The sequence below is a fragment of the Apteryx mantelli genome, chromosome 4 (assembly GCF_036417845.1).
Source record: "Apteryx mantelli isolate bAptMan1 chromosome 4, bAptMan1.hap1, whole genome shotgun sequence".
Taxonomy (NCBI): Eukaryota; Metazoa; Chordata; class Aves; order Apterygiformes; family Apterygidae; genus Apteryx; species Apteryx mantelli.
In genome coordinates, this window is record NC_089981.1 from 35,315,501 (window position 1) to 35,449,137 (window position 133,637).

Here is a 133,637-nt window from a genome sequence, read left to right on the forward strand (position 1 = left end):
GGGAGTTTGGCGTTTCCAATACAGTGCATGCCCTATGTTAGGAATGACTGGCATGGTGCCTTCACAATGCATTTGGTCTCCTCCACACACAGGAATGAGAGCCCAAGTACATGCTACCTTGTCTTATGTGTTTGTCCCTCACTTGTCACCGTGTTAAGTGTCAGTGCTGCTAGTCTGGCTCATGCTTTAGATGAACTCTTGACCTTTCACTTGTTAGTTGACATATCCATAAACACGATATTTTTGGTAGAGTTTCAAATATTTGGCGTCTGAAACAGAAAAAAACTTAGGGACTGAATGCACAATTATTGAAATTGCCTTCAATTCCTTTTTTTTTTTTTTTTAATCAGAAGTTCTTTTTATATTGTATTTAAGCTTTAGCTCTTGGACAAATGCATGCAGGAAAACTTGGAATAAAGATATTACATGAATAAGTTGGTGACCTGGACTCTTTGAATGTTTATTTAGCACTGAGCTAATTTGTGAATTTTTATTTGTCTGTGTATTTCATTGTTAATTCCCTTGAATTAGAAGTGAGAGTGTAACATTGCTGTTCAAGCATAATAGGGCAAATCTACACCTTTAAGGTACCATGTTCTCTTCCAAATAAGAATTAACAAACTATATAGCGGCCAATGGTTCTTCATTTACCAATGGGTACATCTTAAATTAAGATTTTCAATTTTTCTTTCCAGACTGCTCAGCTGAATCACATTTGGTCATGTTCCCGTATTTAAGTGGATTGTGTTCCCCTCAGTGTGCCAGTTTCTAGGGCAGTGTTTCCAAAGAAATATTTTGATGATATTTCTAACTATTTTGAGCCATACTACATTAAGGGTACTGTAGCATCGTTTGTTGTCATTCAGGGCTGTAAAATGTTTAAAATGTTTCTGTATGGTACTATATACAGTAATGGTGCATTTAGATAAAAGGAAGGAGGAGTGAACCTGCTATGCTCTTGCCGGGGACAAACCAAATGGAAGTCTTTACTCCTCCTCAGAAGCAAACATTAGGGTTAAAATGTTCCAGGTAACTGCCACAGAAACTTTTTTCACCATGGGCCATGACTGTATATCTGAGCCTTGCTAAAAAGAAGAGTATGCTTAATAGGTGGTCAGTATTTTAAATATTTCATTTTTCATCAAGATTGGCAAGTATAATATTCACATATCCAATTCTTCCCATCACCCAACCCCTTCGAAGTGAAGGAGCATTAATGCTATTGTGTGGTGAGATGGGAAGTTGTTCTGTCTTGGAATGGTACAGGTCAGATGGTCCAAAGCCTCTTTCAAAATCAAATCTTGCTGGTTTCCCAACTTCTCTGTGACACCTCTAGATGACATCCTCCTCCTGGATCCTGCATAACCAAATGCGCTAATGTGTTTCTGCTGCTTTCATTGTTTGAAAATGGATGTTAAAAAGCATAGTATATCTGAACTTCTTTGTTGTGTGCAGTGAAACATGACCAGGGTATTTACAACAAAGTCTTCTTGCCTGAAAATGCACTTCACTTTTTTTTGATAATAAAGTTCTAAAATAATGTGAAGATGGTGCCAGAAAGACAGAAACCTGTATGCTGACTGAGGTTGAACATCTCCAAGCACCTCCGTTGACAATATTTCTCACCTCTGCAAATGCTAAGACATAGCAGTTCACACCATTGTTGTGCCAAGTACATGAAAAGTAAGGTCCCTGCTAGCAAAGGACTTCAATATGTGATGAGAGCTCCTTTTGAAAGCAATGACCAATTAGAAAGTTGGTTTTTTTAATAGATTCCCTGGTTTTCGCATATTGGAATTAGCCACTTAAATGCAAAAAAAGGTAAAAGATCTCATAAAATAAATCAACTTTAAAAACTAAATCTTCAAATAAATCAAGGTTTCAGTATTGAGAAAAGGGTTTATGAAATATACTCCTTGAAAACCAAGAGGAAATAACACATCCTTGAATCCACAGACTGAATTTTTTAAGCTAAATGCCCCAGATGCTCACCCCAAAAATACTTCACAGCAGAGCCAACTGAATGTTGCTGCTTCAGGGAACTTAGAGCTAAAATGCTGAAGCTGTTTTAGTGCTCTTATTGCTGAAAAAATATGCTTCTGTTGTCTATATCTTGTAGACTGAGTCCCCAGAAAGTTCTGATAGAGTGCGAAGAACAAGTTATTACAACTGAGTCCACTGGAATTCTGCTTTATTGCAACAGCTGTTTGAAACTATATTTAGCCAACCAGGAACTATCATAAAATTTAATAATGTTTAATTAAACTCAATTATGTTTGTCACTTCTTGGTCTATTTAATTTTCTAGGAGATAAGATACTTATGTGTCTGTGTGTGTATGCATAGTGCACACACACACACACACACACAAGTTTATGGAAGAGTTTTAATAAGAAGTAATTAACATGTGAAAGCTATGATATATAATTACTATCACCCAATCACCCAAGTAAAATGTAACGAACATTACTGAAACTTACTGGATAAGTCATTCTATGTTGTAGTAACCTCCCTGATAGAGTTGTATACTGTGGTTACAATTAGATACCATATATGTAACATATATCTGTGTGTAGGATGCCTTCTACTGACTGCAATATCTATTTTTTATTCAGATAATAAAGTTACCTTAAGACAGAAGTGGTTGCAGAGGTCCAATACACTGTCCCAGATTTAAGCTCTAGCTGGTGTTCCTGAGTGGACACTTTAGCTGCAAATCAGACTAACATGTGAATTAACCAAATGGTATAACTATATTTTGCTTCTCATACTTTTCCCCCTACAAACAAGACGAGAGCTGAAGAAAATGTTTCTAGTAAGTAACATACGGTTAACGCATATACAGTTCACAGTCGAGTAGTGGAGTGATCAAAGACAGGAGGGTGGGACATAAAAGTAGAATAAAGCATAAGACACATCCTCTTTGTGCCTACTTTTGTGCTTGCCTTCCAGTTTGGCTCAGTTTTTTGCAAGCTGCAGCCCTTATTTTTTTACAGAGAATAGAGCTGAACTCATGTAACATTAAGAATCATACATTTCCCATCTCCCGACCTGCACCCCAAATCTGACGACAACACCAATGATTTGTTCTCTCTTGGCCTGATTATTGGTTAAAGGTTTTCTTATATGCTTTCATATATTATCCTGCAATGAGAGGAGGAGGAAAAAAAGTCTGTATTTGACCTCCACAAGTCCAGTTGTTTGCACTTTTTGTCAGTTGAAGGAATGAATGATTATAGTTTGTCAGCCCATTTTAGCCTGACTAGCTAAAAAAAAGTTACACTGCACAATTTGTCAGGCAAAAAAGTCTGTTTAAAAAACAAACACACACATAATAATAAAAAAACCCTCCTAGGGTGATGAATACTGTATAATGGAGTGCTGCCACTTGATGCCAATGTGATTTTCCAGTGATCTTGAAAGCAGAGAGCTGGGGAACATGCAGCATAGATGGTCTCAGCAAGCGCTCATGAAAAATGTCTCCCCGCTACCCCACCCCCAAGTGAAAACCTCCTACTTTTCACACACCCTTAAGGCAGTTACTGGAAAAGATATTTAGCTCCCCACCTAGTCCTCATCAATATATGTTTCTGTAGCTGAGGCACGTGTTGACAGGATTCGGCAAAGCTGAGAGTAAATGAGTTGCTCTTCCGTTGAGTTTTCCGGCCGCTTTCGGATCCTCGGGTGCGCGTGGCGAATGTTCCCGAGGGTGGCGGGCTGCAGTTCGCAGGAGGGCACCGCGCCTGGGACAGTCCGCGCAGCGACCTCGGCAAGTTGGGGTTGTCCCGTTACCTCTTAGCAGGGACCCTCTGGGAACCTCAGTGGAGCAGCGTTGCCCTACTCCTCTCTATAGCCTATATTCCCCTATAGCAGCCTGGGGGTGGCTCCGACCTATGGACTATGTGTCTTTGGAATAAACTGAGGGTTTTGCAGAGTTAAGAGTTTTATGCCACTCTTTTACCCATAAGCTTGATGTTTATACTATTGGGCATCCAGTTAAAATGGTGATTAAGGGGAGAAAAACGTGGGCCTCCAGATCAGAGTTTAAAAATGATGCAGAATGATGTACAGTAAGCATACATGTCAGGCAATTTAATGAGAAGCAGAAGTGCACAAGGGAGAGACTGTTAATAAATATAACCCCCCCTGAGAGCAATGTGAAGCCACACCGCATGTTTCACATTTCCTCACTCTCACACTTCCCTGCAGAACCTGAATCCTGTGACAGTCCTGCCTGATGTGCTAACGCACTACTTTTATACCCTTGACTGGTATGCAATCATTTTCCTACTATATATACACTGGGTGCATACAGCTAGGTTTATTTATAGTTGGTTCCCTCTCTTTCCTCCTCTTCTGCGCCCTCCCCCTTCCCCCCCCCCCCCAATTTTGCATCCTCACCACTTTTATCCTGGAAAGTAAAACCTTTTCATGAATCTTGGGATCTGGGGGCTGGACACATTGGCTAACGATTAGTGCAGACCAATAGGAGTGAATACGTGGAAAGAAACAGCTGGTCCTGAGGATGCAGCACCCATGCTATCCATGTTTTTTTTACCCCCAGGTAGGTCTCATGTGTCCCATGAACTGCATGCTTATTGGCACGGTGCCAATAGCACTCCTGGAGCATATCTTCCGGTTTAGTTTCGTCCAATATGGGAAGCACTGCACAAGAAGTAGGGTCAGTCAGGGGATCTGCTTCAAAAGTGCTCTCCTGGCCTGAGCTAAAACACTAACACCAAGGCTGTGGGGCTTCTGCCTGTCCTCCGCTCTCTGTATCCTGGGGCAGGGAGAATCCAGGCTGGAGAACGACTTGCTGATTACTATGAAAGAAGCATGAGGGAATCCAAAGGGTCTGTAAAATAAGGACCTCTTGACACACAAAGCCAGTGTCTTCCCCTGGAAAACAAGCTCTTGGCTGAATCATCTGGTGCTACTTGAAAATGCCTTAAAAAACAAAGGGACCAGCTGCTCTGCTTTGAGTTCTGAAGAGACTTTCTGATAAGAAATATCTACTCAGACAGATTAGACCGACTTAAGTCATTCTGAGGGATATCCATTTTCCCTCTGCTCCCTTAAACGTAGGCCCTCAGCTATGGCTGCGTGTGGTGTGTGCCTTACTGAGACTTACCTGGACTTTCCCTCGTGGAAAAAACACACGCCTCCTCTGCTCCTGTTTAATGACAGGTGCAATGTGAGATGTTCAACAGCACTGTTTATTTCAGTTGTGACTAAGGAAATAGCAGCGCATTCAAGTGACAGGATTATATAATTTTCTAAGCCATAATTTTCAGAACTACAAGCACCGGACAACTGACCTGCTCTCCCCTCCAGGCAAGGGGCAAATGCTGCTTTCACAAGCCACTGTCCAACCCTCTGCTTAAGTTGAAGGCTAGTTTTAAGCTGGGAATAATCCTAATGACTTTGGTGGGGTTGTTTTGAACACTTAAATTAAAGGCATGCTGGAATACCTTGATGCACAAGAGTCCTGACTCCTCTGGGAGCCACTATGGGGGAAGCACGGGAGAAGGGGTTGTGTGTGTGCTTGGATTGAATGGGGTAACGTAGAGCAACGCAAGCCGACATTGGTCCTTTCTGCAGGAACCCTGCTGCTTGCAAACTGCAATTTTGTAAGGGAAATGAATGCCCTCCAGTGGCAGAAAATAGAGAAACAGATGGGTTCGGTTTGTTTTCCATAATCTTTACAGCATCCGGTATGCGTAGCGCAGTTTCCATTTATCGGGGTGTCTGCTTCCTGGGTACCTGGGCAGCAGGAGCGATTGTCCTTGTCCCTGCTCTTGCAGGCTGCAGCACGGCAGAGCCAAGAGCCGGCGCTCATGCAGACTCGCCGGCAATAGCTACCGCTATGCAGGGCAATGAACTGTAGTACGCTCCCGCCTGCAAGCTCTGGTCGGCCAAGCTCGTGCGCTCAGGCGGCAGGGCTTGCTGAGATGCCGGCTGACAGGGCACGTGGAGGAGCCTGCCGCCAGGGTGGGCTTCTTTAAACAGCCGGGTCCTCATGAGTCCAGGCGTATTTGTGGGTCAGAGTGGTTAAGATATTGTCTTTCTTACTGGTTTTATAATCTAAAACCCTCCTTTAGAACACATCAAGTATGTTGCAGCGTCTGTCATGGCATAACCCTCTCATAATAAAGAGGCAACGCAAGAGGGAAACATGCTTGATCACCCTATTTTCCAAATTTGGAACAGATCCAGAAGCAAACAAGAAGCTTTTATAACCGTAGGGCATAATCCAAAGAAGGGCTTGAACGCCACCATGCCAGCATTTGCGTGGCTGCTCTCTGAAGCGGAGCCCAAAGCCTACAGCTGCCTCCCCGCACTGCTGAAGCGTGTGCACAGGGCAGGGGAGCGCTGGGCGCGTGCAGGGGCATCCAGACGAACCCCGAGTCCAGAGCAGGCACAACGGTTTTCTGTCTTTCACAAAGATCAGCTCCAACCTCGCAGCTCTAACCCAAATACTTTTCTTTTTCTTTTCTTCTTTTTTGTTTTTAAATCCCAGCTCCTGTAAGAGGAGTTGGCGAAGGTGATGCTGGACACAGTGGCAGGTGACAGCGCACTTTCCCAAGGAACGGGATTGTGACGCTCTTGGTTTCCTTCCATGCGTTCGGTCTGCCTAGATTCAAGCCTGCTTTTCCTGTCTCTAAGAGATGCTTTGTTTTCTGCATCACCCTCTGTGAGCAGGAATGGTAGAAAATAAAAGTCTCGAAGGAAAGTAGCTGCTCAGTGAAATTTTGGGATTTGTGACTTTCAGAATTTGAGTGCCCCAAATAGACTGAAATCCTTTTCTGGGCATGGTCCAGCATGCTCCTAGGCTAGTAGGTGAAGTCAGATACTTCTCTCTTAACCTTCAATATTTGTCTTGCTGCATAAATACCAAGGTGGTGGTCTGTGCAGGAATTTAATGAATTTTAATAAGCTTCTTGACAAAAATTGTCTATTTATTTTTAACTTATCCAGTTCTGTTGATTGTTTGTAGATTTGAACAGGCAACTTAATTCCAAAGCACCATAAAATAAATGCCTGATCTAGCCCTAACAGGGCCTTACCTAAAAAAGGGGAAACTGAAGACCTTTCTATCTCCATTATATAGCAAATGATGGATCTGCACGACAACTGCAGAGATTATTTTGTTAATAACAAAAGTAAATATAGTTTTAGGATGATCATGAGAATTCATGAGAATGAAGAAAGTGGACTCTCAAGCTGTCAGTGCAGTTGTTCGTATATCCTAGGTTTATATGAATATTTATATGAATGCACCAATCTGATCATGCTGTTTGTTGGTGGGGCTTTGTTCCCACTCCATATTCTAGCTTATTTTGATAGCAAGTCATCTAATGCATAATCTAATCTCAGTATTGAGCAACAGCCAGGAAGCAGAAAACTGGCATCAAGGACTGATTCTTGCTCAGCATATTTTTACTCTGAGTTGGCCCAGAGTTTAAATGTCTGGAAATCACATTACCGTGAGCATCTTTAAAAACAAAATTAAACAGTACATTTTTTCTGCCATGTGAAGCACAGCACTCACAAATACTGAGCACATTCACCTCAGGAAAGGCTGACACAACATGTCTACCCTGTCGGGTTGCCCGTTCCCGTGCCCGGCCAGGCCTCTTCCTTCCTTGCTATGTGCTGGCAAGAGGCTGGTCTCCATCAAAGGGCTTTTCAGCAGCCTCTGATAACGTCACCCTGTTATTTGCAACACTTACCAGTAACTCTTCCTTCAAACCAAAAAAATGATACTATGAGCTCTAAAATAACATTTTTGGATGATGCAAAGGCTGCTCTTTTGGGGAAAAAAAATCAAGCTGCGTGTACTGTGTGAATGTCAACACAGGTAAAAGTAGTAATTTGTACTTTAAATGACCCTGGATGTTGCCTCTGGAAACATTGCTTTTCCAGAAAGAATTTTCTAGGTTCATTGCCCTTTGGAGATGGCCCAGGAAAGAGCGAGATCAGAAAAGGGTGCAAGCATTAACGCAAGACATATGATGCTGTTGTAAGCAGTGACTGGTTTGCTATATAAGCTCAGCACCAGTGACTTAGCGTTTTGCCTTAGTGTAATCAACTGCATAGGGGTTTAAAGTTTAAACATGTGTCCTTTGTGAGGATGAAACTTAAAATATCTGTAGAAAGAGACTAATAATGTTCATGTTATTTACAAATGTTTTGAAGTATGCTAGGAGCTCTACTTTGCTTCCAGATTTTGGCAAATCATTGGTTTTACAAGTCAAATATTTTGCTCAGTTTGGGGTGGGGGGGGGGAGGAAAACGTTTTGGAGGGGGGAATATGAACAGGTATTGGATTAACTGAAAGAATTACCAGAGATATGAACTTAACAGAACTGTTTATCCTTCTTTGGTTAAAATGACTTAGCTATTGGTATCATTCACAATTTTGTTGTTAGGCCTTGTCAGAGCAAAATACTTTTTGGGAAAATCCTTTATTATTACTTTTTCCACTTTTTTCTTTAAGTCTAGTTTATCAACACATGTAATGCATATATATGAACACATATTATTAACAACTCAATAGCAGAAGAGAGTCTTGCTTAAAGAAAAAATATATTTTTCTGCTTTCTTCAGATTGATTTCCAAGAACAATTTGCAGCTTGATCCAAATGGTGTTTGTCTACTGCTGAAGGCTCTCACATTAGAAATCATAAGAAAAAATGTTCTTTAAAGGATGCTCTGATTTGAGCATTAGCTTCAATAGCAGTCTTAACCTGCTGAGCAGATTTTGTGTTTATGGGTTGCAGCTGACTGTTAACTATTCAGTTTTTGAACAGAAGTTATAACATCGTGTTCATTCTGCACAACTCAAATAATATGAGTGTCTGAAAAGTAACCTGTGTTGACTTTTCTGCTGAAAACTCGTGTTCCTAAACTTCATCGGTCAATATTGCCTTGTGTGCTTGTGTGTGTCTGCTTGTGTATTGACAGGATGTTGGACTAAGAGGAAAATGTGAGCTCGTGTTGACACAGTTTTACTTAGAGTGGAAGGTACATATGTGCTGGGAGAGTCGTGTTTAACAAGAAAAATGTCATTAGACACTATTATTCATTCGAAATCAAGCACCGCAGTTAATGTGTTCAAACAGCAGATCGGTAACCTCGTGGAAGACTTGCCGAGCTATCGGCCGCGATCTGGCCAGGCTGGGTGAGGCGCTAAAGCAAGCAGCCGCGCTGCGCCGGGGCCCAGGGGTCCCTCGCTGGGGTCTGGCTCCCGCGGTGGCACAGAGCCCGAGCTTTTTCTGGTCATCCCGGCAGAGATTGCTTTTCTTTTCCCACCAGCCACTGGCACCGCTGCTTCATTCCCTTCAGGTTGAGAGAGACAGTGGAGAGCTTTGGACACCAGACTCGGAGCCTGGCACCTTTGGTGTCTCGGTGGGTTTTCTGGACCGTGAGGAGAAGCTGCCACTGGCAATCCTGGCGCACATTGGTGCGAGGCACTTGCGGCCTCGGGGCCGAGCTCGCGGAGGGGCTCCTCCTACACTGCCGACTGCCTGGTGGGAAAGGTGTCCTCCTCCCAAGAAAGGTGTCCTCCTCCCAGCTTGGGGCAGGCTGCTCCACGGAGATAGAGACAGTCATTTAGAAAAGCAGGCGTGAGCAAATAAAATCAGTGTTTGCCAAACTGGTTTGAAAACATTAGTGTTAGCTTAAGTGGGGGAAGCAAAGGGGATGGAAGAGGAGAAGGTAGGAGGGATGTTACTGTTTGGATTTACTTAAACTATCTGGTTTAGTTTACATGACAATCTTATTTAGTTGCTACAGTCAAAAATCACCTTTTGGTCAGGAATGATGACATACGATCCTTAAGACTCTTATTTTCCTCTCTCTATATATTTTTTAATTATTTTTCTTTTGGAATGAAAGATACACCTCTTGCTTAGATTGCAAAATGAATTTGCTGCAGCTACCTCTGCTAACTAGTGAATGTGTTCACTGCAAAGATGATCACTGAAATCTGTAAAGTCTAAACAAGTTTTAGAGAGCACTTATTTTTGTATCTAGCCAACTTCTAGATAATGCTGGTACCCTGATGCCAAAGGTTATGTTGACCCAGAAGGGACCTGGAATACATTGACTCATCCACGTTCAACTCACTGACTTATTCAAATTAATAAGGCAGCTGCAGCAAAGCAGAGGTTTGAACACAGAATTTTTCAGTGCCTGTTTAATGTCTGTTCTTGGCACTGTGATAGGCATCTCATTTAATTTTGTGATTTACAGTATTTTCCTTTCCTGTTACTGTAACCCTTAGACAAGTCCTTGGGTCTGTGTCTGTGTGTGATGCCAGTCCTACAGCTTGCGCAGGGCATCCTAAGTGGTGTGAGGAGGCCTTGTTGTTTCAGGTCTCTCTCATCCTTAGTTTCTTTTCTTTTTTTTAAATTCTGAAACATTTCCCATGAAGGAAAGGAATCCATGAGCTCATGCTGCTTCTATGTTCAACAATCATTTTTGCGAGAGTGCTTTTTCCCCTCCAGGAGGAACAGTGAGGAATGTGTTTATGAGCAAGGATGGTCATGCATGGCAGCAGAAAATCTGAGCTCATCCCATCTCTCCCTTTCCTAAACAAGAGCCTGAAAATAGTGCCAAAATCACTTGCTGAAAACCATAGGCTATGGCACTTCTTAGCCACGTAAAAGATGCCATTCCTCTGTTCAAAAAGCCTTCAGATTTATAGGCTGTGTGGGCTTAAAGGACTAAAGGAAAATATTTGGAAGGAAAAAGCAAGCTTTCAAGGATTATAGATTCTTCATCTTATTCTGGAAAAGTAAATCCAGTAGTAAAGAGAGAATAGAAATGTATTTACTCAGATGATGCATTTGATCTGATAGAGAGAATCAATTACAGAACAAAATGTGCTTTTTAATCCATCAGAAGATCTGGGCTGCTGATCAGATCAATCAGTCCATCTGCAATCCCCGTCAAACCTTCTACAGAAGATAACAAAGGTCAAAGAAGACTGTGGTGGTGCTTACTAATACTTAACCTCTGCTAAGATGATTCCTCAAGTTAGCAGCATGGCTTAGAAACCCCATTTCTAACCCACCTAAGCCACGCTGGCACACTGCAGATTTGCCAATGTCTTGACTGACTCTGGGCCTTTGTGCTCTGCTCAGGTGGGGATTGAAATTTTGCAACACTGAAAAGCACTGGAAGTGGACTAAACAACACTGAGGTAGATGCCAAAGGTGCCACTTTTGATGAGGGACAGTTAGTACCTAAAAGTGCCTAAACGGGGCTGGAGAAAAGTGTCTCCCACTCGCCTGCCTGATGCTGTAGATGGACACCCCTGAGCTTTCTTTCAATAACTGAGGTGCCCACAATTTTGTTTCATTAAAGAGGATGTGGTGGCAGCTCCCATTTTACTTTTCATCTACAAGATTAGTGATTATGGCAGCCACCTCATAACTATTTGGGTAATACTATTTTTGTGATCCTTAGAGGCTGACAGTTCTCTGGGAGGGTGCCCGAGTCGCCCAGGCCAGACGCTCCTCTTCTCGAGGAAGAAGCTACGCCCTGGTGCAAAGCTACGCCCTGAAGCTGAAGCTATGCCCTGGTGCAAAATCAGGGCAGGACTCCTTCTCGCCCTCCCCTTTTCTAACTGGTGAGGAGATCAGCTGTGGCCTTGCTCAGGAGGCCTCTTCTGTAATTTTACTTCAGAGTAGTAAATGGAAATCAGGGCTCTTTCTGCCCAGCCAGTGCTCCCGGGGCGAAGCTGTGGAGTCATGTTTCCACTTGTTCCCTCTCCCTGGCTAATGAGCGTTGACTCCTTCTCTTGGCAGGTTCAGGTCTTCCACAGGGAAAATTAAGGCAGTTGCTCTGCTCGCTGAGCGCCCAGGAGCTGGTGAGCATCGAGAGGGGAGAGCCTTCAGTGCGAACCTCTCCAGCTGGGAAAAAAACCCATCGCACATTTCTCTCTCTCTTGGCAAATGTTGCAGGCACCATCCACACCTGCTGTTGCCTTTTTAATGGGAAAAGGTCTGCACACGCAGCCTGTGCAGTGCCTGAGCCTGTCAGTGGGTGCTGAGCGTGCCTTGGAGATGTCTACCGGTTTTGGCCCCTCGGGGGACCTCGGCTCCACTGTGCTTGGCTGCTGGATCCTGCCGGGCTGGGTGGGAGATGGGTGCCAACAGCGCAGGCGGGAGCAGTTCTGGGCACGCACGGAGGCTGTGCTGCAGGCGCCTGGTGAGCTGTGGAGCCAAATGGGGACGCTAGGGAGCTCGGCACCTTCCTGTTTAGGCAGAGGCGAGGGTTTCGTTAGTCAAAATCATGGACTGAAATGCTACAGGTCTCCAGTGGGTCTAGCTCTAAATGACATGTCCAAGTCTGTCCTCTGGTGAACGTTTGCTGTGACTCCTTCTGTGCTACCTCAACACCGCGTATGCACTACTGTGTCCCTTGAAAGTCAAAGATTAACCTTTTCCACTCTGGTTGCAACAAGTTGTGACTTTGGCTCGGTTTCCAATCCCCCCTCCACTGGAAAGGACAAGTGGCTGCAAAAGGTGCAGCTGCGCAGTATACTGTAGGTGGTTTCCGTACCTGTGCTCAGTCTGGCAGATGTGATAGGGATATCATTACTGGAGCACTGCGCCAGAGCCGGCAAAGCCTCTCGGCAGTGCCTGCAGCTCCCGGTGGCCCAGGAGCAGGGTCCCACACCGCTGCTCGTGATGTGCAGTGTGGATGTGTCCCAGGCTGGAGCGCAGCAGTTGCAGTCATGTTTCTAACCGCTGAAGCGGGATTGCTATGTTAGGTCCTGGGCTGCTGGGATTTGCATCTTGTTTTCACAGGCTTTATGGGATGAGTAATGTAAGGAGTGTGATGAAGGAAACGTGTCTGTAATGTACAACATTATTCCTTGGGTATCAAGCATTGGGTTTCAGAGAGATTTTGGTCCAGAAAAAGATAAATTGTCATGCTTGCTCAGGAGAATGCGTAAGTAGAAGAGGAGGATTGATTTCCTCGCTGCTTTTACAACGGTTCAGTTTTGGAGTGTGAGTGCTTCCTCACACAGCTGGCGTTTGGGTGACATTTTGTCGTGTGCCGGAGCATCGCGTGCAGATGTCACAGGCGCTTGGTCGCTAGTGCAAGCGTGCTCCCACAAGCTGATGGGTAAGCCCATAGCTGTGCTGGTGATTGTACAGACAGCAAAACCGCCTCTCACTGAGATGGCGATGAGTCTGGCTGAGGCATCTCTTCCTCTTCTAGCTCACAAATCCAGTTGCAAATGACCTCCTGCTTTACGGGCAGCAGGACAATGCAGGAGAAGTGGAATAGGCTTACTATTCCTCAGCACTTCTGCTATGACTTGTGCTATATATGGAAAGAAAAATACTTTAAGTGGACCTTTGTAGTGATGTTGAAACAAGGGCATAACTGGGATAGAGAGTACACTGGAAACAGTGGCTTCGCTGATACAGAGTCCGGCTGGGAATAACAGCATCATCCTTAGTGACCATGTCCTTTCTGAACACCTTCTTGTACCAAATGTGAAGAAAGACGATGCCTTACACCATCACCAGCGTTGCATCTGGCTTCCCCTGGAGAGCAGGTGGCATCATGCTCAACAGTCAGCATCCGGTCCAGAGCAGAGAGTAAATTAGCTCTCAGCAACGAGCAGCAGAGGAGCTCCAGGAGCTCCAGGACTGCAAATAACACTTGGAGCATCAGGCTGAGAGCCTGGTGCAGCCACCCTCAGCCCATCCTCTCCTACTTCGTGCTCGGGAATGGTCTAGGGGGAAACCTTGTGCACATGCTGCTGCTGGCTTGGCCCTTTAATTCTGTGCACATCGAGAGCGTGCTGGGGCGCAGTTGCTGAGTGGCTGCTTCTTGGATGAAGACTTTACTACTGTTCAAGTATGAGGCCCTGTTTTGCTTCTCCTCCTTCTGCTCACCCTCTCCTTAAAAACAAGCAAGTCTTTCTGCAGGCCAAACCTGTGCCCCAGCGAAGGCCAGCAGCTGCCTCGGCACAGACCCCTGGCACCGCTGGGGTGCCCTGCAGGGGCTGCAGCCCTATTGCTGCACGCATCAGGTCTGCTTTCTTCATCATGTAACCCGATTTGTATTGAGAGGGGCACCAGGCAGTAGAAAAATTTGAAGACCACTGAAGTTCACTACTTAATAGAAATCCACATCTTTGCAGAGGTCAGCAAAGCTGGGAGGTTTTCATTCATGCAGGCTGCTACCAGGAAATAAAACCAAAACGTTTGGAAATGCTGAAGGCAAAGCTCAGTGCAAACCCCACATCACTTCTGAACTGGGAGGATAATTTTGCCACTGGTGCAGCTGGTGTGATCACACCAGACCAAAGGGCTTGCCTCTGCAACATCCTGCATTATACTGTGAGCTGCCTGAGTCCTTCCAGCTGACCAGTAGCATTGCAGCTTTCTGAAAATATTAATGGCTAAGATCTTACGTAGCAGAGTAATGGGAGTTTCTCTACCCAAAGACATCTCCATCTCCGAGGCTGTGGCTTTCCCCAATAAGCCACTAGATGGAGGTCCTGTCTCATCGTTTGTAACCACTAACTGAGAAAGCAAATCCAGCCGGCTGGGCTTACTGTATTAGAAAACAAAACTAAACATTTATTTGGATCTTGATACCTGATCCAAAAGATAAATAACATTGTGGGTGTATTTTCTGCTGTCGCCAGTGGCTTTGGGTTAGGCTCCGCACAGAAAAAGTCCAAGGGCTTTGGTTGCTCCTTTTTTTCTAACACATTGGTCCCAGAGGGCTTCTTCAAACACCAATGCTAGTGAAAAAGATTCCTTTGGTGCTATGGGAAGTCCTTTCTGTCAGACGAAGCAGACCACTCCGCCGCATTTTTTGGAAGGAAAAGTTGAAATGACAGAGACCATATGTATTTCTAAATGGCTATAGCCTTTTTATTCTTTTTATCCATTTTTAAGCATTTTCCCCTGAGGTCATCAAGAGCACCTCTTGTTCGTTACTTCTATGGTAGGTGCTGGAGGCTTGTCCTGAGCTCTTGAAGCCCTGAAGGGTTCGAGTGCCTCCTGGGGCCCCGGTGCAGCCGTGAGGGATCGCCCCGGCTGCAGAGGGGCTGTGGGTAGCCTCGCCTCTCACCGGGCAGCTTCATCGGCACATGATCCCCTGGAGAGCTGTGGGTACCAATTCGCTTAAAATCCAAAGCGTTGTGATTAAACCAACCTGTATTCTTTGCTAACGCTGGCCGCTTCTGCGAGCTTCTGGGCCCCTTCCCCTGACACCATGTGCGGTGATGATAGCATGAGGGGGACTAGCCATCAGGACCGTGAGCCAGAAACCCGACTGACAGGAGCACTGTAACGCGAAGAGACCAGCCTGCTCCTGAAGTCCTGCTTGCTCTGAGCACTGGGGCAGTCATTAATCACCCTAAAGTAATTTTGCAATTTCTTTATCTTGAGCCTGTCCCTGTGACAGCACCCAATGCCCGAGCAGCCAGGATCACACACGTGCACAAGGCACGGCACTGTGAGCACCCAGGGGACCGCTGGGCTGTCACCCCTCATGTGTGGGATGTGGCTCCAGGGCTCTGCAGCAGATACCTGCACTGGAAGTCAGGCTAAAACACCCCTTCCAAGTGATACTGCAACAAACAGAAACCCAGAAGGAAACATGACAAATCTGTTACAAATTTTGCTTAGGGTCCCAGTTCCTCAAGACCTCCTGATTCTGTTTGTGAGATTAAACCTGCAAGCCAAGGGGCAGCGATTTTTTTTCCCCCCCCCTCTGTGAACTGCTTTGAACAATAACTTAGAAAATGTCAGGGAGGATCACTGCATCTGGAGCATTAGTATAAAGCGAAAATATTTCAGGGGGTTTTTCAGCTCCTTGGCACAGTAAGGTGATAAATCATCCTTAAAGTGCTTTTCCAGCAAATGTGGCAGTAAAATGTGCAAGGCATTACCGTGCAGGGTGAGCAGGACTTGGGAGCAACCGCGCTTGGTGTACTGCATCTGACAGCAGACATCTGGCTGGGCTGTCAGCAGGAATGTGTCATGCTTTTTGTATCATATTGGCTTACCTTATCCACCTGATGGAGGTGAAATTCCCCGGAAACTTGGCTTCCCTTTGACTGTTGTGCTTTCCAGGCAAGTGTACTTGGTCCTGCACACCAGCGCGGCGGTGCTGGGCAGCCCCAGAGCAGCTGGAGCCAGGTCCACCGTCTGTTGCTGGAGGAGCCTCCAGCCAGAAAGGGGCCAGAGCTGAAACTCTGTTTTCAAGCCCCTGAGAATTTAAAGAAGATTAAATTTCAATTGCGAGCATTTAACTTGGCCAAACTTGACTTGGTTGTGGGTTGCATCCAAAAATGGAAATGGGCCTACTGTCTTTCTCCAGCTCAGATAAGACTGTAATCTCATCAGTGGTAATTATTCTCACTAGGTTTTAGCGGACATCTCACAAGATGTTGATCTCATTACATTTCCACAACTTTTGTCTGAATTCCCATTAGGGTAACTGAACACCTGATACCCAAAGCCCTGATTCAACCTGAGGCGTAATCCTGCACTTTAGCTTTTGGCCTTCGTTTAGTTCCCATACAAAGAAGACAGTTTTGTGCTTCATCTTGTATTTATATAGCTGTGACTATGAGACTGAAAACACTGAGTCTAGTGAAAGCTAGACTCGGTCGGAAAACTGCTCGGCTGGTTAAAGGGCACCGAGCGGGAAAGGAGCTCTTCCTACAGCTTATGTTGCTACAGAGAGCTGGACCCCGAAATACATGGGGTTACCCCAGTGCCTTGTTGACAGCTAATAGCGGATTGTGTCCTGCAATTTAAGCAGTGCGTACTGGGCATTAAGAGAAATTAATTTGGGGTGTATGGTTCCATCTCTGCTGGATCTACTTACTCAAAAAGTATCTGGTTGCAAAAAGGAGAAAGTTGGAGGTAAATCCTTAGCCCTGGAGATAAGTACACTAGAGGAGACAATTTTTTTGTCCTCCAAAACTTAGGATTTTCTTTAGCTTCGATAGTTACTGATTGTGAAAAACAATAAATTATGTTGTTTTTTTTTCCAATCAGTAATGAGGGAAATAATGGCAATGGATAAAAGTAAGTGATACACAAAGCATATTACATATAAAAATATCCAGAGGTTAAGAATCTAGTGAACTGCCCACCACTGGGCAAAGGGACGGCATTGGGAGTGAGCAGGGGAGTGATGAAGTCAACTAAGAATCGCAAATAGAGTGCTCAAAATTGCATCTGTTTCATTGCAGGACAGGTCTGTAAGAGAACTGCCCATTGCATGGTGTCATGGAAGGGTGAGAAAGGCTCCCTCTGAAGCTCTGCAATTGCCCCAAAATCCTGTGATCTGGCTGTGCAGCATTTGTTTTCCTTGGCAATCTTGTAGAGGAGCCAAGGAAATGAATGGGTAGGGTTTTCCTCCTACCTGCTGTTGTCTGCTCTATTTACTTGTCAAAGTAAAGACAAAATTGTGAGCGAGCAGTGTGGGAAAACTGACTCGTGAACAAGGTATTTAAGACAGCAAGGGACTGAAGGGAGCTATGGAGTTAAGCAGTTAGAAACGACAAGAGTTTTGCCCTGCTGATCTCCAGGAGCGCATTAGGGAGTTAAGGACATCCTCCATGAGGAGCAGCATCTCAAAGGTATGCTACCACAACATTGCTGCTTCGCTCTGGTCCTCGTGCACTTCCTTTAAAGGGCATTATAGGGCTCATAGCACATTTTCATAACATTCCTGTTTGATTAAAGAAAAAGGCCAGCCAAGATTTCAGAAATTGAATATGACATACTCTGAAAAATGCTCTATCTTCTCTGGGTCCATCACTCTGTGATCTTCGCTGCTTTGAATGCTTCCAAATGTAACTTGAAAGAGATGTGTGCCTTGACTATTGTCAACACAGGTAGTTATTGATCTAAATGATTGCTGTGAAAGAAAAGACAGTAGAGAAACCACCCTCTGCTATCCACATGTTTAGACCTCCTGTCTTATTTTGCTTGAGCTAACAGAGAAAGACATGTATTGTGGCATGGCAACAAAGAAAATCCTCTGCCTGCTTTAGAGATATTATGTAGAAGAAGGGGTTCCTATGAGCAGTTGTGATTTTTTTCCTTTTTTGTTTGTTTTGGGGGTTGAATTCTGTGCTCCTTCTGTATCTTCGTCTTTACCGTCTTTTTTGTGCTACTGGTGTGGCGTAATAGGGTAGGAGGATTTGTTCCATAAGTTTAAAATGTATGTATAAAATATATTTATTGTCAGCTTTTACTGAAAGCAATTCTGGGTTTACAGCACAAAACGTTCAAATATGGACTTGCCCTAAAATGACAGTTAGCTTTATGAGCATGCAGATTAGAATATAAACTCATTTGCCTTAGGGAGAATTTCAGACAAGATCACTAAGTTCTTTCTCTTATTTGTGTAAGGGAAAAACACAGTGCAGAATAAAAGTACATTTTTCAAGAGTAGCATGTTGCACATGTGATGAAACACTGCATTTAATCTGCTGTGAATTTACAGGAATGTGAATTCTAAGCAGCAATATATGCTGTATACTCTGTGAACTTATACAGATACCTTGAGGTTAAATGTATTTTAGAGTAGTAAGAATCAGGCACAAAAGTATCATAATTTTAGTGAGGATAAGTAATTCCCTAACTTACAGTAAAAGTGAATGCAACAAATAAAACTGGAACTTAATTGATAAATGTTGTTTCTGTATAGAAATACCTGCAAGTTGTTAGGGAGTAGCTAGCCCATGCTTTCCCCATCGCTACAGAACAAATTTTGTCGGCTACAAAGTTTTGTGTTCTTTTACCTCACAATCAAGTCTGTGGGTACTCTGCTTAAAAAATGCTGGCACAATGTGACCTAATGACAGCAGCCAAGTCTGTTCTAGGCCTTCCTGTCAGAGACATGCACGCAGCGCTCTGTGCAGTATATTAGGCACAAACCATGTAACAGCAGTAAGCTGTTTGGACCATGCCTTCCTGACCTTGTAACAGCCAGTGCAGAATAAATGTGAAACAGGACTGCATCTGCCTCAGTGCTGCTGGGTAACATGGCGGTGTGTATGTGTGCACAACATTTTATATATATCTGCATATACATAAAACAATATATTGTCAACTTGCAAAGCTGGCCAGCCAATCCAACTTGCTTCTCACACTAGGCATTTGGTACTTTCTCTCTGGAAATTATATATATATATATATATATATATATATTTTCTGTTTCCCTACCTGTGCTGAGAGGCTGCTAGGCACAGCCCACAGGCTGGATGGTTGATATACTCTCAATACTCAAAGTTAACCTAGCGTTACAGCTTCTGGGCTACAGCTGGCTTACATTTGCGCTGAGTGAATTCATGTCTGGGTGCAGCCCAAAGCTTCTTGAGAGCTCAGGCTTGCAAATATATCACAAACCATGCTTCTTGCTGCTACAAGATGGTAGAGACAGCTGAGCCTGGTAGTCTGCGAAGGTCAGGGTGCCCATGCTGGGTAACCTGCACACGTTGGTCCTGCGAGTAGGTCAGAAGCTAGACCTACATGAAAGCTTTACAGTGTAACCCTGTGGATTTGGAGATGGAGAGAAAAAAAAAAAAGAATATCTTGGGCTTTGTCCAATATTTAGTTGGACCAGGTACCAGCAGAGTGGCCAGGAAATCTGCTTTGCAGATAATTACGGAAGTGCTCTCTTTTCGCAGTGCGACTATGGTAATATGCAACTGTGTTCTGCTGAAATCTGTGATATAGACAGTAGCTGGACCCAAGAAGGATCTGCAGGGGCTTGTGGGCAGTTGTGCGTCCGCACAGGGCCCATGCGAGTGGTCCGACTCTCTCTCGGTTACGTGGGACACCGTGCTGTAACCTACAGAGGCGCTGCATGGGTTAGAGCTCGTTTGTGCCGTACTTAAAACTGCTCCACCAAAGGAAATGTTACCATTATTTGTGCTCCATTCTGCATGACGGAACTTGTTAAACACAGGATAACTTGAATTAAGTTTATATGTAACACTAAAGGATTTATACACTGCAAACTGGAAGCAAGCATGGCAATCATGCCATTGGGAACCTACAGCCCCCAGCACTCCTACCCATCTTGTCTACATACATGGCACACACCTGGGGTCAGCAAAGCTGCCTTTTTCTTGAATATTTCATATTTTGGGACAATGCAGATAGTTCAAGGAGGTGTGAGTACATAAAGTACAATATATCTCAAAGGTATGAACTTTAGGGATCTCTTGTAGGAGTTTTTAATAAGACATACAGTTTAATCAGTACCATAAGAGCTTTAATAAACAGATAAAAATGTGAATTAAACAGGTTTTAGGAAAGTACAGGATCAAAGCAGAAAATGTCTCTTTTCTACTAAACATTTGTATGAATCCCAAGATGTCCTGCTCTAAAGTTATAAATTGCAATCTTCACTAAATTAAGTTACATGCAAAATATCACAGTTAAAGCACAATACTGTTGGTATTCTATAGGAATATGGGTGTAAGACTTTCCCCATCTTTTTCCCCTTTTGTAGCAAAGGCAAAAATACTTTCCTCATCTTTCCAAAGTGAATTATTAAAGGAGGCACTGAGAAATCAAATAACCACTAAAAGCCAAAATGCTCTGCTATATCTTAATGTCACATCAAAACTTTAATGCAAATACATTTCACTATTTATTAAAGATACTGTAAATAGATTTGGACCACACCATGCTAGTTCACATCCAGATCCTCATTTAGTTTTATTTGATTATCCAGGTGAGATATCTGTTGACTGCATATGAAGAATAGAATACTCTGGGAGTATTTGCAACTTTACATTAGGTGCTCACTTATTTTTTTTCTCAATATATTTAATTCTATAGTTATTTAATTCCATAGTTACAGTTCTACTGTTTTAGCCTACTAGGAAGAGACTAAGACTTACTTGGCTTTCAAGCAAGATTTTGAAATTGAACAGTTGAACAGGGAGGATTTGAGAGTGGAGGTGTAGTCATTTTGTTGGGTTCTTGGCATGGCTGAGAAGGTGTTCTGTTAACTCTGCAGTCATACGGAGAGTTAAAAAAAATAGCCTTATATACAAAAGATATTATTGGGTTTGAAAATACATATTTTAAAATTCTTTCATTTTCATATTGGCATCTGATCATAATTAACATAAAAAAAGCCCTATGATGGACACCTGTAGCTAACCTATGGTGTACTGCTTCAGCTGCAGTAATTGTTGCATAGGGTGATCTGTATACAGAATGCGACTTTAAGAACAGTCCATAGTAAAGGGGAAAATATTCTTCAGAACAAGTTTATCAAAGGTGTGCTCTTGTATTTGATCTATCAAATATGGATCTAGGTTCAATCCTTGCTTCTCTGTCAGATGCTGAGTCAATAACTGACTCTGTGCTGTGTCATGTCTCATTGTAAAATGGAATCAGCATTCCTCTTCCCAAATTCACTCAGAGGTCTGTCTGCCCTGGAGACCTTAATTACATCTATGCACAGCAACCAACCCTATCTGCAGCCTCTACACTGAGATTTATTTCTACTCATAACGCAGAGGAAAATTAATATGACATATTCTCAGACAGCTCAATGGTTCTGAGCTTATAGGACTGAAAGTATAGTAACGGTTATTTGTTGCTGTGATAGTAATAATCTGTAAATTGGAATATACAGAAGAAAACATCTGTTGAATAAGGAGAACTTTTCATTAAAGCGTGGCTCCATCTAGCAAGGTGCCCAAACAGAAGTGACTCCAAAGCAGTGATTGCTTGTTTTGATAATGAAGTTTGGTTATTATTTATGCAATACATAATGCCTCTCTGAAAAGCTTTCTAGGGAGCATATTCGTAATGGTGAATCAAGGTGTTCTGATACTAGCAAAATACAAAACTACTTACAAGATCAAAAAGCAAATGAACTAACTGAAGTAGCAATGCATTTATAGGTTCAGATTAGATTCTTAAAGGCTTATGGAACTTGAAAATATATTCATGATGTTGGTTTCTGGAAACAAAATATATTGGGTATTTTTCTTTGCCTTTTTTAAGCGTAGACAATCTAGATTTTGCTTGTTCTAGTCAGAAGAAAGCTCAGTTCCTGTCCAGGAGCCTCTTCCGCAGGAGCCGGAGCCTGGACATGACCACGTCCCAGTCTGCGTAGGCCCCCTCCAGGTGGCGAGTCACTGTGGCTCCCGACTGGTAGCTTCGGCGACCGTGAAGCAGGCGCCAGTTATCAAATGTTACTATGTCCCCTATAATGAGATTGCACTAAGTTTAACATTCAATGTGTCACGCTTCGTTCCTTCAAACAGATAACGTTGGGGCAGATTCATGTCAACAGATAGGGAGTGATAATTTCAAATAGCTCAGGCTGGAGAGCTCTGCAAGCACACAGCGACTCTACGGTAGCATTAATTTAGCTGGTCATCCTCAGATGGAGAGGGCAGCTCCTTTTTGAACTCTACTTCTTCTGTTGTACAACCAGGAGTTTGGCTTATCCCATGGACAGATTGGGAAGAAACCAGCTGGGAGATCTTAGACAGAACAATTAGAAAAGCTTCTTTATAAGAAGGAGCCTGATTAAAAAGAGCATCTGCCAGTAAAAGAGACTGAATATTTCTTCCCAGATGCTGGGAACTATGGAGAAAAGGAGTCTGCTGAGGTTGTGTGAGAAAGATGAGACCAAAATAACATACACTACATCTAAGTTGCCTTTTATTTGAACTTTACTCTTTTTCATGTATCCTTGTGTTTTCCATTTGGAAGAAGCTGTGTTGAAGCACAGGGATGATGCAGGATACGGGGCTGAGCTGGGCGTCCATAAGCAGGGCCGAGCCGAGGGCTGCCGACTTGCCCAGCCAGCAGCAGGCAGGCGCCGGTGGTGGGAAGCACGATGCAGTGGGAATCCCTGCGGGGAAAAGCTCGCCCCTGGTGCAGCGGTGGCCGCGGGGATCCCCGGAAAGGACAAGGGGCCAAAGTCACTAGGAGAAATCTCACTGGATCACTCTGGCACTTCCTATATTGTACGCCCCTGCGTTATTGTCCTCGTTAGAAGAATCTTAAGAGTACGAAGTCAAGCCATCAAAAGTTACGAAATGACATAATTAAGGCTGGCTTGCCATTTTAATTTTTCTCCCCTGTGTGTCACCAAAACCACTAATTACATAAACTTGTACTCTTTCTTTCCTTCTCTCCCTCCCCTCTGCCACCCTTCTGGCTCATTAATTGATGGGATGGATGGTGCTAGTGTAATATATAGTATGTATTTTACCATTTATTATGTGGTCTTATAAATTATTTTATTGCATGCTCCCAATAGAGAGTGATTGATTTCCTCATAGACATTTTTAAGGTACTAACATTGTAGTATGTGAGGTAGTCAGACACACTAATTAATTTACTTTTGTAACATCTCTGAGAGATGAGAAATTATTTATATCTTTCTTTAATACTCAGAGAGTGAAAGAACAGAGATTAAGGTCAAAGTAGTTAAATATATGCAAAGATTGACTTTTAAAGAGGAAAGAGCATTTTTTTCAGCATGTTTTATGTTCAGGACACAGCCTTGTACCACTTCAGCTGAAGTTGAAAGCACTTAGCACTTCTGCAAATCTGCCTCCGGATGTCTTGCACAGGCTGCCCAGAAAAAGCAGCCTAACAGCCATGGACTTTCATAACTCATCTAGTATTATGCAAGCATTCGGTGTCTAAGCAAAGAAGATAACTGAATTCCCTAGAGTGCTGTTCAGCTTCTTTCACCATAGTGTATCTGCATCATTTTCTAGATGTTTTGAAATTCCTACAGCAACTATGATGTTGCCCTACTAGCAAACTGAAGTGTCATAATGAAAGCCATAGCATTTTGCTAATGTCCATACTCTGTATCAAATGAAGCAGAGGAAAAAATATGTTATTATGGATCATTTCATGAACAGACACTGAATTAGGATGGCACAGTAGCCTTACATCTCACATTTCCTAATTGCGGAGCTATTGATACGAGAACATAAAATTTCCTATTTCTTATGGATTTTCAATGTCATATAAAGACACATTGGACTAATCAATATATAGGATCTATCCCTTCCCCCCTTTTTTTTTCTTCTTAGTGTAACAACAGCAAAAGACATGTATGAAATGTCTGTAAGACTACAGTATGAAACGAAATAGGTGATAAAAGGACTGACATTTCCTTTCACTACTAGAATAGTGCAAATTGCTCAAGTGTTTTGACTATTAGGAAAAGCATGTGAAAAATCACTGCAAACAGAGGTAATTTACTCACTGACCTGGTTTCATCTTGTAAGTAAACTTGTGTTCTGTGCTGTTTAATAAATCATCAAATTCCTTTAGAGCTGCATAAAATGGCCGCACTTTTTCAGCTGGTACGTCAAACACTGTGTCTCTTGTTGCGTTATTATAATTGATGCGAACGGCTTGACCTCTGTCATCTACGCTGTGAGACAGAGAGGGAACAGAAAAAAGCATTACTGTGTTGTTACTGAAATGTTTTAACGTGGTCAAAGAACAACAGAAGTCTCCTGTGAAATTTCACTATGTTTCTCCAGTGAAATGAAGTGCTGTGCCAAGGGATGCTCTCACGGCACAGTTCCTTCGTTTTAGGTTGTTATTGCGGTGGAATTTGATAGTTTGCACTAAGCAGGAGAAGTGAGAATCGGAAGGAAGCGTACACTTAATACTCTCAAAAATCTATATTTTATATACTTTAAATGTTGAATCATAAGCTTTTTAAATTCAGAAGTGATTATGAACATTTAAATTTGAGATGTTTATAATACAGTTCTTAATCCGAATGCTTCAAATTACGGCCTCCCTTTGGTGCAGTACAGATGCACATCGACTAGAGGGTAGTTGCAAAGCCGCTTAGCTGCTGCTAAGCTTGTTTGCAGTTCCCGGGAGCTCCCGGGAGCGGCTGGCGAGGCGGGAGCCGGCGAACCGCGCCGCCGTGTCAGGAGACAAGGAACAAGTCACACGCTGCCCGTGTCGGACAAAAGAACAGGGACTAAGTTAAAACCAAGCTTCCCCACAGGGTGGCAGGAACGGACCTTCTCCCATCCACGTGCAGTCCATGATACACCAGGGTTTGGGGGGTTTTCTCAGCATCATTGTGTTTTTGAAGCTACTCACTCTATAATCCTTTGTTTGCATTGCATAGCAAAATCACAGTAGTCGACCCCAACATCTGTATAGTCTACGGCAGTAGAGGACAGGATCTGAAATGCTTGAGGATTTTGTTTCTTCAGCTTATTGGCTACATGAAATCCATCTACAACTTCACTTTCACCTCCTGCAGCTGTTTGCTTTATACAGTGAAGAAACTGAACCTGTAATGAAGCAACAGCTCATTATAAGAATTAGCTTGCATATTTAACATTTCATTAGCATCAATTCCCTCATATTTATTGTTTTTTTTTTTTTTTAAGTGAAAGATGGAGTCTGCATTACTGCAGTTTCACAGCTGCCTGACACCATTATCACAAAGGCATAAAATTAAAGTAACATGTTCATAAAGCCATCCCATTTGGGATATCTTCTATTACTTGAAACCCCTGTTTATTTCCTGTGAGTCAACTGCAAAGCTCTGGTGTCACTTTTTTCTTTTCTGAGTCACTGTTCACTGTGGTCATATAAATTTAAATGCACTGCAGTCTCCCTCCTTATCTCCACAAAGAGGTTTATTTTTCTCTTGCAGAAACTAAACTCATTGTCAATTATCTGCTCATAAGGGGAAATCATGGCTCATAGAAGGCAACAGGCCCAGTATCTCTATAATGAAATAGGATTAAGAAAATTTCATTTCACTTCACAATGTATACAAAATTGCAAAGGAGTTGGGCAAGATAGAGCAGAAAGTCAAAACTCTGTTCTCTGTTGCACCAGTGTAAACCTGAATTACTGATCTGGGTAGTCAAACTCCTGATGATATTAAAGAGTTCAGGATCACGCAAAGTGTAACAATTCATCTCAGTGTAACTAAACAAAATCTCTCCCTCATACCAATGCAGCCTTCTTTAAAATCTCAAAGACTTATTTCTGAGACCATTGGGAGGAAAAAAAATGGGGGGAAGAGGGGAATGGGGGAGAAGAGGACAGAGTTTGCACCAGTCTCCCTTTTGCCCAGGTTCATTGAATTACTATTCTTCCTCTAATCTTCCTTCCTCTGGAAAGGATAAAAGCTAGTTTATTCATGCAGTGAAGCAGCTCTCCGCCCTTCCGTGGTCGTGCTTGCTCCGGCCGACACAAGGCTGAGCCCCCGCGCCCGGACAGGGAGCACGAGGCAACCCGCATGCTCCTTCGGTGGTGCAGCCTGCCTCCTCTCCGCGTGGGGTCAAACAGGGCTCGGTGCCGCGGAGCGGGGCTCTAGTAACGACCTGCATGCTGAAATGGCCCTGCAGAAACCTTCAAAGCGAGCATTTGGTTCACAGGAGAAGGTAGCTTCATATTCTAGGGAGCTAGTGCTTCTAGTACTTCTAGTAGATCTAATAATCACTTTTTTATTAGGACATCTCCTACAAAAATAGTTGCAAGATCAAAACCTAGGAAATCTTCAAGCTATTTTTATAGGAGGGATCTGAAACTAACTATCATCCATTTGCAAACATTATTTCAGATCTTTTATTAAATAATGTCTTAAGTGTTCAAATATTGCAATAACTATGTAAATTAAGAAAACCACACATTTAGGACAGTGATAAAAAACCAACAAAGTGCTTTAGTGTTTTTATTTCATAGAAGCATTTTTGAATGAAAAGGTTAGGCTCATTTTCTAATGTTTGCAGTGGTATGTGAGCTTTGGCACAGACAAAACAGTAAGCTAATTCACATCTGTTCCCTAGCAATGAAGCCCTATTCTTATTCCACAGTAATGAACAGCATCTAAATGAGTTTTAACAGGTAATATTAGTTTGAAATATTTGGCACTTACTCATGGATAAATCACATAGGCTTTTTATTTAATTATAGAAACAATCGATACAAAATACCCAAAACACCTTAGAAGGGAAAATTGCAGGTATGAAGCTTACGGATGCAAACTTCCACAGGATTATCTTTGCTTCTTTGTACATGCTCGTCTTGCTTTTCAGTTCTCTGGTGAATTACGTGGATTAGGATTTGATATGATAGCAACTAGGTAAGAATATACTTCCTGTGATTAAAGTGGTGGTTTTCCAGCTTTACAGAATGCCCCTTGTCTCATCTGTTATGAAAGGGCAACTAAGAGTCTAAAGTAATTGAGTTAGTAGAAGAGGGAATATAACACCTTAATCACATTTCCTCTAATTTGCTCACCTCCTGAGTTGAACAGACTTGTCCTACAGCTTCACAGCTTGACTATAGCATTTAGACACCCAACTTCTTCAATAAAATGAAAGCAGTATCAAAAACGCATACAGGACCCTAATGCTCTCTTTTCCATATGGTAATATTCTCAATACTTTGTGGGTTTCTATTTAAAAATTGTGGGACACAACTTTATGGTGTGTTATGCAGAACTTATATCATATGTACATATTGCTTACACATGTATTTATGCATTGTTATATACAGACTAATATCTGTATTTTTGTATTGCTCCTTTAAACCAGAATTCAGAGTCACCAAACGCTAACCTTACGCTAATTCATATGTCACACTATAGGAACAATTCCCTCTCCCTTTTTGCATTGTGGAAAAAATGGTAGGTTCCTCTTACCCCAGGTGGATGCTGCAGAACAGGGTAATCAGTGTGAAAACTTAGCTTCCCGCTTGTATAAGCCACATTGTTAGCATCTGTTTTGTCTTGCACTTGCCAAGTTGGTCTTTATAATGAAAGGGAACAGACAAAACATGTTAAAGCAGCCAGCCAATATGCCAGACAGTACACACTGTAACTATGAAATCACAGTGCAAAAGAGCTATCCCATCCTTGATGAACATAAAAATGTTGTAAAATTACAAGGAAACGATTTGGCAGTGTCCCCCACAGCAAAGGCAGATTATTTCAGCAAGGCTGGCAATTCTGTTTTCACCAGCCTTAGATTCACGCTAGCAACTGAGTGTGTAGAGGAACGTGGGGCCGTGGTGCTCCTCCTAGAAGACTGACAGCTTTCCTTTGCCAGAGGTGGTACTTTGCTGAATGCAAAGATCAGATGAAGAAACTAATAAAGAGGTACCTTTTTATTATCAACGTTCCATTTTTTCCTGCCAGGTTAGAGTATGTTATCAATGAAATGTGAAATTGTTAAAGCTATGAATTTTCCCCCCAAAATTAATTTTAAAACTTTATGATCTTGGAAAATACAGAGTAACCTTTGCAGTGAGATATTTCCTGTGAGCTGCATATTTGCCATAAAAGGAAAATGTCTTGATGAAAGACTTTGGCACTTCTTCCCTTTCTCTGATATTCTTTCTGAGAACTAGCCCCATTTGGCTTACTATAATTTATCTGTCTTGAAATTTGAGAAAATTCAGTAAGAAAGTTTACTGACAACTGCAAAAAAACCCAAACAAACCCAAAACAAAACCAATCCCCTACCCCGGCTTAGTTATATAACAAACATGTGAATACACCAAATTGCAGCACAATCAAAATCTGTTTCAAGTGACACACCAGGCAGGAGAATATAAGACCAAGAATGACATGTTTTGTTTGCACAGGGTTCACATGATCAAAGACAGTTCTCAGCAAATACATGATATAGATCCAGACATATGTCTGGGAAAGCGTAAGCTACCATATGCAGTCCATGTAATCATAGGAGCATAAATAATTTAAAAGAAAAATATGAAACTCATTTTCCTTTGGAATTACTACAGACCAAACATGTTATGTTTTTCAGGGTGTGTGTGTCAAGTATTACTTCTTAATAGTACTTAAAAAAAAAAAAAGAAAATAACAAGCTAAAGAATGAGCAGACCAAATTGATTTATATACAGTATGCAAACACTTTTATTCTAGGAGTTATATTTAGCATAGGCACTATGCAAGATACTAAAACAAAATTTCTGAAAATGTCAGGTGAAAAAAACTTTGAATATTTGCAAATGCGTTTAACTGCTTGGGAAATATCCTTTAGATTGGATGGTACAGCACTTATTCATCAGTGCGTGACTTCAGTACTCAAGTAGGGTATCTTCAACCACATTCGCATAACTCCCAATTTTACAGCCAAAAATGAGCCCATCATCCTTGTCATTAGTGTTGATGATAGTTTTGTTGACTATCTCTTTAATTAAGAAAAGCTCCAGTTTCATTTAACATTTCTAAACCAATTTACTACATTTTAATTGTCTTGTTTATGAGAGAATATATACTATTGCCAGAATGGTAATACTTTATAAAATCATTGTGATGTTTTTCAAAAAGAGCCAGTGCTTTCATGCTGTTACATTTTGAGACGGGAGCTAATCCCCGGGAACATTCCTGCCACACAAGAAGATGCTGCCACAGCACAAGTTACTGACTTGAAGTCAGCAATGATTAAATAGAGAAAGCGATGCCAATACAGTGCTCAGCTTTGAATATGAAAAAAATCAACCTTACTTTGTTGAAGCATTAACTGAGCTAAAGTAACTGAGTAAAGAGCAAAGTCACAGGGAGAGCTGTTAACATTAAGTGCACAAGAAGTAAAGGACTAAAATGTGGACAATGTCAGAGGACTCTGGTCCCTTGGAGAGAGCAAAGCAGGTTGCAATGGTTACGGGGTTAGTAATTAGAGTCAGATTTCAACATCAGTTGCACAGGCTACCTAGCAGGATATTTGGCACCGGCCAGGTGTAGCAATTTTTTGCATTAAGTGGCAATGTGAGCTCAGCGTTCCTGAGCAGAAAACTGGTCTGTCTGTCACATCTTTAATTTTGGAAAATGGTTGCATTAGGAACTGAAGTCATGCTTAAATCATCTGGTCTTGTGCTTTATTAAAAAAACCTTAGTCTCATTCATGAAGAGGTTTGGGAACTATGTCCTTCTCTTGAAGCTAAACCCTTTGAGAGATGCAGACTGACTATTTCACACAGATTATCAGGGATGCAGAGGAAGCCTTTTACACCACCGCAAACCCTAAATAAGGTTTTGGAGCAGGGGAGGAGCACAAGTTCTAGGGCAAAAGACTTTGGAGAAATAAATTACAATATGACTTGACAACTTGTTAATATAGTTGTGTCTCTGTAACGTAATAAAGAGGTTAATCTGAAAATTATGGAATCCCTTGATGATGTTATACAGCTGATACAGATAATGTTTTCACTTTCCCTAGTAACAACATGTTAGGTAGCATGTACCAGACATCCACACAAGACAAATGCTTGTGTGTTTTCCATTTGTCAGGGCAGTATTCATTACTATTACATTTTAATGAAAATTCATGGTCCAGTTGAGGTATTTGTTTTATTTGGCAAGCTTGCCAGTTTCAAATGTATCTTTTTATTTACAATATTTGATAGGTCTTGTATTTGGCTGCTAGTAAAATAGCAGGGGAATTACCAACAATTATTATTTTATTACAGTTGTAAAAAAACACCTCAGAACTGCATGTAAGTAATAAATGAACTTGAGTGTTAGAGGTGAAGAGAAGGGTTGTAAAATGCTGGTCTAGAGTCTGCTGTTAAGACTGAAAACTCAAGAGAGTTTTTGCTACTGCAAGGAGTATGTAAGAACACTAAGACCAGATGATACAATAATCGTATCTGAAGATGAAACAGGTTATTTTGGGGAACAGGTACTATGGGGACAGAAGTCTTTTCTCATCTGTAATATTTTTAGACTGTATTCCAGCTATAAATGGCATCAAAACCAAAAATCTTGCTCCTTAGAAATTATTTGTGGAAAAAATCATATAAAAATCAAAAAATAAGCCCAAATCATCAAATAAAGTACTGCTCAAGATTTCACATGAGGAACGGCACATTTAACAAATACTGGTTTATTAAGCCATTTGAATACAACTCTGTAGCTGTTTTCTGATATGTTTAGCACGTTGCCACTTCATAAAAATTTTTATTAAAACATCTGAAACTATTTTTGTGACCTAAATTTTAAAAAATGCTTTATAGATAAGTTCTTAAACCATTAAAAGCAACATAAAATGGAAATCACTCTAACATGGAGGACCAAACTAAGGTTCATTCACAACTTCAACACAACAGTTATGGCACAATCCTGCTTGTATTTTCCAATACTTGAATAAATTTTCTCCCCCCACCCCCCTTTTAGTAGGACAAACCCTGGTCCAAAGACTCATCTAATGAAACATTTCAAAACATTAATCATTAACATCGCCAGGAGGGTGACAAGAGCAGCTGAACATTGCTAAAGATATTATGCTGCAACACGTGTGCCTGTGTGCATGCATGTGCATGGTTGGGAGGAAGGAGACTTAGCTGATACTTGTGCAGCAAGACAGCAACTACTTTGAGGTTTAATATTTTGCAACCCAACTTTCTATTTACAGCCTTTGTAATTAGGGAAGTTCCTTTTAAACAGAGGAAAAAAAATAAGCCTACAAGAATTCCCAATGCATTGAGGACTAAATGCTCAAAACCAGTATCTCAGATAAGGTTGCAAATGGTGCACATGCAAACAGATGACACTTGTTGACAAAACATTTATTCCGTAGACTTCATCCAAGGCTAAAAGTTGTCAGTGGCAGGGGCAGAGTGTCTCTTTCTAATGACTTGAATAAGCTTTGGGTCAAGGTTCATCTATCAGGTAATAAACTCTTCTTGTATGCATCCTTTGGAGGATAATTAAGCTGTACAATTCTGGAAGCTTACCACCATAGTGTTACTATGACCATTATTTTTAATGTCTATGCTTTTATTACATAGCCTTAAGAAAGAGACCCTTGCAAAGCGCCTTTGAGACAGCTAAACAACGTATTAGTTCTGATTTGGAGAAATGAAAGCCAAGCTTTGGGGAATAGCACACTGGCCCAAAATTCGGCTCGGAGCAGGCTGGCTCCGAATGCTCGGCCAGCTTGCCATTTTTTGAGCGTACAGTTACTTTCACACCTGGCAACCTGTTCTGACAAAGAAAGCGTGTTCAACAGTTTGGTTTTTTTCCCAGGAAGTCTTGGCTCTGTGAGTGATACAATGTTCATACTAGCAATCTACCTCTTTTATAACTGCGCAGTTCCTCTAGCATTGGAGTATATGCTATTTTTTTTAGAATTAGATACTGTTCTGTATGTAGGTTGTTGAAGGCACCATGTGACAGAGCTGTTTTTAGTTACTTGAAATCCAGACTAGTCTGCAAAACTGGTCTTTGAATTTCATGTTTTCTTTGACCTCTTGCTCTTGAGATTTTAATATAATATTGCAAATTCAACCCGATCACAGAAACGTACTTAACAACTTTCACATGACCTAGAGTAAACCTAACTATAGAGGTTTATTTAGCATGATGTAAACCAAATTTCAGAACTTCCAAATACTATGGGTGCATTTAAAAAGCAAAACAAAACAAAAAAATTCTCTAACCAAACTATACTGAAATATTCCTATGTTTTCTTTGAAATGCAGAATTATTAGTCAACTGGAAAACTTTGGTAATGTTGAAACTCTCTTTCTGCATCCTTACCAATATATAAAGGAATTAACAAATATGTTTTGAAAAAACAGAGACTTGCAAACTTTCTTCCTTTCATTCATGATGCAATGCCATAGTCAATTGCCCTCCTTTACTGCAGACCCCAATACTTAAATAAACATATAAGAATAAGGTTTAATCAACACCGAATAGTAAATCTGATTTAAACTGTGCTGCCGTGAAAGCACTTCTAAACATTATTTGCTCAGCCAGAGTGGACTGAGGCCAAACCTCAGCCTTGAGCTGCTATGGAACATAAATGTGGGGGGAGGCTCTTTGTAGGATGTGACCTGTGTTAAAATGTGTTTCATGTATCAAAGACTCAGAAGTCATCCACACAAATTATTTTGATTGAAACCATCTTTAAAAACACTAAAAATATTCATTCAAGCTGACTTTTGACAATGGAAGCATTCATTTAACATTACTGTTTATAATCACATTAGGCAAGAATCATTGAGACTCAAGACTTGGGTTTTTAATAAGAAAATATTCTGATGACACAACTGATAAACTGTTAAGTCTGTTCAGGGTAGTCTGAATCTTCCATTAGCTGGATTTACTCAAGTAAAATATATTTTAATAGTCAATGCATGTGGGGGACTTAATACATTAAGGGACTCTCTTCAAAATCTCTTAAATGTAGCACAGAAAATATAATAGTGATCACAGGTTGGATGTTGAAGTCATAAAAATTCAAATAGATAATTGGCAGTAATTTTAAACAGCAAGGATGATAAACAGCTGAGACAGACTGCTAAGTGATTCTTTTGTCTTTTGAGACTGTCATCAAAAACCTCTGAATACCTTAGCGAAAAATATGTTACAGGGTTCAGTCTATGGATAATAGGTAAACATGGTGGGTGGTCATGTCAAGAATTTTAATAAAAAAGATCTGAAGATCATTTCCAGTTTTAGGATCTAAGAACTTCTAAATCCAGTTGCTTCACCAGTGTAACTTAAGAAACCTCTTAAAAGTTCTGTTGTAACCCAAGTGCAAATCCATTACATATGTTAAAGCTTGCTTGTTTGTTTTTCTGGGGTATTGTGTAGATGTTACATATTTTCCTTTACTGGCATGCTTTAACAAGGAACCAGAATTTTTTGTTACTTGGAGCTTGCAATATTCATTGCTAACTGTCAAAATAGCTGTGCGTTTTAACACTGCTGCCCAGACAGGAGCAGAACAAATGCTTTGTCTTCCTTCAGACAGATGGCAGAGCTGTGAAACACCCTAAGATACGTTCAGGAGTTGATATCCCTAAGAATTTCCTACTATTATTAAAATCATGTCAAAACAGAAATGGAAAGCAATACCATTATTAAAATGATGCACTTTTTAAAACAAGATGTATAGTGGTCTGCCAAAGACAAGTGCTTGACATTGGGAATGCTTTTAACTGCAGAAAATGTTTACTCTCATTGGATGAGGTTTCCAAATGGCTTAGGGGATTTTGTCCCCCCTAGTTTCAGTAGGATTAACATGACTGAATCCTAGTTATCTTTGAAAATCACTTTTCCTTCTGTTTCAGTGAGCAGAAAGAGAAAAAACCTTAATGCAAGCACATTATCCTAACATCCTGCATGTTATATATATATTTTTAAGTTTAAAAAATATTATCTTGGCTTCTGGAACTGACAAAACAAACTTTATAATATTCTTGGTATTTTAAAGCAGTTATTCTCTCCACGCCCTCTTTTTGGATGACAACAATGGAAAAAGTCTTTTAAAATAATGTAATTCTCACAGGTTAACTATTCTATGTGCTGTGAGTTCACTTACGTTTCTGCTAATTTCAAGGAGATTTCTTAAGCCAGCTTTCCTTATTTTAAGTGGGGAAAACTCTTGCACAAACAGGTTGACTTTCAACCTGAGAAGTGTATTTAGAAGGCTATTGTTCATATTTTATCAAGGGAAATAGGACCATGACCACACCTGTTTCTTGCTGAGATCTCGTTTAGTTTTCAAGTAAACTGCCAAGTTCCTAATGGAGGCTAATGTGTGGAATAGCAAGTTTTGCTTCTCTTTTACTGCAGCAAGGTTTTTTTTGTGAACCTTGTAAAACCAAATTAGTAGTTATCTCAAAAAAATACTTTTTTTTTTTTTTGTTCTCCGTTAGAGGGTGCTGACGAGTGGAATAATGTATGATTTATTAATGAGCCACAGCCCAAGTGAGGAACACATTTCTCAGATGCAAATCCACACTGACAATACGTTAGTGAATGATTCCTAACTTGGCAACTTTCTGACATAGAGTGAGGTTTGGATTGACAAAGATCTGAACCATGATATATTTTTTCAGGAATATTTCAGAATGTTTCAGAAATATTGAAATAGAGTAAGTAAGAAGGAAAAACATAGCAGGTTTTGTTCATACATATGAAATACATATTTAAGGTGCAAGCTCTTCCCCTCTGTATTCATGTAACTTAATTTCAGGGTTCATATGTGAGTGTGCCTGAGAGCAGCAGTTTACCTAAGAACAGAGCTCTCTAGCTAGAGAGGCAGAAAGCAGCATAAAAATGAAGGATGGAAATTGGATCAGAAGCAACTCTACACTGCTAGAAGTTGCTATTGTACCACAACAGCTAATTTTCTGCCTTTTGGAACTTCTTCAAGAAGCCTTAAAGCCAGTAGCATCATCAATGACATAATTTTCCATAGCTAATTACGGAACTACTTTACTTTGACAAAATGCAGATGTTGTAATAAGTCTTAGTAAGAAGTATAATAGCACAAAGAAAGATCCTATCCTTCACCTTCCTCCCCCTCATCTCACAAATAACATTCTGAATTAATATATTTCCCCTGTTGTCACTGTGCTGATCTTGTCAACCTCACCTGTATTGCATATTCCAGTGGGGCTTATGTGTGCCCTCTTACAAAAATGTTAAGGGGAAGTAAATCTTTGCTTCTGTGTTGTAATCTGGAAGGAGTGTGGTCTTTCTGGCCAAGGTTGGACTTTTTTTCCCCACTTCTATTTATTTTAAATTTTTTTAGACAAAGGAGAGACATTGATTATTGCTGACATTTGATTAGGTTATCCTTGAACTAGGTGGATCCAAGTAAAGGAGAAGTCTTGCCATAATTTTTATTATCTTTTATTTTTTCATGTGAAAGAAAGGAGCTTCTCCAATGGAGGTCCTGGATGTTCTGGTTTTGGTGGCTTTTCAAACACCAAGAAATAACAATGTTTAAATGTTGTTAGCTGTTTTTGTCATTTTTAAAGAATAAGCACACATGTAAGGATACATCTGTAAGTAACAGCTTTTTTGATATATATTCTAAAAATTATACCCACAAGTTGGGGGTGAGGGGCAGGGCAATACATTAGCTAACAACACTGTTTGCTTACTCATCTGGTAGATGATGAGAGAGGTAGAGGTTCAGTCTACCCACCCATGATATCACAAGGATGATTTACACGTTCCTGCCTGCAGTCCTGCAGGATGAGCTCTCACCTTTGCAAAAGACAAGTCTTCAAAACTGCATCTGTAGTACCTTTGTACGTTAGAAGGCTAAAATCCTCCTCGCTCTCAGAGGCGCCCAGGAGCCCTCAGCACTGCAGGAGAGCGGCTGTGGTGTCCGCATGAGGGAGCGCATGGTGCCAGCCCTGCATCGCAAGGGGCACTGGCGCCCCTGGGGTGCAGTTATGGGGCGCTGGGCTTCAGCCTTGAACCCAAGTTCACATCTCCTCCACAGAGAGGTGTCAATTCCTGGGACTGCAGGTAGGTGTCTACTCATCTTACCAAGGAAGACAAAAGCTAGGCCAAGCTGAAAAGCGTCCTAGTGTTATCTTGTAGTTATCTTGTATTTGGCATCTGTTTTCAGGCGCTTTTTCTTCTCTCAGCAGTTAACGTTATTGCTGCTTTTCATTACGTATCCTGCCTGTGACAACAAAGCAATCCTCTTATACAGGATGTTTAATTTACACCGTGTTTTCTAACGTGCAGACAACAAAAATTTTCGTCCTGTTTTAATAAATTAGTCCACAACAAGGGTCCAGCAACCTGAAGTGAAATATATCAGAGGTGATTATGTAGCTGGCAAAGCAAGGATATTAAAAAAAAAAACCAAAACAAAAAACTCACCCATAAAATGTGAGACGCAGGAAACCAATCCTTTGGCCAAGTTTAACCAGCTCTCCCTGCCTAGCAGGGGCTCCTGTCAGGAGTACAATTCCTACTTTCTTTAGGGTGCACAGCCACTTGTACGCGCTTTCATCATTGTACAAGACTTCTTCAAAAGGCAGTTCAGGAAGCTGCAAGTCCGAGCCCCAGTACTGGCATTCTGAAAGGAAGGAAATACAGAAGCAAGCTCTTAACTATTTTAGCAAAGCTCAGGACTTAGTCAAAGTAGGAACTTAATGCAATTTTTTATGCATTTCTGTATGTGCCCTTAATGCTGCAGTCAACCATATGAACCTGGGTCCCTGAGCTTGCCTGGATAACAAGCAATCTTAATGACAAAGGGCAACAAAATATTGCAGAATAAAAGGTATTTTAAATCATAATTTGAGGAAAAGATAATTTGAAAGGGATATTTTAATAATCTATGAGAAATGTGTGTATCCCTTGTTCTGTCTGTACTGGTGAACCACAAGAGTGAAAATTTTTGAAACTATGATTACTTTGAAAGTTTCTCATCTAGGATAAAATAAAGAACAAAAACAGCACAGGAGTGCCTTGAGATCTCAGTCAGGGGTATTGCTGTATGGATACATAATAATGAAAAGATTACACTCCATATGCAGGACAGGAAAAGACATACACCAGTATAACAGCTTAGAAGCAGAGTAACTAAATCAATTACATAAATGGCCAATCAATTTTATTTTGTAAATTTGTCTTCATGAAATTATATCTATTTCTGTTAAATTCTGCAGGCTGGTGTCATTCATTGTCTTTCCTCTGCAGAAGTTTGGTGAATATTGTTGTTATTTCAGGTGGAAGCAATTAAGAGCCCAAGATGTTAACAAACCTGAGCACTGCTAGGATGGGAAGAAGGCAATAGAAAGACTGAGTCAAGAGAAAGAAGTTATGTTCTGGTTATTCTCAAACAAACAAAATTAATTATGAAGGCATGTAGCTATAGAAGATGACTGAAAGAACTGCTATCTTCTACCACAGTCAGATGTTTGCTTGCTGAATAGGCATAGCATTACAAAAATCGAAACCTGCAGCCATCTGCTACAGGCAGGTACAGACTTCCCAGCAGGCTGGAAAGGGCGGTGGAGCCTTCAGCCCCTTCCTTCCCAGCTCTCCCCGTCTCTCCTCTTGCCCCCAAGCCTGGGCCGGTGTGTGGTGCCGACCTGGGCACCTGCCCCAGCTGGGGCTTTGCAGCCAGGCGGCTGTGTGGCATCTCCAGGTGGCACCACTGGGCTTGGCAGAGAAGCAGTAACTGCCTCCAAATCCAAGCTTGAGCCCACATTCCCGCGAACTCAAACAGGATCCGTTAAATCACAGCACTTTGCAAGCCCCGGCAAGCACCCTAAGGAAGTCTGATGAGCACAGTTACTTTACTTCCCGCATGCGATACCGGCAACATGAATACTCATTAGCAATGTGGCAGGGAAAACCTATTTGCTCAGGCATAAAACAGCTCAGATCTGTTGTTACAGCGACATTGCTGCATGTGCATCCGAGCTAGGAGCCAGCTGCAGAAGCCAATTGCACCTGGCTAAGGGAACAGGGGAGGATCAGAGCAAGTGCATCACTTGTGTCACTGACTTTTCAGAGTGATAAACAGGATTCAGTCATCCAAAACTATAAAATTCATGAAAATCTACACAGCTTTAAAATTAAGCATTGCTTAGTCTCATTATTTTATGTATTTACCAAAATACTGCTAAACTCCTCTCTTTTTTCTAACAGGCTGTCTATACCTGAATCTATGTATATGTATTTTTAATGCCTGATCAATTCTTATGACTGCTTTCTAATGTCATAGTTCCATAATGGTTATTAACTTCCATTTAATAATACTTTTCTTTACCCCATGACCTATCCTAAAGCAATCAATCACACTCTGGTTGAGTTGGAGAGTTCCCAAACAAATAAATGACCTAACACAGAGGCTGGGTCTCCTGAGAAAGATGAAATAAGATATCTGATTGTAACTAAAAGAAACAATGACTTCTGCTTAACTGTGTTATTTTCTCTCTTTTTGAGGGATAATGTATTCTGCAGTCAGACAACACGTTCCATTTGTGGAGAATACTTATGGGAGAAACAGGCACAAACATACAGTGACAGAATAATGTAATAATTAGATAATATTGTGGAATCTAGGCAGATTTTTCATGTTATGAAGGACTACACAATCCAAATTCATCTTTCAAAGTGAGTAACTTCAAAATTTATGCCTACAATAATTGCCATTCAGAAAAATTGTCTGGCATACTTAAGATTTTGATCTGGATTATGGTGCTTGAAGTGATACCTGGAAAAGGCAAAGCTTGTTACATGTTTAGCCTGCAGAAGACTGAGGCAGATGGAGACTAAGCCTCCAGGCATGCTATGGGAAGACATACCAAAACGGTGGCTGTGAACAAGATAAATCCCATCTGCCCTGCTGCAAGTGCCAGGATACGTCCTCCCCTGGATTCGGCTCCCCCCCATGGAGAATACACAACTCCTCTAGCGCTGATCCTGGTATCTGGTCAGCACTGGAGGTGAAGACTGAGCCCTAACTTAACTACTCCAGTCCAGGTCTCAGGGCAAAGTCCTTGGTTGTCCCAGCTGTCCCCCAGCAGCACACACTCGCTGTAACTTCTGGTACATCACTACAGTCGCTTGGGAGTGCACTGGCAACCAGAACAGCATCCTCTGCATTAGATGGGAAGAGGACAGCTTCTGCTAGATGGAGGGCGAGTAAAGTCAGGACTCCAACTGAGGCTATCTAACCGTATGTTCCCACTGGGTATTTTTGCCCTGCTTTGCTTAAAACCCCTGTATCTGGGCATGGAGGCATGAGAGCACCTGGATTCTGGCTGCCCTTAATCAGATATTGGGCTGTGTAGTTATTTATTTCTCACTTGTTTTTCTCTGCTTCTAGTTTGTCCTCTTTCTCCTTTCCTTCAGCCTTTTTCTGCACCTTTGGTTCTTTATTCTCTGTGAGGTGACCTTAGATTTTGAGATCTTGATTCTGGTAGACATGTCAAGGGTGGGATTTTTTCGTTCCTCACTACATCTTGAATATAAAGGGAAGAGGAAATTCTTACCAATGGGTTTAATGAAGAATTCTCTTCTTGCACAGACTTGTTTGTTTTAGTTTGTATTGGGGGCACTCTGAACTCCTGTGAGAGCCACAGGAATGCCCCAACTGCTTAGAGTACTGTACAGTCACTTCACAAGCATCTAAAAATAGCTTTTCCTTTCCTCCCTCCTTTCTGACCCAGGGCAGGAATCCCATTCCTTCCACTTGATTCTTTCTATTTTCAGGGAACATTCATCTTTCTCTATGTAAAATATGGACACATGGAGGTTAGAAGTTTAGTGGTTTTCCTCCCTCACTATGCTTTATTTTCAGGAATTTTGATTGCTCATGAAACAAGTCTGAAGCTTGTTTCTAACAGTGCAGAGAGCATGATAGAGAGCACTGTCATCATTTAGATGGAGTTATTTAAATTCCTGTCTCAGCAAAATGACGCAGGAGGAGCTGCTGTGGGAGAGACTTGGCCTACCCACTACCCAGCAGGTATCTACCCAGCTGCATCAGCTCAGTCCGCAAACCAGAGGGATGCAGGGGATGTGCCAGCACCTCTCCAGGGGATGGTATGAGCTCCCGACTCATCGTGGGGGTTCAGAACTGTAGTAAGGTGAGAAAAGGGGGCGGCCTCTTCCCCACCCAGGCCTTACCAGCTCCTGCAAGCCTTGCACAGAGGCTTCGCATGACCTGGCCCATGAAAGAGAAGTGCTAAGCAGGAGAGCAGCCTTCCCGCTTCACATTGCTGCTGGCCCTTTCCATCCAAAGAACATGTGGGAAAGGAAAGCAGCTGCTCTGGTTCCTGTGATCTGTGAAAGGAAGTTACAGTTACTTAGGTCTGAAGAAATACATTTCAGAAGTATCTCCTGCAAACCTTGTCAAGGTTTTGGGTTTTTCTTTTTGTGCATGTGTGCTTTTCGGTTTTCTGTATTTTTTAAAGTGGGAATGAACTCATTCATTATCTATTGTGCAAACACATGAAGGTCATCAAATAGACTCCAAAACAGACAGTCATGGCCTTGATGATTACATAGCCATCCCCTGCAGGGCAATGTAGTTTTAAAGCAGTGGCCTGTTGCATCCACAGCATAGAAGCAGATTAAGCAAGCTAGACAGAAGATTTGCTTGCCTTGAACCCAAACATAAGCCCACTCAGACAACAATCAACGACTGTGTATAAGCATGTTACAGCACCTTAACACTACTAATACTAAAACTAGCAGTTAGTATTTGGTAACATATCTAAGCATAAATATATATGCCTACAATAGGTAGCCACAAAGGAGCAAACAAACTTGTACAGCTACACAAAAGAAATACAGAAAGCATAGGCAAAGAGTAAAATCCAAAAGAGGAAAAAACGAAGCCTGTAGAGTAGACAAGAAAGGTGTCTGGTGAAACCAAAATAATCCCACAAAACAAGCAGAAAAAAAATGTCTAGTTAAAAAAAACAAACAAAAAAATCCTGGTGATGAAAAAAAAGACATTTCTGGCAAGAGCATGCAAGTCATCTCCCCCCCCCCCCCCGCTTTTTTTTTTTTAAAGGACAGATGAGAAGACTAAAGCACCAGCAATGACTGAGGAAAGAGAAGAAAGGTGTCAGGCTCACTAGAGGTCACACTCAAACTCCAAAGTCCCCTCCGGGGTCACCCGAGGTCACCAATTAGGCCTCGGGGTCACTAGAGGTCAAATCACACCCAAAAGTCCCCTCCGGGGTCACCTGAGGGCACCAATTAGGCCTCGGGGTCACTAGAAGTCACACGCAAACTCAGAAGTCCCCTCCGGGGTCACCCGAGGTCACCAATTAGGCCTCGGGGTCACTAGAGGTCAAATCACGCCCAAAAGTCCCCTCCGGGGTCACCTGAGGGCACCAATTAGGCCTCGGGGTCACTAGAGGTCATACGCAAACTCCGAAGTCCCCTCCGGGGTCACCTGAGGTCACCAATTAGGCCTCGGGGTCACTAGAGGTCAAATCATGCCCAAAAGTCCCCTCCGGGGTCACCTGAGGGCACCAATTAGGCCTCGGGGTCACTAGAGGTCACACTCAAACTCAGACGTCCCCTCCGGGGTCACCTGAGGTCACCAATTAGGCCTCGGGGTCACTAGAGGTCAAATCACGCCCAGAAGTCCCCTCTGGGGTCACTTGAGGCCACCACTGAGGCCTCAGGGATTCTGGGGCACTAGCCTGAGTGTTTTGCCCCAGGTCACCTTGGGTGCCTTCTAAAAGTCACCAAGAAGGCATCATGGTTACTAGCTTTCAAATGCCAGTACTGGCTAGTGCTCCGTGATCACCAAGGCTGCCTTGGGGTTACTAAACATGAAACTCCTGCTTGAAACTCCTTCCTGATGCCTTCTCCCTAGGAAGGCTTGTTATTACTCATACTGAAGCAGTTATCATTTAATATTTTTGTGCTTCCTAATGCAAGCCAGGAAGGTCTCTTTTGCTGCATATAGAGCTTACAACCAAACATTCGGAATGTGCAGCCATTCCACAATAAGGACTCTGAAATTGTGCAGATGCAATCATCCGTCTCCAGCTGTGCTGGGAGATGTTCCCCTAATGCAGGCTGGTACAGACAGGGAACTGTGGACCTTTCAGCTTCTAAATCTTTTATAAGGTCTATGTACCTGAGACCTGAATCATCACATTTCCACTTAGTGTAGATGTACTCTAACACAGTCTTGAAGAAAAGTGCCTGTGATTTTTTTCATTGGAAAAATGCAAGCCAATCATGTGCAGAAACCCAGCACTACCACCTGATGTAAATTTTTACCCATAGATCACAGAACAGGATTATTAGAAGTGATTCGCCATGTCCCATGTTTTCTTACATTGAAAAAAACATCCATTTTGGTGCAAAGCAGGCCACTGCCAAAAACATGCAAAAACTGTATCTGTACCTGCACGAAGGATAATATGGCCATGTCTAAAAAAATTTCAATAAGAGATGTAAATTGTGCCCAGGAGAAGCAAAACTTTTTACTTGCTGGGACTAATTTTTAACTCTTACCAAAAGATTGCTCTTTCTGAAACTAAGGCCGCTATTTTAATGGCCAAAGAAAGACGTATCCAGGCAGGAATTAAGGTTATGACTCTCTGCATGGATGACTGCCAAGTCGTTCTCTCTGACACTGCAATGGAGATATCCAGGATTTCCTCAGTGGCTAAGAACGGGTTTTTCCTCCTTCACCTTTCCATAGCAAGATCCTGAGTCTTGCACATGTGGCTCGAAAATGTGCTTCAGACAGATGGAATATATTAGATTAAAAGGTTTTGCAGTTGAGATTTCTGGTAGAGCACTGTGAAGAAGCCTGCACAATAACCCGGGGCCAGAGTTTTCAGCTTCCCTTTTTCATTTATATTAAGCATTTCTCATCATAAAGTACAGCTGGTGAAAGCATCTATTACTAAAGATATCTAGCACTTCTCAAGAACTGCTTATAACTTTGCTAAACTTGAACCATTTGGGCTGAAGTTTTCCATGGTAATATCTGCCTAAAAACTGGTATTTTGGGAGAGCTTCAACAACAGCAGAAATGGTCCAAAAGCCTAGACCAATGAAAAATATGTAGTGTAGCCAAGTCACAATTTCTGTGTCAGCTTAGCTGAGAAATTTTAGTGCTTTCATTCTTTCAAGTGTCAAGTTCAGCAAATAAGTCATTCAGGTATTGGGGACATACATTTGCCATTCCTATGAAACTAGTGAAATTTGGCCAACGATATTTCCACTATCTTTGGAAAATATCAGCTTGCAGATGCTCCATAGACATTTTTCAGTTTGTCAGCTAAATTGTCCAAACATTCCTGCTACGCTTGGGTGAGGGATACAGCAGGACCATTGCAAAGCACAGATGAGGAAAGTAATTTCAACATAAAATCAGTGTACTCACATGAAACAAGACCACATAGAGCAGCACAACCTGTGTGCTTCAGAAATTGTGTAATTATAACCTGGAACATCCATTTCACTGGGACTTTATCTTAACTATAATTTTCAGTATACTGCAAAGCTGAGAGATATAATAATAATAATAATAATAATAATAATAATGTCTTCTTGCTCTTCTGCAAGTGAAGGGAGGCTTCCCTGACTTCCACAAACTGAAACACAACTGAGTAACAGCTCAATATGTATACCTTCTGTTTCTTCCACATATGATTTTGTGCAAACTCAAATCATGATCACACCAGTAGCATAAAAAAGATTAGAAAAGCTATTGATGATAGTCTCATTTTGCCATATGGGGAAGCTACAGGAAGAATCTGTGTACTGCAAGAAGAACCTCTTTGTTAACCATCTGTTTAAAACTACTCCAGTCAAGTACTTTTAAAGACTTTTAGAGACATTCACCAAATCAAATTCATTTTCTGTGATAAAAGGCAGTGCTGTAGCAGTTCACTGGAGGCAAAAACACACAGTAAGAACTAAACCCCAGGACTCTATCTTTAGTATGCCCTCAATATTCCTATGCCAGGATTACTTTAAAATAATCCAAGCTTTTTCTACCTCTCCGCTCCCCGCCACCCCATTAATCCTGCCAGGACCAATTCTGCTAGACAAAACTGAAACAGATAGATATCACCTAAGTTTTAATGGCTCCAATGCATTTAGCCAAGAACTCAAGGAAACGGTAATGCAGACAGAAAGGGAAAAGACAGGAAATTAATCATGGAGCCCAAAGTATAGCTTCTCAACAGGACCCCTTCTGAAGCCTGGCAGTTGTTGATGCAGTCACTTTAATTTAATTTGTCTGTACAACTGACACAGGACACCGAACTCCACACTTGCGGGTAACACTTTTATTTTGTACTTTACAACTACTAGTGATTTTCTTCCAGCATTGGCAGAATTACAGAAAAGAACATTCTAAAATACTGCACAGCATCTTTAGACTGCTGAACCTATACTGATCTTCTGTTTCTTTATTCTTTCATACATTTAGAGTTTAAAATAGTACAGACATTGAAGCTAAGTCATACGGTTGCCAGCATATCTGAAAGAATGCTGCTACAGGCACTTAATAGTGATTTTATTGTTATAAGTTCAATTTGTAAGAATTTTTTATAGATACTAAACTGAAATGATTAGAGGCTTACAAATGCAAGTAACCTTAGGTCAAGATTTAACTTTTATTAAATGGCCTTGCTAGAAAGCATCATCTGTAATCGTTTTCTCCCTTTTATTTGCCCTGTCACTTATCTATGCATATTTATGATAACATATAGACACAAAATACATATCATTAGCTATAACATAATATCGAAAGAGCTGTTAATAACAAGTGGCACTAAGATTTCCCCAGAAATCTGTTTTTCTACTTTAAAACTTTTTTCAATTGCTTATAACTTGAGCTAAATTTAATCCTCTGGGCTGAATTCTTTATGTGGAATGTTTCCCTTATACTGAATTTATTTGGAGAAAAATAAGCCAAAGTGATCAGCTGTTTCTGAGAACAAAACTGAGCAAAGAAATACATTCTTTGCTTACATTTTAAAAAACCCAGCAATCTGCTGATAGGCTTCATTTCCTCTGTTTTGGTGACTGAGGTAAGGTCAGAAATATGTTCTGGTGAATCCTGTGACAACCCCATTAGACTCATCATATTATAAGTCTATGAAGAGGCTTCACACCAGAACTTCAAATCTGAACGGGTCCTGACGGCTATGCTGCACACAGAGCCACCTCACCCTGCAGGAGCTGACCTGCAGCTGCAGGGAGTGGTGGAGAGAGAGGAGAGAGACAGGAGCTGAGCCCTTCCTGGGCTCTCCCTTGCACGCTCCCTCCTGGACCGCACGGGAGGATAAAAATACACAATTAGCCGGGGAAAAACTCACAGGGAAACTGGGTGGTGGCAAAGAGGTGGGCCTGGAGACTGAGCAAAACCTGCCACCGACTGCACTGGAAAAATCAAGCCAAGTTGGGGGAACTGGGGTGCCAGCTTGGCAACACAAAGTTAATAATTTAATAACGGTACTCTGGGAGTGAAAGCTGAAAGCAAAAGCCGAGAGCTCCAAAAAACGCTGAGGTTCTTCTAGCTTGTGAATTAAGGCCCAAGCAGAAAAATCAGATCTCAAACTCTTCTCCCCCGCCCTGTATATGTTGCCAGAAAAAGAAAGAGTTGGCACGTGTCTTGCACTGAAACATGTTCAGCAAAATCTCCCATTACTTTATAATCTCTGTGGTTAAGGTATTCTGTCCAGGGAACAGTGTAATTTATTTTCTGAGCTACCTGGCTTACTAGTGAATAGAGAAGAAGCTGCTGAATAGAGGAATCATCTAAGACAGCAGAGCCATCAAATATGGAGCTCTCTTGCTCTGTGCTTTGACGTGTCTATTACCAGCCACTAGATGGATCGTTGGCCTGACAGTTCAACAGCTCTTGTTTTGAAATATTGACTAGTATGTCTTCATCTGCATTACCCTAAATGTTCAGACAGTGTCTTAAATGCTAATTCACATGTAAGTGATGACAGAAAAAAAAAATCATTTTATTATCAAAGAGTAAACATACATTACACAGAAGCCTTTAAAAATCACCCACGACAACCCTCTGTTCGCTTTACGGATTTCAGCCGCAATGGCTCTGCTGCTCACACAAGCAAAAGAACCCTGGCAACTTAGTTCCCAAGGGTCTCTGAGACTACATTGGGTTTTTATAGATTTCAGACTTGGGGGGGGAGGGGAGGGGTTATTAATAATTTCACACATTAATGTGCTGAACAAGGAAATGAGCTCTATTCTGGTCACTTGATTTGAAAATCAGGGTCAATGACATGATATAAATGACCATATGGACAGATACAACCAGCCATATACCTGCCATTCTAGGTTACTGCATTGCACAGGAATGGATGTGGGGCAATTTCTCTCTCTCCTGTACAAGAAAGACTTATTTCTGATTTCTGTCTCCTGAATACACCACCATCCCCACCTCCTTGATCTCTTCTCACTTTCCCTTGTAACGTCTCATCAGTCTGCCACTAGAATACTGTTTGTATGCACATGCGCGTGCACACGCACACACTCACACACTCCCTCAAACCAAAGATGTTGCACAGTAATAGGCAAACAAGACAAAAATGCTATTTCTTACATTTATTTTTGCATTGATTCCAGTTTTTCCACAAATCTCTTAACATGAGAGTTTTAACGTTAAGCATTTTCTTAAATGTTAAATTAGAGCCTCTATTCTTAAAATTAGGTAAGAACTCTCAGCCATAATGGATTTCCTTGCATTTTATGTCTTTAAGTCTGAAGCTGATTGTTCTTTAGAAAGGGCACAATAAAGCAGTAGAAGATTTAAAATATTTCAAAGAAAAATTATTTTGTTTAAATCATGTCTAACTTACCTGTAATCTTAGCCAACATTCAGTTAACCTGTCCAATCAATCATAGAGATAATATATCTACTAAAAGTGAGAAAAAAAGTGTTTGGAAAATGCAGACTCATCATTTATAACCCCCCACATTTTGCTTTATTCCATTGCCCCTTCAGCAGACATACCAATAAAACCTTTTTTTTTTTTTTTTTTTTTTGGCAAAGTGTGACTCTAGGGCTGCAATGAGCAGACTCTTACATTAGCATAAAGCAAGCAACTTCCAGAATTGGACTTCTGAATTCCACCTGGTGAGTGAGGGACACTATACAATGCAAAAGGATTTAAAGGGTAAGTTTTTTCTCTCTTTCTAGATACAGGTAGCAAGTATAAAATACAATGTGCTGAGGAAAGACTGAACTGAGACACGACATAGTTACAACAATCTGCAACAGTTGAAAAGTCTGCAAATTTCCAACCACTCATATTCCTTATTCCTCTGGCTAAGGCTACCTTAGAGACTGTCCAAGAAACACAACACACATACCCAAATATAAGCTACCCACACAGACCGTCTTCTGTACTCTACCCTATGTTTCAACGAAGCTGTAGGATGATTGACAAGGAGTTCAGTTTCATAAAATATTCACAAAATGAAAAAAGGGCAATCCTTGAGGCAAGATATAATCTCACTTCATTAAATTCCTTAGTGAGACCACTCCACTGCTTTCTACTCACTGCTCCAGTGTGTTTAACTCAGAACACATTCCTTCACACATTTGTGCGATGGGGGAAAGACTAAAATATGAATGTTTTCCTTTTCTCTATTAGAAGTTATTAAATTAAAATAGCTTTTAGTATGCTGAGTGAGCTGCCAAGAATATCCTTTGAAAGACAAAGTTAAGTTTCAGCATTGGTGCAGGTAAATAACCATGTGAAAACTAATAGAATATTTCAGTTCAAACCCTTTCTAATTGTTCCTATGGTCTTGCTAAACAATATTTTCCTAGTCTTCTTCAAATAAAAGAAGGTTTAGAGGAATATCACTATCCCAAGGAATATACCAAGAGATTTTTCCCCACGCATCCATGCACCTGGCATTTAACTGCAGTTCCAAGAGCCCCAGGCTCCTCTGAGTGCATAAACCTTCAAAACTCTTGTTTAAATCCCTGATTCTCATCATGCTCACCAGAAGTTGTGCCTAATACAGCATGTCCCTTTTGCAGTCAGTGGCTGTGGTGTTGGGGGTTTTGGCTTTTGTTGCAACCAACTACTTTTCCAGAAGCCAAGCATCAAGAAAAATAGCTCCTAGGTTTAAGCAGACAAATCAAAACCAGCTAATAGATGCAGCAGCAGAGAAGTGAGACTTACTTCGCCCATGGGCAGAGAGGACTTGCACATTCTCTGTAGATTTAATGGGTCAGCCAAGCCATGCCGTGACAGCGCAAACCAGGTCAAGCTCAGCATACCCCTCTGGGACTGTCTTTGATCTCTGTATAACAAATCTGCTGACCCAGTCTTTGTAGCTAAACTGTGGAAAACAGCCTAGGAATAACAACTCATTTGGTCTTCCTCCCTACCAGAACCCCTACAGTGAAGGCGGTCATCAGACTCATGTTTTCAACTACATGGAGCTGAGGGAGGCAAAAGTGAAATATAAAATGCTTCCATAAATAACCTGCAAGAGAAATCTTTTCTCTGTGTAGAAATAGTCAATAATGTGAATTCCACTCAGGCACTAGAAATTTATCCTTTCCGAGGCTCTGCAGTGCATTCAGGAGTCAACACTGCCTACTAGCTGAACAGATGCTTAATCTTTATAGTACCACTATGATGAGGAAAATGCAAAATTTCAAGAAAACTGGACTGTTCACTGATACTCAACAGACAGGTACTAAAACTGAGAAATGGTTCAAGCAACCTCTTAGGCACTTTTTGATGCTTAGCTACTTTGTGTTTAAAAAATAGACTGAGAGTGGCAAACACAGTTAAATCTTGCCCTGGATAGGCTGTACACTCTGACCTTGAAGTTTCAATTTTCTCAAATGATTAAACTTTCAGTGACAAGTGCAGCCAGTGTCCTTAGTGGGTTTTTAATTTATTTTGAAAGGTACAGGCCAGTACGTGAATGCTTACAGTATTATGTTATAAATCCTACCTCATGCTTCAGAGAAGAAGGGCTCCCAGCTCCCAGTCCTCCAGTGGCATATTGATGCAGCCAAGAGCTCGGTCTTTCAGCTACTGCAGGAATAACCTTTCTCCCCTGACATTTCCCAGTGTACTCTGTAATGACACTGTGATAAACATGCCAGCAGCTGAAAATGCACTGTGTACAGTTCCAAGTATTGCTAATCCTTGGGAAACGTATGGAAGGCAGCAGCAGTTGGTATCTGGGAGGAAAGAAGTCTAGTGCACCTTGTAAAGTTATTGCTATGAAAAACTTCACTCCACGTTATGACTTAAAATCTTCTTTTTAATTTGAAATTGTTTATAGTTTGTTTCAGCTCAAATTTTTACCTGTTCTAAATAGCATTAAGAAAACCTGCTCATATATATGCACATGCATTTGTATAAGTAAAGTACCTACCTTGCACATGGAAAACAACTATTGTTTCTCTCTCTCTCATCAGCATTTGATTGCTTAGGTGTTTCTAGACCAGTAATCATTTTTGGTGCTCTCCAAGGAGCACTGTCCAGTCTTGCTTGATGTGAGGTGCCCAAGGACTCATATACTCCTACAGAATTCTCCCTGCATCAAACAGAGTAGCAGGATGACCTAATCTGCATTGCAGGCTACCTTTCTCTTTGGACTTGGACAATTTTTGCCCTGATTGCAAACCAATCTGCCAGTGTAGACTCACAGGCAGTCTGTGAAGAATATCAACCCCACCAACCTTTTCCACAAAATTGCCACCCAGATGGTTAGTTCCCTACCTTGTACTCATACATTTGCCTAGCAAAAGTAGCTTACGATTGACCCTGTCGAATGGCATCATATTTTCCTCAAGCTGGAGGGCTTCATTTTCCCAATATGTAAAACTCTGGTGTACCCATATCTTCAGTGCAGCAGGCATTTCCCAGTCTCTGCAGCTCAAGAAGGTCAGAGTGACGATAGAGAACAGCAGCTAACATGATTAAGGAAATAAAGCAGCTACAAGGGGAGACCAGAAAGGTTGGGACTTCTCAATTTGGAGAAGAGTAGGCTAAGGAGAAATATAAGCATGGAAAATCATGAAGGCAGTGGATAAGGTGAATGTAGAACTTTTATTCACACAGTCACACAACACTAGAAGACGCTCTTTGAAATACATAAGGTTTTAGTTTCCTGTCTCCCTGTCTGTCTCTCTAAACAGAGTTTTGGACTGTGCTGCCCCAGGAAGCTGTGGAGGCAAACAGCACGCTCAAAAAAGGGATTAGATGAATTCATGGACAACAGCTCTAAAACAGATACTACAGGGAACAGGCAGGAATGTACACCCTAACATCCCTGATGCAATGACTGAGGACACTGAAGAAAATCAAAGGGAATGGCCTGCAGAGAGCAGCCTGGCGCCTGTGCTTTTCCTACACTACTGCTGGACACTAAAGCAGTGGGCTTGATGAACTATTGGTCCAACCCAGTAAAGCTTTTCTTTATGTTCTTACCATTTCTCCTGCTTGTCAAGGTCATTTAGCAATCTAATCCTGGTCCTTCAGTGCTCCTTATACTCCACCCCTGGTTGCAGTCATCTGCAAATTCAATGCGACTATTCTACTCCATTATAGTCACTGATGAAAATAAGGAATAGCACTGCATAAAGCACACACCTTGGAAGAACTTCTCTTGATGTATCATTCTGAATTGATGGGAAACCGTTAGAGCTACTCTTTGAACATTGTTTTCCATCAGTTTCCCTGCAAATCTTGCTATATATTTTTTACCTATGCCACATTTCCCTAGCACATTCATGAAAATTTCATGCGTGACAGTGTCAAATGTTGCACTTTAATAATATGAATTTGACCACTGCAGTTAATATTTAAATATGCCAGAGAAAATGATGAAAATCAACTGAAGAAAAAACTTACATGTTTAGAGTACAAACCAAACCACTGCCTTTATAGCACTGAATAAACCTTTCCAAATATTAGAAGGCATTGTCTCCATGAACAGAAAGAAGTGGAAAAAGATTTTAGAGCCATGCCTAAAATCAAGAGAGTCATCTGCTGCAATAAAGCCATCCAATATGGGGAGTAACTTGCAGGATTTAAATAGCAGCTCAAGGCTGTATGCACAATAAACATTTCTACTATTAGCAAAGGAGAAACTGGCTGACAATCATACTGGCTTTCTACAGTTGACTAATGGACAATTACTCATACCAGATGTATTTGGTAAGTACCACAGAGTGGCTTGTCTGGAGACTTCTTCATAGTTTCAGCACAGATTTTCCCATAGCCTTTTTAATCTTTATGCTTTACATATAAATTATTCTTATTACTAATAATTGCTTTTTCAGGGAAATCTTAGGGTTTAATTATAATCTACTGATGCCAGTATTAGTCCTTCCAGTAGCTGCAATAGGGCTGGGGTCTAATTTCTAACACTTATGCCTGATATATGCACAAACTACTTTTAAATGATGCATATTTGCATGAAAAGCAGTGAAGGACTCCCTGTCCTGACTGATCCCAGAGACCATCACAGCAAGGTAAGTATAAGAGCAGTAGTTTCAGCAAGAGAGAGACAAACAATAGGTCAATACTAAAAAAGCCATATTTGTAAAGATTTAATTTGTAAAGATTTTCCTCAGCCCACATGAAAAGGTTATATGTTCTCCAGTGTTTACATTCTGACAAATTAGCTGCTCCAGAATTGTGAAAGGGACATGAAAGCATACATAATAAAACCAAAACAGATGCTGTGATGCTAAGATACTTCAGTTCTTCCAGTAAACAATATTTTAAAAAATGGCTCTACATGAAAGTCTGATATAAAGTGGTGTACCACACAAAGCATGTTGTTCTCCCATATGCTGAACAACAGGGACATTATTCCCTTCTTTATCCACAACAACTCCTCCAGCTTGAGACTCTATCAAGAAGCTGTACTAAACAGGGACCGTACTCTTTGCCAGGATTTCCTGGTGGTAATTGATCCCATTCACGTTCTTCATTATTTTATCATGTCAGCACAGTGCATTTTTTTCCACTGCTTAACCACAGTTAACATATTTTCCACCGTGCTACAGTAGAAATAAAAGAACTTACGTTCTAAAAGCTGAATGGGCGGGTAAGACAGATAGGAATGAGACATTAGCACTTGACAGTCTTGGTTCTCACTTCCACAACGGAGTTGCAATTGTCAGGTGAAAAAGCTTTTTGTTTACAAATGTAGCTGCACACTTCCTAAGGGATAAAAACAAAGGTCTCCCACAACTCATTTGTGTCCTTATGGGCCAGTTACACTGTGACTAATAAAACCTGGGATCTGTGTGCTTTTCGAAAGGGGAAGAACAAACTGCTTTGGAGAGAATCAATCCATCACTCTATCTTCCAATTTCAAAAGAGTAACTTTGAAAAACACAAATGAATCGCAATTCATGCTCATACCATTTTAGCCATAAAAAGCTACCCATGCTATAGTCTGGGTGAAAGGAGAAGATGGCCTCTGCCCAGTTCCTACAGACACCATGCAGGCACCAAAAACACACTTGGAATTATTCAGCATTTACATACACATGACGTTCTACAGAGAGTACTAATAGGCAGCTTAAAATGTTTTACTGGGGGATAAATGAAATAGAGAGGCTCTCCTCCTCTTTCATTCCTGTGCTTGTTTTCTGAGTAAAGCAACTGAAATTAATTTTTTTCAGTGCATTTAGTACTCTAAAAATGCCTGGACGGGAAAACTGGGAACTTTTTTAGATTTTAAATACTGCATTTACTCAGGGTTTTTTTTCCCCCTCTATTTTAGACCCTCAGTAACATCTACTAAATGAAAAGGAATGGGCAGTTAGCTGGAGGCATGTGGTATAATAATCTCAAAAAAATAAATTTTCTTTTATAAAAACAGCGTAAACAAACAAACAACCAAGCAACCTAGCAGACACCTGTTTCTAACATCCTTTCCCAACAGCCAGTAACTTTATATCCTTGATGAAAATGCAATTCAGAAATGACTGGTAAAAGAGTTTCCAGGAACAGAGGGTTACTTTCAGAAAAAGCTTCAAAAGAAAATTCTGACTTTTCCCAGAGAAGTTAGAAATGCAAAATGGTTATTGGAACTGATCTGCAATGAAGCTAATGACAGGGAAAAATTTTCACTCGAACAATTGCCATCATCTGCAAAATACTTAAAAGTCTTTTAGGAAAGCATGCATCACTATTTTGGAAAATATATTTTATGCATGTCTTGATTTGTGCGGGCACCACCATGTGACACATGCATACAAGTTAGAGGACTGTATATACCAGTTCCTATACTAGATAGTGCTTCAAGACGTAACCCTGGGCACCGCAGACCCACATAGTGCACAAGCTTGCCTACAAGCAGCTGCATTTATGCTTTTCAAAAAGCGTGACTTACTCTGCTAGCAATTCAGCTCTGTATTTGCCAAAGTCACAGATCACTGCAGCAAAGCAACCAATGGCCAGCTGAAACACTGAAATTAAAATCCTGGAAGGTTGCACTGTTACGATCCGCATGACAAAACAAACAAGAACTGAAAAACAAAGTGCTGGGCTGCGGTGCCTGTGAGGAAGGACTGCCGCTGCTTTCGACTGCCTGTACTAGGGCATTGCTTCCACCTGCAGTTCACAACTCCCAGGCCCATCGCACACAGGGGCCAAGGAGCAAATACAAAGAGGCCTCAGGCAATACCTCTGAGACACCAGCCCTGGAGAAGCAGCAAATGGCTCTTTTGCTGCTCTTTTGGAAGAATCCTGGAAGCTGGGCTGAAAAGAGCCTCACTGTACATAAATAGTGGGCTTTGCATACCACACTGGTAAGACCTGACACTGTGTTTAAAGGGGGAATTTGTCATACTGACAGAGTTATTAGTCATTTGCATCATACAGTAAAAATCTGACCTGCTCTTTTTTTCTGGCTTGACACATCTGACACCTCACTCTTGGAATCAGAAATTATGACAAAAAATTATCACAAAAGAAAGGGCAAATATCCAACATCAAAAGCAAATAACTGCTTGTAAAAATAATTCAACAAATAAATAAAAAGCTGCAGCTGCAATAATGTCAGTCGTGAAGGTTAACCTCAAACTATAGCATTCTGGTGGGCTTGCTCTGGTATTTGTTCAACCAGTATGCAGAGGCCTGGTGTTTCATACCATCATCTGTGACACTACACCACTGAGACATGATTCTCTACTTAAAAGCGTGTAATTTGCCCTGGTGTAACTCCACTGACTAGAAGGAAGCTAATTTTAAACTTATCCTGATACACAATGAGAAACAGGTTTTAAACCTCTAGCAAGCAAACTCATATGATTTATAATTGCAGCCTTTTTTCCAAATGAAATCTGAGAAAAAATTAGAAGAAGCTATCTATTATAACCAGCCATTTCTTTTCTGGGAATATGAGAAAGAGCTGAATGAACAAAGCCCAAGTTAATGCAAGCACTTATTTAGTGTAACTTTTAGACACATATTTCCTCACATCAATCATGGAAAACAGAATTTGAAAAGCATTGCCCAAAGAATAAAAACATATCTTTACTGTATATTTTATCTGTACTGTTACAATAGAGAAGAGTAGTAGCAGAGGAGAGAAGTAGCCTCCAAAACAAGCATGACATTCAGGTGCTGAGAATAAGCGCCGTGTAGATGTGTGCATATGAAGGCAAATCACATCCAGCTAGATTTTATGATGGGGCAAAACAGAAGCATTAAGCCTGAAATACTAAAATCTCAGTTACTGATACCTTTGCTAATATACACACCAGAGATCTAGACTGATTTGTTTGGGCATTAAGTAGAGCAACATTAAATTTACATCGATCCCCCTACAAAGGCCAAAAAACGTCTTGCTAGCTTCCACAGTGTCTTCACTTTTCCAAATACTCACAATATGAAAGACTGCCAAAGAAAGAAGAAATGATAATGCGCATCCATGTATTGTGACAAGCCTTATGTCTTTACAATCATTTCCTGAAAGGGTAAGCAAATTTTATTGCAGAAAAAGTGAACAATGTTACCCTGCAAGTTGCACAAAGTGCTTCATTATCTGAAGATAAAGTCAACTACTGCAGTAAGTATCAGATGCAGAACAAACACAGCCTGAACTTCAGCACAAGATACTGGTATGCTACACAGTTACTGTTTAACAGAAGGCCACGAAAAGGAAAGAACAAATTCATTTCAATTAAAACTCTCTTGAAATTCTATCTAAATAATCCCTCTAAAAATAAAAATTTAAATAATTTATATAACACACACATTTGCTTTGTCACACAGACCAAATGAGTCTGTATGCTGGTCCACAAGCCTCATTCTTCAGACCTACTAACTTTTTCTGGGGGAAATGGCTTTAGGGAAGGTAAATGCAGCCCAAACAGCTGAACACCTCTCACTCTGCAAATGGCCCAGGACAGAGCAGTCAAGAGTGATTGCTCTTTGCCTACACTCCATAGGTTAGAAGAGGGAAAAGGGCAAAGGTGCGTGCCTGTTTTGCATGCACAGCCGGGCACCGAGCTGCCAAGAGTGGTTTCTGCTGCTCCAGCTGGGTGGCCTTCGTTCTCATGCAAGGATTTCTAAACAGCACTGTCAATGTCAGACCACCTGAATTTGAAACCTGCACAACAGATTTGGTTTTAATTCCTACCTGGTAAAAATAAATCTTTTCGCATTTCTGCTCTGGCTTCTTCGGAGAAACATCGCTTTTTCAACCACTCAGCTTCATATTCACTTGTGTGTTCATCTGGCCAGGTAATAGATATCTTGCAACATAAAAACAGAAGACAATTAAGAATGAAAAATTCAAAATGTCTTCATGTAAACCAACTAAAAAACCCTTAGAAATTATAGAAAATGAAATATTTAAATTATAGTATCACAGTTAAACCTTCCCTGTAGCATAACAGCAAACAATTAATAAAACCCAACCTGAACATCATCCAAATTTTGATATCTTTTATAAATGATCGTTTTCCCATGACCACATGACCCGATTTCCTATCTTGGGCAGGCTGCTTTCACTGTGGGAGTTCTGCTTAGCAGAAAGTGTGGCATCACAGAACCTGGCACCTAGCACTGAGGAGAGCACTTTATTACAACTCAGAGGAGAGCAATAATATTTTTACAAGCTATTTGTGTTTCGGAAAAAGGGCAAGAAAAGACATGCAAAAGAGAAATGCTAGGGGATAAATCCCTCTCCTAGTTTTGAAATGTTTTCCCCCTTTCTAATAAATAGAAAAACAATTTCTTTTTCAATTACTGAAGAAAAGGGCAGAAAGCATATAGTTTTACTTGTCATGACCAAAAGAACTCAATGCAACCTGCCCAACTGAATTCTCAAGCCTGCTGCGTGGGTATCGATTCTCATTTCACTTAGTTCTGATCATTTATATTATGGTAAAACACCAATATCAGTTTAGGATTAGTGCTGTGCTTACACCAGTGCCTGAGTACAAACGGAAGCAGAAAACCCCTCTAGCAACAAACTTAATAATACATTTGCCCATTCAAAGTATGAATTTACACAGTATAGACAGACAATCAACTCAGGAGCCCAGAATTCCTAAATAAGCATCCTTAGCCTCCAAGCAAGCCATGCTCTTGCACTAATCAGCCTGTGCAAACGCTCTGCAGCTGAACACCTCAGCTGCAAAAGGGTTGACTGCTGTGCCTTTAAAATGTTTTAAACCTCTTTAACTGTAAAATGATGGATGTGGGTTTGCATTATCAAGGGAGCCATGTACTGCTTTTAGATAAACTTATAAAATCTGAACAGTAAATCAGGTTTCCATACATGACAGGAAAGATTAAAATTTGTATAAAGGGAAGTTCCTGTCCTGTCTTGCCCAGTAACCTCCCCTCTTTCAAGAGCAGATGTTAAAATAGGTATATGTATGTATGTATACACACATATATACATATTAGGCCAGTTCCAAATATTGGATTCAACTTCAGTTTGAGTGCTTGCTCCAACAAGATTAAGTAGAAATCTTTTACAGATTGGAAGATGAAGCATCAGCTAATAAAATGATGTTTTCTTTACAAATTAAGATCATCTTCACTTTCCCATTTGCCTGATTCGTGAGACATTTATTTCTAGAATATGGAGAAAAAGACATATATCAAAGTGAAATTAAAAGTGTGTGGAATGTCTGCTTTTTTTTCTTTTTATTATCTCCTGGTGATGAAGAAATGTACATCAGAATTAAAGAAGTGTAATTACATTCAAAAAAACAAAGACTGGGTTTCTGTGCCTAGTGCATGACTTTTATAAAGTGAAGTTTCATAAAAAGGTGAGAAGATCTGAATTCCTCAAATTACAATTACTCCTAAAAGGCAAATACGCAGTATGATTTATGGATCAAGGAGTTATGATTACAATATATCCTGTGATTGTCTCTAATTTACAGATTAACAAGTACCGTTAAACAAGTTTCACATAAAGCAAAATCAATTTTTATTAAATACCTTCTTTCTATCTGTCAAAGTGACATCCTTTACCACAATGTTAACATCTAGGTCCTCGAAAACCAATTTGCGCGCTTTGGCAGAGTGTAAGAAGCAGTCAGGGCACTGGCAGTTGTCTCTCAGCCAGACGCAAGGGAAACGGCTCTCACTTCCATCCTCCCAGTGAACACAGACAAAATGATTTTCCTCCAAAGCTTCCACCTTCTGTATTTTTGCTTTCATGTTGAGCGGCTGAGCTGTATGGCCCACTCGAGCGGTACGCTGGCAGCAATGCTGAGGGAGAGTGGCCCCTGGGACTGCACTCCTGCCCTTTGGTACTCGAAGCAGAGAGCGTGTACAGGCTTGTCGGACTTTGGCCCTTAACAGGACGCCAGCCACTGCCGTCCACATTTTGACTTTGATAAATTCCTCAGAGGAAGAAGGTTTTTGTGGAGTTCCTAAAACAGTGAAGAGCAGTTTATTACCAAAGAAACAGATACAACAGAAAGACAATTTTAAGATGATTCTACCCCTCTTCTCCCCATTTCTTCTTCTTATCTAAACCCTTAGAAATATTCATTATCTGTTGCTTACATTTTTTGAGGCACAGAGGGTCTATTCAGACCAATATATTCAAAAGTTCATTCAAAAGTCCTGCAGATTAGCAGAACTTCAATTTGACTCATCATCTTGGTGGTCTTTTATTTTGCAGTTAGTTCAAGACTTTTTGCATAAATGGTCTCATCAGAGACACCTCAAGCTGAGTTCCACAAATCAGAAGTCAGCAATACTACCAATCCTGTTTGAAAGCTACAGTTTCAAAATACACACACCTCAATTCCTGCAGTGGATACTATGGAAAAGAGATGACAGAATCCATTTCCCTGCAAGGAAAAGCTTTGTAAACATGAGTTCAGCTACAGGAACAGTTTGGTGAAAGCTCACTTCTCCTTACACAGATAGACTGCTTTCTATATACTATTGTATTTAAAGCTATCTGAAGTAACTGTATACTCTGCTGCAGAAAGATAATGCATTCCAACCTTAAATTGGAAGAGAAGTTCTGGTCTAATGCTTTTCTTATTTAGAAAAATACTTGGTCTCCCCTGAATCAATAAATCAATACATTTTTTTTTAATAGACTGTTTAACCATTTCAAAGTTTGCGTATTTATTTCTAATTTGAAAAGTGTATTTTTCTGTTGTATTTGTTTTCAAATCCAGGTGGCAAAATATTGATGTCCTGCTAGGACAGAAGTCTCCCTGTGCAGCCTTTGCACAGGGAGAACCTCATTCATGTCAGTATTTTGACTCACTACCTGCAGCAGTTTACTGAAGGTTTTTGATTTTTTTCCTTTGCCCTCTCCAAGAACTGCATGTTATAGGACCCCTGGGTCTCCTCTTAGTTTTATTTCATTTGATTGAACTGAGCAAAGCAGAATACTGATTTTTTCTTTCTTTTGTTTGGACACTGTCCCATCAGAAACCATAAATTAACAACATTTACTTACAATGCATCCAAGGAACAGCTACAGCTGTATGCATGCAGACTTTAATCCAAAAAAATGTGTTCATATCCAAATTGAGTATATTTCCTAATACACATATACATATTATTTCCAAAGCATTATTCAATACCACAATTGTCCTGCTAACTGTAAAAATATTAACACCACAAGACTGGCTGCAGTTTCCTTCTGAGATTCCTTGGATGAAATTTTACTATGTATGACTGTGAAAACATGGTATGCTTTACAGTTTTTTTAATCACAGGATAATAGGATACTTGATCTAATCTCTCTGAAACAAGGCTATTCAGCAAGTACTGGAACACAATGAGGGTTTCCAATATTCTGAAACTTTAGAAGATCTGGTTTCCAAATAAAAATGAAAAACAGTAATGAGACCATTTTAACATACTGTAAATTTGTGGTATGTCTGTACTTTTTCCAGGATAGTTCTATTCAAGGCAGTGGATTATTTGATGACACTGGGACAGATCCAAAAATGCACTTAAGCAACCAAAATATAGTTTAGATGAAACCGAGACAACTACAACGCAGGACTGCAAGCCACAAAACAACTGTCTAATCATTTAGGCAACTGAGAACCTGTTGACATTTGTGCTTCTGCCTGAAAAGTTATCTGAACCCCTAAAAAGCTAGTACTGCCCAAGTCCAAAGTCAGCACCATGCTGACAGAAGCGAGTATCCTCACGCATCTCTCTTATCCAGTCCAGGTGTACACCAGAAAGCTTTGCAAGGCACAGCTGGGTAAGCACGACCAGAATATTCCTGACACCGGGACAATACTGAATTCAGCACAAAACATGGCACTCAAAGTTACTTTCATTTAAGAACCCAGCTAGAAAGTGTATGAGCAACCCAAATACCAGGATTCATTCATTTCATCTTTCAGTTTATACAGAATTCAAGGGCAGAACACTCTTCCCCCAAACCACTCACCCAGCTCCTTTGTGGATATGGATACATTTCTCTGTATGCTAAATATAAGTAGGTACTTGTTTACATATTTGTTTAAGACAAGACCACGAGAACCAGCTTTTGCTTTTGAAGTTTAAGGTCATCAGAAAGTTCTGGTCTACTGGAAAGGGCAGGGGTAATTCTGAGAATTTCATCATTTTGGCCGCATAGTACATCCATGCAAGTAGTTCATTATGTAGCTCACCGATAACGTAGTTCATATATCCACTAGGTAGTTCAGATACTGCTTTTGCTCACTGTTTTCTCTGGATGCTTCATGGGCAGAAAGGAAAATGGGGACCAGGCTCCCCCTGTGCCTCAACACTTTCTGATTTCTTTTTGACAATCTGTTTCCAGTGGTGACTAATTCAACAGCAAATCCCTTCACAAAGGTTGTTATTTTGAGCTGTGAAGGAAACTACCTCTCCTTCCATACAGTCTTCCTTGCAATCTCACCTTATTCTCTACAGTTAACTGGAAAGAGAAGCTGAAGATCTTGCCGTAAGGATGAAAGATACACAAATATATCTTGAGCTGCCATTATAGACCTCCTAAGAAATCACAGATTCCTTATTTGATTCATGATACACAATAAATATTATGAACCTGTACCTCATTTCAGTTAAGTTTCTCGCCAAATATTTTAAATATTACTCACATGTTTAGTCTTCAACCTGCTAACCCACTAAATCACTTTCACCAGTGAAGTCTCAAAATACTTTGAAGGAAGTTTGGGACTTCTTATTTGGCTTACAGCCATCCTTCTAACACTGTCATAAGTATCTGATGGTGCTCCCCCATTCAGTTATGTTAACACAGATTTGATTGTACCTTTCTTCCACGTCAATCAACACATCCACACTTTTTTTTCTGCCAGAGGGTCTTATCCTGCTTATCCCAGGACAATTTTCGAACAGCCTAGAGAGAACAAAAACCCCTTGTTTCTACCAGCTCAGCTCCATATATATTCTAGTACTTTAGAGGACAGTATGCCAAAGTCAGGCTTTCACAAAAGACTTCTGAACAGGCAAAGCAAGGCTCTTCTCCTTGTATCTTCAGCATGGAGTTACAAGTACCTGGATGTTATACATGAGCTTGTTTATTATATATCTTTCTTTCTTCTTTTTTTTTTTTTTTTTGAAATGACAAAGCAAGGGACAGGAAAAAAAATAAGCCTTTACTTTCTGAATATCTTTTAGGGAAGATTCATCACCATGTTTAAAGTCTTATCTGAAGCTTGGCAGATTCAAACAGCTTCTAGGCTTCTTGTATTTTACCATTCAATTAAGAAATCAGAACTTGTTTCTAAAAGACTTCTTTTAGCACTGCTGCTAATCAATGGCCTAACAGAAAATCACATGAGAAATTTTTTATGGCAAGAAATTAAGGTGAGTCTATTGTGTTCCTGTCATTGATATTGCTTAAGTGGTATCTGTTCATATGGTAATGGATAACTCAGTCACACAAAATGCACAGCAAGAAGACTCCCTTTTAAACAGGTGACAGTAATTTTTTAAACTTCTTTGAAACAAAGGGTCAGCCTAAAAAAAGGTGTGACCAATTCTGACAGAATTTCTAGATTAAAAAGAATAATAAGACTTCTGGAAGTTACTGAGGTACACACAATTTTTGCTACAATGGGGAAGGCTGTAAGCTAAATGTGAATTTCCAACTTTGATTAGATGTGAGAAGCATGTACAGCAGGGTTTATCTCACCTAACTTTGGACACATACAACAGTCATCTACATTTGAATATCATCTTCTAATTAACAGCACCACTTCTAATTAACAGCAAGAAAGAGGCACATTTAGATCACAATTTATCTGACCTTTTCAGGAGCCTGCTTTAGGACGAGATGAACCAAACTTTCATTTCTATTCACTAACCACAAAGAGAGCCTCAACAATTAGCTCCGAAGTGGGTGTTACACTGTTGATGGTTACGTTCAGCAAGACTACTTTTCATGGCTTGTATTTTTTGAGTTACTGATGCTTCTGTTCACAGACTGCTGTTGCTATGTACAATTCACATTTCCTATGCTCTATATGGCTGGGAGAATCTTGGATGGTAGCAGCCTTAAAGCTTTTTCTACTTGCTACTAAAGTTACACTGCTGTCAGCGTTGCCCTCACTCCAAGAGGCTTCAGTTTTCAGTGTCAATCTAACCTATTGTTAATCACAAAGAACTCTCTCAAAATACTGCCAGTCCTGATTGCTAGACTCTGAAACAGCCACCACATCGACTCAGAGAGAGGGGAGGATCTGTTTCACAGACCACAGCAGAAGCCTTTGATATGTTTAGGATAGGAAACAATTTTCCTGGATAATTTGCGGTATCAAGAAAAATCATGATATGTGGCTTTACTGATATGCAGATCTACTTTGTCTACTGTTAGTTTTCCACAAGACTCCAGACCTATTCAGACCTTTTGTTTGTGTCTATTTATTGAAGTCAATGGAATTGTACCTGTGTAATACTGTTAATTAGGGCAGAATCAGGTGCTTCAATTCCAGAATTACTTTGCTAGTTATGCAAGAGGAATCTCTGAAGAGTATAGCAAAAAGATTTCCCTGTGGTGAAGTTAAGCATTTGCCCTTTAAATGTTCAGCAGTTTTTGTATTAAACTTCTGTTTCTGTCTTCATTGTAAAGCAGTTGTTTGGGTTAACCACCTACAGAGAAAAATCTTGCAATAATAAAAAGGCCGTTTATTGGTTTCCTTGAGTTAGTCATATCGTGGTGTCATTTTTAAAAACAAAACCCAGATGACAATATTTAAAAATATCTGCTACAGCACATCCTCTTGATGTTATTCTTCTAAGATACATAAATTAAATAGTTCTGTAAGCCCAGTTTTTGTCCCCCTCAAAAAGCTTCATAGCAGAAAATTTTCCCTTCAGTAAAATTACTTCCCATCTGCATTGGTGCTAGTGTGTTCTGAATGGAGTTCTCCACAAAGGCAACCTAGCATGTCTTTACAGGATGACTCCGGACACAAGGCAGTTTGTACCAACTGGGGATTTCTCATGATTCCTAACACTGTGCTCAACCTTCCCAGCTGGGCCAGCCGCTTACCTTGGTTTGTGTCAGGTGAGCGTCACGCACTGCGAGTCCCTCTTTTTCACATCCTGTGCAAGACCTGGACGGTCAGTCTACTGCAAGTTTTACTGCAGTGCACAGTAACTCTGATGCTTCCAGGGAATGCCAAGCACCCTGTGTGCTGCACACCCGCACCACGCATGGTGGCCCTGAAGTGCCAGGCTCCCCAGGCCTGCACTGCACAGGGCAGCACTGTAGGCAAATCCTCCAGTGCTCCAAAACTGCACGGAGGAAGAGGGTAACTAACAGTTTGTGCTTGAACAATAAAGGCAGGCTGTTACTGGCTGTTACTGGCATTCCTCTTTCCTGGAGCAATAAATGACAGAATATGTAAGGCCAAGAACTATCCCTGAGGCAGCACTAGCAAGCTCCTAGCTGCTACGTATACAAGAAGCCCCTGCTTGATAGCCCAGCCTATTTCCAGGGCGCTGCACAGAAGGAAATCTGCAGACTGGGTGGATTTGTCTGGAAACTGTATGTTATACCTGATTTCTAATTCAGTGATTTTTCTTCATACTGAACGCATACAGGACATTAAGGTGCACCTGCAAATGACAGTGAAGAACTCAGACAGTTCATATTGGTATCTTCAGAAAATCTTGCAATTGTTCACTCACAAATACTGCACAAAAGTACAGTATTGATACTACTAACATCATGTCTCAAAAAACCTGGAGTACAAGACACAAAGCAAGTTGCTGGTAAAGAAAGACAAATCCAAACTCCTGGCGCTGATCATTCCCAGGCCATGCTGTAGAAATGGGAAGATCATGTTTCTTTTTCTAGCAAGCTATTGTAGATGCTTAATGGAATCAATCACACAACATCTGCACTATCTTAACATGTTCAGAATAGTTTTTTTCAATTCTTGACAGTTGTTTACAGATTTGCATTTTTTTTTTTCATTTTTACAATAAAAGTAGAATGAAAGTCTCACATCAGTGTAAGTTAAAAGCAAAAGTTCCAGAGGCTTTTATCCCTTTCTCCCTCAAATTTTTCAGGCAGATCCTTCTCCATGTGATATTATTTTACACTTGAAATTGCATTCTGTATTAAACTAAAAGCAGAACTCACTGGTTCAAATAAAGTTACTTGCATGCTAATAACTATCATCAAATTGATTTTCTGATAACTCAGAAAAATGCAAAACAACCTCCCTGCATCACAGCTCTCTGCTTTTATTTTCTCTGACCTGCAGCTATCTGCATCAACTTAGAAGCCACAGTTCTGCTCTCTGTTCTCATACATCAGGTTTGCATAGTTTAAAACAGATGCTACCAAGAGCTCTGATGATTCACGCTGTCCCATGTGAAAGCAGTCGCAAGCCCAAGGTTCTTCTGTTCCCATTGCTCATTATTGACACACGGTCTTCCACAGCGTGACAATGGCCAGCCTGTATGCTGACAGACAATTATGCTTTAAGGTAATCACCATCATCTGGTGGACCACACTTTCAGACTGCCCCCAACCTCTGGTTAGAAAATAATGATGTTCCCTACTCTCTCAATAATCCCTCTCCTTCAGCCTCCTCCACCTTCCTCCTGCAATATATCATACACCCTCCCCTGCCTGTCAACATCAGCAGCACATTTGTTAGTTTTACATGCACAATAACTTAAAAGTGAATTCTGATTAATGGTACTTTAAGACAGGATAGTTTGGACAACATGTACTCTCTTCACACATGGTTAAGAAGCTGCAGAGAAATGAAGAGTTTAATTATTGCATCATACTCAAGTTTTAGCCATGCCTAAAAAAAACAATTTGCTGTGCCAGAAGCTGGTCAATTTAAACAGGAGGATATACTGGAATTTTAACACCACTGTCAGCCATACTGGGACCCTGGATACAGAAAAATTTCAGAAAACTCTAGGAAGAGCCTGAATTGGGCTCAGCTTGAACTGAGAATTTCTATCTTTTAAGTTTTGCCTGAGTATAATATATAAACATTAATTTCAATATATAAAGTAATTATATAAAATACAATCAAACTTCAGAAAAGGAATAGTGTGCATACTTTCTCTGATTGCAAGGCTAAATCACCTCCTCCTGCCTATAAGAATACCAACAAGTCTCTGCAGGGCAACATTTCTTCGAGGTTGTTATCTCAGGTTACGACAAAAAATACAGAAGCAAACATGCACTATAAAGGAAAAGAAGCTGTTTATATTTATGTTATTACTTCATGTCTGCATAGTGCTATATATAACGGACCACAAAGAGATATTGCTTTGAAGAATTACTATTTGAGAGGCTTCAATTACATTGCAACTTTCAATCTTTAATAATACAGCATAAATAAGGTATATGACAAGAAAGCTCATTTATACAAGTAACTTCTCAAAACTAGACAGGAATACAAATGTATTACATTTGTATTTGTGCAAATGTAATACAACACGTTCCTCCGAAAGAAAAATTATCACTGGCTTTGTGGGCTTAAATGAGGAAGCCAGACCTGCTGATTGCTTACTCCTCATCCACAATCACAGGTGGGATACTGAAGCGTGATCCTTAAAATGCTGGAGGCCGTAACACACACACAAAGCGAGTTTTAGGTTTTATTTAAACACGCCGTAGCTGTTGCTCTTGCACTAGTCTCGGAGAGGCTTTGCGGGGCACTACTTCACCGAGCACGGCCTGCGGGCGAGCCGCCGCCGCGGCCCAGACGGGCGCGGGGAGAAAGCGGCACGCAGGCGGCGCCACGCGTCCGCCCCCGGCACACGGCGCCCGTCACGGGAGGCGCGGAGCTCCCTCGCCTTTTAAAGGAGCCCCTTGACTCTGCAGCCCATAGTGCTCTCAGCGGCCGCGGGGAGCGCTGAAGCGAGCGCCAGGCCCCCAGGATCGAAGGGACGAGACTCCCGCGGCCCCGAGTAACGCGCGGCTGCAAGCAGCGCTGCGCCCCTTCCCGGCGCCGCCGCGCTCCGCCGCCAGCGGCCGCCCCCCACCCCCGGCAGCCCCGCCGGGCCCGGCGCCCCTTACCTGCCCGCCCGGGCGCCTCCCCCGCCCGGGCGCCGGCGCCACCACTGCCGCTGGGGGGCGGCCGCTGCCCGGCGCGGCCGTTGGCGACGGCCGTTGGCGGCCTCGCGGGGGGTGTCGGGAACAAGCCCCAGTGCTTCAGGCAGTGACAGGCAGACGCTGCGGTAGTAGCAGGAGTAAAGTGACGGGCAGCCGTAACAGACAGTGCGCTGCCGTGCTCATGCCTGCCCCTAAAATGGGATTCAGCTGTATATTACTCAAGCCAGATAACTAGGCTTGTGGAAATACATGCGTTTTCATATAAATGAATCAGCTTCCTCTGAAGAGTTATCCCACTTAGTATTTCCCCCTTGTCCGGCATAACATCGTTTTGTGCAGGGAGTCCCCCGGGCAGCAGCGAGCACCTCGCGCTGCAAGAGGACATACAGCCGAAGTGGGGGGCCCGCCGTGGCTCCCCGTTAGCCTTCCTGAACGGCTCTGACGGGTCTCAGGAGGAGACCTGGCCTCCCTCCGTACGCCTCGGAGGCCTCCCAGGAGCAGGGCGCTTTTCGGCGAACCCCTGTGCTGCGGTGCAGCGAGTTGCAGAGCCAGGGCCCTGCGCTCGCTGCGGGAAGGGGCCTCGCGAGGAGGCGTCCAAAACTTGGGGAACTGGGGCGCAGCTGCGCCGGTCAGACAGCAGATTTCTGTCCCTTGCTGGCAATAGGCTACGCGTTCGCAAGCAGCCGAGATTCACAATCAATTCGGTTCTCAGGTTTCTTTAAAGCTAAGAGGGAATCTTCCAATTTTTACATCCCTTGCATAGCACATCTGATAAAATGAACTCGATAAACTCCTAGTTACCACTGAATTGACCCAATAGCTTGTCTGAGGTATCATTTTCAAAAAGGCATCCAGCCTTGATTTGAAGATATGAGGTGGAAAAAGCCATCATTTCCCATACTTTCTTTTCCCTTTTATGTAATAAATACTTTTCAACCATTTCAAAACCACTTATTTGGGTGAGAAGATAAGATGCAGAGCTAAATCCAGCTAAGAAACCCCTGCAGAAGCATGGGCCCAAAGCAAGGACTCAGAAGAAACTTGCCACCAGGTGCTCTGGCTGTCCTCATCCGATGTGAGGAGTTACCTGCCCTTACAGCAGAAGCAGAGGGAGGGAGGGAGGGAGGGAGGGAGAGAGAGAGAGAGAGAGAGAAACCCCAAACAAACAAAAAAACCCCACCCACACACCAACCCCAAGCCGTGCTCTTCATGCCAGTCTAGACTACAGTAAACATCACTGAATACCAAAAATGGTCTTTACAGGCAAGATTTGCTGCGCCTACGGCCAAACACAGCCTATATTGTGGAATAAAACATCTCTGGTGTTTCAGATGGAGTGGCCTTTGCCCGCACCCTCTGAATTAATGTTGCAGATGAATTTACTGTCAAACAAATCTCTTGTGAGCAGTAAGCCTCAGACAGTTGAGCTTCCTGGGAATAAATTTAAAAATAGCATTAACATACCTGCCTTATTTACTGCCAAGTATCTCTGGCTGGCAAATATTTTAATGCTGATTTATTTGAACAGTGTGTTTCTTGTGGTTGAAGGGAGAGAGGTTCTAAAAGATAGAACTAGGGCTCACATGTAACTGAAGGCAGTGGTGGAAAATAGCACTTACCAGCTTTCAGCTGTAGTGGCCTGTGCTGGTATTCAAGTTCTCAGTTATTACTGGACTGGTATCCCCACCTGCTCCAGTATACATGAGCTGGCAGCATGATTGAAGAAGAGCTGAACTAAAAAGGAAAAGGAAAACTGTTAATTTCTTATGTATGGATAATTTCTCCTAATTGTCACATGGGAGCTTCCTGCCAGCTATGGAAGATGTACCTGTTTCACTGGATACTCAGTGTCCATACGGTGGTCTACAAAGCATTTAGAAAATTGCTGGTGCCTCAGTATAATCAGTAAAGGAAAACCTTGGACATAAACCTTGTCAAACGAGCACTTTTCACGAATGGTAAAACATTCACAAAGATGAATTTTGGCTATTTTGATGGAAACGCTACATGCAGAATTGAAGACATTAAATAACTGCTTATAGACTGTGTCTCTTAAAGCATTTTGGCAGTTAGAAAGAACTAAGGTCGATTTATGACTTATGGGAAATTAAATATTTTTGTTGGTAGTTATCATCCAACCTCTTCAATGAAAAAAAATCTCTGTGTGTTAAAACAGTGCTGTAATACATGAAATTGGATGCATTACTTACTTTTAAGGCAAGAGTGGTAGGACTTGGTTGCTTTAAAATTATGTCCCAAATCCATTTTCCACTCTTTTCCTCTCATGTTCTTGCCTTGCTTTTTTCTCTAAGAAACACATATTCTTGGTTTTCATGGCTGTCTTCCTCGTTGTTCTTTTTAATAAGTTTCTAACATAAACCTTCCCCCCCCCCCCATTTAAACTACATTATTCGAAATCAGAAGCCTGAAAATTCTAAATGATTTTCAACATTTGGCAGATTGGATGTCTGGCAGATAACTGGACCCATTCTGTACATGCTGTTTACAAACATTGCTTTATTTGGACAAAAGTTTTATCATGAAAATCATTCCAGAATTTTCATGACTCTACAAAAAAAGTAGAGAATTCTGTACCTGCAGATATTTTATAATGTTGTAACTATTATGTGCATTATACCATATGTCAGTCACTAATCTACAAATAGTAAAACTTAGGAAAGAGCGATCTGAACATCTGCCTATGCTGAATGTAGATTGTTGCTTGAGAAGACACACTTTTTATTTCCTGTCTCTTGTGCTGTTGGCCATGCAACCTATTACACTGACACTAGATTCCTGAATTATTTTTGCTTCATTTTCTTTTATATGTAGTGAACGTGCTATTAAATGCATATGGGCTGACATAAAGCATTTTATATTGTGTATGTTTATAAATAATATCTTACATGTTCCTAATTTTACTAATTAACAGTAGAAGGATTTCAAATAAAGTTGCATCTAAATAGCATGTTTAAAAGTTTTAAAATGAGTAAAATCTTTTATTGACATGAACTAAGTATATAGGTATACATAGATATGGCCACAACCTTATCAGGCTCGAAAACAAAACAAAACCAGAAGAGATTTTGGTTAGACCTTAGGAAAAAAGGCTGTATGTAGACCAAGAATGGAGAATTTTTGAAGCCAAGAGGGGAATGTTTTGAGATATTATAAACATAATAAGCAGAGTGTGAGAACTGAAATGGTCACTGGTCTAATTCTGTAACAGGAACGCTCCAAAGTATTTGCAGGACCTGGTCTTTATTTTTGTAAGGGGTGTTACATAATACGCAAGTGGAAAAGTATCCTATCCAAGTGGAAATAAAAGCAAACTGCCTTCAAGATTACATAATAACTCAGCAAAATATGACTCATTTTGTACTTTTTGCTGAGTATCTATAAAAGAAAGAATTTTACAAGAGGTGTGTCATAAATACTGTATAATGAAAATCTGGAATTCATTTATTTTACAGTACATTTACATGTCTTTTTACTGTCACAATATCAATTTACAGAATCCTGTAGTGCAAGATTAGCTTACTTATTCCCTTTGGGCTTGATTCTGTCTCTCTCATTCATATGGGGAAAATATAGTAGGTGTAATGCTGTAGGTTTCCGTAAGCCTACTAGTCTATGGAGTAAGTTAGTATCAAATAAATTTAGGGTTGTCAGCAATTAGTAGGTAAAGGGCATTGCAAAATTTAAAGTCACAGGCTGACAAACAAACAGCAGAAGAAGGAGAATGTACTTAGAAGGCAAACTTTTTGGGGGGGTCCAGTAAATTTGTTACTCTGACAACTGTAAAATGAACTGGACTATTATTCGCAATTGAGTTAGACATACCAACAATAATGATGCTTTTCTGGTCTCGTTAGCTTCAGCTCCACACAGGTGCTGTTGAGGAAATACAAGCAGCAACTTAGAGAGGGCCTGAGACCTAATGGAAAGTCTTCAGGGGCAAGAAGGCAAAAGCAGAAAAGGCACCAGGGTAGGGTGGTGGAGCCAGGTGCAAGGGGAGCTGCAGCAGGGCCCGGGAGACATGACAGAAGGAGAAGGCAGAGGCAGCAGTTCAAGGGGAGGAGCACTCGGGTATTTAACTCTCTCTTAAGCATCTCTGTGTGGTGGGGCAGACTGAAATGTGGCCTGGAACACTGAAGTACTCTCATAAATTCAGTAAAACTAAGTAAATAAATACCATTCAATCTGCGTATGGTTGTGAAATCAGACACAATGGAAAGGTTTTTAGGATAGGAGCTGTAAATCAATATATATGTAGCACAAGGGGACGTTTGGCTTTTAGAAACCCCAAATTGCTGAGAAATACAAACATCAGAAACTGGACCTCTTTGCTACTCAGCTTCTAGGGTAAATGAGCACAGGGTGAAGTTTAGTTCATTCTTGATGTTCATGATCAGATTTATCCCTCCCCACTCACATTTGTGCACAGAAAGAGCTTGGCCTGAGAGCAGGTTAGGAAATCATGACCATAAGTGGAGAACCGGATCTCAGACTCTGAAGATTGAGACTAAGTTTTTGTTAGAATATTAGGTCTCATTGAACAAACACAGATTAAAACCTGCGGAGCTAGGAGGGTCAGAGTATGCCTGTGAGTCACAGAGGTAAGGGATCAGAAGGATAATCACACAGTAAGAGAGAAAGGAAGAGCTGCAGCCAGGGTGTGCTTTGAGGATAGACATGTCCACTCCTGAAGTTAGTTACGCAGTTCATCTACCCTCTGGGCTTACTTGTTACAGTCCTGCCCATTTTGAGGTGCCTGGCACATCCAGAGAGAACAGGGAAAGTATATTCACTATGACTTTAATTCTGAGAATCTTAAAAAACAGAAAAGAAGTCATTTAACTCAATGAAATCATGAACAGAGTTCATGGGGTGAACACTGTTTTACAAGGATAAGTGTTGTTTGGTAAGGAAAGCCTGGCTTAGTTTTCCTTCCTCAAGGAAAAAAAAAAAAAAAGTGAGTGTGATTCACCTCCTGTTAACACAGGTTTTTTTTAGAGTTACTCTTGAACTAACATGAGAGATGCAGCAGTTAATGAGGCCCACGGTGTCCAGCAATGATCTCAGTACAGTGGTAACTGATTCCCAGCTGTATTCTAAGATTAATGTGTTATGCATGAATTAATTTGAATAGTATATTCCTGGGTGAAGAAAAAAAAAAAAAAAAAAGGCATTCTCCTAAACTATCAAGTTAAGCTGAAGAACCATCTTCAGTTTGCAGATCCAAAAGGACATTTGTTTGGGTTGCCCTGAATTCCAAACATCAGTGAAAAGTCTTTTAGAGAGGTGTTTTTTTTTTTTTTTTTTTAGAAAGGTCATTTAAAGAAAGCAGATACATCGTTATCATATTTGCTGGATCACTTGCATGGCATCCAATTTAAGATCTCTCTCATTTTATCTCTGCTGAGGCAACTAAGTCATGTAATTTAATGTTAGTTAACATTAACTTAGAAATAAATTCATATTCACAAAAAAAGGACAAAGCCTACTGCTAAGAAAGCTGACTACTCTTGATTTAACCAAAGAGCCGTCAATACAGAAAGTGTATGGGGAAGGTTTCTTTCTTTATCATGACCCAGGTAAATGCATAATAAGTTCTTAGATAAATTTAAGTCAGACAGCTGAGAGCTAAAGACCAAAGGCTTATTCAGAGCATGCTGAAGTAATTCTGTTGGACCAGGCCCTAAACTGTGAAAATCCTGGTTGCATATTTTTGAGAAGAGATGATCCATTAAGTAGACAAAAAAACCCTTGCAGTTTGGACAGTCTGTCTATGGTAGAGCCTTTATTATTTACAGTAAAACTAATTTATGATGGTAACTCCTGTTGCAGTTAAATGCTTGCAGTATGAAAACGTACGGAAAATATGATGCAAGTACCTAGCTTTTTCTGTTATCCTATGCTTGCCAATCTCTAGCACTGGAGAATGAATCTCTCTCTAAGCCAACATTCTCCAAGGATTTTTTTTTTTGGTCTCCAAAACAAGTTAAGACATAATAAACACTTGCTGTCACATAGATAACAATTTCAGGATGCGTTTTCCAGTATTTAAAAGAGGTATACATATGGCCAAAGCAAAGCTGTCTTTTGAGAAAATATGATACACTTGGCATTGGCTTTTTTTAATGAAACAATGTCAATGGCATGTTGGAGACAATCAATGATACCTCCCCAAGGTAAGGCAGTTCTCGAGGACGAATGACTCTACAAGCCATGAGCGACTCTTTCCAAGCCGCATCATTAAAAACCTAATGATTATGGAGACCATATGTTTTTCTCTTTACAGAATTAGTCGTTAAACTTTGCCTTTTCCAGTTGTAAACTGATCTTGTAGGCAAGATGACAACTTTATGCAGAAAATAAAATAATCATAGAGTTAGATTTTTTTTTTCCTGATATATATGTTCTAGTAAGAGCTTTTTTTAAAAAGCATGTAGTTGGGTCAGTATCTTTGCCAGTTTCCACATATTTCAGGAACCAAATATAGACCCCCAAATTGTTCAATTTTTAGCTAATAGCTAGCCAAAAATCAAATTGATAGAAAATAAATTCCCTAATAGTCCGCAAACCAAAGTACATTTTAGCAGATAAGTTTTAAACATATAGGATTACTTCATGAATAACGTCTGTCAAATACATTTCACTCAGCAGCACTTCAATGGCTTCTCACTCATGTTTACTGGATATTACTTTTGTTATTGATTAAAAAAAAAAAAAAAAAAAAAAACTAACGCTAAAGGAACATGAAGCCCACCTAAACAACTACAACAGCAACAAGACATCCCCAACAGAATTTCTCCCTGCTTCTCCACAAAATAAAAGTTTTCAGGGTAAGATGAAAACCCAGAGCTGATGCTTTTTCTGAAGCTTACTGTATTATTTCTATTGAAGTATGGTCTGAGGCAAGTGTATTTTTTGCTTCTCAGGTACACAGCTTGGAATCTGCATCTGTGCACAGGCAACATCTAGAGCAACAATTTAACTGAAGACACTTCATACATCAAGCTTAGCACATAAAGAATCTTTTAGAGACCTACCTTGTTTTCAAAAGCTTCCTTTGACTTTGCTGTCTCTCAGAATGGTCCTGAATAGGCTAACCTGGGAAACCTTGAAATTCTGGAAGTTTCAGTTTAGAAGGCCACAATGTGCTCCACCAGCCCTAAATCCCCAGCCCGGCAGTTGTCAATTTACCCTGATGTGATTATTTTCAGATGCAGCCCATTGCATGCTCAGCCTTTTCTTTCTCAAGCTTTTATTGCGTTCATGTGCGACAGGGCAGTTTGCTCCATGTTTACACTTTGAGCTTCTTATCTCAATTTATATGTTGGTAGATGTGGGAATGTTGACAGCAGAGCACCAACTTTGAAAATAAGCTCCCTATGTGCAGGGGAGGAATGGAAACTTGCCTCTCAGTGACTTGCTTTGACTCTTAATGAGTTAAATCATAGGCTGCATTAAAGAAAACCTTTGAAACTGCAGTACTAAGTAAGCTCTCGGTTCCAGCTGTATTAATTGATTTTTTTCTTCCAGAAAATATTGCCATCTGCTGTTCAGTACCCTCAACTCTTAATAAATTCAGGAAAGAATATACCTTTTCAGTATTTGAAAAATCTCTCATGAAAAGAGACCAAGACAGCTTAGTCTTGCTTCCACTTTTTGGTATTAAAAAAAAAATAAATCCCAATATTGTTGCAATATTTAAGCACAACAGCAGGAGCTGTTGGGTCAAAATAGCTGTTACAGTCATTCTTGCAAGGCTCTTTGCTTAAAAATCTTTAGTAAATTTTCAATGAAAAGAAATGCCTTTACTATTTGAAATGCACTGTATAAAACCAAAGAATCTCCATCTCTTCTAGTTTTTTCAGATAAAAACAAGCAAAAGCAGCAAAAATCGAGGAACTGCAATATAGTTTTCATAGTTTTTAAAGGTCTATTTTGAATTTGAAGAGCTTTAAGTGCTGGAAACTGCTGAACACCCAGTTCTTGCAGGCACTTCAAATTGGTAGTGCAGTTTATCAGACTGCAGTTTTGAAAAGGCCATTTAGCTATATCAGCTCCGACACAGAATTGATGCATTTTTAATGAATAGTTATGTATATATCTGCTTAGGCCAGCCAAACCAATAAACCAAATTCAAGCGGATCTAAATGTCTTAAAAGAACTTTGCACTGCCTTCATAAAATTCACCTATGGCACTTTTTATTAAACACGTGAACTCACATATAGACCAGATCTAGATTTACCCATTTTCTTTAAAAACAAAACATTTAAAGTCCCGTATAAGCAGTGTTATGTAAGCATAATTGATATGATGCTGAATATTGATTTCCTTTTTTTCTGTTTCAAGCTCAACTATAAAAATGTATATATTCTGCTGAAATATAAATCACCAATGGATATTTATCAGTGGAAGACTGAAACATTAGCATGGATTTTAAAGAACCATATTTTGTTTCATTGGATGAAAGGAGGTGTACTGAGCTGAGTATGAGTTATACTGAAAATCTTCACTTATCTCCTGTAATCTCCTGCTCTACAAATATTTACCCTCTTAGCATGCTGCATACTGTGGGATAATTTAGGATGATTAACAAAAAGTTTGAACTTCAAATAGCCAAGCTACTGAAAGTGTATTCAAGAAACTGTTTTACACTACTACTAGTACTTTTCTAGTAGGATTTGAATACTGTTCTCATGTGGCTAAAAAAAACCTAGCATGGCATGCCGTTTCAGTTTCTTCAGTAATGTTCACAATTCATGTTATAACCAATGACTCAGGAAGTGAGTAAGCAGAAACAAAAACTCACAATTTAATTGTTTTGCAAGGATTTGGCTTGGGCAGGGTTTTAAGAAGCAGTTGGGCACAAACGGAACCATGTGACATCTCTGGCACATAATTCTAAAAGAATGAAATACAGAGAGAAAGGAGAGACTGCAGGTGAATGAAACCCTCAGGCATTTTTAGAGCTCTTCTTTAATGTAGGCAGAAATACTACATGGTTTGCTGTGATAGTAGCAAGACTAGACGCAATGACTTAGATGACCCTAACAGCAAGTAAAATATCACAAGTAAATTAATTTTTAAAAGGTAGAACTTCTCATCCCTTCTCACTTGAAAAAATACTTGAAAAAAACATTGAGTACTTCCACTGGAATCAATCAATAAAAAGTTTCAATTTTTAAAGGGCCTGAAAGGCAGATCTTCAAAGATACAGAAGATTTAAAGGTGTATATAGACATCTTCAAGTATCTTGTTAGGAGCATAACTCCGATTAGCTGCCTGAATGGCCTGAAGTTCTGTAAGCACATACCTTCATCAGAAGTTTCCTGATGCCTTTAAAGCTCTGGTTGTACGTGCCTCATGTCAACCCATTACACTTTTGAGTAACTTACCCAACTTGACAGCTTGCAGACCAATGTATAACTGAATGTGAGTAGGGTTAACAAAAATGAGACCTCAAATATTCATGAAATATCTCCTCCTCCAGTGCCATGAAGTTGCCAGTTTCTTACATTGGCTTTTTTTTTTTTTCCTTAAAGACTTGCAAACTACAGGAATCTGCCATAAACACTTGTCTGTAGCATTGCATTTAATGAAACATGCTTACCTCTTGAGCCTGTAAATTTTTATTTATTTTTACTAAAAAGCAAGTTATTTCATTTGGTAGAGTCTACATATTCCCAAAGTTTTGCTGAATAAATGTATTACAACAGTACGTTTCAAATCAAGAATGACTCAAGCAGAACAATAAGAGAAAAAAAAAAAAGTGCTTTAACATTGTTTTCAAATATTTATTAAAACAACGTATTAACTTTTTTTCATCTAAACAGTGATTCTGCCTGCAGTAACTGTAACCTAGAAGCCATATTACCCCCAATTGATGATTAAATATTGGCGAATCTAGAACCTCAAATAATCCTCCCCCTCCTCCCCACTAGGCACTTCTGCTATTGTCTAGGAGCACAAATAATTTTAATAATAGCTTAGCTAGCAAAAGTACAAAGGCACCAACAAAAAATGTCACTGTGCAGGAATAGACAAATACTTTTTGTCTGCTTAAAAAAAAAAAGAAAAAAAACACACTAAGAAAACGGGCTCTTAAATTTAGGATCTGAAACTACAATCACTGCTAGGGCTCCTCCTTCTTACTATGAAAATCTGCATCAGCATTCTCAGGATCTGACATAAGCCTTTTTGGCTGGCTCTTGGGGTTACAATAGCTTAGTGTCACAGATAAGCAAGCCTTAAGGAGTACTCTGCCAGAATAGTTCCCTTCTTTCAAAACACAAATGGGAATCACAGCTTTAGGTTAAGTAGTAGAGCAATATTTTATGTGAGTAGAATATGTGCTGTTGAAAAAAGTTAGGACTAAAGGGCCAGAGGTTTCACCCCGAATGAGAGAATAACAACCAAAGCAATTCAGGCGCCTACTACACGAGAATCGGAAGGTGGCTTGCGATACCACGCTTTATCCGTGTTTGCGGTAGGTGAGCCTAGGTAGAAAAGGTGACACATTAACTAACAACAGAAAATCAAAGATGAGAACACTCACTTCACTTAGTAAGCAAACATTAACAATATAATAAGGGGTTCATTTTTTTAAATATGGGGTATTAATTTAAACAAACCTCTAACTTTCAACTTTATAGGAACGTACTAGTTGCTTATGAAGCCGAACATAATAAATACAGTCGCGGAAGGAATGATTTATTTGCGCGGGCGCGCCAGGAGAGGCTCCTAGGCAGGTCCCGGCGCCGGCCCGCTGCGACGGGCGCTGCCGCGGAGCGGCCCGGGCTGGCGGGCGGCGGCGGCGGCTCCGCGGGGCGCCTCGTCCTCGTCCTCCGGCGGGCGGCGGCGGCGGCTCCCCGGGGCGGCTCGTCCTCGTCCTCCGGCGGGCGGCGGCGGCGGCTCCCCGGGGCGGCTCGTCCTCGTCCTCCGCCCGCCGCCGCGACCAAGCCCGGGGCGCGGCAAGGGGACCCCGCGGCCGCGGGGCGCGCAACCACCGGGGCGCTCAGGCGCGCAGGTAGTCGCTGCGGAGGCGGCTGAGGCGGGCACCGTGGCTGCGCACGGTGAGCGTGAGCAGGTCGTGCTTGTCGCGCAGCCCGCTGGAGACGCGCAGCGTGTCGCGCAGCAGGGCGCGGGCGCGCAGCAGCAGGCCGAGGCAGGCGTCGCCGGGGCGGGCGCCGTCGCGGGGCTCGGGCTCGCGGCCCTGGCGGAACTTGCTCTCCAGCTCGCTCAGCGCCCGCTCCGAGCTCGCGTAGGCGTCGCCGATCTGCGCGGCCTCGCGGCGCAGGTACTGGCTGTAGCTCTCCTCCCCGTCCAGGTCGTAGGAGATGCTGCGGCCGATGCCCTCCAGCACCCGGCCCGCGTCCTCCACCTGCCGGCCCAGCACCGTCAGCTCCTGGCGCAGGCTGAGGCCGCCCGGCGCCGCGCCGCACCGCCGCGGCTCGCTCACCCTGAAGAGCAGCTGGCACCGCTCGGGGTCGTCGTTCTCCTCGTAGTCGCCGTCCGGCACGAAGTAGTGGTGCAGGCTCCCGTTGGACATCTCGGGCTGCAGCGGGCCGTCGAAGTAGGCGCGGCAGAGGCTGCCGAGGCAGCCGAGCCACAGCAGGCGCAGCGCCGGCATGCTGCGGCCGGCCGCGCCGCTCCGCGCCGCTCCGCGGGCAGCCTAGGGGCGGCCGGCGCCGCGCCGCCCCGGCCCGCGGCTCGCCCGCCCCATGGGCCGGCCCGGCTCCCCCCGGCGGCGGCGGCCCGGCTCCCCGCGCCGCGGCTCTCCGCGGGGGCGCCCGGCGGCTCCGCGCTGCTGCTGCTGCTGCTGCTGCTGCTGCTGCTGCTGCTCCGCGGCGGCCGGGAGCGCTCTGGTGTCGGCTCGCCCCCGCGTCGCCTTTAAGGGGCCGCGCAGCGCGCCGCCGAGCCGCCGCGGCAGCGCAGGGGGTCGGCGCGCGGGGCCGCTCCGCCGGGCGGGAGCGCCCGGCTCGCGGAGGGGAGACGCGCAGTCCTGTCCCCTCCTGGGAAAGAGGGAAGAACCCCGCGGTCGCTCGGCTCCTCGGACAAGGGCTGCCGCAGCGCTTCCGTATGCCCGGCGGCCAGTGAAGGATGCGGGCCGAGGAAGCCAGCGTGGCTGGGAGCACACTCACTGAGACCGCACGGTTTGTCACTGATAAAGACTTAGAGGAAATGGGTTCAGGTATAAGGTATAATGCAATAAACCCTCACAGGTTAAGGCTGGGAAAATGAAATGCAACTGTAGGCACTTAAATCTGTTCTTTAATAAAACATCAAATGCGTTTGAGGAAAAGTTGATCACAGTTCAGCCTAAGACACTGACCGTAAGTCTGGAAGTGTTTCTCTTTCACGAGCCCATACTCTCTATGAATCCGGCAGCTGGATTACAGAGGGGTTGAACCTTGAGTGCAACTAATACCAATCTCCCTTTGCTGTTTCTGAATTGTTAAATCAAAGTGAGATCACAAAAAGAAAGGGTCTGGAAAGTCACCAGCTCCTTTCACATCATCCCTTCTCTTTTACGGAACACCCCCCCCCCCCCCCCAGCAGTGATTAGACCAAATCCTTTAGTCAGCCAGAGTTAAAACTCCCACTGCTGTTCATGAGAGCTTTGCATGCACAAATATTTCTATCGCCTCTTTAATATAAATATTTTAGCTATCATCCAATGTTGAAGCTCTCTGCATGTTGTAAGAAACTGTGATGCTTATGGTTAACTTTACTGGGAAATAGGTCAGCCACTCATGCTGTGTTTCTGCTTTGTTTCGCTTTTGGATATTGTAGATTGGAGCCTTATGGGGCTTCAGGGACTTAGGCTCTGTCATTCTGCTACATTGCCATTGCTTTAGACACATACCTTTCAAAACCCTTTCCTCACAGCTGCTTCATTTAGTTACCACAAGCTATTTATCTTCCTGCTTCTGGGCTAACATGAGGCAAATAACTGACTGCTACAGAGACTAATTGATACAAAGTAGTCAAATATTAATTATGTCAAAGACTAGAACCCAATTTTTCTCTTACCTGAGCACTCTAAGCATAACTCTGCAGAAACTTGTTAGCTCTTTTTGTTCTCATTTTTATTCCATGCAAAGAGTTACGCTCTAAATCAACCAGTAGTTGAGAGACTACGATGGCAGTCAGGAAGTGCAGGCTTCATAACTTTTTGGAAAATGGATTGAACTGTCTTTCATATCCTTACTGAATCCTACTGCTGGGCTGGGGCTAAAGAACCCTGGCTGTATTTTATGAAAAAAGGGTGATACAGGCCTCTTCCTCCAGGGATGCGGTTCATGAGTGCAATTGTCGAGCAGAGAGAAGCACTTTCCTGCAACCTGGAGATGAATGAGGCTTTAAAACCATCCTCTCCTCAGTATTTCCACGTATCAGGCTTTGGTGGCCGTCTGCTGATTGTCCTCGGGTGCCTAATCTCCCCATTGCACACATTCCTAGGAATTCGGGCTGGAGTAATGGGTTTAACTACGTGGCTAGACTCTTGAAAGTAAGATATAGCCGTATCAAATGTAAGCTGTCACCGTGAGTGAAGCCTTTAAAACTTAATGATAATCAGACCATAAGAGTTCCCAAGCATTGACTTTAGAACCTACTGAAGTGCCTTACGTAAGCCCTGAAGGATGTAAGAGCAAGGAACAAAAGCAAAAAAGAAACCAACCAACTAGCCAATCATGCAAAAACCTAACCCAGATACGGCAAGGGTAATATTTGAACACTTCATTTATTGAATTGCACTGAGTAGTGCTTCCAAGCCCCAGAGTCAGTTAAAACCACTTGCATATAAACCCCTCAAGGTGAGCAATGTTTGCAGAATCCAGTCAACTTTTGCACTGCTGAAAACCCAAGCCAGACAAGCTATCCAGACAGAACTGTGCCACACATTTGGAAACATTTTAAATTTGTAATTAAATTCAGAAAACATCATATAAATAGGCTGGATTAGGCTAAGCTTTTGTGCTTCAGGTTTCTATAAAAGGTTTAAAGCTTATTCAACTGAGTTTGCTTGGCATTTGTCCTTGGTCTGTGTTTGCCAATAGGGGCTCTTTCAAACACTTTTATTCCCAGGACACTCTTGTTTCACCTCAGATGTTATTTGGTTCCCAATTCTTTGCCAACCATAGTACTTTATCCACATAAGTTTCCACCCAGGCTGGTGTTATTGCCAGTTGACTGGTTTGGCTGATACTTGGGTTGCGGTGGACTTCACTTTTGAGGTCTCTTCATGCGAGTACAGCACTATAAATCACTTAGCTATAGCTTTGTCAGCATGGTTGTGCTTTCACCAGTGCCACAGTGGGTAAAAAATTCAGCCTTAGTAAATACTATTTCTCCCTCTCTCTATATATTCCAAGACTAAAAGGCATCTGTTGCTACCTGCTGCAGCTGCTGACTCCTGGCCATTGCTGTTTTCAATCCAATACGCATTATTCAAGTTTTAATTAAATGTTACATCAAAATAGTCTCTTCCTAAGTAACATCAAACAACTGAGAAGATGTAGGCTCGTGCTGACAGAACAATATTTTGTATGAGTAGCCGTTATTTGTTCTAAAATCACACTTAGAAGACAAAAATCTTAACAATGCATTGAGCTAGTCTAATATAAATGCCTTTAAGCTGTCCATAAAACCATGCACATACAAGTGAAAATCAGGTGTCTTTTTTTGTAAGAAATACACTGAAAGTAACATTTACCTTTATGTATCTATCAAGAGGTGAGTTGGAGGATCAGATGTTTTCATCACAGTTAGCAGCAGCAACAACTACAGCAATGGCTGAAACAACAACATAAAAATCAGTGTCAATGTAGAGTTTTTAAAAGTAGTTTGGGGATTGTTTTGGAGACACAGAGGGCAACAAAACAGAAGGAGGACAGAAGGGAATTTGTCAAGAATACCAGAAAAGCAGGGTGGAGAGAAGCATGAAGGAGAGGGCAGTTTTTTGCTGATCATTTCTTTTTCTGCTAGGAACCCATAGTGATAATTGTATGAGATCAGAGATCTGTGGAATTTTTGGGATGCAGCCAAGAAACAGCTGTTCCTTGTGGCATGCTCCCATGAAGACCCTTGTTGAAATCCTGGCAGCACTGAAGTCATTTTCAAAAGTCCCATTGATTTCACCATGATAATATTTTACCCCCTGTGTCTGTTAAAGCATTTAAAAACTCCTTTTGCATAAAAGAAGGTACTGGAAACAAGCAATAAATAAATAAGTGCCCTGATACTGTCTTTTTACAAATACTTGGCAAGATATATTCTGCTATGGTAAAGCCATCATTTTTCCACTGAACAGCATTAGGTTTATAATAACATAAATAAGAACAGAATTTGCTCCGCTGGAAAAGTTCTGCATTAGCCCCTTGTGCAACCGCACCGAAATCAGTGGTGGCGAGTACACAGCCCCACGCCGGAGCGAAGGCGACGCTCGCCCAGCCCTGCTCTGCAAGCGCAGCTTTATCTTCAGCTCTTGGCTCCCCCGCGACTGCTATTTCTGTCGCAGACCATGGTAAACTCTGCAGCACCAGAATGTTTTGGATGCAAATGGCCAGTAATTTGGAGAACAGCTATATTCGATATGGTCCTAAAGGCCCCACAGGCTTTAGGGTATAAACGTTGTTTTCTGACTACAGGCGTCTGTTTTCTTGCTGTGAACTGTTATAAAGGTACCTTGTTTAAACATGAGACTAACAAGTATCTCTGTGTGATTTCTAATTGTAGGGTGCAGTGCTAAACACTCAAACGGCATCAAGTTAGATGGGCAATAATGACTCAGGTATTTATCTCCTACTAATCACGTTCTTCATCAGTTACTGCTAGGTCTCTAGCATTTACCATTGCCCGTTTTTAGAAACAAAGTCTTGCTCTTGCTAAGTGCAAGGAACCAAGGGAAAGGAATACTTTTCTACATTCTTGTCTACGTTGTTTTGTTTTTTTTTTTTTAATTTGCCCCAAAGATACTGGATAAAATTAATCAAGAGCATTGTTAATTTTTCAAAATGAAATATGCAAGGGATGTGTGGATAAGGTATGGATGGATAAGATACTAATACAAATACAGGGAAAACTGAGTTCTGTGGCTGTAGATGTGCCCTGTCAGGTGTCAAAGTTACAAAAGATAAAAGCAAAGAATAGGCTCTATAATTAGAGGTGTTACCTACATATTAAGTAGACACAACAATATTATTTTGACAAGTTTTTATAATAATTTTCAGCAGCCTGCCAATACCCAGCTGCTAGACAACTACTCAGTGATACTTTTAAACAGGAATACAGATACAGCCCTACTCAAAGTTTGCTGAATTGCCTTCTATATGTGCAGGCTGCAGAAGGAAGTGAGAGGTAAAGAATTTTGTTTGACTTATTAATAGGTGGCTGGTTTATGTGTCTTATAGTTAGCACTAGCCCTTCTTGGTGAAGCGATACAGAAAATCAAATTCAAAAAACATGAGTAGTTATAAGCAGTATTAGGTATTTGGCTGAGTGTGAATAAAACTAATAGAAAGGGCTTCTAGCCTGCCAGTCTGGTTGTCTCAGAAGAATGTGCAATTAATATTGAATCTACTTCAACTTTAGTCAACACCAAAATGAGTTAAACCGTGGCAGAAAAATAGAAAAAGACGTTTTACCACAGCCTGTCTCTGTAGTGGCTGCTGTTTTATTTTATGTAAATATCATTGGACTAAACCAGAAAATTGAGGAAGCCCTCAGCTTGTTTTTGAAAAGAAAAGAGATGCATCTGGATGCTTCCTGGGAGGGGAGGGGGATTAGAAGGAAGAGAAAGAGGGGTGAACATTTAGTTAGCGACATAATTAGTCATACTGTACTAGTGCCATTTCTGTTTGCTGTGGAAATCCTGGAACCTCTAAAGGCATAAATCTAGGATTTCTGCAGAAAGATTCCTGAAGTGGAAATACAAACACTTTCTAAGTGGAAATGAAAACACTTTTGAAAGCAGCATCTTTGACCAGCAAATGGAGAAATTTTCCCGCTACTGTAAGTGTGCTTTGTCTTGTGCTGTTAAAATGTTGATCTGGTTTTCATTCCTTTCTAAAATTATTTTTAATGCAGTATGTGAAAGCGAAAAGGCTGCATGGCAAAATATATACTTTGCAAATGTTACAGAAATGTGGTTCACTAATTATTCATGATAACATGTTCTCCTTGCTGCTAACCTGTTAGGAGAAAAATCAAATTTATTTTAGGATTTTAAAAAATACTTTTCTTCTTCTTCCTTCTCTCCCTCCCTCACAAAGTAGAAAAACCTGACATATTCTGCTCAGGCAGGGTTGGGAAATAATTTGAATTTGGAAGAAGTCTACAAGAGTCTGGTGGGAAAACACTGATGTAATTTAAAATGTGATTAATACACTGATTTCAATACAGTTACTCAGGATTTGCAGTCCTGTGAAGTGATCAGATGTGTTCATTTGGCACAAGATCTCAAAATCATCTACATTTTCTCATAGCTGGATCTCACCAGGCCTATTTTCTAGGTCTGTTCCTCTACAATTTAAGCAGAGTTTGCACTATATAATTTCCAGCAAGTTTTGTTGCCTTTCTCTTACTGAGGATGCCATTTTCTGATTTCCACACGTAATCCTATCTATTAAGATCAGGGATGAATTCCTGAATAAAACTTAGATCCTCACACATTTTGATTAGTCATCAAATAACCTCTTCTCACCAATTATTCAAAGTCCCTGGTAGTGAGCTTAGATTGCGAGCCCACATATTCAGCCTAACCAGCTACAGGGAATTTTGCTAACGTGCCTCCACAATGGTTTGGTTTTTCTGTGCTCTGCCTCAGAGAAAATTGGAATATCCTTTGTGTGGATGAAAGTGAGAGAAGATGGAAAATGACAAAAAAAAATCCAAGGATTTAACTGGTTTAACCCCCTTTCACCCATTCTCTTCCCAATGTAGCAAATAAAGAATAAAACAAAATATGCTTCCATAATAAAATTCACTTCAACTCCCAGGTCTGTCTTTAAAAAGTTGGAAAATATCCATTTTGTATCCAAGCATGTTCACTCTGATTTTTATTTAAGTGTTTTTAACAGTGTATTAAGCTTAAAACTAGACTTATTTTGTATTTGAACAGTGCAAACCCAAGCATCTGGTTTCAATTGAAATATACCCAAACCTCCTTGTTAAAAGAAATCGTTCACTTTGACAAACATTCTAATAAAAATCTACTTGAAGAAGCAGGTGAAGGAATACTATTTACAGTCAGTTCTGTATTTATTTTTGTGCAGTCACGGCTGACTGTTCCCCGGGTTTTTAATGACCGTGTGCACACAGTGCATTCATTCAGCAGTCCTAACACTGTGTTATTCTCCTACGCCTGAAGTTTGTGTGGAATATTGATAGGGAATTTATACCTCCTCCTACAATTTATAGCTTTCATTTAGAATAGCACGACTTAGGGCCTGGCATTTGACACGACTTGCTTGTGGCTTTGCAGGCCTTTCCGCAGAGGATCTGAAGGGTTTTCTGCTAAAACTCGCCTCCGCTCACGCAGCCGGACCTGGAGCCCCCAGCTGTCGTTAGCTATTACTTACTTTGGAGCAAAAGCGCGCCGGGTGCGTGGCAGGTCTGCAGGAAGGCTAAGCACCCGCTTCCCAATTCACAGTCAGCAAGCAAAGGCACGCGTTGGGCTATGACGGAAAGAAGCTGCCCTGAACAAAGTTTGAGGGCTGATTTAGGGTTAGGAAATAATACGATCTTCCAGTTTGGTTGCCCTGGATGAGAAAGCTTGGCCCTGCTGCTGGCGTTCAGCACCTCTAGCTCAGCAGCGCGTTTGGACACGCGACGCGGTCGGAGAGGTGCTTCGCTCCCGCCACACGTAATGGAAATACAGCTAGGAAAGCGAGGCTTGCCTGATTTCGACCGAGCGCACGCCTCAGAGCTTGTTTGCGTTGAAACTTCGCCAGGCAAGAAGGGAGGCGCGCTGTGGGCAGCGCCGCGGCGGTCCGGCACAAACGGGCGATGCTGTGTGCGCCCCCGGGGCGAGTGCCGTGTGCGTCCTCCGGGCGAGCACCGAGCGCCCGTGCCAGGCTCTGCTGCAGCCCTGCCCGCGCCGGCTGCAGCACCTCCTGCCTCTCCAAACGCAGCTCCGCTTTCGGGAGCCCGACCCGGGCGCTTGGCTCAGGCCCCCCACGCTCGTGCCAACAAACAACGTGCTCTTCTCTGGGACGCTTTCCCCGAGGCGTGAGAGCACAGCACTGCAGCGCCGTGGAAGGATTTCCTCCGGGGCTGGGCAGGTGGTGCCCCAGCGTAAATTTGCTGAAGGATCTCAGCCCGCAAAGCCACAGAAGCACAAAACTCAGCCGCTTTCCACTCATAACCAAATAAATGCTTTTGTTTCACAGTAGGCAGTCGCAGAGGTGTTTAAAAGCTTTGCTCTTTGGAGCCTTAAGAAGGTTCAGCCAAACAAAACCAATGCAGTGACAACTGTTTGGAACAAAAATTAAGGGGGTGCTTTCAAAAACCAGAAGTGTAGGAGTAATACATAGGCAGAAGAGCTCAGCAGGGTAAATTGTATTTTGGATCAATGCGCTCTGGTTACTCTGTGCTAGCAGCCTTTGGAGCAGAGCGAGTGTGCCTAAAAATGCTGGGGTCCCTCTTTCCCCCTCCCACGCGCCATGGAGAGGGGTCTGCATGATTGGGTTGCCAGCATTAAATCTGCAGGTGGCAGCACCACGGCTGAGCAGAAGGGAACAGCAGGAGCAGGTGGCCTCCTTCCCCACATTTCCCAAATAGCCAAAGGCAGACACATTCAGAGGCACAAATATTTCATTGAAAAATGGCAATGAATGTTCCCCTTTCTGGCTCCCCTGTTGCACATTGTGACAGACTAGCAATAACCCCCGGGGAAATCCTACCCCCTGGAGCTGTGCCATGCTTTTTGTGGGAGGTGGGATTTCACCCTTGCTTTCAAAACTGCTAAATCACTAATTCTCTACCTTCTCTGTCTTCTTAAAATGCATATTGCAGGTTATGCTGCTGTCGTGGTATGGAATTGCACTTCAAAATCACTCCCTTTCTGTGGAAAGTCTGCATGCAGAATGGTGGCCAGGGATGAGCCAGCCTGAGTTTTCTTAACCCCTTCTTGTGCCAGACATTTGAATGTAAATTCAGCAAAGGAGTAGTTTACCACAGATAAAAACACTTGGAATAGCAGCAAAGTTTTTTTAGGTAACAAAACTGTACAGTTTCTCCCATTTTCTACTTATCTTCACACTTACCTCACGAAGCAATTTATGCAGAATATGGTGGGGAATTTTGAGATGAGCTTGGCCTTTGTTGCACCAACTAATGGCATTTTGACGATGATGCAGGGTCAGGCCTCTGTGTCAGGTCCAATTCTGAGGATTTGTCACTCACACTGCAAATAAGAGACATTGCCATTAAATGTACCTATATGTTTTTATGCATTTCGAAGAACAAGATTTTGCTCATGTTCTCCTATTGCTGATTTTCAAAACTACATTACACATTAGAACTGACCCAAACTACGAAGTGTTAGGCCAAGTTCTCTAACATTAATTTCAGTAAAATCATAGATGGTAGTTTGTAATCTTTAGGTTGCTTGTGAAACTGAGGAATTTGAACTAACACAGAAGTCTGCTGAGATGCAGGAACTACCTGAAATACACACAAAAATACATCAGAACTAATCAAACTTTCTTCTTCTCCCTGACCTCAGTTGGACTACTTGGGCTGCAAGATCAAGCACTTGTGATAGTTTCTCATATTTTCGCAAACATATATGCAGGATTTTCTATTAAGTAAGTGAGCAATGAGTGCTATTCTACTGCTTTCGGGAGGACTTGTAAGGTATAAATGGCAGCTAGGACCACTAACTCAGTGTCAATCAGTTAAATCATATTATTGGCAGCTTAGAAAATCTTCTCTTTGTCCCATTCCATTCATCAGCATTATTTCCCCCTCCTTTATTCCAAAAGGCATCAGTTTAGTCTTAATAATGCACTGTCAAGAATGTGAGCACACTTCTGGAAAAGGTGTCTGGACATTTGCTGCTGTTGCTGCTGCTACCGTGCCAAAAAAGGATCAGGAGTTCAAAGCTGCTTCAGCATAAATGGAGAAAAGCAATTATTTTAGTAACTAAGATAGTCATAAATAGAGATTGAGGATTGTATTTTCTAAAAATGTTTTCTCTAACTCTTCCTGAAAGTGATGGGAATTTTACCTGTGCCTTCAATGGGACAGAGTCAAAGATGAATCTTGGAAATACTTTGTTCTATATTGTAGCTGGCTTACTTGCACTTGGCTTACTTGCAAATTACTTGCAGAGAACAGCCTTTTATTTTTTGGTCTGTGAGTCATCTGGGAATCAACATAATGAATAATACAGGGATCACTACTTGTTTCTGGAAATTTAAATTTTCAGAAATCTTAGGCATTTCCAGATATGAGTAGTAATTGGTCACTGTAGTAATTCCAGATGATTTACAAATCAGAATTTGTTATTGTTAATCAAATGAATCGTGGCCTATATAATGCTTTCAAGCACTTCTCTCTAACCATTAGCTATTTGGAACTAATTACTAATATATGATGCTTAGCCTTATGACAAAGCTGTTGGATGAGAAAAATCATCACGGTAAAAATACTTCTGGTTCAGATTTTCAGCTGAATTTCATATCTGCTGGTACATACAAAAGTGTTGGCATTTCCAAATGTTTTCAGTTATCAAACATTTTCAGACTATTAGCTATACAATTTAAGAACAACTGAGTGCATAAAACACATTTTCTTAACTAATGCAAATAAAACACTTTTTTGCCTTACTTGTGCAACTGTAATGATAAAAAAAATAAATAAATTGAAGCTAATTTGGAGACTAGACTATACGCTCTAAAGCACTTCAATTCTGTTGTTCTCCTGCTACCTAAAAATTTCATTTTCATCTCTTCACCAAATAGAGAAATCTGAAATTATTACTGTATTTACACTTAACTATTGTGAAACCCCACCAGTGACTAACACAGTGATCCCTCCAGAGATCATCAATTTACCAAGTTACTTCATTGGTTACCAAACATCTTTTTTGTCAAGATGTTACCGCAATAAATATGTTGGAAGCGGATGGTGCTAGTGAACGAAAATGTGCCTCATCTCCCCTGGAATAGCACAAAATGTTCTTCTCTTTCAAAATATTCCCTACGTCTATTAGAAGCATAAGGGTTTGTCGGTGAAGTATGATCGTATGAAGAAGAAAAACTTATCCCGCTTGTTGTAGCTAGTATATAGCAGTTAATAAACAGAATATAGTAATATTTTGAATATGGATATTTTGAGTATGGATACTAGTTCTGATGCAAGCAAACGGCTTGTATCTCTTAGATGCCTTCCAGATGCATCAAGATTGTAGTAGACCTCAGTGGTTCCCCAAATTCATATTTCTGGGCACTACCATCAGCATCAGCAGCTCTGGGATCTGTGACAGATTGCGCAAGCACAGGAAATGCATTTCCAGTCCTACCTCCTCTCCTCACTTGGATCAGATGTTGACAGGAGACTCCCGCTGCCAAGTCTGAGAGCCTGGGTGCTGAAGGTGACTCTTCAGGGAGAGCTGGTTCACACCAGGCTTTGCGGGGGGTTGACAGCAGGCTTTTCTTCATCTGTAGCAACCAGACCTTTTCCAAGCTGCCAGCACATGTTTCTATGGCACTGCAACAAATCCAAAGCAAGAGTTCCTCAGTACTCATCGCCTGTAAATCAGCCACGGCCTGCGAAACGCAGCGAGAGACAGCTGGACTCCTGACAACGAGGGCGGCAGGGAGGAGAGCGACAGGCGGCAACGCGATGGTGGCGCTCTGCGCTGCGACCTCCTAGCAGGGCGAAGGTGCCCTCAGCCTCTCTGCGAAGGATGCAGCCATCCCTCTACACAGGCACCCTGGGGAGTCTGCGATGGGTCGAGGTTGTGCCACCTGGGGGCATCCTGATTTCACCGTGCTCTGGCAGCAGTTTGGGCAGCGTGCCATTGTGAGAGGAACACATAGCAGTATTTGGGCACATAGACAACAGCAGTAGTACTTTTTCTGAAGGAACCTACGGGAATTCTGATATCTGGCAAAAGGATGTGCAGTGCCTATCAAAACTACTAGAACTGTTTAAGGTTAAATCCTGGCCATGAGGAGGCCAAAGAGAAATTTCTACCGACAATGGAAAGACCAGTATTTTGTCTGTGCAGCTTGCCATGTGAGAAGACCCTTTCTGATGTGTTTCAGTGGTTCCCAGACTGACATGGACGGAACTCAGGACACATTCCCAACCCCAAAGAGCTCTTCTAAAGCTGTCATCACTACCTTCTATTTGTCATTTATATATTTTATGTGCCTCACCAAAATAATGCTGATCCCCACATGCAGTAAGATGATGGAGTGCATTATGACATGATAATTCCTGTGGGTCCATAAAGAGAAAAAAATGGACCTGCTTTCCCATCTGTGCTCTTAGACAAACTAAAGCTTAAGGCCTCGTTCCTGTCTGTATTTAACTTTGTTCACATACACAGTCCCACTAAACTCGGCAGGGTTACTTGTGTTCAGAAAGTGCAGCATATGCTAAGTCCTCACAAGACAAGGGCCTAAGGAAGCAGATGTTTTCTATATGTTCATCCTCACCAGCTGGTCAACCAGGTGAGCCAGCAAGTTTAAAACACCATGGGTGATCTCCTGAGTGGCAGTCTGGAAAATGTGTTGAACTTACGTCCCTTCCAGACATCTCGGCCTTTTCTCCCTTTACTGCCAATGCCTTCATACTTCTGAAGCTGTACCGATCAATTCAAGTGTAACCCACAAAATGATCATAGCTATTTTTTTTTATCACCACATCAAATGTAATGCTAGAAGATGACCATATCAGAACAAAATGTAAACAAGTGTAAGCCAGAAAAACATGTGGAAATAGCATTTTCTCACAATGATTATGAAGACAATCAAAAAAGTAGAGCTTCAAAGTTAAAGACAAGTGCAGACAGAGATGCTTACAAATTAGTAAAAATCAAAGAGAATATATGTCAGGAAAGTGTATTTTTTCATTCATGTAATGGTAAGAGTTAACTAAACATTTTCTTTCAGGGAAATACTGGTGAAAAAGATGAACAGTTCTAATTATTGAACAACTTCTGAGGCTTACAGCTATTTAACATGACTAAAACATTACCTTTCAGTAACATAATCTACTAAGAAACCAATATCTAGGGTTGCTGCTACTTGCACTACTCAGAAGTGAAAAAAATCTGTGTCAGATCTTTGCTGAAAGCTCTGTTGGATCCCAAGGCACACTGGATACAAGCTTGGATGCTCCCGTGCTGGCACAGGTCAGAAATACTGAGGCTTTGTATAACTGTTTGCTTGATTTGTTCTTACTGTACTTGGGCCAGCTTTTTTATAAAGCCTAAAAGTCCATACAAACATGCAGTGTCAAAGGCATATTGAAATAGGAACAATAATACCTCTCTTCCTTCTCTCCTAATTTCTCCTCATTGCTGCTGTGTCAGATACAAGGCAGTGCTCGCACTCAGCTAAAGAGCATATACACGGCCTCTGGTCAGCACTCAGCGAGGTGGGGGAGAGAGGCAGCTACCTCATTGCAGGGCGTTCTCACACTTGCTCAGTTTTTAAATCCAGTTCTAAATCAGTGTCTTTGATCAGACTGAGTGCAACTCTGGAAACATAATACACTCTGCAATCATCTTTCATTTTGTCATCAATACCTAACCATGTCTGGTGTGCAATTTGGGATATTCATCACGGAAATCTGGTTTGCTCTTAGTGTGTATGAGGCTGGTTAATTCCTTAAGAGGAATCTCCAGCATGTCCAGGGGAGGCCCTGGTCCTGCTACAGCACTGGAAGTAGGAATTTATAGGTTTGGGTGCTTTAAAACTATTTTATATGTAGTCACTGACACATTCTCCCTTTGTTGACTCATCCCCCTATAGAATACAGATATCAGTACATATGTTTTACCTTACTGGATTTTGCAAGGATTAGTTAGTGGGGTTTTTTTTATGTGTACTTTGACTTTTGTGGACCATATTTGGCAATGGGATAATGGCAGTGTAATTCCTTGTAACCCTGGGAGATCTATGACTTCTGCCCCAAGGGTGTGTATGGATGTATGTTGTGGATTGCAGCACACACAGACGCAGCTGCTCTGTGCCGCGCACCACTTAGAGTCGTGGCAGTAGCTGTACAGCTGAAATATTTTCTTATCCTTTCCATTAAGCTTAAAACAGAAAAGAAAATAGGGCTTACTTCCTGCCATGACATTACTATGAAATATTTAAACCATACACATCTCCTAAATTTAAAATCAACTTTTCCTAGCTGTTTGAATGAAATCCCTTTTATTTTGCTAAAATATTTGAGGTCAAGCAAATGTTCAGACAGCACTTGCTACTAATCCATTCCTTGCACCACTACTTAGACATGCACACAGCTAGAAATGCTCTGCAGCAGAGTCTCTTCTTTTGCAGCAAAAAAAAGGGAAAGGAAAGACAAAAGCGGTACCATGCTTAGTACAGTTCGGGAGCTGACGACTGAAGTGCCTGTGTGGCTCAGCAGGTGGCTGTCCCAGGCCTCCATTTCACCCAAGTTTTGTATTTTAACCACACCCTCTTACCTGTGCTAGCCAAGCCCAAGGACTGGTCTCCCGTGCCCAGTGCCAGGGACTGGCAGTGCTGCCTGTGCCCGTCCGGATCCGGCGTTCCCACTCGGCAGCAGCTGGGGCCGGCACCGCGGGGAGCCTTCGGCAGCCTGGTTTGCATGGGCCCCTGGAGCAGCTGCTCCTTGTCCCTTCCAGGAGAAGGGCAGCAGGCCAGGTCTAGCCTGTGGTCAAGGCAGCTGGTTGGACCACGCTGACCTAAGCCTCAAATGCCTTCACAGACCAGAGCCAGCTCTTTAGCAGCTACATCCTGCTCTTAAGTAGCACAAGCATGGATAACTGTTGCAGATGGAAAACAAGCACTCCAGTGCGTTGTTCCTATCAGAATAGAACGCAAAGCCACCGTGTCCCTAACATCACTCTAAATACTGTCAAATAGAGAGAGAGATTGTGGCCCACGTGCTGCTCGAGCCGTTGCACACCTCTGTGCGAGCTGGCCGGCCGGTCCTTCCAGCTGCAGACATACGGTCCCTGCTGCGTGGCCACAAGCTTTGTGCTAACACTGGTTTCCGCCGTTTTCGCCTCCCTGCCTGCAGCAGCCAACTCTACTGTTGCTAGAGCGATACAGGACTACCGCACCTGAGGCCTTTCCGGCATCTCCCCAAAAGCCTCCCACAGGCGCGGTGCTCTATGCAACACAGAGCCTTGCTGCTGGTGCAGCTTTTCCGCTTACCTGCCTGCTCTGTGCAACAGTATAGAGGACTGTGGATGAGTCCTGGACCTGGTGGCTGGCTGGCTTCAAGGGCGTCTGGGGGCCTGAGCTGCCACGGGGGAGATGCGCTTCTGGCAGCGCGGGAGCTCCCAGGGGCTGCACTGGTACACGGCACTGAGCCGCACAGTGGTGTCCCCGCTGACCTAAATTGCAACACTTAGTTCACTGCTTTGCTGAAGAAATTGAGGCCTTTACGAATGATCTTAGCCAGTCAGTTCTAGAGCTATTCAGAAAAAAGTCCGTTTTAGAAAAAATATAAACAAATCCAAATCTCAGTTGTTGTATGAATACTATCATAGCAAGGCTCTGTGAAAGGCTTGTGGCAAGATCCATGAAATTTAAATTATAATTGTGATATAAGGATGAAATTCAAAATTGTTCTATGGCTGTAACTGAGGCGTAGCTGGGTGTCAGGGTCATGCCTGTGTGCGCACCCAGCACACTTCAGTCATCAGCTCCCGGGGTGGTCCAAGGTCTCCCCAGCTAGTTGTCTGCATAGACAGGACAATGGAGCCACCTTCACAGCAAAGCATTCAACGTTGTGTTGCAGGAGCCCCCCAGGTGGGGAGCATTTGCTAACTGCTAAACACTATCTGTGTGCTTCAGCATGTTGATTAACACCCTGGGTGGAGAGTTGGGCAGTCCCAGCAGCTCCCCCAAGCAGTTCTCGCTGCAGAATTGACCAAACCGTACACAGAGAATTTTATATATTCAATAGAAACTGTTCCGGCAGATGCAGGAGTGCTCACATAGGACAGTCTTTTGTACATAGCTGAAATAGTTAGGAGATGCTTTGTTCATAGTTTAAGCTATTCAGTAGAAACAGATCATGCATATGCTAGAGTGGTCAAGTAGGACCACAGCCCAGCTGGATATAAAAATTCAGCAGAACAGCAGTCTGGGGAGTCTCACCTGATCCAGCTGAAGATGCTGTTGCAAGGACCTTGCAGTGGAGACTCCCATCACCCCCAGACAGGGACTGACCATCCCATCTGAGAGGTGCATTCCCCCCTGTGAGTACCACCCTATGGAAAAGATGAATCAGGGTTTTTTTGTTCCTGACCAATGCTTTTTCCACATGTCTCTGGACAACAGGCAAAACATAGGGGTGTTGAAAAGCTGGAGTTTCAGAACTGAGACTTCAACATCAAAATGCAGTCCTGAAAGCCCATTCTCTTACCTGTGCCCCATGTCACTTGGGGTTTAGTTTGGAAAGCCTTTTCAGTGTGAATCCTATGTCAGCATTCATGTGAATAAGGCTTACTGCTAACGGCCACTGCAAAATAAGATGCATGATAATCTGCATAGGGCCTTCTTCGTCCCCTCCTCCCCTCTGCACTTATTCAAGAGAAAAACACAGCGGCTCTCAGTCAAGAGTGGGATGTGATTTAGTGCCTTCACAATCTTACATTTTCTCCTCTGAATTGCTTGGTCCTTTTCTCCCACACAGCAATGAACATGTGGCACACAGATGTTGCCCCAGAGTGGAAATCTACCTGTTTACCTTCCTTAAATCATTATTTTCTAATTCTCATTAATAACGATATCTGTTCTAGGACAGTTAAGCATATGACTCTAGAAAAATAAAGGACCTCAGTTTTATGGATCTCAGCTGCACAGTGCACATCAGCAATATGATTCTTCTAGGTTATGAGCTAACAAACACCAAGCTGCACTATTCTTGCTGTATTTTTCTTGAACACTTGCTTTTCCTAGACAGCAGTGGGAAACTATCTTCAATTGCTTATATATTTCTGTAAATCTGGAGAATTTCTCTGTGATCCTGAGTGCTGCCTGAAATGCAACACAGTATTTCATTTTGAAATGATAGGCACAGTGGCAAGAATCTAGCTGTTTCTGAGAACTGGGAGGCATCAGGGAAAAGTGCATAGGCTTAAAGAAAAAAAAAATACTGCTGTCAGAATGCAGCTAGGTGTGCCCTTCTGCCTGATTGCCTGCTGAAGGTACAAATCCTAGTACTCAGGAGAGCTATGAAAATGATAACCTTGGAGCCTGAAAGCCATTAGTTGATAACTGAGAGATAAATCAACCTCCATGCTGGGGAGATCCCTGGGATTACGGCTGTCTTTGCTAGCAGCTGTGATGTACCAGGTTGCCATACACAGGCATAGCTTCTAGACGTGTGTTGCCTTGGGTATTGAAAGTAGCTATTTGTGGCCACATCTCAGATCAAGATAAATGTTCAAATATTTACCTAGCTTCACAGATGATTTTGCAGATTGCAGTGGGTTGTATACTGTGAAGTAAATATTTATGAAGCTGGCTTTACAGCAGGTGCATCACCTACCACAGCTATGCTTACATTAATATTGCTAGAAATGCCTTTTCAAACCCAAAGCAAGGTTTGTCCCAGTACGGGGCAGGAAAAAAAAAAAAGTAAGACTCACCTAGTTTGAAATCAGCTAAACTGGAAGTATTCTTTGAGGATGATAACAAGGGCAAGGTTAAGCACTTTGTCTTGTATCTGTCTGTTTTTTAAATCACAGCCACCGTGGAAGAAAAAATTGGAACAGTTTGTACCACAGAGGCGCTGAAAGGCCACGGGAACTGTAGCCTACGTGGAGACTTCCCTTATTGGGGGTTGTCATCAGTGACCCAGGAGCAAAGCTGAGGTGCTAAAAGCCCAGGCAGCCTCTGCAGAGAGTGCGCAGTGAGGAACCAGGCAGACGAAAATTAAGTCTGGTAAGTTTGTAACCGTTTATAGCAGGGTTCTGAGTAATCCAAAAGAAAATTCCCACAAAATTTATTGGGCCAGAAACATGCCATTTAAAACCTGAAACCTCCAAAACCTTTTCAGTCAAAACCCCAGAGCTTTTGGCTTTTAAGCTCTTTGAAACAAAATGACAGAGAGGAACAAGGCAATTGTTAGCAACAGCTCTAAGCATTAACATTTGAAAAGCGTCCCTCACTGTGCTTTAAACAGGCTCTCAGAAAGGTCTGAGACCACTTCCAAAAACTGGCACACTTGCTTTTTCCAATACACTGCTGAGGAAGCCAAACAGGATTATTTCTCGAGTATATTTCACTTATATATATGGATCACTAGCAATTATGAATACAATAGCTTAAGATGTCTTCATTTCAGCATAATATCCTGTACATTTAAATAATGAGACTGATTCTCAGGGAGGAATTTGGTGGTTTCAGAAAGAACAGTCTCTGTGAAACCCGTAAATATAACTCATTAGGATTTATCTCTGTTAGGAGCTGGCCGCTTCTGCTGTATCTGTACCTCTTGTCTTTTCCACAGAGCTTCTGACACTGCAATCATCTACTGACTGGGTGCGGAGTCCCCTCTCGTCACTGATTTTGCATTGGCATAACCACAGCGTTACTGTTACACAGCATAAAAAAGAGCTGAAGTCCAGACCGCTTGGAGTCCTACATGCATCAAGTGCTGTGTACATGAAATGCGAAAAAACAGCCTGGTGTACCATCTCCTGGTGCCGTTTCTTACTTACTGTTCACTGATGAGCTCTGCTTGTGACTAAGACCCTGTAGCAATAAGTTCTGGACAAACAGGACAAAAAATGACAGTCTCTGCCCAGAAAAATGTGTATACGAAATGATTTGTTATAAAACAGTTCTTTTTTAGACAGACTTCAGAAATTTTTAATTCTTTTTCTCAACCTCGGAAATGAAGGACTTTTATTTATTTCTCCAGTGGATGAGAAACTTTCTGCTTCTTTTTCATTTCATAGGTATTTTTTCTTTTAGGAAACTACTGCTCTATCTTGTTTAACAGTTTAGTCCAAAGTATACTTCCTTTAATGATTTTCTTACATTTCTTGCCTCTGACCAATGTTTTGAATTATAGTACTGTGGCTTCACGCTCATGTGACCAAGGAATAAAGCTTTAGAGTTCTGGTTGCAAAATATAATTCATTATAGCCTCACAAGTTTACTTTAACAGTAGCGTTTCCCTCTAACAGTCTAGTCTCATTTATTTCTTGCAGCTACTGTCATGCCTGTATTTGTCCAGCTCCAGTTAGCCTCTAACAGTTTCACACCTCCAGTGCTCCTGGGATAAGAAGCAGGGATAAACTGAAGGAATAGAAACTAGATTATCTGCCTTTATTCTTCATATCAGGAAAAAAAACCCTCTAGACAACAGAACCCTGTGTTTAAAGCATGAACTAGGAAGGAGAGTTCTCCATTAGACATTATGCACAAAAATCAATTAAAGATACCAGGTTGGGATCCCATCCTTCTTCTCACAGCAATGAGAAACGCTCTTGTTCAGCTTTCCCAGCATGTCTCTCTGACTCAGTTGTGGCAGCTTGGCTAGTTAGGGATTGCAAAACATTTTCTCTTTAAAGGTCAGCTGTTCAAGGGGCATGAACTCAGTTTGCCCTGAAATGTAGAATGCACTGTTTGGTATGCCCAGGCTTGTCTTCCAAATTTCAGACTTTTGGCCAAAGGAATCTTCAAAGCTGTATATCCCCCAAACCCTTATTTTTTCTTAAGATTCAGAGATTATGCCCATTTCAGTGTGTGCAGACCTAGTGATCCAATTAGGCACCAAATCGCAACCCCGTCTCCTCCAGAGCATTCACTTGCTAGGCAGAGTAGCACCACTGAAGCTAGTATTCACAAAAGGGCTTTGTAGCTCATAACTCAAAAGTCTCAGCTCAAAACTAGCATTACATGTTATGGCTGTGGACACAGTTGTCAAAAAACTTTCCAGGCTATCAATTCACCCCTTAAACTGGGTATGTGACATCTTTATACTGCATAACATTAAATAAAATTGAGTTCAAGGAAACAACTCTACACCGAAAATTCTCTTCTTGGTGCAAATTTTTTGCTTTGCGTTGTGCAGATGTGTAGTACATCAGCAAGATAATCCTGCTATTGCTACTTTGTCCTGATTGCCTTATTTTGCAGGAAACATTTGATCTATTTGCATCTGTTTATGGAGAGAGAACAAGCATTTCAAGGGAAAGAGAATAAAGAACAGCAAACTGGGAAAATGCTTTCTCTGTCAGCACTACAATATTAATAGCACTTGCTGTTTCACTCAGTAATAAATAACAAGCCATTCCTTCCTAAAAAAAAAGAAGCAAGCACACGCCCTTAGCCAAAAACATCCGAAGCAGAAAGGCCAAATTTCCATAAGTGCAAGACTACATTAATTATGTGTCTAAACAGTTCCCAGCATTTGCAGAAAGCAACTGCTTCAGAAAGATCTGCTTCAGAGCTGTTACATTTGAAAACGTACTTTCAGAGCTCCACAAAGTTGATAAGCAAAACAACCTGAGCTCCGGAGCAGGTTTCCTTTAGGTGCTGTGCAGGGCACAAGGGCAGAGGCTGCCCCGCGTGCCTGTCCCTGGGCCGGAGGCAGTCAGATCCCTTCCAGTTTCCTCTTGAATAAAAGAATCTCTGGTTGCACTATTCAGTGCAAAAAAACTTGATTAATTCTTCCTAATTCATAGCTGCAAAATATTAGTATTCAAACCTCATTCGGCTTAATGGGTTTTTTTTTAAACCTTATATAGCTGTAGAACTTCTGTCTAGCAAACTTGCTCATCTAGCCTCGCTCTTTCCTTTGGAAAGTCTGACATGTGAAGCAGCTCTGTAAAAAGTTAAAAGGCTGTATTCGAATGTACTTACAAAAATATTTTTTTTATATTTGTGTTTACCAGCTGTTGCTAATGGTAGAATTTCCGGAGTCTGTAAATGATCTCTTTCTTTACTGATCTGGCCCATCATTCAGCAAGTCAGTTATCTGAGTGTTTAACTCCAAGAAAGTGCTCTAAGTTAAGCACAAGCTTCTTTGTATTATGAAATCAAGACCTACGAAGTTGCTATTAATTTTTATGGTGTTTTTGTGTACTGCAAAGACATGTATCAATTTATCTTTTGCAAAATAAGAACAAACCTTTTAATTACTGAATTTTCTACAAAAGTATATAGAAAATTATGATGTGAGAGTAATGCCTGCTTTTGCAATCACATCTGAGGTATGATTATGCTCCTAACCTTCTTTCTGTTGTTCTTTAGACAGAGTATGAAATTGGCTATAGTTTGCCTCAGTCGGAAGGTACTGATTCTGTCTTCAGATTGCAGCAATTAACCAGTATAAACAGCTTCCTCTGGAGCTAATTAAGTTTAATCACAGGGTCTAACCTAAACTGCATTCACTGTATTTTTAACATTCCATGGCATCATGTATTTTTAACATTCCATGGCTAAGCTTCTTGCTTTTTAAGAAAAGTCAGACAGAAAGAAAATATTATCTTGAAGATGGTAAAGGTTTTAATACAGATTAGCAATTTTGTGACAGCCCTTCATGTTGTGAAAACATTTCCAGTGCTACATTAGCCTTAGGCAGATCTGATCTGAGAAAGGTTTCCACATCATAAAGGCCTACTAGCAGCTGACTGCATTTTGTAAAATGATCATGCTGATCGCTATATACTACTAATAACTCAGGTTGGAGTGGCACTACCATTTTCATCTTTGCATTCACTGCTACATGAAAATGACAGTGGAGGAGAAAGAGAGCAGAGGCCATGTGCTAAAATCAAGATATTTTGATGCTTTCATTAAAAATAAAAAATAAAAAAGAATGTAGCCTAGTTCCTGGTCTTCACGTGTGTGCTTGACTTGAATGTAGATCTGCCTAAATACCTATTTTCAGGAAGACACTTATCACCCTGCAAGCCACCCAAAGGCAAGTTAAAAGTAATCAGAAAATCACGGCATTATCTTTTCCACCCATTCCGTCTTCCCAGCTGCTTCCCTATATACATCACTGTGCATAGAGGCTATGCTGCTGAGTCTCTTCTCTCTCCTCTAAAACAAGGATACAATTAATATTTTCCCCAGATTACAGCCATGTGCATCAGTTTCTCTCTGTATCTGTAAATAGGTGGCTTTCTTCCTTGGTTCGAGGATGGAGATCTTGCACCACAAAGTTGCGTGCCAAGCAAGCACAGTTCCCTGTGCCTGTGCACTGTCAGCAATACCTACCAGTTTCTGTGCTGAAAAACTGTTCTTCTTCCCAGACTGCCAAAATGTACTGCTTAGCACAGTCAGCTGCATGCCCCTTTGATGCTCGTGTGAACCCACGCATTGCCAAGTGGATGGTAGAAGACTATCACTGGACCTCGCTGGGGTTTGCAGGTGGGAAGGGACCAGCACCCGTCTGCCTGGTCGGGGTGAGCCGGGACAGCACTGCCAGGGATCCCCACCTCCCCCTGCCCTGGCATTTCCCTAGCGCTGCCGCTGGTTTGCTCTGTACCACATGCAGGCCACTTCCTTTGGTGTATTTTACTTTGTGAGAGCTCGTAGGCGCTTCCCAGCACCCTATCGAGCTAGCCGCGGTAGAAACACGTCGTGAGAGACACCGGTTATCTCATCCTCGTGGAACTCATGTCCTAATGCAAAAAGTTAGATTACAAGTGGGAAGGCATGAGGAGACCATATGGGATGAAATATATCCCAACCAGAGAGTACAGGGGCCTCACCTTACTGGGACTGAGACCGTCTCTAGCACTGTGTTGCGCCTCGCACAACAAGCTTGTGGACATGACTGAGCCTTCTGGATGTACCTGTAATTCAAATAAATAAAACTACCTTGTGCTATGCTAGCCATAGAGTAACTCAGCCAGGAATTCAGACACAAACAGGAACACAGGAACAGAACTGGCCAAAAATACCCAATAAAAGACTGATTAGCTGAGCCTGAAATGCTTTGTTAGGAGTGTATCGGTTTCACTAAAACCAAGGTGAGGTTTGATGGATCTCTGGAAAATCTGTTCCCCAGTGTTAGGGCAACTAATTCCCAGTTGTTATCTGGGAGATCTGGGCATTATGACTGACCTTTACTTATTTGCAACAAAATGGAAAAGAATGAGTATTCCAGTGAGCAGTTGGAAGAGCTGCTTTGCTAGAAAAAATTCGGATTTGGTTTGATTTAATGCAGGCTAAACCTAAGGAAAATATAATTTCCTGCAAGCTTGCAACCAGGCTTCTCAGGGAGCTCTGGAGGGGAGTTTCCGATCACTGAGGCTGGCCCTTTGCTACTGGAGTTGCCAAGGCATATCATCCTGTTTTATAATCTTAATTACACTCCTTCTCTCGCAGGCTGTGAAAGACAGACACCTCAAATTATCTTATGAACAATTTTGCATGAAATCAGATTTGATTAAATCATCACTCACAGTAAGACACCATCTAGGTCTATTACAAGACCACTCCTCAAAGGTAATCTGTTTGTTTTTTTTTTTTTTGGTCTGTTCCCAGAGTTATTGCTTAAAGCACATTCACATGCTGGCTCTGCTCCCACTGCCCAGACTTATCCTTGGTCTGGGGCCAGCTCAAGGCCTGGGCACCAATTATGAGTCTATTTCTAAGGACAAAATGCCATTTAAGTGGTGCCTAACATTGTGCTGGTCTGCATATGGTGAATTTCTTACTAAGAATCCAATGTTCATACAAATAAGTTGTTTCTTGAATATCAGATTATACTCACACATAAAGTGGTGCCTGTAAATGGTGAAAGTCTTTAGATTAGAGACACTGATATCATTTGTTCAGGATTAGAGCTGAACTAAATCCACATGCTTCTCAGTTACTTCTGTTTTCCATTTCTAATATTTCTAACCTGAGGAGAATTTAGGGCTTGCTTAGGGCTTTTATGATATTCCATAAAATCCATGGAAAATTCAGCTTACGAAATACAGATGGTTTCAATTTCTGACTTGGCTTTTTTGTTATTCTTCTTCATACAGTTAGGGTAAAAAATTTTAAATAAAAATGTTTAGAAAAAACGTTATCTTACAAATCTAAGTGCTTAAATGGGTGCAAATTACACCCAGTGTGCTGCCTTAAACAAACAGGCGAGTATAGCTGCCAGATCAATTTACTCGACTATCAAATGTTATTGCATGTCTCAGATAAGACTGCTACACTATATTTCATTCTTTGATTACTGTCATCTAAAATATTATACAGTGAGTCAGAGAAGCTATAATACAAAGATCTTGTGGTTTACAAATGCATTTTTGGTGCCAGTAATGACTATCCCATGATCCCAAGTGTGCTATAGTACTAATTGCCATTAAAGCAATGTGCATTATCAGAAAACACAAGCTTGTATATACGTCTTTGAACTTAGATGACACAGTTCATGCAGATTCTTGTCTAATACTGACTTGCCAGAAACCAAAACTTTAACCAAAATTTAAATAGTGAATTGGAATTAAAGGGGTATTAAGGGCAGTTCATCCTTTGGAATTAAATGGAATAAGTAGCTCAAACATTATTGCATTCCTGAAAGGAGAAGTAACATTTCAGATTTGGGCTAGACCTTTATGTAGTATAGACCCATTTAGCTAGACTGATGTACATTTTTAATATCATAAAGTACATCAATGATTTTCTGGGAAGTACTAAAGCATGCCTTATTTTTTCATGATTTATTCATATACATATGAAAGACACAGCACTGAAGTGCTTCATCCACCAAGAAAGGCAAGGAGCTCCCTCTCTCTCCTAAGGTGAGGCAGATCAGCTTCTGTCAAGTTCGTTGCTGTGACTCCTTCATTTCAGCAGAAGGTAGCATGCCCATTTATTAAAAGTGTCAAGAAAGACCTATGTCAAAACCCACTTCATTTTACTGTGTGTATTGGTTCACAAAGAATAGAGAAGGGAGGAAGCACACATTTTCATTTTCAGGCAGGTAGCTGAAATTCTCATGAATTCATACTCCTTGAATCTGAAGCTAAGTTACGTTTTGGTTGACCCAAGAATTCAAATTCAAACCCCACTGACATTATCCAAACATTATCGTTTTTCACGATCCTTGACAAACCTCTTGCATGCACTGAGCAGAGCTGGGAAACTGGAAAAGTTTTGAGATTCACAGCAAAAAGATTATGCATTGCAGGAGCTATGCCAACTTACAAGGATGGCAGATTTCACCTATAAATATCTTCAATATAGTTATACAGTCTAGATCACCTCAGAAAAAATATTGTATTGTTAGGATATTATTATTCATTATTTTAAGGAAATGTTTAATTTACAATTTTAGGGATAAAATCTTACTTACACTGGAGTCATCAGCAAACCTTATATAATTCAAGACAGGTTTCTTTCCAGAAATATTTAAGTGTCGCTAAGGGGCAATAACAGATCCACAAGTGCTTGTGCTGTAATAAAAAGAGAATATCCTGAATATAATTCATGGAGTTCCTCAAGAACTGGTCTTAGAGCTAACATTATTTAGTATTTTCATTACTGATTTTGGCACAAAAAGCTAGAGAATATTAATGAAATATGATGGAGACCTAAAACTGGGAGGCATCAATACAGGGAGGATCAGGAGGAATTTATCACTTACACACTGAAATAGAAACAGGATGAAATTTGGCAAAAACAATTACTCTGGAACTGCGAGCAAGAATTTCTGCCTTGAGCTTGGAACTCAGTAAATTAAATGGCAGAAGAGGAGAAAAAGCTTTGGATATTAACTGATCACGGGATAACTAAACCACTGTAATGCAGCTGTGGAAGAATCAGAGTGGAATCTAATATTTCAACCAAGGTGTTTTGGACAGAAACAAAGAAGGATTAGTGTGATTGTTAGAGTATTAGTGGGACTAAGTGAGTTAACAGAAATCTCCTGTTAAAGAAAGATTATTTCAAATAAAAAAGGTACAGTGACAGAAAAGCCTGTCTTATGGGGGAGACTGGAAGACACTAGCTGCATTAAACCTAGTAAAATAAAGCCTGAGAAGCAATATAGTTCCTTTCCGTAAATATACTAGGAGCTAAACGTTAGGAACATATGAGAGCCATTTAAGCTAAACAACTATACATACACATGCATATAGTAAATAGATATAAACTGGATGGAAACGAGCCATCAAAGACGAAAAGTTCTGGAACATCCTCCTAGGAAAAACTCTGCAGGCCAAAGACTTAAATAATACAGAAATGACGACTAAGCAGCTTATGAAAAGAATTATGTGCTGCAGTTACCCCCCGCCCCATACTATGGGGCTGGTTTCCGAGAACCAGAAGGCTGATGAAAAGTGTGGTCCCAGTTCCTGCTGAGCTCATTGGACTCATTTTGATGAGCAGGTGAAAAGTCCAGGGGCCGACAGGCACAGAATGGTTCTGGCTGGTCGGTCGTGGCGCTCGAGAGGAGCAGCTTTACCAAGGCGTAGGGAGGGAGCAGAGCGACACAGGCAACACACGAGAGCAGTTAATGCTGCCGAACGCTGTCGCTCAGGGGAAACAGTGTCCTGCAGGCTGGCAGGATGCACGAGGTACAGAAGGAGCCTGAAAGTGGAGGTGAGGTGCAGCCAATCAGAAAACCAACCGGGAATTAATAAATTGTGTGTTTCTTATTTTCCAGCTGCTTGACTTGGAGACCTGGACTTCACCTCGAAGATACAAGTACATGTAAACTCAGATCCTAAATTGTCTCCCACTGGGCACTTAAAGATATTTTGCAAGTTAATTTCTCCCTGCTTCAATTAAACTAGAATCAAAATGTAACTATTCAATATTTTCTATGAAAATCTGTCTAACAAATATTTCATTTTTGGTTGAAGAAACATTTCATTTCAGGTGCATCAACAACCTGAACACTAAGGCTGTTTCATAATATTTAAAGACTTTTCCCAGTAACATACTGCACTTATTTCCTAGGCTAGTTTCACCAGGAAACCATACTGAGCCTAAATGTACATTATCACAGCTGAAGATCTATACCATAAAATTAAAACGCCTGATTTAACTGATGGCAGTAATGGCCTGTTATCCTTATTTACGTAGTTGGTACAGTTAGGTAAGTCACTTATTTTAAGTTTAATACATACCTGAGAGAGCTCTTGCGTTTGCAGAGGAGTGGAAGCTAGGTACAGGCTGCATCAACTTGATCAAAGAAACCGCTGTCTCAAATTCAACATGAGCTGTGACAACTGGTAGCATTAGAAAAGACATTTTTTAAGGGCATGAGGAGTGTAATTAGAAAGGTGTTATTGAGCAGGATAGCTAAAGCCCAAAACCATTTAGGACCTGAAACATTGAGAAGAACTGGTAGCAACCATCTTTTCTGGTCTGAAGTGAACAGCAATATTGAGACAGCTGCCAATGTGAGTAAATATAGACACCCCTTCCCAGACACACTTAAGAAGGTTGCACATCGGAGCAGGAACAACGCGGCCCTGAGTAAAACAGAGAACAACTATTTTAGCATGGCCAGAAGCAACTAACTGCTACTACTATTCTCAAAACCCAGGTTTAATCTTACTACGAGATATTGTAGCTGAGCAGGTGACTGTGCCATCCAAACTTATTTTGCCCACTGCAGCAGCGGCTGACAGCGGATGGCTTAGCGTGGCTCAGGCCATTCGAGCTGCAGCTGAGGAGCACTTCGTGGGACAGAAGGAAGCAAACAGTTTTGGAAAGGAGAAATGGCAGTGGGAAACATCACCACTGGTTGCAAGAAGCGAGACAAGACCACAAATAAAGGTTTGACTTTAACACATAAAGCTGTCAATGTGCATGCCATGTTGAGCATGACAGAGTGGAGAATCTGCATGCTAAAGGCAAGGAGAGATGTCTTGACCCAGAAGGACACAAACAGGTGGTGCCTGGAAAAATTGTTCTGATCCTCCTAAGTAGCTGCATTGTAATACAACTAATATTGGCATAGTTCCCATCTGTAGTACTCTCAGGCTGACTGCTGACCAAGCCATTTCAGCGTTGCTGTCCGTATGTGGCTCTTCGGTGAAGTCCAAATGTAATCCACTTCTTGGCTGTCCAGGTAAAATTTTTCCTAGGCTGACGTATAGCATAGATAGAAACAAAGGAGTTTTGGGCAGATTTGGGAGTTCTTGCTCTGTTCTCCCTATTTTTCCTGCTTTCCACAAATGACAATAGTGCATACAGTTCCTTATCTTTCCCAAGAATGACTGAAGATTCCTGCATTATTCCTTTCCCACCCTGACTTTGCTTCCCCATCAGAAAATCTTGTCTATGTGCTTGACTCAAATTAGTAAATAAATCAAACTATTTTGATTTGGCCTTGTGTGATAAATAAACATTTAAGGAAGTTGGATTCTTGTTTGATGCAGTTTATTTGCAGCTATGAAAATGTAGAACCTTAACAATTTACACTTGATTGCAATCTACTTTCTGTAACAAAATGTAAGGGTTTCTTTTTGCCAATCTGGTCGGCTTAATTTGTTGCTTGCTTAAAAAGCAATACATGCTATAACTAAGAGTATACGTAAGCTTTACCAACAGAGCCAATTGGCTAAAATCCTTTGGTTGTGCTCTCTTTGAAAATCTAGTTAATTAACGTAATTTGTTACAGAATTCTGTATGTGTACTTGTGCAGATGTGGTTTTAGGCAATTTCTAGATTGCATGATTTCAGACAAAGTAAGTTAATCTGTGATGTCTAGACTTTCTTTCCCACATGACTCCAGTATGGAAGGTTTTGACCAGCACTGTCCCAACCTGAATAATTTATACATCTGTAGTGTATTTTCACTGTACACAGGCCAAGTTCCTAGAGTAATCTTGCCAAAAAACTTTTCCAGTTGTTCTTGTTTGATCAGTCAAGCCATGATCCTAACACTGACTCCCTTATTATTACAAAAAAATGGGAATTAAATACAAATTTGCTACACAATGTTTTCTCCATTAAGTCTGTTCAAAGTATAACACAAAATCATCTGGTATTTGTGTTTGCTGTTCTCATTTTTGTAAAGGAAGTTTTTTTTGTTTTTTTTTTTTCTAAACTTGCAATTAAATGTGATTTAATTGTGAAAATTATTGGTCCTAGAAGAACAAAACTCTTTCATTGCTCAGTAGTTCTTTACTTCCTTTTGATTACCTGCAAAGAGCTTTGTGATGACTGATATAATACTCTTAAACTTAAATATGTGAAATATAAGCTGAATCTTTGTTCAGATATTTCTGTGAAAAGACATTCATAAATCTACTACTAAACCCAGCCAGGCTTAAGGATACTTATAACAACTATTTTTATAAGAAAATATTGAGGGTAGTACAAGTCTAATTTTTAGTGTCATCTCTCTTGTACATTTTAACCACATTTGGAGAAAAGATATAAAGCTATGGAAATATTTTATTCAGTATTAAACTGAAGTGACTTTATGGAAAGGAACAGAACCATGGATTTACTTCAGTTAATCATTCAGACTGCAATTTTGTGTTTTGATTTCACCTCGCTGTCTTGAGTCTTGTGCTTACTTAAACAGTGCAAGGACAATACTTCGTGATCAAAATGCACCAAGTGTCTTATCAAAAATAGGACTGAAAAAGTCAAATGACTTTAGATCTAGGGCTCAGTCTTAACACATTCCTTAACAGCTTGTTAGGATGGATATTCTGCATGATAATCAGCTAGGTTGCATATCCTGAAAACAGGATAAAGTACCACTACTGTCTTCATTTATTTAGGATCTTCTTATAGCTCACGCAGCAGTGGGACTTGTTTGGAAAACAAAGGTCCGCACTGAAGTTCACTAGTGTGGGTTGAAATACTACTTGTTGCTAGAGTAATCCAAACAACAAACCTTTTGTTTGTGGCTGCGTGCTTCACCAGCATAAAAAGGAGAAGACGGCTAACACTCAAGATACTGACAGTTTCCCAGTTTCCAGAATAGCAAATACTTGCTTAAGATTTACACAGAGAGAGGTGAAGCGGGTCTGACAAAATAATGCATCTTCCCTCTGACTCCTTTCCCTATCTCCAGGCCAAACATTGCATTGCAGTTCTAACATGCTTGGCTGTGTGTTATTTACCTTTTTTTGCCAAATCTCTGAGGCTCCTCTGGGGTTTCTGCAGCAACTCAAGGTGATGAGACACAGCAGATGTCTTTCCTGTGAGATTTCTAGGCTCCTTGTGCAGGGTCAGGGAGTTTGGATCCTTCTGGCCCGTTTCGGATAGCCCTAGGGCTCTCGCCCCGGCTGCCCACCAGCTCCCTGGGGCAGGCGGCTGCGAGCAAATGCGCAGATGCATAAGCAGGACGCGGGCGCTGCAGCCCAGGCCACTGCTTAGCACTCCGGGCTCACCTGGCCTGTTTCTGAGCTGAAAATGGGGCACTTCTGCCCATCGCTGTCAGGCACAGAGCGAGAAAGGAGGCTATGGCGGCCCTGGGATGCTGCATCTGCAAGAATTAGCCACAGGCAATGCCTTTCACTCATCGTCTAACCACACAGCAAACTCCAAACTTGGGAAGAGCCGTATCCTGCCATCCTCCCTAACCCCCACAGCAGCCCTCCTGCTGCAAATAAAACTTGGTTATGCTTACAAATAAATATTTCCTACTTCATGATCCTCCTGACAGCAACGTTGGCTTCTGCAGCGTTGAGCATTTCTGGAACTGGCTTTTCCAGGAAAATGGGATCCATTTCATTAGCAGCCCTCTATGGGCTCATTTGGGCTTCAGAATGACACATGGAAAATCCTGAAATCATACCTTTCACTAAGAAATCTACAGAGACGTTGCTGTGGTTTAAACAACCTAATTCTTTTAAGTATTTTGTACTAACTGATTGTACTGCAGAGCACTTTCCCAGTCTTGCAAAACCTACATACCAATAATCTCCTCAAACTTGCTTGCCTTCAGGATATACATCTAGCTCTTTGGGCTTAGAAAGAGCCACCTATATCCTGCTGTCTGGGAATGTTACACATATATATTCACATATACATATGGGTATACACATGTACACACCTTTATAAATATACATATATATATATATAAAAATATAAAAAACAATCTTCACTGTCCCTAACCAGAAGCTACTATATTAGCTCCCAATTACTTTTTTTTTAAAAGAAAAACTGATGTAATCTGAGTAAATTGTGTTCATAATCACAAACATCTTGCTTCACAACACAGTTACAAACTACATTTTCCATGACATAAAACATGGAGAATGAGCTGTATGTCTGCAAAATGAGCCACATAACTCATTATATAGAAGCGATATCTTTAACTTTAACCTGATTCACAAGAAATCTTGGGTACTTAATCACTCCTACACTCTCCTTCCTTGGAAGCAAAACACATTGGGGTCAGGTTCACTCTTAGTCTAAGATAAAGTAGCTCAGATCAGTTCACGACAATTACCCTGGTGCGAATGCGTTTCAAAATCCCAAGACAAAATCCATCCACTTTCTCTTTCCTCACTAGAGAGATTTGTGACAGTCTCCCTTTTATGGTGACAGTTTGTCCCTCCAGGCTAGTCAAAAAATCTTAGTTAAGTTTTTTTTTTATTAAGAAGTTAATATTTAAAAATGTTGCTGTTTACTACAGCAGTCAGGGATGATAGTTAAATTTAGGACTAGTCACCTAAAACCTACACAGCATAAAGAATTGCTTGCATATGCCGAGCAGTAAGTGTCCCCTGTGTGGGGATGCCAAAGGATGCCCCTGGAAACGATGTGCCAAGCGACTAACCCAATTTCCTGCGGAAAGCAGAGCGGGAAGACCGCAGCGCCTGGGGACGGCCCGACCTCTCAGGCTACCTAACGCTGGCAGCGAGTGCGCTCTGCTGAGAAACCCTTACAGCTACCACTAAAATACAGCTTGCGCTTCTTTCCTTGGATCCCTTGTGATACAGAGCTGCACACACAAGACATTTACCAGGGCCTAAACTTCTCTGATTTCTTGGTCTTCATAGTCTCTGCTCCTCTGCAACAGCAGCTGCATCACTTCAAACACGCTGAGGAAAAGGCACTCCCTGTAAAACCGCTCGTCTTGCAGCGTGCCTGCTGAGACCTACAGCATCGCTCGTGCCCCATGGCGTCCCAGCGTGGTTTGACCTGGGGGTGGTTTTATTTGTGGTTGAATATCTTGGGTTAAATTATGCAGCAGTCACTTAAGTGAACGCTCACACGGCGGGTCTGACTTAAGTCCATGGTAGCCGTGTGGGCAAAATCTTTGCAGTAGCAGTAGAGAGTTACAGCTTTTGGCTCTTCTGTTAAAGTTGTCAAGGGATACTCTTTAATTTATTTCATCATCCTCCAACAGCTTTTTATGGTGGCTACAAGGAAGAGTGAATTTATTTATTTATTTATTTTTAACAAATCCCATTCCAAATCTCACTTTGCCATACTTACTGTACTACTGACATTAGTTATACCAACAGAATTTGACACAATATTCCTTATCTAGTATTCTTCTTTAGCTATGCTAATATGTTAGATAGTTTTTGTTTTGTGTCCATTAGATAGTTTTTATGTCCATGAAAGAAAAACAAACCAAACTCATCTGTATTTATATTTCAAAGTTATTAAACTTATTTTATCTCAGAATAGTCCAGAAGATTAATTTCTCTATATTGACCTTTCCAAGCAGTGTCAGAAGTGGTAGTCAGGTGCAGAAGACGACATGAAATGTAAACATGCTTGAAGGCCTTTTCTGTGCAATCATAGTTTATTATTATCTGCCAAATTTAAATTCTTACTTAAAATAACTTATCTTAACCTACAATAGCTCTACAAGCCAACTGCGATCAGAAGTGAGTGAGTGAGCGCAATGATATTTCATGGTTTGTTATAAAGAAAGCAGATGAAAAAGCTTTAATTTTAGTTTTCTTTGTTTTGTTCCTCTCCATCAGACTTCAATCTCAAGAGATTGGTTCCTTCTCCTTCCTGGCATGATGCCTATTGCCTGCTTCAAATATCTGACTGGGTAAGAATACAGACAAATTTAATACTGTGGATCAAATTTGACTTGGACCTGGGATGAAAGACAGTGTGAATGACTAATCACAGCCTCTGGCCTCTGGATTGACCAGAGAGAGAGGAGCTTTACAAGGAAGACAGAGTTATGACTGCCTTCACCACAGCACTACGGTCACTGGCGTTGGCTGGTTGTAATAGAAAGCTGCGTTCCCACTCAAAGCATCTCCTAGTACTCCCTCTGGGACTTCCTCCTCAATTTCTTGCAAAATAATACCGCCTAGGTATGTCAAGATAAACTTCCAAAACGTGAGGCTTTTATCCTGGAAACGTAATTGCAGATATATGCCTTTCTTTTCGCACGCAATTACAGAATTAGTACTTTACGTATAAAGCCCTGACAACTCCCCTTTCAGTATCAGGTTGAAGGGTATTTGCTTTCTATCACAGCCAAAGAGGAGTATGGTTTGAAAACGGCTCTCGTATCTATGTCTACTTTGAATATTGGAAGAAATGTATCAGCAGATTTCTGAATTCGCTCTTAGCTTGCAAGATAATTTATTCCTCATGATGATGGAGCAACCTGGCTGTGCCTGGCTGCACAGAAATCTCAAAGCCTGCTGCAAATTAACCTGTGATTAGATCAGCTTCACTTCAAACTTCTTGTTCTGAAGCAAGTTAATTGCGCATGAGCTGTTAAAACTTGCAGCTCAAGGCAAAATGGAAGTGTTGAGTACAGAAATGTCTGTTTGCTTGTTTAAATTGAATTCACAGGCACAGCTGTGCTGTGTGGCTCACCTGTTGCACTTCAGTGCTGCAGGAGCATGCAGATGCTCCAGGGACTTGTGTGTCAACCAGAAGGGAAGAAATGAGGCTTTATTTCTGGTCTCAGTCCACTGTCCCTCAGCAGACAGATCAGCGCCACAGAACGAGTACTGGCAGAACTGGGAGAAGTGCCTGTGACTGACGTTGCAGCAATGTCCCCCCCGGACCGAGACAGGGCGCTCCTGTCAGCCTCTGTTTCCAAGAAGAGGGAGGGACCTGCTCATCCTCACAAGCTCATCGCCACAGCTCTGTCCCTGCCTTCTCGCAGGAAAGAAAGAAGGCTGCTGGAAGCAAGTACTGCTGGTGTGTTTCTGTTGCAAGCTTGCAGTGTGCAGCAATGTAGGAGAGATGCCATTCGAAATACATTACAAAATGTGCAGGGGTCTGCATGCATTGCAAGCTTCTAGGAGCACTAGAAATAAAATGCATGCCAAGATCCAAATCCTAGCCCAGGACATGCGGAGTAATACCAGCTGCTTTCATAAACAACAGAAATAACAGGAGAAGCCATATCATGGTAATTCTCCTCGGCTGCAAAGTGCCTGCTGTGCCAGTGTAGCTGCCCAGCAGACCAAAGTGTATCAATGGCTTTGTGGTTTAAGCCTCAGGGTTACAATAACCTTGCCACAGACTGAAATCCCAGGAGTGTCAACTCTCCCTTCTGGAAAGAGAAAATGAGTAGTATGCATTCGGTTTTGCATGTTTCTTTCAAACAAGATAGAGCTTTAAAAGTAAAGGGTGTGATTATGTGTCTGATCCCAAAGCACTTTCTTTAAAAGGGAGGGAGATGACTTTTCTTTTCCCTTTCCTCCTTGTTCTGCAGAATGATCCTCACTGACCATCCTCTACTGTCAGAATATTATAAGTAACTGTGTAATGCTTAGTAATTCCAACAATGATTATATATATACATATATATATGTATCTATCTATCTATAAAAAAGATATTGTATTAGCACTCCATTAGAATAATATATCATCGCCAATAATATAGAGAATATATTGTGGCTTCAATATCCTTGAATATTAGATGGCAATTATTTTGATATTAAGTGTATAGGAATGCAGTTTGCATTTCAGGTGCTACATGATATGCAATGCCAAGATCTTACCACCTTCTGCCAAGGAGCCAGGTCCAGTAAAGGCACAGTGATGCTCTGGAACTGCACACTTCTGCCTGCTGAACAAATATACTCTTCGTATTCAATTTCCAAGCTAATGGGTCCTTCAACACGGTCCCAGGAACAGCTCTTAGCTAAGCACAGGAAGAAGGGAGAGACGTCAGAAAGTCTGAGCTCAATTTGGAGGGGCTGATCCATCTGGCAACCAGCCTCACTCCAGTGGTAAATTTTGTCTTAAACTTGGACAGCATCTCAGGGCCAGCTGCCAAACTCTAGAGGATATTTCCCCAGCAGCAGCTAAGTGGATGTCTGCACATAGGCCTTACATTGCCAGCTCTTGAGTTTTTTCATATCTACTGAGATGAGCTCCCAGGGTTGCCTTGTCCTCCTAGATGCTTTTGACTGACATAACATTGTAGTATTGCAGGAGAATTTATTACAGTTTCCCAGGAGAGTTGCTACTCTTTGTCACTTTAAAGTAAAATAAACTCTTATTGAGCTATTCTTTCCTTTACTTTTATCTTCCAATCTCAGGGCAGAGTCATGCTGTCTGATCAGCCCTATGAATCCACTCGATTTAAATGTACGCTTCTGCAAATTCTTCCTCCACAAGCAGCACTACTAATGACATCATTTAGGTTATGTAAGATGTGGCAGAGGAAAGATATTGACTTAACTATTAGTTCGCCAGGAACATGCCAAATACTGTTAAAACATATAGGTGAAGGAGATTTTAGTTTGTCATTTCATTCTCCTGCTTACATATATACCTACTGATAAACCTTACTTACTTTTAGGGGGACAATGCAGAATTCAAAGGGCTGAAGCCAGTATCAAAGCATTGTTTCCCCTCTATGCTGCAATTATGTGTTATCTGTAGCACACTGGGCAAGTAGTGACATGGAATTTATTATCGCTCTAGGGCTGCCATACATTATTCATTAAAGGCTAAGTGTCCTAATAATATAAGTATGTGCACTGCTATCATGTTTCCTTCGGAAGCCACCCCCCTGAAGCCAGCAGGAAAACTTTGCAGGCTAAGATTTCACATATATTTGCAGTTTCAGGTCTTAATTAATTGTTCAGATTTCCACGTTCATCGAACAGAAGACAGGAACTCCCAACCACTTGTCACAGACTGCAGAGTGGGGTCAAGCTCTGCTGTTGTGACCAGGCTGGGCTCACCCAAGCTCCGCTCCACCAAAAGCCTGGTGTAGCACAGCCCAGCGCAGCTCTCCCAAAGCAGCTCTCCTTGACCATTTCCTGGACAGGGCAGCTAGCTGCTGGCAGAGTTCACACTGTTTAGCCAGCCTTCAACAACAGAGCTTCTCTGGGGCAAGGCAAGTCTTTCATCAGGTGCTTCCCATCACCCCTTGTTTAAATTGCTACAAACACTTCTTTTAGAATAAACATTATCAAATCATGCTTTTGTTCTCTACATGATTTGGATGAGCATATTATAGATGAACATATAACTGAATAGTGGAAATGGCAACCATAGCTCTTTATAGTTGTCAAATGTCAAAGACCACAAAATAAAAACAATAAAAAATCAGCCCCTTGAAAACAGTAATACTGACTTTCTGCAAAAGCTTTCTGTTTCAGGCAACACAGAGGTCTGTCAGTCTCTGTTATTAAAGGCTGTTGTGACTTCCTCTGTTGTTTCATAAAAGATTATGCCCAAACCATCTTTCACTTGGCAGTAAACATGCATTTATTAAAGATATTGAGCTGTGAAAATTTCACAGAAAAAAAAAAAACCCACCCTGGGACTCATGCAAGATTGTTTCAACATCAGATTATCAGTTGCAAATAATTGATAAACTATGCAATCATCACTAAACCAGTTCATCACTCTAATCAGATTAAACTTATATGCATAAATATGTACTGTTGAGTGATGTAATTTTTGGAATAGAGTTGCAAAACAGTTATTAATGCGTCAGGCTTTTATAAAAGGTTCTGTTCAACAATAGAGGAGAGTGTTTTACTTTGTTTCCAGCTTCCAGAGGCAATGAGCAAATCAAAAAGTGCTTGTTTTAGTTATAATAATACAATATTATTATCCTGCACTATATCAGTATAATTATCCTTTTCCTGCCTCTGCAGACCAGAGATAGTATTCCCAGCATGATACAGGTTTCCACAGAAAATTATGTTCAAGGATTTTAGAGACTTTTACAGAAGTATTATAAGCCCCAACAGTTTTCATTACTGTCCCCATTTTTACAGTTTGTTTATTGTTCTATTATTGCTATTAGAGTGGTATGTCAGACCCAAACAATACAAACCTTATCCAATAGTAGGTTCTATCAAGACACTCCCTGTCCCAGAAGGTCACAGTCTCAGCAGATTTGATTAAAAAAAAAAAAAAAAAAGTGAGAGAGAGGAAAGAGCTCAGTAGTTGTCCTGCAGGGGAGAAGCTAAAGATAAAGGTGACTCAAAGACAAATCTCAGAGCAGACTCTGGATCTTCTCCCTCTGTCTTGGACCTGAGCTATAGGATTATGTTTTCTGTGATGATGGAATGAACTCTGGCAGTCAAAATCAGAATAATCCTGGCCCCAAGGATGTCTGCAATTGAAAACAATTGAGAGTTTAGCGGGCTTTTTTGCTGAGCAAGTTATTTTGCGGCTAAGCAAAATGTTGGCCCTACTCCAGCATGAAGGATCACACAGGTGAGCTGGTGCCATTACATCTTGTCTCGACAGCTGAAATGCTCTGGGAAAACACCTGTGATACAAGGACACGTCACGCTTCAGGAACCTTGCCAAGGAAAACCTCTAATCCATGTGAACAATGCACTGCTCAGTCCTTTTCTCTTTCTTTCTCTTCTTTTATTACCAGAGCCCTTCTCCACTAATTACAGAACAAAAAGTAAAGATGTACTTAACCTCAGTGAAGCCCCACAGGCAGAACTTGCTCACTCAGAAAAAACTGGAATAGACATCCTCATATTCTTCAGACATTCAGCACAAATGAAAACAGCCCAGGAACGGGCCAGTGGCCAAGTGGCAGGACTGCAATATTCTGCAACTGGAAACACTCGCTTCTGCGTCTCTGAACTTGAGGCCTCGTTATTGCTGTGTGGTGGCAACTCTGTGGGCCACGGCTCGGCTGCACAGAGCCCGTTCTTCTGCTTTGTCTGGGGCTTCTCTTTGGCAAAAAACGCTTTAAAGTGAAGGCTTTAGGAGAAGAAAAAGGGGAATCCTTACTCTCCCATGAAAGATGTTGAGGATCGTAAATTAAACATAACAGGGCTAGGGCACACTCCATATGCAGACGCTGCAGCAGCATCCTGCACTCACCACACCGCAAAGAGCTAACGATGCCCCATCCCAACCTGACCCTTTCGCACCGCTCTGCCGTAGAAAAGCAGCTGAAGCTCACCCAGCCGTGGAGAGCCCATGGAATATATTTTGGTGTATAGTACTGCCCCTGCCCCTCCGCTCTGACCTGGTGACACAGGGCACACTGGAGAGGCAGGGACGGCTGCAGAAATCAAGCTCCACACAACTCAGAGCAGCCGAGGGCGACCTTATACTCGTGCGCTTATTTGGCTCCTACACACTGTGCTGGAAAGTATCCTTAATACACACGTCCTCGCAACTTCAGCAAAGTGCCGCATTTTAAAGATAGGAAAATGCAGATAAATAAGACAAGGTCACAAAAAAAACAGCTGACCTCAAATTGCACAGCAAACCTGTGGCAAGTTGCACCTACCACACCCCAGGCAAATGCCTGTGTCCCCAGCTACCTGTTACAGTCCCGCACGGGGAAAGAGAGGTGACTTGTATAGTGCTTACTACAAGGGTACAGCTGAGATACCTACCAAAAGTCTTAAAGGTGGGAAATCAGTCTTACTAGCTGACAGGAAAACAGTGAGTTTGAATTTGATATGTTAATAAAGGAGAAATTCTCAGAGTTATGGGACATGGTATATGTAACAGGCAGCTAGATACAATTTTTAATAGATTGCAGCAAAGGAGAAAAAGTGATAGTCAGGAAGGCTAATACGATCCCCATAAAATTATTAGTATCGGAGATTATAACAAAATGTGATTGTGAGAGCATGCATAGAGAAGTGGAGAAGAGCTGGGCTTTTTAATCATTCCGACAAACATCTGTTTGTTTTTTCTCTTACCTCTGTTCCAGCTAAGTGACTTTCGGGAGCAGAACAATGCTTGTATGTTCTGGGGACTTTTCTCCCACCATGATTAATATTTTTTGTTATTTGTTTCCTGTTAGACCCACAACACACTAGGCATTTCCATACTGAAAACAGTGCATGATTCCAACCTCAAGATGCTCAGTTTCTTTGGAAACAATACAAGATTAATTCTAACTGGCTCCCTGGGCTCGTGAAAAGCTGTCAAATCAAAAAAGAAGATGAAAGTATTTTTGAAATGAAAACCTTACAAAATGCTTACATTAGCATTTTGGTTTGGAGCAGCAATGCAGCCTTGAAGGGAACCCTGCAAGGATCCCTGCTCACAGTGCCGGGTCCGGCTCCCGGCGCAGTGTTGGGACACAGGGAGCTCACGGGTGAAGCCCGAGCGGCTGTTGTGCCTCAGGTGCACACCTACAGTGGGACTTGGGAAACCTTCAGACAGCTACAAGCCCCAGTGTGGGGTGCAGTCCAAAGTAAAAACCCACAAATTGCTGACAGGGGAGGTCTAGGAGCCTTCGCACTCGCTCCGTCCATCTGCTGATCTGCTCCCTCTTGCACCGTATTACTTGCTAATGTAGACACAGCCTTTTTTATGTAAACCCCATAGGCGAACGTGCTCAAGTGCAGTTTTTGAACAAATAAAATTTATGTTTCAAAGTTATCAGATTATCCAAACCAGGTTGCAGACTGGTTTGGATTCTGGTATTTTAACCGTAAAGTGAACTACATTTTTGTTATTAAACAGTAAACATCATGAAGATTTGGCTGTTATTCACATGATAGTTTCCACATGACCTAATTCAAAGCTCCTTAAGCTCATTGCAAATATTTGCTGGAGTTCAGAATCCTTCATTTCAGATTGTACTACTTTATATGTCTAGGCAGGAGGGAAGTCAGGACAGATCTAACCTGCACAGATTTTTCAGTTCAGGAGAACAGAATAAATATTCTGATCCATATGAACCAATGACTATCACCTTCTCTTCGGGCGCTTGGTAGATCTTTCCTAAATGACCAAAGATGACACACAAATGGCAGGTTTGGGTTCAACGTAGACCCATTCCTACAAAGCTCGATCACCCTCAGTGCTTGTGATACAACTAGGAAGACAGTTATCTTACACTAACACGTGACAAATTCTCACACTTACCATTCCATTAAAAAGCTCCTATGTTATATACATAAACACATAGTGACATCATCTCATGAGGAGGGAATAGAATATAATTTATCAAAGGAAAACAAAATGGATTTGTATATATTTTTAGTTATTATTCACATACTTTGCATCAATATGACAAAAGCTTAGCTTCTAAAGCCGTTTCGATGTGAAATATTATGCCTGAGAAACAGTTATAACAACCATGAACACAAATCAGTTTTCACATACATAAGCAAACTTATGTGTTTCAACGCTCTGTTTCTCTAATACCACACACAGCCACACGGTCATGGCAAAATGGGATCCTGAGGTTTGCATGAGTACTTTAAAACAGTACCTATGATTTCAGTGTGGTTGGTTCTCCACCACTGAAAAGTTTCCCTATTTATCCTAAGTGAAAACACATAATAAAAATAATACAAGACTTTCAGCCTGCATCCATTTCTCTTTGCTCTGGAAGACCTTGAAGTGTCACAGCATAGCCATGGTAGCTGACATGGCTTTACGGCGTAAGCATTAAAAGTGCAGTGACAATATTTATTCTGAATTTTCTTGCTTTTTCCTTAGGGCCGAAGTATCAAAATCGCTTGGATCACAAATTTATAGAACAAGATCTGACTACAAATCCTTGCATCTGTGCTATTTCCACAGGTACAGTTTAGAGAAATGTAACTGAAGGGGAAAAAATAATTCTTGTAGGGTCCTAAGCTAGAATCAGAACTAAGCGGTTATTGCAAAATGGCTTTCAGGCACCCACTGTCCCCTGTATTCAGGACATTTATCATTCTACTTGCTAAAACAGGCCTGAACATGCAAAATGCCAACAAAAAACTAAACAAACAGTGAATGAAAAATAATCTTAAGTACAGTGGTTTTAAGTTATGGAAATGCTTGTGTCTTGTTTTCCTTAAAACGATGATAAAATTTAAGTTCAAGAAGCTCCCTTTGCAAAAAATAATAATAATGAATGAATAAAGTCCTAAGCATAAGTGCCAAAAAAGAAAACAGCAGTATCCAACATAGGCAAATGGTTTAGGAGGAAAGGGAGCTGTCTGAAGGGGCAGCAGACAGGTTTGCTGCACCAGGCTCCTGAGCGCACTGCCGCGCTCACACGGTCTGTCTGCCTAACGTTACAGGTAGAGCCCCTCTATGAAAAACCTTCAATTCGCTGACATTTCAAGCCCATTACAAAGACAGAAGCATGTTTAATTTTATGTATGAGAGTACTCCCTCCAACACTGACATGGAAAGTCAGACCCCCATGCTAGGATTTTTTTTCCCCCCCATCCTGTAGCCATAAAAATTTTACTGAATTTCAGTGTTTCTTAAATTGTGAGGCATTCCCTCCTTGACAGAGATGGTCAGGGCAGAACAGACGCAAGAATGTGTGCAACTTTGTGATGCCAGGCTATACGAATTGCATATAGGATATATGGGGTCCAAGTGGGATAGGTGAAATGGTATTGGAAATATGCATGCACATGGGCTAAAACTTTTTACTGAATATTGGACTATACATAAAATTCAGAGGAAGGTTAGCCCGAAATCAACACTGCAGCTTTTTTTTGTATTAGAATGGTTTTCTCCTTCTGACGTCTTCTTCAAGAGATTTCCTGAGTGCAAAGTTTTCTGTATAAATCATTAAAAAACACCTACTGAAAAGATCCCATTCTGTCTTAAAATTCCAGGTGTTTGGAATAATAACATATATAAAAAACCCCAACAACTATGTTTCACCTTGCTAAACTTGTTAGTATTCTACCAGATAGGCTAAAGGAGAAAGTAAGTTTTAAGGATTTTTTTTTACTGTAACATAACAGAAGACACATCAAGAAATTAGGTACAGTGAATTCCAGTAACGTATAGAATGCAATAATGACTGAGAATTAATACAGGAATTTCAAAACAACATCCAGTGTTTAGCAATGACATCCCTAAAAAGTTCTATTATCTGTGGGCTTAATCCTAAATAACGTGTTCCTATTTATTTCTGTAAGACTGTAATAAAGGACAATTTTTTGTTTCTGTTTTATCACAACATTAAGAATATGTTTGACTTTTGTATAGAAAGAAGTAACAAAAGTATGTAACAGTACACCATGATGTCTATAATTTTAAGGCAGTACAAAAGCTGGCATTATATACTGGTGCTGTTAATGTTTATTAAAGAGAGCACCCAAAAATCTCAGCGTAAGGTGTATATCATGTGATGTATATGTTGCCAAAGCACATACGTGTGTTTCAGGGAATAGATGAGTGTTTGTGAACATAAAGCCTACAAAATCTATTGGCAAATTGCAGCAAAATTCTCCAAAGCCTGTAAAAACTTGTGCGCCCCCTCTTTCATTTTTTGATACATCTGCTTTATTAAGTGACAGAACTGGAACATTCCTCCCCCCCCTTTTTTTTTTTGGTCTGGCTGATTTTACTGTCTTCTGTTGTTCTTTTTTGTATTGTACGTTTGAACGAAGGGGATCGTTGGTTCAGTGCAAGGGCTGGGCGTGCAAGCTAATGAATTTCAGAGAAGTGTTTTCTATTAGCAAAACACATGGTGGGCAGTTGCCGTTCACCAAGGGCCTTGGAGAAGTGTGCTCGGGGAAATGCACCAAACTGGCGTCACCCACAGTCGCGCCTTCGGTCTGGAGATGGGATTTACTCTTCCCTTGAAGGTGAGATCACAAGCGAGGTCATCACAACCGCCTCGCGCAGAGCTCACTCCTCACTCAGCAATGCTATGACGAGACGAATGCCTACAGCAGTGTTAAGCAATTCTTGGGACCAGGAAATTGTAAAATGAGGCTTTATCCATAGCTAAGTACATGATCCATTTTTCTCCTTGAGGATGGAGAAGGCTATTTTGCACATATTGACTTGTACAAACAAATGATACATAAAACAGAGCTTGAACTCCTTGGATCAAATTCAAATGATGGTATACATCACAGCTACACAGATAGGAAAGTACAGGAACTTCAGTATCTGCAGTAAGAGTGCAAAAAAGCCTAAGAAAAGTGTTTTAGAATAACGTATAAGGAAAATATCTTCACAGTTTAGATTAAAAAGATGGAAGATTAGCTAGAGTATGGTAGCCAGCTCTCTTATATACCCCAGCTGGGAAACAACCGGGGCCACCTATTTCTTGTGAGCAACACGCACGTGTGTGGAAAGGAGCAATGCCTCCCTTTTGGGACTGCATTGCCAGGAAAGCAGAAGATGAAGCTCAAATTTGTGCTCCGAATTCAGACTTTACACTGACAACATGATGATACAAAGCACTGTGACACCTTCCTCTCCCACCTCCCTTTCAAGACTATCTACAACCAAGTTCCCCGCTAGATCTCTCTGGATCTAGCTGACCTCTAGATTTTGTCTGCTTCCACTGGGCTTTCCCTGCAGGCACAGTCCAAAACTGCTGACTTCATTTTCATTTGAAAAGGCATGGCAACCACCAAGATTTGTATCATCTCAGTCCAGAGCAAACATATATTTGGAAGACATCAGCAAAAAAAAAAAAAAAAGAAAAAGAAAAAAAGAAAAACCAACCCAAACCCAAATTTCATATTCTTTCAAGTGGATTTCTTTTCCAGAACTGAAACTATTTTTAAATTCTATTTTGTCAGTGTTAAATATACCTTGCTTGAGCAACGGAAAAAATACTCGTTCATGCCTATATATAAATATAGTTGCTTCCTCTTCATTTGCACAGGCCACTGAACTGTTCTTATATTCTCTATACTGCAAAAGGTACAGATTGCACAAGAGACTGTTGTATCTGGATTACATCAAGCAATATTAGCTCCAGTTTGCAGACAGCAACTTCCTTGCCAAGTTTTATGTTATTAATCCCTTGGTAAGCTGAAAGGAAAAATATTTGGTTCTAAACTCTTCATAAAATGAAGAAGGGAAATCCATGCTGAGGGCAAAAAAAGAAAGAAAAAGAAAAGAAAATGAAAATCCTTAGAGTTTTAATAGTATTTATTTATGAACACTGCTGTTTAAAGTAAAAGAATAGGAAAAGCTGAGGTAGAGTGCAGCTACTTATAATTAGTTCAGATGTTAACTCTGAGTGTTTAGGAAGTTAAGATGATCCCAGATTCATGTCTTGGGTAACACTGCCCTTCACCTAGATATTGTGCAATTCCTTACTTAGACTTTAGTGACTGAACAAATGTGAAAATGATACAGGTGTATGTGGAAACAATTTGCCTTAGGTGACATTTCTATATGTGCATGGAAAAACTGCTACATGTGCACAGTTGCACTTTAGGACAGGAGGTAACACTTGTAATGTCATTTAACTTTTTATTTAAATTGTGTTCATTTCTTCCTTCTCAAAAACAAAATGTGAACTTAATTAATACAACCCATTAGCATAACTCGATTACTATCTAAAGGTCATTGCTCTTTAGCAATAGTAGCTGTCATGTTTTTGGCTGGTGCAAATCTCAGCTAAACATTTGGCAGCAGGCGTAGGTACACGTGTGGGTGCCTCTAGCGCGATGGCAGGCAGAGGAAACAACACTGTTCGAGACAAGAACAGCGGAGGCTTTTCATTAGCAAGGTAACACTGTCAAGATGAGTCTAGTTGCTCCAAGTTGGAAAATTTAAAAAAAATAAGATGGCTATAACCTTTTAGGAGATCTCACACCTTTCTCCCATGCACCAGTTGCACTCAGCTTCTTGCCACGTGCCTGCCTCAGCGGGTTTGGAAAGACTTAGATATCTGTGGAAGCTTATTAGAGATTGTATCATTTTTACGTGTTTTAACAAGTTTCTGTGAGATTTGCCACCATACTGCATACGAGTGCTATGCATGTCACTATGAGGGCAGAATGCCGTGGATTTAGGGAGGTTTATGAAGCTCCTCCAGTGGGGAGGGACGCAGCCTCCCTGGGGCGAGTGCTGTCTCCTCAGCATCGTGCCCGGTTTCACCCCGCGGTGCGCGGGAGGTGCTGCCTCCCGAATCACGAACCCACCTTCCCTACCCACACTTCCCCTAAAGGTTTCCTGGGAATGTCTTCTGAAACATGAAGAAAAAAGACATTCTGATGTATAATTTTTTGTGGGATCCGAGCTAACAATGATGTGGCAAAACAGAAAGACATTCACGTCAGATTCCTGCAGGATATCCACGAGTCAAACAAGATTATTATGCATAAGGCTACACACTGATGTTTAATAATTCTAAGAAGTTTAAAATGATGATTTGACAGTAATTTGGGTTTTCAGGTACCTTTACTACCCATAGGTAAGAGATTTTGAGGAAAATATCTGAGTGTATCAAAGTGTCTCCCTTTTAAAATGAAAAAAAGGGGTCAGAAAAAGTATAATTACTTTAATTCCTCCTGCACCTCCATATCGATGTAGATGTTGTCGATACACATCATTTTCAAACTGGGGTGATGAAATTTGGGTTCCTAAACTGAATTCAAGTATCTAAATAATAGGCTAGGAAAAATATTGACAAAGTTTCCCTATCTACCATTTATTGTTATAGCTTTCAGAATTTCTTGTGTATTTATGAAACTCAGACATTTATATGCAAGTGCATAAACAGAATGAACTGTTAATAGTCTAACAACTAGCTAATGACAGTCATACTCTGCACAGTTTTCATATCAGGAGTATAAGTAACAGATCAAACGATACTATACGTTTCTTATGAAGCTGTGGAAGGAAGTCTGTAGCATGACAAATATCAAGAATAAGGATGCATGGAGTTGTAAGAAGGTGAATCTGAATGCTAAACTTCTGAGTCTCTTTTTTACGAGTAACTGAAGAGATCTATAGCAGATCTAGATCTATATTATTTCTAGTTATACACTCAATGACAACTGCAAAAGAAAAAAAAAAGAAAAGTAGTAAAGAGTTTCGGTACATTTTTGAAGGAAGAAAGTGCAAAAAGAAGGAAGATTCAACTGGTAATCAAATAGGAGGCTTCATTTCATTGTTAGCTCTGCCTTAGACAGAGACAAACTGGACTGTTGGCACAGAAAATAAAAAATAAACCTGACTATAAAGAACAACTGACATATGCTGAAGAGCTCTTAGAAGACAAAATCTAGCAGTGTGTAAACAGTTTACATTAAAGGATAGTGCAGAAATGTCATGAAATGGAAAAAGTACAATTCTAAGAAAGCAAAGGAACTATGAAATGTGAGCATATGAGAGGAGACCTCCAAAATACTTGTGTAACAATGCTAGAGCCTTACAAGAAAAACAAAACGCCTGGCAAAAAACAGCATCTTGACACAGTAGCTACCAACTGGAACAGAGTGGAAAGAAAATAATAATCTTTTTTTATAAAGCATACAGGAAAAAAAATTGTAATAGAGATGGGAAAAGGGTTCAGAAGGCTCAAATAAGCGACATGCATATGGATTTTATCCATATGGATAAAATCATCAATCTAGAAAAAGAATTCTACCGGGAATATCCAAGTGGCTACCTGATACGCAGTGTCAAATAAAGTACTAGGAATACCAGTCTGATACACAATATTGCACCAAATATGATATATTGAAAGAGACCCAAAGGGACTCTCCAGCAAATATATCAGGATCTAATAAATTCATTCTTATGCTTTTATATGATTAGGTTTTTTGGACAACTAATTCAACTGCTGAGGAAGAAAATTACTCTTGACTCTGGTCAGCTGATGCAAACCCTTACAAAATGACTTGGCATCAGCACAGAACAGCATATGTGAGAGTTTATTTTGCTCTGATAAGCAATGTGGTGACTAACACTTATATTAGGGACTTCTTTAAAATTATATGGACATATGCAGGTACATATTTTGCCAGTAATTTGAAACCATGAAATCCATGGAGCAGGCTACAAGAAACCACAGCAAAGCTTCCAGAAGAAATGATGTTTTATTATAATGACACTCAGAGAAAGCATCATTCCAGAGAGTGACTAAAAAGGTGAATTCTTAACCTCTGTGCTTCCAAGTAAAGGAGCGTAAGCTGAGAAATGACTTACATCTATAATTTGCCTAGTTTCCTACTTCTTTCATTTTCCCATCAGAATCTGAAGCTATAAAAAAATATTTACACATCTGCCTACCTTAAAAAAAAAACAAAAAAGTTTTCTCATGATTGATGTGCATGAAATTGCTATGGTTGCATCTTCATTTTTGATAGTTTGGGCAAGTCAACAGTCTGCAGTCACCGAGCTGCTGATCTCTGGATACAGCACCTTGTAGAGGTGCACTAAGGACATATCTGTTTTCTTTCCTGCGTTATTCAAAATAAGAATCCTGTGAAGGTTTTATATAAGTATTTGACATTCTTTGTATGTACTTAAACCCTTTCGAAGACATTTGTAAGAGCAGTTAGAGTCCCTAAAGCCCACATGCTGTTGATATTAACATTATGAGAGTTTTTATGTACAAACTAGCAAACAAGTAACATTTTGGTAAAGTCATGTTTCGCCATTGTTTACTTCATCAGAACCTAATTTAACCTGAGAGGCCCCTGCTGCAGTGGCAAACTGTGCACAGACCATCCCAGCAGGCTGTTCGGTGCAAATAGCACTTGGCACATTCAAAGGCAAAAAATGTTTAACTTGGCGTAACTAGCAGCCTGGATGCTCAGGCTGCACGCAAGCCAAAGACAAACCAACTATTCAGCTGTCCGGTTAGTTAGCTCCAGTGTGCTAAGTGAAAATGCAGGTTTAAACAGTGGAATACAGTGCTATAATGTATAGGATTTCAAGAAGAGTTAATTTTTCCTGGCATTCAGCTTTCTTTCATATTATCCCACTACTTTATGAAATCCCTCAAACACCCTTTGGTATAAACCATGTGTCTACCAAAGTGGTACCAAATAATACTGCAAAGAAAATGTCTTTGCTATAAATGATGCACTAGAATATTTTGTTTCATTTTAGTAGGGTTTTCTTAGATGATAATCTTTCATGGTCTTTCAGTAACAATAATTAGACCCACAGTACTGAACAAACGCCCAGATACGCAGGTTTACATGTTTCATCTGTTTCCATTGCTGCAATTCTCCTAGCCTCTTCTTTAAATGTATTCACTATTTTCTGAGAAATTAGAAAACCTCTTTTTATATACTGTTACTTGTACAGTGTACTGATTTATTGCTTGATGGGACACACCCCAAATCAACCTCTTTATCTAAAAATAAGAGTAAGTTTGCCCACTGCTCCTCTAGCAAAATCTCTAAGACAGAACCACTTTCCGAAACCTGAGCTTGCATCTCCCTTCACACCCACAGTGGAGCTTGAGTTTCATCGTCACACTAGACTGCTAAAGCATACAACAAGGTGGAAAATGAACTTTCCAGCCTTTGAAAACGTATGCGAACCACCACAAGATACATGCATGTGGTAAGATCCCTATGGGACAGGTGGTTAAATTCTCATGCTGAGACGAATACCACACAAACCCAAGATAAGCAGCGGGGTGATGTAACTGAAAGAGGCCTGCAAATACACTGAATTCCGAATTCCATCTCTTACTGACAAACAAAATTCAATAAAGTACTCGTGTGGATATTGGCAACAGATTCCTCTTCAGGCAACCCTTCCACCAAGCACAAGTCTTATCCTTCATTTAAATGATCTTAACAGAACATGCCCTTAATGGTTATTGGAGCAATTCTAGGGCTTCGCTGGGTCCCAGTAAAACTAATGGAAAGACTATTTCAGAAGCCTGGAGCAAGTAGTATATAACAGTTATAAAAAGTTACACAGTTATAAACAGTTATAAAAGTTATAAAAGAAAAAAGAAAACAAAAGAAAAAAGAACACATCTTATGTAGTCTGGTTGGGCTGATCATGAATTGTTATTAAGTTAATTTTGTTAGTGTGTATGAGTTGACTCTATCTTACTGAATATGGGTAGCAAGATATGTACAGCTGAAGTAATATTTTGTGCCTGAGGTACAAAATCTTATCTTCTTACATTATATCTGTTACATCTTCATATCTGAGGTACTCTCCCCTACTTCCTATCTGTTTTATATGCCACACTGGGATGAACTGCTACACAGCAATGTCTATTTTTTACACTCACTAGATCTAAAGCAGACTTCTTCGTGTAGGTTTTGTTTTATACAACTTTTATATGGCATTATCTTTACTTCTAAATTCAAATGCAATAATCTGACCTCTCTTCCATATTTAAAGAGCAGGCTGTACGACTGTTACAGAGGAGAAGGGCAACAGCAACCACAGACGTAACGCTGCATGGCGTACATGGGAGGTTCTACTGGCCTTTAGAAAATACCCTATCTCCACACAGCAAACTTTGTTTAAAAACAAAACAAAGCAAAAAAAGCCCAAACCCCTCTTTCTCCAACCCTCAATTAGGAAGTTATCATTTACACTATCTGACAGCAGCCAGTCAAATTCTCTGAAGTCAGAACACACCTTGCTTTGCTCAGCAAATTCATTAAGCGCACCCATAGCACGCGGCGAGGAAAGTTACTTCTTGGCTTCTACCGGCAAGTCCCACAACAGTGGATGCAGCAGTCACTTTGTTCGCCTCATGAGCTCTGCTTCCTTTGTGAGCCGAGGACGTATAAAATGCAAAAGAACTATGCAGTTATGGGTAACATTCATATATTATAATACTGTTAATTTTACAACAAAGAAAACTTATTTCCAGGCTTCCTTTCCCACAAGCTAAGTCCTTCCCTGGCTTAAATGGCTTGTTTAGGGTATAAATCAGTTCAAAATGTGAGGCAATGTAAAATCTACTTTTCTTAGGTCCTGATTCAGTAGAGCTTCTAAACCCACATTTTATTATAACCATAGTCTTCAATCCATCATTACCGGACAAAAAAGGAAAGTATCAAAGTAATTAAGCACAGGTTTGTACTAACAGAGCACAGATGCATCCTATTCATAATATAAACACTCTAATAAAAACACACACATACGAACACATGTAAGTTCACAGGACAAGTCAAAAAGAACCACTTGGAAGATTCCTAGTGCCAAATGACACGAAAACAATATTGTTAATCACACGTATTCACAAAAAGACTATCATTACATGTAACAGTATTTATCCAAGACCTTTTTCAAAAAATGTCTTTAAGCTAACTGCCTTATACCTCTATTGAATGTTGACGCAGAACAAATGCCACGTTACTCTGACCTTTTCAGCCCAAATTACAAAATGCCAGTTATTAATGTTGACAATGTCTCCGCCCCAGGGCTGCGTGCAGACAAGCTAGCCAGTCACTTCCTTAACTGCTCCTACTCAGCAGCAGGAGTAAAAGCCCTCTGGCCACCATTCAAGAGGGGTGTTCAGATTTCTAGCGGGAATCAGGTAGAATTTATCAAAAATTTCAAATGACATAAGACTATTTGTTGCGCCATTATAATCTCCCCTTTTTATAGAATTTTATGTCATTTCAAACGCAAGGTATGGTATTTTGAAAAAGCGTCAAGGCATTTGGATGGTCTCTATTGCAAAACAATCCTGAGCTAAGTGGCTATAATAATAAAAAGTTCAAAAATGAAATTCTTGTAACTTATTAGTATAGTAGATGGTTGGTTATGTTTATGTTCTTTGAGGAATGCAACTGCACTTGTTTATATTTCACATTGCTTTTTTATTAAATTAGATATTCAGACAAATCAAAGATATTCCAGGAAATTTTTGCTTTCTGTTTACCACAGGAAAAGTCTAAAGCATCCAAAAGAAAGGAAAAAAAACCCCAAACCCACTGTTGTCAGTAATTCCCTACTGCGTTTGTGATGTCTTCGAAAAGCACGATTTTATTACTTCTATTTTGTTTCAATTTTCTTTGCTGTTCTCTCCTACTTGATTTTGGAAGTGTATATGCTAAAACTGGAGAAAAAAATTTTTTTTTAATTCCCTTTCAACCATCTTTATTTGCAAGTAGTACACATTCTTCCAACTACATATGGTAAAATCCTGTTTTTGTCAACACTGAAACACTACCTTCAAAGCATAAGATCCTTTTGAACAAGAAAAAGGTTTGGCAGAAAAAAGATATGGGGCTCAGAAATTAAACTAAGTTGCCTGAGACTCCCAGCTTCTGAAAAAACGCAAGAATATTTTATTATCTATATTACCTATCTATCTATCTATCGGTGCTGAAAAGAACCAGAGATTAAAATAACATTTCAGTCATTGGATGCCATACAGCTCCAAAGAATGTTATCAGTCATAAACTGTATGTCTCACTAAACTACATTCATCTTTAAACAAACATTTTTCATACCACCTTTTCAACCAAAAGCTGCTACTTGTGTAGCAGTACAAAGTGTTTTATTAAAATAGATTATTTTATAAGCATTATAAACTATTCAAAGTGATGGAAAACTCTAGCAACTGGTGAACATTACCATATATTGCTTATTTTTAACTTGTATTTTCACATTAACGTTGCTGGCTTCTCTTGGAGATAAACATTTGCAAGTACTGCATATGAACTGTACACAATAACCTGATATTTTTGTTATGTGAACTGTGAAAGTAAGAGGTGAAAATATTTAATGCTTCACCTTTACATTGCTTTATGCAGCTGTCTAAATGTGATTTTTTTTTTTACATTAATTAGAAAACTGCTTTTTGGCAATTTATAAGCACATTCATCATCAAAGTAAAAAAAAAAAAAAAGGACCTTCTGGTCCAAGTATTTTAAAAAGGAAAGTATAGCAAGTTCTGGAATTGCTATAGTTTAAAGTTTAAAGATGCTTTTAGAGGATTAAATATATATTTAAAAAAACCTTATTCCAACTTTACAGATAGAAATACAGGCATATTAAATGAGAGCCTTTTTGGATTAATTTAAACGTAGTTTTAACTCAGGAAATTAAGGTCAGGAAATAGGTTATAAAAAAAGCAAAAGTTAAAGATATTAAAGTTAAAGCACTATGTATAAAATACTATGCTATTTTCACAACAACAAAGGAGAATAGAAATATGCTGAAAATACATTTAATCAACCCATAAAGGCCAACCGAACTATTTCGGAGACCAGGCTATTGTGAAACGGAGCCAGTGAATAGTTAACCCGAGCTCATTCAGAATCGGGTCAGGCAGGAAAGACGTTTTCCTCCTGGGGGGATGCAGGAGTCTCCCACCGGCGCAAGCTGCGTGCTCCCGCTCCCACCGTTTCGCCGCGCGCGGGACGTCCACGGCGAGGAGCGACCCGCCGCCGTCGCGCTGGCAGAACCGGCGCCGGGCAAAAGGAAGGGCAGCACCAAGGGCCCCGCCGCCGCTCCGGCGCGCCCCGCCGCCGCTCCGAGTCCCCAGCACGCGCTGGGATCGCAAGGGAGGCTGCGAAGCACTGCCAAAGAAATTAGATTCAGCTTCTCCTGGGGGCGATTTGGGGAGAACAGAAATAAAATGGTGCAGTGACAGCAGCTTCTCTGGTGAAATACAAAACCGTTTCAAGTGTATAGCAGGAGACAGGGCCGGAGTTAACACTTGGTGAGCAGATAGACGTGCAGGGCCTGGATTCACTGAGCGCATCCCCCAGTGCACGTTTTCTAAGTAATTGACAAATATGGGCTTGGCTCATATAGCAATTGGTGAGAATTTTGCATATTTTTCTCATTTGTATTCTTACAAGTTTACTCTTATCACGACTGGTTAATTAGCAGAAGAAAATAACATTTCCATTGTCCAGCTTTATAACGTGTGTATATGCGACATACTGAAATAGGACTCGTAGATCATCTGGGGAATGGCTATTTTAACATATTCCAGAGAGATCTGATCTTTCACAGGCATTCCCAAGAGAATGCATCTGAAATAATCATAGTTTATTGATTTTGGTCTGTCATGTTTTCAATTTTTCCCTTCTTCAATATTAAAAATAGTCAGTATTAATTCTTGGGATACTCCGGATTGTCTTTGATCATCGTGCCGCCTGAGGGACCGTAGAAAGAACTTATGTAACCAAAAAAAGTCAGAATCACATACTTGAAACAGCTTCAAAGGGACACATTTAGTAAGACCCTTATTTTCTTCTCTGAGAATGTAATATGATGCAATCAAGAAGTTACTTAACAGAAATAAAAATGTCAGCTATTGGATACAGCAGAGCTACAAAGAAGCAGGAAAATGCAGGGCAATGTTTCCTTAGTGGATTTTTTTTTGGGGGGGGGGGGGGTGAAGTTAAGAATTTCTCCATTTAGTAAAAGAAATTAAATATCATATAGCTGCCTGATCTAGCTTCATAAAGAAGGGTATAACTTGAAAGTGAATAAACTGAAGTTATAGCTGACATTTTAAAAGATAAGGAAATAGTCAACAACTGGAGAAAAGAGAGAAAAATTCAAATTCTTATTACACCATAAAGCCCTCTTCTAACAAAAATGATTTCAAGACAAATGATTTGGCCCCAAAAGTAACTCTGGTGGGAGAAAAGTTAGGAAGAAGAATATTGTCTTCTGAGGAACAGTACTGTGACCTAGCATTGCAAGGTCAGAGTGGTGCAAAGTCAGGGCAATATACTGCCCATAAGTTAAAATGGACACACATTTGGAGGGGAAAAAGAAGTTTCACATCATTGCAGAGAAGTCGGAATTGCATGGAGAACATGCATGCAGAATTGCAAGTATGGTCCGTTCACTTCTCCTCCTTGAAGAATGATCTGACTTGGGGGGCGGGGAAAAGTATATTGCGTTTAACCCTGATGTTGGAAGGGCTGACTTTCTTATAGTAGTTCATTCAGGTTGAGTTGCTCCATTGATTTTGTTTTCTATTTTTTTCAGCACTCTGTAATCTGTTTACTCTAAAAATGAGTTTGTTTGTCATATATTTGACAAATATACGTCCCTGTATGAGAGAGACCTGTATGTTCCAGTCACATATCCCACTGATTTCAAGCAACTAAATAGAATTTGTAACAAGAGTATATATTTCATAACACTCAGCTAAACAAATTAGAGACAGGAATAGCGTGGAAGAAGAACAGTCAATACATACTTAGCTGGATCATTTAAGAAACAAATGCTTTTCATTACCCACAGTTAAGGGCATATATTCCTTCTGACCTCATACATTTAGATTTTTCATAGTTATCTGCTCAGAAAGTTAAATTTAGGTGCTTAAGATAATTAGTCCTTGGAAATTATCTGTTTCCCTACAAAAAATATACTTTACAAATAAAATCTTAATTCTTATTTCAGTTTCTATCAACACCATAGGTAGGAAAATTTTGAATTAAGTACATTCATTCTAATTCTGTAAGACTTGAATCTTAATTAATTAAATCAAGATTAATCTCCATTATAAAAAACCCACTTATTTAATTAACCAAAACCACACCTCTGTGTTTTAGCACATACCCTGCTATGTGTAGCACATTGATAGTTGTTATTTATAGAGATTTGTACAGATGGCTGAGAGAAATAGCCCTTTTCCCATTTATTTATTTGCTTTTTCTTAAATTGTGATTTCTGCAAGAATTCTCTCTTGCCAACTAATTTTCATGAAAATATATTTGTCATGAGGGAAATATTTTCTATAGGTTTCATCTCTTGCAACAAATTAAATGTAGTTTGCTCAGAAAGCCTAGACTGCCAAGATGCGGACATAAAAAAAACACAGCTGAATTACAGCTCTGATAAAACACCATGAAGCTCAGTTGGGCATTTGGAAAACCAAAACCTTCAGGCTTCACTTTGCAAAAAACCCCGTCATGCTTCAACTTCTCTTCCTGATTAGAGACAACACCAAAAGCAAAATATTACAACCTCTCAGGAAAGAAAAGTTCTGCATTTTGAACATGATTAATCTGTGATCATGAGGATAGAAAGTTAAACAGAGACTAGGAATCATTTCCAACCTAATGAATCTCCTTTGGAGCTGCAGCACAGCAGCAAATGCCAAGTAGATGGGCTTTTTGAAACACTTATCTGAGTATTTCATCTGGGATGATGGCCATTTATTTTATTTATTAGTCTATGTGAATTTTATTTATTAGTCTATGTGAATTTTATTTATTAGTCTATGTGAAACATTGAACTTCAATTTATTCCTTTTTAACTAATCTGTGCTTAAGTAATTTCTGATCCCATGTTGTGAAGAAGGTTGAGGATGGAGTCTGGTTTCCTTATAGCTAGAAAAATAGGATTTTTTTTCTCCTTTCCTTACAAAAAGATGGACAGCAAAACACATGATACTCTTGAAAAAAGCATTGTGCACTAGATGACCTTTCAAAAGAAGCATAAGGAAATTTCTTTGCACAAATGTTTTAATATTAAGAGCTACACAGCTATTGTTTAACTAAGGAGACTGAAGAAAAATAATGGAACAATATATAAACTATTAATTCTTTTCCTGAGACAGTTCAACGTGCCATGCACTGTCCTTTCCCCAGTGGTCAAGTCGCTACCGTCATCACCTCCGTCCATTACTCCATTACATAGGGGCCCTCCCTCCTCGGGGGTCCATATGGACCCACTTGGCAGGTCAGCGCTCCAGGGCGAGGTCCACCTTGACATGTTTAATTAAGCACCAGTCTCAATTCCTAAATTCAGATTTGGTCAGTTACATCATTTTTAATAAAAAGCAGGGTATGCTCATGCTACGGCTTGCCTAGTTTTTCCCTAAGTTTTTCTTCATACCTCCCCATGCCCCTACCACCCTTTCCTTTCTCCCCATTCAACCTGTCACCAGAAGACTTGGCTTTTCAGTCAGATTCTACCTGAAAATCAAGTTTCTCTGTTTCATCAACCTGCCCTCATCCGTTATTGTGTGCATGTTATTATGTGCTCTTGTGCCTTAATTTTTTCTTAAAAAAATGAGAAGAAAAATATTGTAGGGAGAATGAATAAGCCATGGACAAAGCATGGTGAACTAATAAGATGGCTATCCAGCTTACAGTGGAAATCGAACAATATTTTTCCATATGAAGA

At 41.0% G+C, this 133,637-nt stretch overlaps 2 protein-coding genes and 1 long non-coding RNA gene across 9 annotated transcripts; 1 reads left to right on the plus strand and 2 right to left on the minus strand.

Annotated features, from left to right (window-relative positions):
* Positions 1 to 20,279: 20,279 nt before the first annotated feature.
* BBOX1 (gamma-butyrobetaine hydroxylase 1) lies at positions 20,280 to 114,777 on the minus strand. 7 transcript variants are annotated; one of them, XM_067296233.1, is made up of 16 exons: positions 114,715 to 114,777; positions 112,415 to 112,557; positions 104,627 to 104,728; positions 102,850 to 102,949; positions 88,868 to 89,055; positions 86,607 to 86,746; positions 81,056 to 81,135; positions 70,167 to 70,217; positions 67,943 to 68,057; positions 57,746 to 58,182; positions 55,926 to 56,040; positions 36,672 to 36,870; positions 27,708 to 27,813; positions 25,142 to 25,338; positions 24,283 to 24,449; positions 20,280 to 22,245 (listed from the first exon to the last, which is right to left on the minus strand). In XM_067296233.1, exons 10-16 carry the CDS (start codon positions 58,133 to 58,135, stop codon positions 22,085 to 22,087), a joined length of 1,335 nt encoding a protein of 444 aa, XP_067152334.1. In that variant the 5' UTR covers positions 58,136 to 58,182; positions 67,943 to 68,057; positions 70,167 to 70,217; positions 81,056 to 81,135; positions 86,607 to 86,746; positions 88,868 to 89,055; positions 102,850 to 102,949; positions 104,627 to 104,728; positions 112,415 to 112,557; positions 114,715 to 114,777; the 3' UTR covers positions 20,280 to 22,084. The 7 variants fall into 7 exon arrangements, 6 of the variants coding, with proteins under 6 accessions (XP_067152334.1, XP_067152333.1, XP_067152332.1 ...); XM_067296232.1 differs by lacking the exon at positions 114,715 to 114,777 and having other exon boundaries at positions 112,418 to 112,569; XM_067296231.1 differs by lacking the exon at positions 114,715 to 114,777 and having other exon boundaries at positions 112,415 to 112,569.
* FIBIN (fin bud initiation factor homolog) lies at positions 75,953 to 78,060 on the minus strand. Its single transcript, XM_067296230.1, has one exon. The coding sequence runs from the start codon at positions 77,966 to 77,968 to the stop codon at positions 77,354 to 77,356; it is 615 nt and encodes a 204-aa protein (XP_067152331.1). The 5' UTR covers positions 77,969 to 78,060; the 3' UTR covers positions 75,953 to 77,353.
* Positions 83,275 to 96,637, plus strand: LOC106498379 (uncharacterized). Its single transcript, XR_001294960.2, has 3 exons — positions 83,275 to 83,352; positions 95,276 to 95,471; positions 96,040 to 96,637. It is a non-coding gene; the product is annotated as an uncharacterized lncRNA (long non-coding RNA).
* Positions 114,778 to 133,637: the final 18,860 nt, after the last annotated feature.

Excerpts from the sequence above, each read along its gene's own strand:
- FIBIN (XM_067296230.1), bottom strand. The coding sequence starts at position 77,968 with ATGCCGGCGCTGCGCCTGCTGTGGCTCGGCTGCCTCGGCAGCCTCTGC.
- BBOX1 (XM_067296233.1), bottom strand. The coding sequence starts at position 58,135 with ATGTGGACGGCAGTGGCTGGCGTCCTGTTAAGGGCCAAAGTCCGACAA. Across the intron at positions 36,871-55,925 it reads AAAAGATTTATTTTTACCAG|AATGCCAGTACTGGGGCTCG; the intron begins GTAGGAATTAAA and ends CCTTCCTTTCAG. Across the intron at positions 27,814-36,671 it reads CTGCGTCTCACATTTTATGG|ACCAACTTGGCAAGTGCAAG; the intron begins GTGAGTTTTTTG and ends TTCATTATAAAG.